We start from the raw sequence: 121,896 nt of genomic DNA, 5'->3' as shown, positions 1-121,896 counted from the left end.
CTGTGGGGACACCACCCACTGGCCTACACTGTCAGCTTATCCTGTTTTCTTCTTCTTTTTTTAATGCTAATATTTTATTCATTCAAAGCACTTTATGAGAAAAATGTAAGTATGGCTTCTGATAGGAATGTTTTTGGTTTTTTTTTCCTTTTTTTTAGGTCACACCCAGTGATGCTCAGGGGTTACTCCTGGCTCTGCACTCAGGAATTACTCCCAGCAGTGCTCGGCGGGGGACCATATGGGATGCTGGGGATCGAACCCGGGTCAGTCGCGTGCAAGGCAAATGCCCTCTCTGCCGTGCTATCGCTGTACTGAGATCTGCAAGGAAACAGAGGTTTTTCAAGTGAAACAACCCTTTGTAACCAGAACTTTAATTCCAAAGATTCTCACAAAACATCGCAAGTGACGGCATGAAAAAGACCTCTCGCATAGTAACCTGAAAGTTCAGCTCTACACAATGTACCTTAAGCTGGCAGGAGGCTGGTATCTTGAACACTCTCAACTTTCCAAATAAAGACAGTCATGGTGCCCTACGTATTCAAAGTAGCAGAGCAAGCAGCTTAGTAAACCAAAGCGAACTACAATTTTAGATCCCACATCAGTGATCATCCTCCACCCAGTGTGGACTAGTTGGAATTAAAAAAAGACAAACAAACAAGTCTCTATTGATAATGGTGTACCTTTCACAGACCACTTATTTACCAACTACAGCATACACCATCCTCCAGCTATACTTAGGGTTCGATTTTTACCAGTATTTCCCTAATGTACTTTTAGGCAGAATTTAGATTTATTGTCAGTCTACACAAGACTAAATTCGAGTCAAGGCAAATTCGGTTTTGCTTGAAGGTGATGATCTGTTTCAAACCACAGCGACACAGCTTTATGTGTGACTGTCCCAAGATACAAACAAATGTGACCAGCTAAAACATCTGAAAAATGCACCTAGAGAATATGCCTCAGAAAACACCTAGTACAAACACCCTCTGAACATCTATGACTGCTGCAGCACTATTCACAATAGCCAGAATCCGGAAACGACCCGAGTGCCCCAGAACACTCTACCGGATAAAGAAAACATGGTACGTCTATACGATGGAATACTACGCAGCCGTTAAGAAAAACAAGTCACGATACATGCTTCTAAATGGATGCGTGTGGAGTACCATGCTGAGTGAAATGAGTCGGAAGGAGACAGATATAGAATGACTGCATTCATTTGTGGGATATTAAAAAAAAAATAGCACGAGGCTAATATCAAAGGCCAGGAGAACTGGCCAATGGTTGGAAGCTTGTCGCAAGAGTGTGTGGGCGCAAAGGGCAGTTAGGATAGAGAAGGGGCCAGTATGACAACAGCAGTTGGAAATGATCACTGGGGGCAGGAACTGAGTGTTAAAAGTAAGTAAAGGGATAGACCTGATAACCTTTCAGTATCTGTGTCGCAAACCATAAGCCCAAGGAGGGAAGGAGCAGGGGAGAGAGAGAGAGAGGGAGGGAGACAGACAGAGAAGAGTCTGCCATAGAGGAAGGTGGCAGGAGGGAAGCTGGGGACATGGGTGGCGGGAGATGTACACTGGTGAAGGGTTGGGTGTTGCACACGTGACTGAACCCCATCATGAAGAACTCTGCAACTGTATATCTCACTGTGATTCAACTGAAAATAAATGCACCAAACTTATGAAGTCTCAAAACAGAACCTCAGTTTTCTGTACATGCTACTGTCAAATGGACTTATTTCCCGCCCACCGCTCCTCCCGGGACCAGTCCTGTACCCCCTTTCACTCGCCCTGGGGCGGTTGTGGCTTCTCCCCCGAGACAGCAGACCCCCTCTCTTCCTCTGTCCCTAGAAAGGGGCCCGCTCGGGCCGCGGGAGAAGCTTCTGTCCCGGAGATGAGTTCTGGGTTCCGGCAAGCTCCGAGTGGGGAGGGGAGGCTGCGGGCCGGCGGCCAGGAAGGGCTCGCTGAAAGCTCCGGCCAGACGCCGCACGACATCCAGCTGGCTGGCGAAGGGGCGCTGCGGATTGCTCCTGCTCCTGTGCTCGCCGGAGGCTGCCGCTGTAGTGGTGACGCCGTGTGCGGAGTAAACAGCCGAGACGGAGGCTGCGGCCGATTTGGCTAAGGTGGGACAAGGCCAAGGAAACAGCAGGGGGGGCCTGCCGGGGCTGGCGCGGGCCCGTCCCTGCTGGCCGGAGTGACCTTCCTCCTTCCCCGGCCTTGTACCCGCCGTGCCCCGGCCAGGCTCACTGAGTCGCCACCGAGAGCCCAGCCGGGGCCTGGGCCTCATTAATGCTTTGCTCCAAGCAGCCTGGGCCCTGCTTATCCTGGGGCGGCGGGGCGGCGGGGAAGGTGTAGTCGACCTGACTAAGTCAGCTATTGCGTGTTTGTGGGAGCAACGGGAACGGCCCCAGACCGGGGAGTGCCCGGGGCTGTCATTATTATTATTATTATTATTATTATTATTACTATTATTATTATCATCATCACCACCACCAAGGTCCCTGCCCGCGGAGGGGCACTGCAGTCCTGCCACGCGGCAGCTGGAGTGAGGAGACACAGGCCAAGTACCAAGGCCAGCGGGGGCCGCTGCGTGTCTCTCCGGGCTGGCCGCCCAGGGAAGTGGTGTGCGGGACCCGGTGGAGGGTCCCAGGGGCCGGTGGGAGGATGTCCGGGGCTCCTGTCTGCTGGTCGGTCTGGGCTCTCACTGCGGGACAAGAACAGAAGACGAGATAGTCACGGTCGCCGGGCCGGACCTTGGCTCCCGGGGGGCCAGCCCCTGCCCCCCACTCGGTCGAGCCCGCTACTACTCCCGTGCTAGGCGAGGGATGAGACAGGCCCTCGCGCTTCATGTAAAGTAACACAAACAACAGAACAAAGCCCACTCCGCCCCAGAAACCCGGGAGGCAAGCGGCGCCCTCAATAGCAGCCCCTTTTCCTGATGAGTAAACTGAGGCCCAGGAAGTGGGAGTCATGGGATTCCAACCTCCTGGCCCCAGAGTCCTACCAACGATTCACTTTGCTCAAAATCAAAAGGTAGAGGGTGCTGGGCTTCAAGCCTTTCCCAGACAGGGCGAGCTTTTACTGTTCTCGGCCTTGGGGCTGTCTGCCGCGGTGCTCTGGGCCGCAGTGCTCAGGTACGGGGCTGAACGGGGGTCAGCTGCACGCAAAGCACAGCCGGGCCCAGCACTGTCTCTCGAGCCCGTGGGCAAGTGTTTTGTTTTAAATTCCGTCCCACAGGCATGCGAGCAGCACCCATTCTCCCTCCGGCGCGGGAGTTCCCCATAGCCGCCCCGACAGCCTCCCCGGGAACACGAGTGCGAGAGGCTGCAGGCCTCGAGCCCCCCCTCCACTTCCTTTCTGGGAGCAGCTGCTGGGACCCCACCCGCCCCATTCCTCAGGACCTGCTCTCACCACACACCCGGCACATACTCCTTTCTAGGGACTGGCGCACACCTGGGTGTGGTGTCGGTGTCTCTCACACAGGTGCAACCGAGCCCACGTGCACCCAGTGCATGCCTGGGTTGCACATGCACACACAACACACATGAAAGCCAGTGTCATCTCTACGGTCCTGGGCACGGGGGCTGTACCGAGTATATACTCGGGCTCACTGGCACCCAGTGGCCTCCTGAGTAGGGTGGCTCTCTCCCTCACACACTCACACACACACAGGCTCACACAGGCACTGTCTCACACACATGCACACACACATACTCTCACTCACACTCTCACACACACTCACACACACATACTCACTCACACTCTCACAGTCTTTCACACGTGTACTCACACTCTCACACATCTCACACACACAGGCTCACACATGCACTGTCTCACACCCATGCACACACACTGTCACTCACACACACACTCACACATACACTCTCACGTAGTCTTTCACACGTGTACTCACACTCACACACATCTCACACACATACACACACCCAGGCTCACACATGCACTGTCTCACACACATGCACACACACATACTCTCACTCACACTCTCTCACACACACACACAGGCTCACACATGCACTGTCTCACACACATGCACACACACATACTCTCACACTCTCACACACACACAGGCTCACACAGGCACTGTCACACACACATACTCTCACTCACACTCACACACACATATTCACACTCTCATATACAGTCTTTCACACGTGTACTCACACTCTCACACACATCTCACACATACACACACAGGCTCACACATGCACTGTCTCACACACATGCACACACGCATACTCTCACTCACACTCTCAGTCTTTCACACGTGTACTCTCACTCTCACACACATGCACTCTCACACGCACTCTCACTCACACATGTGCTCTCACACACTAGTCTCTCACATGCACTCACACACACACTCAAGACTCTTACACACATTCTAACACTCTTCTTGCGTGAGTCTTCTCTCACACGTGACCTCTTTTCTCTCACATACACACTTCTCTCACACATACGTGTGCACACGCACTCAAACACACGCGCACACACGCACTCTCGCACACACGCGTGCGCTCACACTGGCGCCGCGGGGGCTCACCGGCAGGGCGCGGCCGAGCGGCTCGTCGGGCCGGTGCTTGGCGCGGTGCGGGAGCTCGGCGTTGTCGCGGTAGTCGCGGCCGTGCCCGTGCTGCAGGTGCAGGACCGCGGGGCTCTTGGCGGGCAGCGGGGGCCGCGGGCCGGGGCCGGGGGGCGCGGGCTGGCTCAGGTCCGAGCGGGACGGCTTGACGGGCCTCTTGGCGGGCACGGGCGCCGCGGTGCCCGCGGGGCCCTTGGGCTTGCCGGGGCCCCTGTCGCCGCCCGCGGGGCCGCCCGAGCAGGTGAAGGAGCGCAGCCGGGGCGCGGGGCTGGCGGCGAAGGGCGCCCTGGCGGCGTCGGGGTCCGGGGCCTTGGCCAGCGGCCCGCCGGGGTCCGGGCCGGGCGCCGGCTCCTTGCGCGCGGCTCGGGGGGACTCCTGCTCCTTCCGGGGGGCCGGCTTCGGCGGCGCGCTCACCGACCCGTACAGCGGGTTCTCGAACATCTCGGGCGTGGCCGGGGGGTCCTCGGCGGGCGGGGGGTCCCCCGCACCCTTCCCCGCGCTGCTGGGCCTGGGGCGGGAACGGGCGGTCAGCGGCCCCGCGGGGACGGCGTCGCGGGGTGGCCAGGCCACGCCCCCGGAGGGGCTCGGCACCGCCCACGTGGCCAGGGTGGGCTCCGGCGAGGGTCCCCCGGCCCCGCTGCCCTTCGAGCCCAGGTTCCACCCCCCCCCCACCGGCTGTAAGGGACGCTCCCCGCCCGCGTTTTCTCCCAGGGGAGCACTTTCCTCTCTGGGGTGAGGGTGGTCTGATCACTCCCTGCTACTGGGGGGCCCCAGGGGTCTCCTGTAAGGAAGCGCCTTAACCCCTGCGGCGCCGGGAATCAGGGTCCCGGCCGAGGTCCCCCCAAGCCCCTCGAGGGCGGGGCAGCTGGCGGGCACAGCTCACCTGCCCTCCTGCGTCCTGGAGCCGGGCCCCCGGGCTGTGGCGGGGAGCTTCTTGGGGGACACGGGGGGCTGGCAGGGCGGGGTGGGGGGGCTGTCCCCATGTGCAGGCCCCAGCGGGGGGTCCCTGAGCTGCGGCTCGTAGCTCCAGGCCGTGGGCTGGTGGTCGGGGGACAGGGCCGGCTTCAGGTGCCCGAGGGGCGCCACCCCCATGTAGCTGGGGTTGAGGATCTCAGCGAGGGGGGCAGCCCCGCCCGGGGGGGCCCTGTGGGGAAACGGGCGTCACACGCCTGCCCCGAACCCTGGTCACCAGGCCCAGGACGGCCCTTAGGGGCCCGCGGGACCCCAGGCTCGCCCCAGCAACACCTTCTGGGCAGGAGATTACTCCCTCCCTCCCCATTCAGTCATTCACTCCTTCCCTCATTCATTCTTCATTCCCTCCCTCCCCATTCACTCATTCACTCCTTCCCTCATTCATTTCTTCATTCCCTCCCTCTCTCCCTCCTTTCCTCATTCACTCCTTCCCTCATTCATTTACTCACTCCCTTATTCCCTCCCTCCCTGCCTCCCCCTCCTCCATTCACTCACTCATTCACTTTCCCTCCCTCACTCATTCCCTCCTTCCTTCATTCACTCATTCACTCCCTCACCCCTTCATTAACTCCCTCCCTCCCTCATTCATTCACTCATTCATCCCTCCCTCAGGGGTTGGAGGCCACCCCTCGCCGGCCTGGGTTTCCTCTAGAACGAACACGGCACCTGCTCAGACAGTGCTCGGAGCCGAGCTCAAACTCAGGCCAGTTGAGGAGCTCACCAGAGACGAGGCCCCCTGTCAGACGGACCCCCCACAGCCAGCGGCCTCCTGTCAGCCCTGTTGACCTCCCTCACGGCCACGCCAACCACGCTCACGGCCGTGACTATCACCCCTTGGGGCCACACCAGCCCAGCCCCCCCGACTGGATTTTGCCGCCCCCCCCCCCCAGGGCCCCACCGTCCCGGCCCCGAGACCGCCTACCTGCCGGCAGGGTCCCACTGCTTCACGGGGTCGTGGCTGCTGAAGCTCCGCAGGGCCTTGGACCCGACGGCCTCGTCCCGCTCCGTCTTCACGAAGTCTGCGGGGAGAGGCAGGAGGCCGTGAGCGCTAGGGCAACCCACGGCGGCTGTGCTTTGGTCTGCTTTGCTGTTTATTTATTATTTTTGGACACAGCTGACAGTGCTCAGGGACCACTCCTGGTGGGGTTCAGCAGACCCCGTGTGGTGCCGGGGATCGAACCCCGGGCCAGCCGCGTGCAAGGCGAGCGCCCTCCCCGCTGTGCTGTCTTTCCAGCCTCACCATGCTTTTTTTTTTTTTTTTTTTGCTTTTTGGGTGATGCTCAGGGGTGACTCCTGGCTCATGCACTCAGGAATTACTCCTGGCAGTGCTCGGGGGACCCTATGGGATGCTGGGAATTGAACCCGGGTCGGCCGCGTGCAAGGCAAACGCCCTCCCCGCTGTGCTGTCGCTCCTGCCCCCCTCACGATACTCTTTAGGAGTTGGTCAGAAAAAGGGGAGGGGAAGGCCAAAGGCAGGTGGCCAGGTTGGGCAGTGGGTATGGGGGGGCTTCAGGAGGAGCAGGGACGGGGGGCATGAGGAGTTGGAAGGGGCTCCCATGAAGCCACGCCCCTGTAGCCATCCAGCATCAGGCCCGTCCCGTGGAGGAGCCAAGGGCATGCGAGCACCGAGCACGGGACACCCGGGCTGGGGAGGGGTGTGACTCGGCCAGGGGTTCTATCCTGCAGCCCCGCAGAGAAGCCGCTGGCTAGGGGAGGGGCTTCCCTGTGGCCCCGCCCAGGAGGGCGGGGCCGGCCCTTACCGTAGAGCTTCTCCCGCTTCTTGCCCTGGGACGTCTGCAGCTTGATCTCGCCGCGGAAGTGGCCCGTCATCTCGCCGTGGTGCGTGAGCGGCGTGTGGATGGGCAGCGGGATCTCCGTGGCCTCCAGCCGCAGCGCGATGCAGCCCTCACCTGCGGGCGGCGGGAGGGGCAGGACCGTCACACGAGACCACCGAGGCAGGCCCGGGCGGGGACGGGGAGCAGCGCTCAGGCCTCTGGTGGGGGGGAAGGCTCAGCGGGCGGCACTCCACAGCGAGACCTGCGCGCAGTGCTCACCTGGTGGCTGGCGGCTGACGCAGAGCAGGGTCAGGGCTGGGAAATGGGTCCGAGCGCAGCCCCTGCCCCTGCGGGCAGACCCCCCCAACCCCCGGCCCGGCCCCTGCCTCCCGCCTCGGCTGCCCCAACCAGGCGGCCCCAGCCACGGAGACTGAAGAGCTGGGTCCCTCCAGCCCCAGGTCCCGGGGACGCCCCTTCTCCACACCTCTCAGAGGATCACGGCCCCCACGGGTGACGCCGCACCTGCTCCCGCCACCCCTGCCCGCGCCTGTGACCCTGCAGGTCTGGGGCCGTTTCCATAGAAACTGTCCGGCCGCAGGAGCCACAGTAGGCCCTGACCGGGGGACACGTGGGGGCGGCACGACTCTGGGCACGGAGCATTCAGGGCGGAGCTGGGGTGAGGTCAGGGCCCAGCCACTTGGCTCCTGTGCAGCCCAGGGCCAGGGCCCAGCCACTTGGCTCCTGTGCAGCCCAGGGCCAGGGACTTTCCCTCTCTGTGCTCGGCTCAAGCCTCTGCTGGCCAGAGAACAGCGGCCAAGTTCAAAAGTCCTGTTGGGAGTCAGGGACCTGAACTTGTAGAGCACTGGGCACAGAGCCCACAGAGCACTGGACATGGATCCCACAGAGCATTGTGAATGGAGTCCCACAGAGCAGTGGGCACGGGCCCCCACGGAGCACTGGACACAGAACCCCAAAGGGCATTGGGAACTGAGTTCCACAGAGCACTAGGCACAAAGCACCACAGAGCACTGGGCATGGAGTCCACGGAGCATTGGGCATGGAGTCCCACAGAGCATTGTGAATGGAGTCCCACAGAGCAGTGGGCACGGGCCCCCACGGAGCACTGGGCATGGCGTCCCACATGGAAGTCACCGGCTGCTCGTCCCAGCGGCCCACTAGGGCAGGGGTGATGGGGGTCCCGGGCCTCACCGTAGGACTCGTCGCTGTCAGAGGACTTGATGCTGATGAGGATGTGCTGGTCCAGCAGGTACTCGGGATCGGAGATGATGGGCGTCAGCTGTGGGGAGGGGCCAGGCCTCAGGGAGGGGAGGGGGCGTCCTTTCCTGTGCCCCCAGAGAGACCTGTCCCCAAATGGGCCCGCTCTGGGGAACCCCAGGGACAGGGTCCGAGGGGAGCCCACCCGGTGCCCAGGACGGGGTGTCGTCCTGCCGGCCCAGAGCCCCCCCAGGGCCACTCCCGCGGGACCCGGGGAGCACACGGCACACGCCCGCCCACCGTCCCCGCGGCCCTGATGCGCCGCCGCGCTGCGCTGCGGTGCCGGGGGGGGGGGGGGGGGGGGCGGGGGAGAGGGTCCTGCCAGGACACGTGACGGGGCTACCTTGGGCAGCGTCTCGCCGAAGCGCACCACCAGCTCGCCCTCGCTGCCCTCCTCGTTCTCTCCTTCCTGGCTCTTGACAAAGCCTGGGGGGGGGGAGCAGAGGGCTGACGGGGGCTCGGGGGAACCCCGCGGTCTGCGTGTCTGCGGAACCGACCCCGGCCAGCTCCTCCCCGCGAGACCTGTCACTCGGGCCTGAAGGGCTCGGCCGTTTCCATAGAAACGCAGGCAAAAGGCTCAGCGTCTGCTCTGGGGATGGCAGCAGGGTCACCAGGATGGAGCCTGGCCCTGTGCGTGTGCATGTGCGTGTGCACGTGTGTGCATGTGTATGTGCGTGAATGTGCATGTGTGCATGTGTGTGCGTGTGTGTGCGTATGTGTGTGCATGTGTGTGTCCCCGAGGCTCCTCGGGAAACTGGGGACCCCGTGGTAACTGGCTCCTTCTGCCCTCCCGGAGGGCCCAGGGCGCTGCTGAGTGGGCTGCCCCGCCCCGCGGGCTCCGAGGGTCCGCCCTGCCCCGCCCCGCCCCTCCGAGGCTCACGCACTCTCCAGGCAGCTCGAGTGGAACTCCAGGTAGAACTTGGTCTGGGACTTGGTCTTCAGGGTGGCGAAGCACCTGAGGAACTCGATCTGGCCCTGGCTGTCGGCCGTCCCGGGGTCTGCGGTCAGGAGAGGGGCAGGGAGAGGGGACAGGGACTCGGGCAGGCCCCTCGGCATTCTGGCCAGCCCCCGGCCCAGGCTCTCCCTCAGGGTGTGGGAGAACCTAGGTGGGAGGGGGTCCCTAGATGGAGCCCCCCCCCACGCACAGATGGCCTCCAGCGAATCACTCGGGGTGGGCTGGGCTCAGCTGCCAGCCTGCAGCCAGCCCTCTGCCTCAGTCTCCCCAGGGTGTCAGCTGGGAGATCTTGTACAGGGCTCAGAGGCCGGGAGGGACGCCTGCCCCCGGGTTCCGGCATTGCGGCCGCACCGGGAAAGGGGCTTTCCCAGACGCCGTGTGAAGCGGACTCGGAGCGGGTCTTGGACCCTCCACGTAAACGTGGGGTGGGCTGAGCGCGGACACCCCTCCCCTTCCCTGCCCTCCCTCCCCTTCCCTGCCCTCCCTCTCTCCTTGGCTCAGGAGCGGCTACGGGCAAGCGCGAGTGTTCACTGCCCTCGGCGCTGAGGCCGCAGCAGAACAGGAAGCAACGCAAACAGGAAACGCAGCAGGAAAAGGAAGGTCCCACGGCCGGAATGCACACTCGGAAACTAAAGAAAGAATCCTTCCTCTCCTCTCCTTCCTTCCTTCCTTCCTTCCTTCCTTCCTTCCTTCCTTCCTTCCTTCCTTCCTTCCTTCCTTCCTTCCTTCCTTCCTCCCTCCCTCCCTCCTTCCTCCCTTCCCTCCCCCACAGCCCCAAGGTCAGGCTTGGGTTCAAGACATGTCCACACAACGCTCAATCCGGGCCGGCGGAGTGTGCGAGCACCCAGGGGCCGCGTCACTCGTGCTCCCTACCGAGGGGGAGGCACGGGCTAAGTCTGCCTGTGGCTCTGCCAGGTGGGAGCAGCCTTGTCCCCCCCACACACACACACACCTCGGGCCCCTGAAGCGGATGGTGGCGAGGCCCGGGCCATGTCCACTGCGACCTACCGTTCTTGGAGACAAACTGGGAGGTGACCCCGGCCTCGAAGGTGGCAAACACGGGGCTGTGGTCGCTGGTCATGATGTCGCTGGTGCAGCCTGCGGGGCAGGGCGGACACGTCTCAGCAAGCCCCGGGCCACAGGCCGCAGCCCACAGCACAAGGCCCGAGGCACGGCGCCTGCTGCCCGCTGCCCCACAGCTGCCTCCGCCCGCAGCACCAGCTCTCATGGCCATGAGGCCAGCGACCATGTCTCCGGGAAACTTCTCTTTCTGTTTTCTTCTTTTGTTTGTTTTTTTGGGTCACACCCGGCGATGCACGGGGTCACTCCTGGCTCTGCACTCAGGAATTACCCCTGGCGGTGCTCAGGGGACCATATGGGATGCTGGGATTCGAACCCGGGTCGGCCGCGTGCAAGGCAAACGCCCTCCCCGCTGTGCTATTGCTCCAGCCCTGAAACTTCTCTTTCTGAAGTGGGTGCGGGTGTGACTTGGGGCGGGTGAGCTCTGAGCCCTTGATTGTTGCACAGCTTAGGCGGCAAGAGGAACATCCCTCCTCACTGCCTGAGATGCGGCAAAACTGCATCAAAGAAACTCAGGTCAGGGGGCTGGGGCAATAGCAGTGGGAAGGGTAGTTGCCTTGCACGCGGCTGACCTGGGTTTGATTCCCAGCATCTCACAGGGTCCCCTGGGCACCTCCAGGAGTCATTCCTGAGTGCAGAGCCAGGAGGAACCCCAGTGCATCTGTGCGTTGCTGGGTGTGGCCCAAAAAGCAGGGGAAAAAAAAAAAAAGAAAGAAATTCAGATCAGGGGTCAGGGTCAGGTGCTAGGCCCCAAGTTGGATCTGAGCAGACCCCCCCGAGCCCCACCAAGGGGGTCCCTGAGCACAGAGCCGGGAGGAAGCCCTGAGCACTGCTAGGTGTGGACCCAAAACAAAACAAAACAAAACACTCCAAACAAATAAAAGCAGTAATCCCCAGTCTCAGGCAGGTTTGGCCATGTTCCTTGGGGACAGTTCCCAGACACCCATCGCTAACAGTGGTAAATGAAAGAGGAGCTTTCTTTTTTTTTCTTTTTGGGTCACATCCTGCGATGCACAGGGGTTACTCCTGGCTCTGCACTCAGGAATTACTCCTGGCGGTGCTCGGGGGACCATATGGGATGCTGGGAATCGAACCCGGGTCGGTCGCGTGCAAGGCAAATGCCCTCCCCGCTGTGCTATAGCTCCAGCCCCAAGAGGAGCTATTTTTTTCCAGGCGTGTGCTGGAAAATGAACACAGGGCTTCACACATGTCATGTGTATGTGTCCATGTACGTGTCTCTGTGTGTGCACATCTAAGTAGGCACATGTGCATGGAGGCACCAGAGCTACAACTGACCTGGGTTTGATTCCCAACTCAAACAACTCTGGCCCCAATATGCAGTTTTTTTTCTTATAATTCTATCTTTGAAGGAGGTGAGCAAGGTCACGCAGGACTATGCACTTGTGGCCCAGCTCTGTGAAGACTAGGCCTGTGCATAAAGGCATCACTTCTCTCACTGCAGGAATAAGCAGAGCATTTGGGAAGGCGCAAGAGAAAACAGAACCAGATTTTAAAGACTTCTGTCTGGCAGGGAGGGCATTTGCCTTGCACGCGGCCGACCCGGGTTCGATTCCTCCGTCCCTCTCAGAGAGCCCGGCAAGCTACCGAGAGTATCCCACCCGCATGGCAGAGCCTGGCAAGCTCCCTGTGGCGTATTCGATATGCCAAAAACAGTCACAAGTCTCACAATGGAGACGTTGCTGGTGCCCGCTCGAGCACATCGATGAGCAACGGGATGACAGTGACAGTGATAGTTTGCAACAGAGCTGAAATAACTCTCCTGTGCTGGAAGTGCTGCTATACCTTCACTGGTATGGCAATATTTTTTTTCTCTCCTTTTGGGTCACACCCGGCGAGGCTCAAGGATTACTCCTGGCTCTGCACTCAGGAATGACTCCTGGCAGTGCTTGGGGGACCACATGGGATGCTGGGAATCGAACCCGGGTGGGCCGCGTGCAAGGCCAACGCCCTCCCCACTGTGCTATCGCTCCAGCCCCTCGACGTGTTCTTTTTAAGAAGTGCTGAAGCCAGGAAGCGTGACTTCTGTTTATTTTAAACTTCCGGGAGCCCATTACTTCCCGGCGTCGTGCTGTCCCCTCAGTACTGCACACGCCTCTCCCCCGACACCTCGCCCAGTTTACGCTGGTGCCCGGGCATGACGGCCGGGAGTGCCCCCGCCTCCGCTGCGGGGGTGGCCCCCGGACAAGCGAGGAGACAAAACTGGGTTTCCTGCACAGAGCTCCGGATCCCCAGCGTCCCCACCCTGGGCCCCGCAGCCCTCGGGGCACCCCTGGCTGCACCACCCCCACTCACCGTAGGACTGGCACAGCACGTGCACCTGCGGGTAAGACTTCCAGAGGACACGGTCACACCACGAGGGCAGGTTGTACTTCATCTGAAAGCCAAGGGCACACGGCTCAGGTCTCGGCGTGAGGGAAGGGGAGCACTGTCGCTTGCAGGCCTGAGAGGACCCCCCAGGCCCCAGACCCCCGGGCTGCCGAGCTATTTATAGCTATTTATTTATTTATTTATTTATTTATTTATTTCTGCTTTTTTGGGTCACACCCGGTGATGCACAGGGGTCACTCCTGGCTCTGCACTCAGGACTTACTCCTGGTGGTGCTCGGGGGACCACATGGGATGCTGGGAATCGAACCCGGGTCGGCCACATGCAAGGCAAACGCCCTCCCCGCTGTGCTATTGCTCCAGCCCCACCATTCACTCTTCACCTCCCACTTACCTGCACGGCCACCCAGTCACTCAAGCAACATGCACGGGGCAGCCCTGGCCGGGGCAAGACGTCTGCCTTGTTTGCAGTCACCCGGGCTGACCCCTGGTCCCCCACTAGGTACCCTGGGGTGGTCCCTGGGGAGCCCCACTCGGAGTGGCCCCCGAGCACCTCCGGGTGTGGCCTCCCCCAGGAAGAGTGAAGGTGAAGACGCCGTGGCTGGGTGTCCTCAGCCCGTGGGCCAGCTCGCCACGGCCACCCGCCCCCAGCTGCCCAGCCTGACGCCCCGGCCACTCGCACTACAGCCCCTTCTGTCTCGCCTTATCTTACTGCCTCCACTCCGGGAACCTTCTAGAAACCCAGCGCCTGACCTCTGAGGAGCGATTCCGGCGCTGAGTCACACGGGACCCAACTCTGGCCCTGCGCCCACAGCGGGACCCCAGCCCGACCCCCGTGGCCCCTGCAGGAAGCCGGCCCGGGTCCCTCCCTGCTAGGCGTCCGGGCCCTGGTCCCCCCGGTGGCTGGGGGGGGAGGCGCAGGGGGCTCACCCCGGTGGCTTTCTGCTTCGTGTAGGCGTACTTGTCCCGGGTCAGCCGCTCGAAGCGGTAGGTGGGCGCGAAGGTGATCTCCTCCTCCTCTGGAAGCACAGGGGGCTCGGTTGGCCCCCAGGCCCCGCCCCGCTTCCCTTAGGCCCCGCCCAGGGTCTGTCTGAGCTCTGTCCCCCCCAATCCCAGGGGGCTCGGTTGGCCCCCAGGCCCCGCCCCGTTTCCCTTAGGCCCCGCCCAGGGTCTGTCGGAGCTCTGTCTCGCCCCCAACCCCAGGGGGCTTGGGTTGGCCCCCAGGCCCCGCCCCGTTTCCCTTAGGCCCCGCCCAGGGTCTGTCTGAGCTCTGTCGCCCCCCAAACCCCAGGGGGCTCGATAGGCCCCAGGCCCCACCCAGGGTCTGTCTGAGCTCTGTCTCCCCCCAACCCCAGGGGGCTCGGTTGGCCCCCAGGCCCCGCCCCGTTTCCCTTAGGCCCCGCCCAGGGTCTGTCGGAGCTCTGTCCGCCCCCCAAACCCCAGGGGGCTCGATAGGCCCCAGGCCCCGCCCCGCTTCCCTTAGGCCCCGCCCCAGGGTCTGTCTGAGCTCTGTCTCCCCCCCACCCAACCCCAGGGGGCTCAGGTTGGCCCCCCAGGCCCCGCCCAGGGTCTGTCTGAGCTCTGTCTCCCCCAAACCCCAGGGGGCTCGGGCTGGCCCCCAGGCCCCGCCCCGCTTCCCTTAGGCCCCGCCCAGGGTCTGTCGGAGCTCTGCCCCCCTCCACACCAGCGACCCCGCCCCGCCCGGCCCCCGCCGCGGCCGGCTCTCACCGAAGTGCAGGAAGACCTTCTGCTCCCGCCGCTCCTGCAGCAGCTGGTCGTGGGCCAGCAGGTCCGAGAACTGCAGCTGCCGGATCTTCTGGACGATGGTCTCGGCCTCCTGCGGGACGAGCCCCCGCAGCACCGTCAGCAGGGACCCCCTCCCCCTACTCCTGAGCACCCCACGGCTCGCTAAGGAAAACCACCCGGGCTGGGACTGTGGGGGGGGCACTCTATGTGCCAACCCAAGGGCCCGGTTCAAACTCCGACTCCCAGCGTGGGTGATGGCGCAGGTGTGCCCTGAGTGAGAGCGGGGTGCCCGGGGCGCCGCCCCCCCGCAGCCCTTACCCAGGTGGGCAGGTCCACGCGGTAGTTGAGGTCGCCGAGCCAGAAGAGGTGCGTGAAGCGGTGGGTGATGTTGAAGGGGGTCAGCTTCTTGTCGCCCAGCGTCAGGAAGCGCAGGATGTTCATGTAGTTCTGGTTCCGCCTGGTGCAGGGACAGGCCCTCAGCCCTGCCCTCCACCACGGGCCACGCCGAGAATGGGAGAGAGCAGGCGGGCAGGGCTGGCACCCCCCGGCTCAGCGGGGGCGCGGAGCTGGCACAGTTCTAGCTGGCTGCGTGTAGACTGTGCCCACGAAGGCCAGGGGGGCTTAGACCTGGGGTGCCACCTGGGGTGCCCAGGGGGGCTTAGATCTGGGGTGCCCAGGGGGGCTTAGACCTGGGTGCCCAGGGGAGCTTAGACCTGGGGTGCCCAGGGGGGCTTAGATCTGGCTGCCCAGGGGGGCTAAGATCTGGCTGCCCAGGGGGGCTTAGACCTGGCTGCCCAGGGCGGCTTAGATCTGGGGCACCGGGTGGGGGGCTTAGATCTGGATGCCGGGGTGGGGGGGCTTCCCTGTAGGGTGGACACGGGAACTGCCAGGTATCTGCTCGGTCCTTTGGTCCTGCCCACCCCGTGCCCCCCACCCACTGGCAGCCCGAAGCCCTTCCTGAGCCCAGGGCCGTGCTGAGGGCCGTGGCAGGGAGATCACCCACGCGCCCCCCACCCCGTTACCTGAGCTTCTTCTCGCTGCCCGACGTCAAGTGGCTGTTCACGAAGCCCAGGGAGGTCCCGTTGAACATGAAGGACACCCCCACGGCCCCCTTGTTTCCTAAGGGGGAGGGGAAGCAAGGATGTGGGGCGGAGAGGGACAGGGATGGGGCGGGGATGGGGACTGACGGGGCAGGAAGAGGCCCCCCCGCCCCACCGCTGCCTCCCCACACAGCCTGTCCCCACCATCCTGTGACCGAGAGTCCGGCAGGCGGTGGAGCTGCGCTGACCCCTCCCCGGGGGCTGGCTGGGGCATCGCTGCCCACTGATGCCTGCCGATTCACAGCTTTATTTTGACCAGAGCCTCCAAAGTGCTGGCTGGACCCCAAGGCAGAGGCTGGGACCCCGCCTGCCGCGGTGCCCAGGTCGTCGGGTTCTCAGTGTTCGACCTGCGGAAGTCCCGGGGTGCTCTGCGGGGTGCCGGGGGCCGGGGGCGGCTCACCCAGGGTGTTGGCGATGCCGGTCTTCACGGTGTCCGTGCACACGTGGCTGATCCGGTTCTCGTGCTCAGGCTTGGCCAGCACCACGATACGGATGTTCCAGAGGGTGTGGACGGCGATCTGAGGGGTGGGGGGACACGCGGGGCTGTGACCTCAGGCGGGGGCCTGCCTGAGTGAGCCCAGAGCAGGTGACCCAGCCCCAGGCCCTGCGCCCAGGCACGAGGGTCCTGTCTGTCCCCTGACACAGTGGGGGCTCCTCGGGACACCCCCGCAATGAGAAGGGGACCTTGAAGGGGAGAAGCAGGATGGAGGGACGGCCTCTGCGGCCACACCAGGATCAGTCACTTCCACACCGGGCACTCGGCCCTTTGGGGGATGGGTAGCACCGAGGGTGTCTGAGGGGGTCTGTGGGTGCCTGTGGATGTCTGTGGGTGCCTGAGGGTGTCTGAGGGTGCCTGTGGGTGTCTGTGGGTGACTGAGGGTGTCTGAGGGTATCTGTGGGTGTCTGTGAGTGTCTGAGGGTGTCTGTGGGTGCCTGAGGGTGTCTGTGGGTGCCTGAGGGTGTCTGTGGGTGCCTGTGGGTGTCTGTGGGTGTCTGTGGGTGTCTGAGGGTGTCTGTGGGTGCCTGAGGGTGTCTGTGGGTGTCTGAGGGTGTCTGTGGGTGCCTGTGGGTGTCTGTGGGTGTCTGAGGGTGTCTGTGGGTGCCTGAGGGTGTCTGTGGGTGCCTGAGGGTGTCTGAGGGTGTCTGAGGGTGCCTGTGGGTGCCTGAGGGTGTCTGTGGGTGCCTGAGGGTGTCTGAGGGTGTCTGTGGGTGTCTGAGGGTGTCTGTGGGTGCCTGTGGGTGTCTGAGGGTGCCTGTGGGTGCCTGCGGCTGTCTGAGGGTGTCTGAGGGTGTCTGTGGGTGCCTGTGAGTGTCTGTGGGTGTCTGAGGGTGCCTGTGGGTGTCTGTGGGCGACTGAGGGTGTCTGTGGGTGCCTGAGGGTGTCTGAGGGTGCCTGAGGGTGTCTGTGTGTGCCTGAGGGTGTTTGTGGGTGTCTGAGGGTATCTGAGGGTGCCTGAGGGTGCCTGTGGGTGTCTGTGGGTGCCTGAGGGTGTCTGAGGGTGTCTGAGGGTGCCTGTGGGTGTCTGTGGGTGCCTGAGGGTGTCTGAGGGTGTCTGAGGGTGCCTGTGGGTGTCTGAGGGTGCCTGTGGGTGTCTGAGGGTGTCTGTGGGTGCCTGAGGATGTCTGTGGGTGTCTGAGGGTGTCTGAGGGTGTCTGTGGGTATCTGTGAGTGTCTGAGGGTGTGTGACAGGGTCCAAGTGTCCGTGTATACCGAGATCAGGACGCCCTGCCTTTCTCCTGTAGCCGATGGGGTCGGGAATTCCTGGCCCTGCTGAGCCTGCCTGAGCCCGCCCGCATCCCACCCTACCTGTGGACACACGTACTGCTTGGTCGCACATGCACGCACACATTCCCACCTGGTAATGCATGCGCACACATGTCCATTTAATCACGCACACATACATACATCCCGCCCAAACACTCATGCACACGCACACAGACAGTACCACCTGGCCACACACACATTCCTGCCAGTCACTCATGCACATACACACACACTCTCCTGCTTGGTCATATATGCACATGTCCCTCTGGTCATGCAAGCACAGGCACAGTTCCACCAGTCACGCACATACAGTCCCGTCAGGTCATTCACGTACACACACACACACACACACACACACACACACACACACACAGTCCTCCCCAGTCATGCAGGCACATGTCCCACTAGTCACAGATACACACACACATTTCCACCCAGTTACGCACACACAAGCACACGTCCCGGCAAGTCATATGCACACACACACACACACAATCCTGCTAGTCATGCACGTACACACACACACACACACACACACACACACATCTCGCTAGTCATGGACATACACACACACACATCCTGCCTGGTCAAATGCACACACACGCATGCTCACACACACATGCATGCACACGCACACACATGCACACACATCCCACTGCCAGGCGCACACGTCTCACCGTCTTGAAGGTCATGCTGGTGACCTCCCGCAGGGAGTGTCGGAGGGTCTCCAGCCACTCCTTCTCCCCCAGGGGGTCCTCCTGCGTGCCCACCACGTAGATGTCGTGCGGGATGTAGTCGGCAGAGTCGTCCCGGGTCTTGCCCTGCCCCTTGGAGAGAAACCAGGACGTGATCCTCTTGGGGGGAGGCGCGTTACCTTCAACGGCAAAACCCAACACAGTGAGTGACGGCTGTGGCCCGCGGCTCGCGTCCACCCTGGGGCCGGGCTCCCACACGGGCTGTCCCACCGCCCGGAGACCGTGTGGGCGGGAGGCCCAGGTTTGAGCCCCGGCACCTCAGGGGCCCCGAGTGCAGCCAGGAGTGACCCCCGACCCCAGCCCAGAGCTGGGAGTAGCCCCTGAGCACTGCTGGGAGTGCCCCCCAAACAACAACACAACACAATCCTAGTACCAGCCAGCGAGTGATACAATACACAACGCGTAAGTCGTGTGGTAAGAAACCCGTCAAGACAGGAAGACTCCTGACCCCAGGATGGAGAAAAAGCGAGCACCCCAGCTTCTGTGCTCTGCCATGACTGGCTGGTGCAGGTATGTCCTGGGCAGGGAGTGGGGGTCTCTGTCTGGGGGGCCCCCAACCCGCCCGGTGGGGTGGCAAGACCCCAGACTGCCCTTCAGAGACCCCTGAGGGGTCTGTCAGTTTGTCTGTCACCGCTGACCAGGGCTGGGCAGGGGGAGCTGGGGAGGGGCCTCCCCTGGTTTCCCTCCCGGGACCCCTGGTCCACGCTCTGCTGTGGGCCGGCCAGGAGGTGCACTTGGAGGCAGCCTTGCCAGGTCCCCCAGACTGGCACGGGGGAGAGCTCCACCCTGCCTAGATACTGGGCGGAGGGGGACTGCCCTACTGTTAGGGGAGGGCTGGGTGGAGGGGGCAGGGTCTCACACAAGGGGTGACTTCTAGAAGGACTTCCCGTGGGAAATCTATTTGAAATTCATAGTTAGCTGGACACCCTGTATCCACTCACTGAACAATTCGGGCTGTATAACAGTTCCACTGAGCAACTAGAATAGCTTATATTTAGTATACAAATATGGGTAAGAGTAGATATGGAGCATATATTTAGTTCATTGTTTCTTCGGGGTACATTGATCACTTATTTCTAACTGAATATTATACAAAGTAGTTTAATTTAAGTTCATTATATTCTTTAGCATATATATCATTATAGAAATACATAGCATACATAATCACCATAATAGTGTGTTTTATGTCTGGATAAATGCTATAGTATTAGCATGGCTTGCCTTTTAGTTGTTTGTTTAGTTGTTGTTTTGGGGGCCACACCCAGTGGTGCTCAGGGTTCACTCAGGTGGTTCTTTTTAATTTTATTTTGCTTTTTGGGTCACACCTGGCGATGCACAGGGGTTCCTCCTGGCTCTGTACTCAGGAATTTCTCCTGGCAGTGCTCAGGGGACCCTGTGGGATGCCGAGGATTGAACCCCGGTCGGCCGCGTGCAAGGCAAACGCCCTCCCCGCTGTGCTATGGCTCCAGCCCCCACTCAGGTCGTTCTTGGGCAATCAGATGTGATGCTAGGAACCGAACCTGGGCAGGCTGCAGGCAGGGCAAGCCCCTAACTCCTGCTATGGTTGGGGCCCCCCTGCCCAGCTCTCTGCCCCTAACCCAGGCTCTGCCCGGGGAGCGGCTAGTCCCCGGAGGAAGGCGGGTGCCCCAAGCCGACACCCGGCAGCTCTGATTCTGCCCGATGCCGAAGTCGCACACGCCGCCCCAAGCCCAGACCCTCCCGGGGCTCGTTTCTCCCGAGGACAGGAAAGGGGGGACGCGGCCGGCGGGCACCGAGACGCACCCATGTTCCAGGTGCCGATGAAGATGGTGATCATGTCGGGCTCGGGCTGCTCCGAGTGCTTGTTCTTCATCTGCTGCAGGAGCTGGCAGAAGCCTTCGCGCTTCTAGGAGGGCAGAGGGGCGGGTCAGGGGGGGGCCCAGCACCCGGCTCCGCTCCCAGCCCCAGGCCCCGCCTCCCGGCCCCTGGCCACGCCTCCCGCCTCTCGGCTCTGCCTCCCAGCCCCCAACTCCGCCTCCCGCCTCCCAGCCCCGCCTCCCGACAGAGGCTCAGTTTCCCAAGCCTCCTGTGGGCTCTAGAACCTGGCCGGTGGCGCCCCTGCCCATGACCTGCTCCCCTGAGCTGTGGGGCCCGGACCCGAGCCCACCGCCGTGTCGGAAAGACATGTGGAAATCCAGATTTTTTTTTTTTTTTTGCTTTTTGCGTCACACCCGGGCAATGCACAGGGGTTACTCTTGGCTCTGCACTCAGGAATCACTGCTGGTGGTGCTCGGGGGAACATATGGGATACCGGGGTTTGAACTCGGGTCGGCTCTGTGCAGGGCAAATGCCCTACCCGCTGTGCTATGGCTCCAGTCCCACAGAATTCTTAATTCCTCTAAGCCCTGCAGGGGCTGAAACAGTGTTTTCTGATCAGGGCCCAGGGAGCCCAGGATGGGCCCCAGGATATTCCGGGGCGGCTCTAGGCAAAAACCGTACAAATAGGGGGTCACACGTGAGAAAACGGGCATGGGGGGGGGCTGCAAGAAAGGCACAGTGGGTAAAACGGCTAGAGTCAGGAGTAAGCCCGAGTACCCCTGGGCGTGGCCCCAAAACAAACCCAAAACATCACAGAATTGGGACTAAATATTAGGACAGGGGTGGCCAGAGGAAGAAAACAAGGCGGGAAAGGCTTGAGAAAAACGAGGGTGACTTCAGCACAGAGAGTGCGTCCGTCACCGAGAACAGAGCCCAGGGCCAGCGCCCGCTCTACACGCACAGCCCGAGGGTCCAGCGCTGACCCTGGGGTCCCCCGAGCGCCATCAGAAGCAACCCCTGAGCACAAAGCCAGGAGTTGCTCCTGAGCACAGCGAGGGGCGGCCCCCAAAACAGGGGGGGTGGGGGGAGACGATCAAGAGGACACGTGTCCACCCCAGGGCGAGGGATCAAACCCGGGGCCTCGTGTGTGCATAGCACGAGCTCTGCCACTGAGCCGCACCCGGGGTCCCTCAGCGGGGCCAGCCCAGACTCCAGGAAGAGGCAATGGCGCCGGCGCGGCCCGAGCCCCCCGCTTACTGTGAGACTGACCGCCCTGCCAGGAGCAAGAGCTTAAATCTCGGGAAGGTTTCCGCTGGACGCAGAGGGAGTAAGAGGGAGGCCGCGTCCCGGCACACAGTGGGTGCTCTCTCGGCTGCCGGCTAGAGCAGACCTGGAATCTCGGGTTCGCCAGGTGAACCCGCCCCAAGCCTGGCGTTTCAGGCCCGCCTCGATAGCAGGCCCGTCGCATTCAGCTGAGAAACTGCAGACCTCAGCCTGCCCACTCCCCAGGGCACCACGGTCACACACTGACTGTCCCTTGGGATGATGGGGTCCTGCCTTTGACTCGGCCGCTTCACTACGCTCCTCCCCCTCAGCTTGCTCTGGGTCCCCCGCCCCCACCCTCCCACCAGCACCCCCTGCGTTTTGTCCATGGGTCCTGGGTCGCGGCCTGGGTGGGGGGCGCCGTCCCTGTGTCTGAGCTAGGAGCCCTTGTCCCCCAGGCTTCCGGAGAATGGTCAGTGGTCACTGACCTGGGGTTCTCTGTGCTCAAGCGGTGAGAGGGAGCAGAAGGGGGAGAGAGAGAGCCCGGACCCCCATGAGCCTGGAATTCATCACCTCCCCCCGGGGTGGGACGTGGGGGGCGGTGGGCCGGGCGGGCGGACGGACAGACCACACACCTCTATTTTTTTTTTTTTTTTTTGCTTTTTGGGTCACACCTGGCGATGCACAGGGGTTACTCCTGGCTCTGCACTCAGGAATTACTCCTGGCAGTGCTCAGGGGACCCTATGGGATGCTGGGAATCGAACCCGGGTCGGCCGCGTGCAAGGCAAACGCCCTCCCCACTGTGCTATCGCTCCAGCCCCGACCATACACCTCTAAAGCCCGCGGCCCCTCGCTGTGCTCAGCCTGCTCCCCAGTTTGCGGCCTCGTGTCCCTTCGTTACTACCGTTAATATTTCACTCTCTGAGCGGTGCTGGTGGAATCCGGGCCCCCACGCGGGGACACGTCACCCGCCCGGCTCACTTACTTTGGAGTCGGCAAAGACGTACTCCTTCCTCAGCGTCTTCTCCTTCTCCGTCTCCACCAGGATCACCAGCTTGTTGGGGAATTTCTGGGACTTGATGAGCTGCAAGACTGGAGAGGAAGGACTGTCACTCCCATCCTCGCGCGCCAGGAACCCCCTCGGCCGCCACGGGGACAAGCTGCAGGGGGGGGGCGCTGCCCGGGGTGGGGGTGTTGGGGCTGGTCTCCGCTCTCCCCCTCCCTCCTTTTCCTTCCAAATCAAATAGAAAATTGACCTCACTTAACCATTCACAGGTACGTGTCTAAGTTTAAAATGTTCACATCTCAGGGGCTGGAGCGATAGCACAGTGGGTAGGGCGTTTGCCTTGCACGTGGCCGACCCGGGTTCGATCCCCGGCACCCATATGGTCCCCCAAGCACCGCCAGGAGTAATTCCTGAGTGCAGAGCCAGGAGTAACCCCTGAGCATCGCTGGGTGTGACCCAAAAAGAAAAAAAAAAAAGTTCACATCTCAGACTGGGGGTCCCTGGCTCAGCACCCCAGAGAAGCAAAAACCACTCACTTCTACCAAAACTCAACAGTTCTGTTAAACTTCGCAAACAGGGGTTTTGATGGTTCAAAAGGCCTGACTCCACCTCCCCCTTGGGCGACCCCGAGTACCCCCAATCCTCAGGTCATGGACCTTATAACTCCCGGTTTCTGGGGTTTGCTTCAGCGGCTCCCCCACGGGCTCCCTGCTGGCGAGTGCGCGCGCACACACACACACACACGCAGCCTCCCCCCCCCTCACCCCCTGGGCCGTGCCAGCCCACAGCCCGCTCTTTCTACTAAGGTCAGGCCTGGGGCTGTCCTGCTTTTGTGCTGGTGCCGGGGACCCCTGCGGAGTCTGGGGTGGTCTTTGGCTCTGAAGCCCTTAGGACGCGCCTTAGGACCCAGGCTGTGACCTCCCCCGCCCCGTGTGTGCGCCTTAGAGTTGGGGTGTCTCTGCTCCGCCTCTCCTCTGCAAGAGCCCCAGACCCTGGAATCTATTTCAGCTCTCGCAACTGGGCCGAGCCCAATCTTGGGGACACCTGGGCCCGGGTCTCTCCCTGCCAGGCTCCCTCTCACCCCAGCCCTGCCTAGGGTCTCTCACTTCCCCTGGGCTTGGTGCGACGGGGCATCAGGGGGCATCAGAGCTGGGACTGGCCCCTCCACCTGCCCCCTGCCCAGCCTGGAGCTCCGGAGTGTCCCCTGACACTCCCTTCCCATGCACGTGACACCCTGACCTTAAAGGGGCCGCAGGTCCCACTAACCTCACAGCAAACCTGCGAGCTTAAGAGGGGTCATCAAGGCCACTCTGCTGAGGGGGGCCGCCACCCCAGAGCCTCACTCGGCCACGCCCCGGCCAGACCCCGCCCCGCCCCGCCACACCGCCAGCCAAGCACTGACTTTTCTTGTGGCCGTAGAACTTGTCCTCGGAGCCATCCTTGGACTTCTTGATGATCAGCTTCCCCGACTCCACATCGACCTTGAGATGCAGTTTCTGGGGGATCCCTAGGGACTCCGACTTCACCTGGGAGGGACACAGGAGGAAAGGGAAGAATGTGGGGAAAGGGAGGGGGAGGAGAGGGGTGCTGTCAGCCTTGCCTCCTCCATCAGACTCTCACGCCCGCCCTGGTCCTTTGGTCTGTGCACACGTGTCGGGCTGCTCAAGCCTCAAGGCTCACGGTGCGTCTCTGGGCCTCTGTTTCCCTCCTGAGCCAGGGGCCTGGGAGTGGCCCCAGAGACCCCGCAGAGCAGGCAGGGGTGCGGGGCCACCCAGTGAGCAGGGATTGACCTCCTCCTCCCGGCAGACTCCCAGGAAGGATTTGGTGACTGGTTCCAGCTCAGGGCTAAGGATTGCTGCCATCACTGGACACTGACAGCCACAGGGAGAAGCCGGCCGCCCACCTGGTCCGAGGACAGAGACAGGGCTGGAGCGACAGCACGGCGGGGAGGGCACTGCCTTGCGTGCAGCCGACCCGGGCTCGATCCCCAGCACCCCCTATGTCCCCTGAGCACCACCAGGGTGATTCCTGGGTGCAGAGCCAGGAGCACTGCCGGGCGTGGCCCCCCAAAGCAGAGGACAGACTCTCACGCCCGCCCCGGTCCTTTGGTCTGTGCACCCGGGTCGGGGCTGCTCGAGCCTCCAGGCTCAAGGCTCTGACTGCAGAATCAGCAACAGGAAACACACAAAAGACGCAAAGGCTGCTCACGGCCAGGCACCCCCGACCCCCAACCCCCGACCCCCGACAGGACGGAGTGGAACAAAGCGGCCGGGGACGTGGGGAGCACCTTGTCCCTGCACTGCCACCCTCAGAATTGGGGGGTGAGGAAGGAGGAAAACTAAGTCAGACCCCGTGTCCAGCAATCACTTCTTGAGAGCCCTTCCCACGGATCGGGGGTCCTGGCAGGTGCCCCCAGGTGCGAGGGGCCAGGCTGGCAACGTCACCACCCTCGGGGGCCGCCCAGGCTGTCCCGTGCCCGCCCCTCCCGGGGGCCTTACCTCGAAGGTGACCGGGGGGATGAGCGAGTGCCGGTGGGGTCCCTCGGGGCTCTCATGCAGCAGGGCCTTGAACTGCGGGCGGAGGGCGGCACAGCCCCTGAGCGCGGGCCCGGCGGGCGGCCAGCGCCCCCCACCCCCGCCCCTGCATGCCCCTGCACACCCCTGCACGCCCCGTACCTTGTCTTCAATGGAGGACAGCAGGCTGGTCAGCTGGCTGAGCCTGGCCACCATGGTGGCCGCACTGGCTTCCCCGGACGCCTGGGGAAGGAGGGGCAGAGCCGCAGGGGTCACTTGTGGTCACTGCTGGTGGGTGCCCGGGGCACTACCTCTGCTCTCTTAGCCCCCAGTACGGGCGGGCGCAGGACACCAGGCCCGGGCGCCACCCACCTAAGCGGCCGTGGCCCCCACCTGCCAGCCCTCGGTCCCTGGCCGGTCCCTCTGCTTCACGGCACCTCCGGCTCGTCCACTCCAGTGCCGGGCCCAGGGCTGGGGTCTCTCCCCCAGCCCCCCCGAGAGAGGGGGACCAGACCAGAGCTGCCCCTGAGGCTGGGTGGGGGTCCCCTCCAGCCAGGCGCACCCTCTCGCCCGTCAGCTACCCTAAGCAACACCTCTTGAGGGTCGCCGAGACCCAGTCCAGCTGTCAGTGGACCCCTGGTCACTCGGGCCTCCGTGCGTGCTCCCTCTGAAACAGCCGCCGCACCCCAGCGGGGCTGCGGGTCCCGCTAAGCTCCTGACCCCTCACTGGTCCCTGACCCCTCACTGGTCCCTGACAGCCTCCTGGTCCCTGATCCCACTGGCTCCACCCCAGAGTCGGCTGGACAGACTGGGAGACCCCGTCCTGCAATGGACACGGTCCACCCCCTCGCTCCACCCTCTCCCACCGCCCCTCCCCCTCCGGTTGAGCCCCACACAACTGTCCACTCCCATGGAGAAAATGACTGGGTCTGAGGCGGGGCGAGGCTGCAGGCGGTGTGCGCCCCCCCCCGCCTTTCACACAGAGGCCAAATGACCTTTCAAGAGCCCCCAACTACTCCCAGGCCCACAGCGCTGTGGGGACTCAGGAAGCCCCTCCCCAGAGCCCCTGACCCCCTGCTTGCCCGTGCAGGGGCCCCTGTTCCTCCCTCAGAGGGTGGATGTTCCTAAGGAGGGAATCGAACCCAGAGCCTCAGGCGTGGAAGGGCTGGGCCCCAGAACCTCATCCCCAGCCCCCAAACACTCTTTTGTATATCCTGCCTCATTTGGAAAAATCAAGATTGTTAAACTCAAGCGCCAATCAAAAGATAATATTTGCACACAATACACTGACCTGGGTTCGATTCCTCCGCCCCTCTCCGAGAACCCGACAAGTTACTGAGAGTATCTTGCCCACATGGCAGAGCCTGGCAAGCTACCCGTGGAGTATTTGATATGGCAAACACAGTAACAAGTCTCACAATGGAGACATTACTGGTGCCCGCTCAAGCTAATCCATGAACAAGATGACAGTGACATCGGACAAAGGGTAAATATCCAAGATCTATAAAGCACTCACAAAAATCAAAAACAAAAATTCCAAAATAAGGGCCAGAGCTATAGCACAGCGGGGAGGGCGTTTGCCTGGCACTCGGCCAACCCGGGTTCAATCCCCAGCATCCCATATGGTCCCCTGGGCACCAGCAGGAGTAATTCCTGAGTGCAGAGCCAGGAGGAAGCCCTGAGCCTCGCTGGGTGTGACCCAAAAACAAAGCTAAAATAATGGGGAGAAGATATGAACACTTTCCAGAAGAATTCAAAGAGTGGCGAAGAGGCAGGTGGAAAAGTGCTCCCTGTCACTCATGAAAATGCAAGTCAAAACAACAATGAGTTACATACACCTGAGAGAACCGCACAGATCAGAAAGTCTGGGAACAATCCGAGCTGGGGACGTCGTGAGAGACAAGCCCTTCATCCACGGATGGGGGAACGTTGTCACTTCAGCCTCTAGGGAAAGCAACATGGAGACTCCCCCCACAGTAGAAACAGAACCCACAGGACGACACAGCGACACCAACTGTTGGCCACTAAACATTCATTCAAAATGACATATATACACCTATGTTCATCACAGCACTTGGCACAACAGCCAATCATGGAAACAAACCAAATGTCCAAATATCCAACTATAAGTGAGTGGATCGAAAAAAATGTGATCTCAGGGCTGGAGCGATAGTACAGTGGGGAGGATGTTTGCCTTGCATGTGGCCAACTCAGGTTCAACCCTCAGCATCCTATATGGCCCTCCGAGCACCACCAGGAGTGATTCCTGAGTTCAGAGCCAGGAGTAACCCCTGAGCATCGCTGGGAATGACCCCCCGCAAAAAAAGCCCCCCCCCCTGAAAAAAGAAACGTGGTCTAGGGGCCGGAGCGATAGCACAGCGGGTAGGGCGTTTGCCTTGCACGCGGCCGACCTGGGTTCGATCCCCGGCATCCCATATGGTCCCCCAAGCACCGCCAGGAGTAATTCCTGAGTGCAGAGCCAGGAGTAACCCCTGAGCATCGCTGGGTGTGACCCAAAAAGAAAAAAAAAAGTGGTCTATATACACAATGGAATACTATGCAGCTCTAAAAAAGGATAGAATCATATACTTTGCTGTAATACGAATGGGACTCGAGGAGATTGTGCTGAGTGACATCATTCAGAAAGAAAGTGGGGGCTGGAGCAATAGCACAGCGGGTAGGGCGTTTGCCTAGCACGCGGCCGACCCCCCGGGTTCGATTCCCAGCATCCCATATGGTCCCCTGAGCACCGCCAGGGGTAATTCCTGAGTGCAGACCCAGGAGCAACCCCTGTGCATTGCCGGGTGTGACCCAAAAAGCAAAAAAAAAAAAAAAAAAAGAAAGAAAGAAAGAAAGTGACAGATGCAGAATGATCGCTCATATGTGAGACCTAAAGACACACAGCAAGGAGGCAACCAAGGGCCAAAGGCGACATAACACGTGAACTGATCCATACCGCTGAGTTTGGTGGGAACCTTGGAGAAGGGAGACAGACACACTGGTGATGGGGGTGGCAGCGGAATTCCGTACACAGGAAACCATCACTACCGATATCGTAAACCACGGTGCCTCAATCGATAAAGTTTTTTTTAATGTTTTTTTTGCCATGATTATTGTCGATTTAAAATATGAATCCTTGGGAGGGGAAATAGGGCAGTGGTTAGGGCCCCTGCTTGGCACGGGGTTCAGACCCCTGAGCACTGTGGGCCAGGCAGCACTGCATCCTCAGGCCTCAGCGGTAGCTGGCAGGACCCCCGGGCCCCCAGAGCACCAGCTGGGAGGAATCCCCCCCACCCCCCCCACACAGATTGATTCCTGAGGCAGGTTAATCCCCGCTTTTTGCTACCCCTGCAAGGCCCCCCCCCCCCCCCCCCCCGCCCTGCGCTGCAGGGAACACTTCCACCTTTCTTTTCCGGGTCACACCCAGTGATGCTCAGAGGTTTACTCATCTGCTCCTGGCAGTGCTCGGGGGACTCTAGGGGGTGCCGGGGATCGAACCCAGGTCAGCCCTGTGCTGGGAAGGCAAATGCCGTCCCCACTGTCCTATCTCTCTGGCTGGCCCCTCCTTCACTTTTCTCTCAGGTGAGAGGCCAGACCAAGAATGGAAACACCACCCCCTACCCCCTACTCCTTGCACCCCTACCCCCTGCCCCCTGCCCCCTGCCCCCTACTCCTTGCCCCCTGCCCCCTACCCCCTACTCCTTGCCCCCTACCCCCTACCCCCTAAGCACCGCCCCCACCCACCCCCTAGTTTCCTCCCCTGCAGCTCCTGCAGGCGGCCAGGGGCTGGCCAGGCCAGCTCTATCCTCGTCTGTGAGCTGTGCAGTGTTGTTTTGCTGAGACGTTTACTAGAATCTTCACACCTGCCTGGAAGGTGGGGGGGTGGGGGAGGGGGATGGTGTCTGTCATGTCCTGGGGCTGCGACCAACCCAGGTGCTCTGGGCCCAGCAGGAGTGTAAAGTGACCCACTCGAGTCCCCCCCCCCACGCCCCCGCTGGATCCCCTCTCTCATGCCCCCATCCCCCAGCCTGTCCTTACCTGGGGCCGAGGCCGGAGGCCCGGGGACAGCTGCTGGTCGAACAGCCTCTGCAGGGACTCCAGGGCGGGGAGGGTCCTGACCACCTCGCTGGGGACGGGCGACAAGGCGAGGGCCGGGCGTGAGTGAGGACAGGCCGGGCAAGCCCGGGCAGAGAGCCGCCCGCCCTCAGCCCCACGGCCCTCCCGCCAGGCGCGCGGGACCCGGGTCTCACCGGAACCCGCAGGCAATTGCAGTGTAGACCGCAGAATGATGGAACCGCGAGGCCCCCGCGCTCCCTCCCGGCCTCGGTTTACCAGGATTAAAGACGCGCCAGCACCAGCCTTGAAAATGCTAATTTCTGGGCCCTGCCCCGACTGGGTCTGGAATCTGCATGTTAAATGCTGGCCCCAGGGGCTTCCTGTGCGGGGTCCTGGGCGCCCAGCCCTGCCCGGGCCAGGAAGTGAGCCCCTCCGAGCCCCTCCGGCTGCTCCTCGCGCCCACCCGCGCGCTTTCCCTCCTGTCTCTATACTCTCCCAAGCTGCTGACTGCCCGAGTCCTGGTTTTTCACTTAGTATTTCACCAGCACGTGTTTTCACGTAGATTATACCAGTCTGGGCTGGAGCGGTAGCACAGCGGTTGGGCGTTCGCCTTTCACGCGGCCTACCCAAGTTCGATTCCCCTCTCGGAGAGCCCAGCAAGCTACCGAGAGTACCGAGCCCGCACGGCAGAGACTGGCAAGCTGCCCGTGCGTATTGGATATGCCAAAAACAGTCACAATAAGTCTCTCGATGAGAGACGTTACTGGTGCCCACTCGAACAAATCGATGAGCAACGGGATGACAGAATTCATACTAGTCTGGGAATATTCCTCGAGCACGAGATCCGGAAATATTCTTCAAGCACCCTTGGGTGCTGCGAGCAGCCCCGTGCCCACAGCCGGGGTCAGCAGCTGGTTACGGGCTCAGGAGAAGCCGTGCTCAGGGCAGGGGTCCGAGAGCGCGAAGCCCCCCGCAGGGCGCTGTCCGGGTGCCCGCTGGGCCCTCGGGTTCATCTGCATTTCTTTACCCTGCCGGGTCCTGGGTTTTTTCTTTCCCTCCACCTGATCCCTGAGGCAACCCCCACCCCCAGCTTCTCTGAACGTTCCCGTCCTTTGTCCATTTCCCTGGCTGTTTTCTTAGAACTTTCTCACACTGGTTTAATCTCTGCGTTTTATTTAATCTGGGGGCGGCATTTCCCCTCTATGTTGCTCCTTTCTTTTTCCTGCCGGGGCCATATTTTCATTAGACGGGACTCCTACTTGGACTCTCCTGTGATGAATATATATCATGTGTCCCGTGCCCTTTTCAGCATGAGGATGACCTGAAGACGTCATGGCCTTTCGGACAGCAACGGGAAGCAAACGATACCCTCCTCTCCTCGAGGTGTTCGCTTGATGCTGAGTCTCAGGGGCAGGAGGGACAGGTGGCGGGGGGAGGGCGCTGGCCTTGCGAGCCCCTCTGTAGCCCCATACGCCCTGCCGGGAGGGAACTCATAAGCACCGCTGGGTGTGGCCCCCAGACAAAAACAAACCCCCCAAAAATGGGATTTATTTTGTGTTGGGTTTGTCGGGAAGTGGGGGAGGTGCAACCCGGCAATACTCAGGGTTACTCTTGGCTCTGGAGAAATTCTGGGGGGCCGGAGGAGTACGTGCAAAGGGCCTGTGGTGAGAAATGGATAGTCAGGAAGGGCTGCGACAGCGGCGAGCTGGTAGCTTGGGCGGGGTTCTGGGCGCCGTCCCTGCGGTATTATGGCTCTGGCCCTTTGTCTTTCCTTGGGGGTAGCCACTCCCTCCCGGTGGTGCCCAGGGTCCAGCCTGGGGCTCCCACAGGCAGAGCCTGCGCCCCGCCCCGCCCTTTGAGCTTTCTCTCCGGCCTTGGCCATACAGCTTCTATTTCATGGCTTAGGTCCAAGATGTGTTCCACCTAATGACGGTTTAAAGGTTTACCTGCCACGCAGATGTGCGCTGTATTTTATATCGATCTGCACATCTTTCGATCAGCAAAGTTGATGGTTGGACTTTCATACCTTTCAAGTTTAATTTTTCCCTTTGCATTGCGAGGAGTGAACCCTTGCACCCGAGGAAGGGCCGCCCTACTGCTGAGCTCGGCCTGGCTCCGGTTCGGCTTTTAATGATTTGGGAAAGGGCCGGAGCAAGGTACAGCAAGAGAAGCATTCATTTGCCTTGCAGGTGGCCGACCTGGATTCAATCCCCGGCATCCTGTCGGGTCCCCCCCCCCCCCCAGCACTGCCAGGAGTGATTCCTGCATGCAGAACCAGGAGTAAACCCTGAGCATCGCCAGGTGTGACCAAGAAGGAAAAAAAAAAATTCTTCGGGGGGTGGGGTGGCTACTCAGTACCCGAGGCTGGTCCTGGCCACTCTCAGCCTCTCAGGTCCACGGTGTCAGCGGCTGGTGGTCCCTGCAGCAGGGGAAGCACCAGGCTCCTGTGGCAGCACTTGGGGGGCCCCAGGGTCACACCCAGTGGTGTTCAGGGAACCGTGCAGTGCCCAGGATCAAACCGGGTTTGGTTGTATGCCAGGGAGGTGCCTCAGCCACTGCAGATCTCTCCAGGCGCCTCAAAGAATTACAATTATTTTTAATTTATCACTGTCACTGTCATCCCGTTGCTCATCGATTTGTTCGAGCGGGCACCAGTAACGTCTCTCATTGAGAGTCTTATTGTTACTGTTTTTGGCATAACCAATACGCACGGGGAGCTTGCCAGGCTCTGCCGTGCGGGCTCGATACTCTCAGTAGCTTGCCCGGCTCTCCAAGAGGGGTGGAGGAATCGAATTCGGGTCGGCCGCGTGAAAAGCGAACGCCCAACCGCTGTGCTCTCACTCCAGCCAATCTTACTGGCTGCTCTCTCAAGCAAGATGTGTGTTCCCCCTTAAATACATATCCTTCTCTCTTTCTTGTTTTTGGGCCACCCCGACTGTGTCCAGGGCTTACTCTCGACTTTGCTCAGGGGTCACTCCTGCAAGAGTTGGGAATATAGGATGCTGGGTGTCGAACCCAGGTCTGCTGGGTGAAAGATAAGTGCCCCTTCTGCCAGACCGTTTCTCCAGCCCCTGCATCTTTCTCTTTCTGCTTTTCTCTCATGAACACATCTCCCGCTCTTTCCCTCCTGTCTTTATAAAGTAAATGTCAATCCATAAAACTATTTTGGCGCTGGAGCGATAGCACAGCAGGTAGGGCATTTGCCTTGCACGCGGCTGACCCGGGTTCGATTCCCAGCATCCCATATGGTCCCTTGAGTACCGCCAGTATTGATTCCTTTCTAACCATTGTTCATTTTCTCAACAATGATTTTGTTTAAATTTTGATTGTTTGGGGGCCACTCCTGGTGTTTCCAAGGGCTTACCCCTGGCTCTGTGCTCAGGGATCACTCCTGGTGGGGCTCGGGGGGCCCTCTGGGGTGCCGGGGACAAACCAAGGTCAGCCACATGCAAGGTGACCTGCTGTATGGTCTCTCCCCCCACCCCTCTCTCTCCCCAGTTGAAATGTAATTGGCGTATAGCACTGTGTATTGGAAATACACAAAGTGTTGACTGGCTATATTTATTTGTTGTAAAAACAGACTGAGGGGCTGGAGTGACAGCACAGCGGGGAGGGCGTTTGCCTTGCACACGCTGACTAGGGTTCCCAGCATCCCATATGGTCCCCCAAGTACCTCCAGAAGTAATCCCTGAGTGCATGAGATGAGCCAGGAGTAACCCTTGTGCATGGCCAGGTGGGACCCAGGAAAGCAAAAGAAACAAAACAGAAACAAAAAAACCAACAACCAAATTCATTCCTTGGAGACAACTTCCTTCCTGAACAAGTTTCGTTTGTTCGTTGCTGCGTCTCCCAGCCCGGGTCCAGTCCCCGGCCAAGCTCCTCTCTATTGAATGGACCCGTGTGGTCGGGAGCTGTTTGGATGCCGGCCGTTTTGTGGCGACCAGGAGTGGCCGTGGAGCCTGTCCGGCTGAGTCCGGGTCTGCTTCCCACCTCTGTGCCGGGGCTCACCAACGGTCTGATTTCCCTCCGAACCCTGTCCTCGTGTCTGTCCGTCCTGGTCCAGCTGTGGTTCCGGAGTCGGCTACAGGAGTCCGGTTGGTCAGGTGGGGAAGCCACTTTTGCTGTTTATCTCTGCTTTCATCACAGGGGCTCTGGGGCAGAGAATGGTCACTTCCACCGAGCTGGACTCACACCCAGCCGCCCCCTGGGCCACTGGGTTCTTACATTTAGGGTCCCAGCACTCATTTGGGGGTGATGAGGGGAAATATTTAGATTTTTTTTTTCTTTTTGGGTCACACCTGGTAATGCACAGGGGTTACTCCTGGCTCTGCACTCAGGAATTACTCCTGGCGGTGCTCAGGGGACCCTATGGGATGCTGGGAATCAAACCCGGGTCGGCCGCGTGCAAGGCAAACGCCCTACCCGCTGTACTATCACTCCAGCCCCTTAGATGTTTTTTGGAAGTAGTCACAAGACTCCGCTGTTCCCAGCATTCACCCTGCAGCTCTGTGCTCTGAGGGGGTGTAGGTGGGGTTGGTGCCAGCCAGGAATGGGAATAAAGACTGACTTTTTTTTCTTTTTGGGTCACACCCGGCGATGCACAGGGGTCACTCCTGGCTCTGCACTCAGGAATTACCCCTGGCGGTGCTCAGGGGACCATATGGGATGCTGGGAATCGAACCCGGGTCGGCCGCGTGCAAGGCAAACACCTTATCCACTGTGCTATCACTCCAGCCCTTGATGTTTTGTTTTTTTTTTTAAAGGATTCTGAACCAGGGACTGGAGCTATAGCACAGCGGGTAGGGCATTTGCCTTGCTTGCATGCGACCGACCCGGGTTCGATTCCCAGCATCCCACATGGTCCCCCAACACTGCCAGGAGTAATTAATTCCTGAGTGCAGAGCCAAGAGTAACCCCTGTGCATCGCCGGGTAGGACCCAAAAAAGCAAAATAAATAAATAAAGGATTCTGAAGCAGAGAGATATCACAGGGGCCGAGGTTCTGTCCCTAATTCTATCCCTGGCACCCCCAAACATGACCAGGAGGGACCCTCAGCACAGCTGGGGGTGATCTGAAGCCCCAAAGTAAATAAAATCAAGCCAGGCTGTTCTTCCTTGTCAGAACAGGTGAGTTCATCTCTCCTGGTGCTGTAGAATCTTAGCAGAGGTTTGGGTTGTTGTTTGCTTGTTCTGTTAACTGTATCTTGAGGAGGACTTTTATAAGCCTAGAAAACCATTTTTCTCTTAGAGACATTTAGTCTAGATCACACCTCCGTTCCCGGCTTCCTCGCCAGCCCGTGCTACCAGCTAGACGCTGTTGCAGCCCTTCCCGACTATCAATTTTCCATCACATCTCCTTTGCACGTGCTCCCCCCGCCCCCCGGACTTTCTATATATACTTCCCTGACACAGCTCTGTGATTGGACTGTCACATCTGATCGGAAAAAGATGGGGCTATTTTTGCGACCTCCAGTGAAACAGTGTTTTGAATTTGGTTGCTTACTTGGGTTCTCAATCAATGTCTCTCCCACACTTTGCTATTTATTTAATGTTCGTTTTACTGCGGGGGTCCGAAACTGGCCCTGTGTTCAGGAATGACTCCTGGCAGTGCTCAGGGGCCCCTGGGGGGTGCCGGGGATCGAGCCCAGGGTCTGCGTGTGCTTGGCAAGCGCTTTTAAGCGTTCTTCCTGTTTCCCTCCTGGGGCGTGACTAGTCCAACGGCTCCAGATCTCTGGGACTCTATTCCGTCTGTCCCTGGGGGGCACCAGTGGGCTCCTCAGCCCCTAATCTTGGCCCTGTTCATGCTCTCTGTCAGATCTTTGGTTTTTATTTTATTTTTCTGTGCTGACATTTCATGTGTGTGTGTGTGTGTGTGTGTGTGTGTGTGTGTGTGTGTTTGGGTCACACCCGGCAGTGCTCAGGGCTTACTCCTAGCTCTGTGCTCAGGGGTCACTCCTGCCGGGGCTCTGAGGGCCCTCTGGGGCGGCCGGGATTGAACTAGAGTCGGCTGCGTGCAAGGCAAGTGCCCTCCTCTGCTAAGGCTCTCCCGGGAAGCTGACCTATGAAAACAGTTTCAGGGGACACTCCCCCACACTCCTTCTCCTCCCTCCTGCTCCTCCTCCCCCTTCCTTCTTCTGCCCCCTCCCCCTGCTCCCCCTTCCCCAAAATGAGCAGCCTGGCTTCCTTCCTTCACCTCCACCCACCCACCCTGCAGTCTGAATTCCTCACCCCTGCCCTGAGGTTACTAACTCTCCCCTGCACAGCAGCCCCAGGGCTGGGGGAGGGGAGGAGTGGGGAGGGGAGGGGGTAGCTATTAAGCTGTGTCCCCTGCACCAGACACTGCCTGAACCCCAAGATTCAGCAGGAAGTCAAGTAGACCCAGCCGACCCAAACCCCGCCTACTGCACCCTGCAGTGTCTGCACCCAGAACCACCCACTCCTGGGGCCCGTCTCCAGAGCCCAGCAGAAAGCCCACAGCACCCCCGGCCGAGGCCACAGGGCGCTGGCTTGTGCGTGACCTTCAGACACTCGGATATTAGCCGACGTGGATACCGAGCGACAGATCCTCACGCTGAAGCAGAGCACCCTCGGTCTGTGGCTCAGAATCAGCCTGAACGGGGAGAATGGGCTTTGGCTTGGTGAAATCTAGCTGCGCGGCCGGCCCGCCTCCACGGCCTCTCTCGAATGAATGAGCGGGGAGGCGCTCAAGTCCAAGTGGTTTGAAAATCGAGAGTTTCTCAGAACTGTCGCCCGCGTGTGTGTGAGGATGGCCCCATGGTTTCCTGGTCTCAGCACTGTAGCACTGCAGCGCTAGCTTCCCGCTGTTCATCGATTTGCTCGAGCGGGCACCAGTAACGTCTCCACTGTGAGACTTGTGGTTACTGTTTTTGGCATATCCAACACGCCACGGGGAGCTTGCCAGGCTCTGCCGTGTGGGCGGGATACTCTCGGTAGCTTGCCGGGCTCTCTGAGAGGGATGGAGGAATCAAACCTGGGTTGGCCACATACAAGGCAAACGCCCTCCCCGCTGTGCTATCGCTCCAGTCCTGGTCTCAGAGTTTCTGGAATTCCATCCTCTGTTAACCGAGTCCAGGTCTGAATCTCGCTCTCACCCACACGGAAGAGCCTGGAAACTGTCAGTATCCCAGACCCGAACTGGAAGAGGCGGATTTACAGCAACTCTGCAAACTCTGGCACAACTAGCTAGCATGCTGGGCAGCTGCTGCCTCGTAAGGCAGGGCGGCCCCTCCTAGGACATCCAAGGAGCATCCACCAGGGAGCACCCATTAGGGAGCACTTATCAGGGAGCACTCATAAGAGAGCACCCATTAGGGAGCACCCATCAGGGAGCAGCCTAGGGGGCGGGAGGGGCGCTTTGGAGGGCCTCACAGCTTCTTAGTGTCCCTGCAGGACCAAGAGGAAGGGACAAGCTCGCCACTGGAGACAGCCTGGAGACCACCTGGAGATTGTACCTGTGTGTGTGTACATGTACCTGTGCACGCATGCATGTGTGTGAGCACGTGGTGTGCATGTGTTTATGTGGTGTGTGCATGCATGCATGTGTGTGTGCTTTCACTAGTGACAAATTGTTCCTGGCAACAGCATCAAACGGGGGAAAAAACAAATCCTTCCCGGAACTCTCTGGAGAAGCCGCGTCGGGTCTGGTAGGCTGGGTTTCGCTAGCTGGAAGCCCGTCGCCAAAACGCAACCTGACCGGCCAAATTGGATGTGGGCTGTACTTGCCAAAGAAATTATTAGTTAAATTTACCAGATAAACTGACTGGGCTTTTAAGAGCCTGTGGGGAGAAAAATAGTTTAATTTGATTACTGCTAATGGAAGAATTTTTTTTTTTTTTTGCATATTAACTGAGCTGAGATGGACATGGCAGAAACTGACAGGAGAATTCGCAGGCTGCTGTCAGCTGATCCGGTGTAATGAGAGGATGAAGCCACAGCAGCCGGAAAAAACCCTCGCACACATGAAACGCTCTTTTTCCAGCCCGAATGTGTTGACCTTTCATTTGCGGCAGGATTGTTTTGGTTCCTTGTGATTTCTTTCAGATGTTTTTTGGATGTTTTTCTTTTCTTTAGTTTTTTTTTTTTAAGTATCTCAAATATTCTTTTTCTCATTTTTCAGCTGGCTTCTCAGCCTTAAGGCAGAGCTTCTGACAATTAGAAGGAATTCAATTTGGTGTCAGTTTTAATCCTAATTAAGTGCAAACATGACATCCAAAGGGCCTAAGAGCAGGGCTCCTGCCAGCTGGCGCGGGAGGGCGTCCCAAACGTTGGGTGGATCGACTCACTCCTGGGGCCAGGGAGAGACCTCCAAGGGCGGAGTGGAGGATTCTCATGCCTGCGGCTGGCAGGATCCTACCACTGTGCCACGTTGTCTCCTGAGAACTATTGGGAGCAACCCCCGAGCACTGAACTAGGAACACTGGGGAGCATCACGCCGGGCATAACCTCAGAGCACTGTTTTGGGAGCAACCTAGAGCCCTGAGCTAGCACAACCTCAGAACATTGAGCCGGGGGCAACCCCTCCTGAACACTGGGAACAACCCAAGAGCACCAAACTGGGAGCAAGTCCAGAACGCTGAGTTGGGAGTAACACTTGAACATTGCCAAGTCTGGGCTCAAGCCAGCTAGAATAAAACCTTCTTGGGCCCCGGCCACCCATGCCACAAGCAGGCCGACACCCCAGAGCCCTGGTGAGCCTGTCGGGTGCAGCCACAGAAAGGAGAGGGGCCACGGAGCTGGAAGGGCCGAGACGTCCCCCCTCTCCAGGCCCCTGCCGCCACGGGCTCACGGCTCCCTGAAACACAGAAAACCCCCGAGGCGCAGAGAGCACGGAGTCAGGCTTGGGACCACCACGGGGCTCACACTTGCCCTCCCTCTCTCCTGTCTCTCTCTCTCTCCTCTCTTTCCTTTCCCTTTCCCTCTCTCCCCCTCTCCTCTTCCTCCTCTCCCTCACCCTCTTCTTTTTCCTCTCTCCCTTCTCTCTCCCTCCCTCTCCCTCCTCCTCCTCTCTCCCTTCTCCCTCTCCCTCTCTCCCCCCTCTCTCTCCCTCTTCCTCCCTCCCTCTCCTTCCTCTCTCCCTCTCCCTCTCTCCCCACTCTCTCCCTCCTCTCTGTCTCTCTGTCTCCCTCTCTCTGTCTCTTTCTGTCTGTCTGTCTCTCCCTCTCTCTCCCTCCTTTCTGTCTCTCTCTCTCCCCCTCTCTGTCTCTCTCTGTCTCCCTCTCTCTTTCTCTCTGTCTCTGTCTCTCTCTGTCTCTGTCTCTTTCTGTCTCTCTGTCTCTGTCTCTTTCTGTCTCTCTGTCTCTGTCTCTGTCTCTCTCTGCCCTCCCAAGGGCTCTTATCCCAGGCAGGGGCGGGGCGTGGCGAGCCTGTCTGTGGGTGCCGCCTACCCGTGGAGCTCCCTGCAGAGGCGCAGCAGGAGCTTCTGCAGCTGGGGGGCGCCGCCCGCGCCGCTCTGCACGGAGTCCGCGTCCAGGGCCAGCTGCGCGCTCAGGTAGTCCTGGATGGCCCTCAGCTGCTCCTCCGAGAGCCTGCGCAGAGACATGGGCTCAGGGTCCCGCGGGGACTCAGGCGTGGGCCCACCCACACCCAGCCCCTAGGTCCGCGCGGGGGCCAGGCTCCGGGGGCAGGGGGACCCCGGCGGACCCCCCCCAGGCTTTCCTTCCCCTGCAGACTCGCAGCGGGAGGGGCACCGGTGGGGGCCGCTGTCTCTCCCAGCCGGAGCCTGGCCGTGGGTGGGCACCCCGGGAGGGGCTCCGCCCCCCCCACCGCCCCCGCCCGGGGCCAGCGTCTGAGCGGGGAGGGCAGTGCCCGCGGTCCGGCCGCCCTGCCAGGCCCGAGCTCCAGCTGTGGGACCTGCAGCTCCAGGGGAAAGGGCTGCCCCCCCACCCCCCCCACCCCCGCTCTGGAGTCATCTCTGGGCGGGGGCTCAAAGGTGTGGCCGAGGCAGGGCCGCCCCCAGCTCTGGCGCCATGTCCCCAGGGACACCGGGCGGGACTCCACCCTGTGTACCCCCCCCCCCCCCCCCCCGGCCCTGACGGTCTCTGCTCCGTCACTCAGCGTCTGTTTCTTTTCTGGGCCATGTCAGTGCCACGGTAGCATTTTTGTCCTTCTGGCCATGGAAGTCCCCTCCCGGAGGGTCCCTGTGTCCCCACAAGCCGTCAGGGCTGTGCTGGACCCAACCAGCGGTGACAGGCGGCAGCCCCAGGAGGAGCCCCGGGGAGGAGGGAGAACCCGCCCGTCACAATGACCCCCGGGCGGTTCCCGCCACGTTGGCCGCTCCTCGCTGGGTCCACAGCATGTGGGGCCGCTGACCCGTCCACGGGGCAGGAAGCGGCAGGGGCAGCGGAGCCCGTGGCGCTGGTGGATCTGTGCGGGAGCACAGCCTGGGCCGCAGGGAGCACGTCGGGGCCGGGACTCACCCGCTGGTGTCCGTGGTCTGCAGGCGCTGCAGCAGCGTCTCCGACAGGCTGGGCCGCCCGCCCTCGGCGGCGCGCACGTTCTCCACGGCCACCGGCGGCTCCTTGGCCTCCAGCGGCCCCGCGGCCGGGGGGATGTTTCTGGGCGGCAGCTCGGGCGGGCACAGGACACCCTCTAGCCAGGAAAGCAGGAATGTCACCCGGGGCAGTGCCGCCCAGGCTGGGCACCCGGCAGCCGGGAACAGTCTCCCCTGCCAGCCAAAAGCCCCCTGGCCTGGTGCTCACGAGGGCTTCCCGACACGCTGCACAGCAGAGTGTGTGTGCATGCGTGTGAGTGTGTGCATGTGTGTGCATGTGTCTGTGCGTATGTGTATGCATGTGTGAATGTGTGTATGTGTGTGTACTTGTGTCTGCATGTGCATGTGTGCGCGTGCATGTGTGTGCATGTGTGCGCGTGCATGTGCATACGAGTGTGTGCCTGCATATGTATGTACATGTGTGTTCATTGTGTGCGTGTGTGCACATGTGTGGGTGCATGTGTGTGCGCATGTGTATATGTGTGCGTGCACATGTGTGCATGGTGTATGCATGTGTGTGCATACATGTGTGTGCATGTGTCTGTGCATATGTGTATGCATGTGTGTGAATGTGTGTACGTTTGTGCGTGTGTATGTGTATACGCATGTATGTGCGTGCATGTGTGCATGTGCATACAAGTGTGTGCATGCATGTGCATGTACATGTGTGTGCACGTGTGCCTGCATGTGTGCATGTGTGCATGCATGTCTGTGCGCGTATGTGTATGTATGCGTGCGTGTGTGTATGTGTGTGTGCATGTGTGTGCGTGTGTGCATGCATGTGTGTGTGCATGTGTGCGTGTGTGCACGTGTGTATGTGTGTGTGCGGGGATAGTCCCCATTCATGGATGAGGGCTGCAGCCCCGGGCTGGGGCAGGGACTGGGGGTGGCCGAGGGGGAGGTTGGGTGGCCATGCTCAGGGGTGGCAGTGGGGGATCGTGGCCTGTGTCCGGGGCGCGTGGGGGCCGCCCACCTCTGAGAGGAGTAGACAGCACAGTTGGGGAGGGGTGTCCCGGCGCCCTCCTCTGCCCTCCGCCCTGCTGCCACCCCCGGGCCCCGTGTCCTGTGTGTTCCTGAGGCTGTGGCTTTGCTCCTCCCCCCTCTTGCCAGGGCTGGGATCAGAGTCACACACGCAAGGCAAGGCAAGGCGGCTCCACTCCTGAGCCCGCCCGGGCCCCTGCTGCCCTTCCCTGGGGTGGCAATGCACCGGCTCTCTGCAGGGTCACTCCCGGCCGTGCTCGGGGAACGCTTCCTGTCAGGGACTGGACCCAGGCCCCTGCATGTAGAGGCTGCACGTGGGCCCCTGATCCCTCCCTCTGGCTCCCCTCTTTACCCTCTTTTATTTTATTTAAAAATTGGATTTATTTACAGGCTTTTGGGCCACTCTCAGCAGTGTTCAGGACTTACTCCTAGCTCTGTGCTCAGGGCTCACCCCCGGCGGGGCTCGGGGGACCGTATGGGGTGCTGGGGATCGAACCCGGGCTGTGCAAGGTGAGCATCCTGCTACTGTCCTGAGCATCCTCTCCTGCACGGCAACACTTGGCGGCTGCAGCCGCGTTTATGGACCCCTCGGGGGTCCCCCCCTGCATCTGTGAACTCGCGAGACGCCGCCCTGAGAGAGACACTGACCCACTGACCAGCGCCTCCTGCAGAGACTCAGAGGGGGGTCGCCCTTTACCAGGCCTCACCGCTGAGCAGGGCGCGGGGTGGTCTCTCTGCCCCTCCCCGCACCCCCTGGTCCCCTCCCGCGTGACCCGCGGCCTCAGCCCCGACCCCCACCTGGCTCCTCCTCCGGCTCTTCGCCGCCTTCCTCCTCCTCCTGCGGCACCGGGTACTGCAGGTGCGTCACCAGGCCCATGTTCTCCTTCCGGTAGAACTCGATGAGCTGGTCCAGCTTGGTGAAGAGCCTCATGGGGACACCCTCGGACGCCTGAGGACAGAGCGCGGGACAGAGGGCGTTGGTGCTGCAGGAAGCACAGGGATGCTGGGTGACCCGCTCCCCGGAAAGCCCCGTGCCCAGGCCTGTCTGCCCAGCGTCCCCCGCCCCATCAGGCCAGCGGCCCCAGCCGGGCCACGGGGGCCCGCAAGGCAGCCAGTGTCTCTCACAGCTGAGAAACACAACGGCACTGACTTCTGGGCTGGAGCGATAATAGCACAGCGGGTCAGGTGCTGGCCTCGTGCATGGCTGAGCCGGGTGTGATGGCTGACATCCCAAATGGCCCCCGCAACACTGCCAGGAGTAAGCCCTGAGCATCGCCAGGTGTGGCCCCCAGACAAAAACCAACTACCCGACTGTTTAAGGAACATGTGACGTAAGGAAGGCTTCCTCATAATGACACAATTTCATGATGGCAAAATGCAATCATTTTTTCTTTTTGGGTCACACCCGATGATGCTCAAGGGTTACTCCTGGCTCTGCACTCAGGAATTATCCCTGGCAGTGCTCAGGGGACCCTATGGGATGCTGGGAATCGAACCTGAGTCGGCCATGTGCAAGGCAAACGCCCTACCCGCCGTGCTATCACTCCAGCCCCAACAAAATGCATTTTTTTAAAAAAGAAATCATGGGGATGCGGTGCAGCCAGCAGGTGAATCTGCACCCGTGGGGCGAGTGCATCAGCAGCCTGATGGTGCCTTCAGGCTTCCTGATACCCCAAAACTGCTGCTGTGCCTCTGGCCGGACCCCAGCAACTCAGGAGCAAGTTTCCTGAGAAATTAAGCAGCCAAAAGTTAGGTATGTGGGAGCCACACCCACAAACCACAGCTCAGCTGTACAAGTTCATTTACTGGCCTTGCTTCAGAAATAAATAAATCTCGAAAGAGATCAAAAGCCGCAGTTAATCCCGGACCGGCGCATGGCTGAACAGACTGGAGTAAATCAGAGGGGGCGCGTCAGCCTGGTGCCCGCCCAAGCAGAGCCCCTGTCAGCCGCTTGCTTCCACAATCCACAATTGCCGAAATACCCCTGGCCTGACTCCACCGTCTCAGGACGGACCTCACGGCAACATCATCTGCTATTGGGTATTCGGGTTTTGTGACTGAAATCTCCAGGCTTTCTCGGGGGTCAGAATGGGCTACCTCCCCCCATCTCCCTGTACTTCTGGAAGCCTCGGCAGTCATGTCCACACCCCAAAGCTGCCAAGTAAAAAAGCTACTTCAGCCTTACCTTCCCAATAAAAATCTCTTGGTGCCTGTATTGCAAACTATAATGCACAAAAGGAGAGAGAGACAGACACAGAGAGAGACAGAGAGAGAAGGGAGGGAGGGAGGGAGGGAGGGAAGAAGGGGGAGAGAGAGAGAGAGAGAGAGGAGGGGTGCTTGTCATAGAGACAGGCTGGGGGTGGGGGGATGTTGGGGGTGGTGGGGATGTTGGGGGTGGTAGGAGGGAGATGGGGGACATTGGAGGTAGGAGGCTCGCACTGGTGGAGGGATGAGTGTTGGATCATTGTGTGACGGAAACCAATCATGCATAGCTTTGTGATGGTCTATCTCATGGATTTTCAATAATAATAATAATAAATCACCTGCAGCCCCGCCCACCCCATTCTTTCCCATACACAATTTCCAATGGCTTAGAACATTTTCCTAGTGTGCACGTGAATGTGCGTGCTTGGTAGAAGGAGTTACTTTTGTTATTTCTTCCTTTTTCCACCAAAGATGATTTAGTTTTATTTTATTTTGGGGGGGTCAGGTGAGCAGATGTGGTGGGAGGAACGGGATGGGAACGGACCCAGCCATGGGAAGAGAGCAGACCCCACACCAGCCTGAGTCCCTGCGCCTGGGGCACCCCGAGATGACCGTTTCCCTTCAGCTGGACGCGCCTCTGACCGCTCTGACTCCCCTGGCCACTCGGTGCCCGTCTCCTGTTCCTCTGTGTGACCATCCTTCTCAGGGCATGCGTGTACCCACGGACACTGCACACGTGTGCCTATCTATGCTCATGTGTGCGTGTGTGTGTGTGTGTGTGTGTGTGTGTTGGAGCGTGTGGCTTAAGCCACTGAGTCAGTTGAATGTCGTTAATAAAATGATTTCAAAGCAAACTCCACTCAGTGAATCTCCTTGTTTCCGAGCAGGGCCGTGCACGCCCTCCCTGTCCCGCCTCGTGGAGCCAGAGTGGAAATGGCCCCAGTGGTCCTGAAGCCGAGGTTTGCAGAGTAACCAAATAACAGAACAACGTGGGCGTGACGCAGGTCGCTGGTGCTCGAGCCAGCACGGCAGTGACGAGTGTCACCTGTCAGAGTTTGCAGCCAGGGAGACAGCCAGGCGGGCCCAAGGAGGAAGGAGGGGTGGGAGCCAGGCGTGCAAGGGCTGTGGGGGTGTGGGCTTCAGGGGCAGCGAGGCCGCCTGGGGGCCCATGCTCGGACCCACATTCATTTGTGTCCCCCTCCTGCTGCTCCCCGGACCCCTGATACGGTGGCATCCTGGACCCCCCCGGGACACCGCAGGGTTCCACACCTCTGGGAGGTCTCTCTCCAGATATGTTAAATGTGAAAAACGCGCTATTCAATGCAAGGCACCCCTTAAGCCCACACCCAAGCATACACACATGTATACATGCATGTGTACATGCATGCAAATGCATATAGATACTCATACACATACAACCTCACATACATATAAACACATACATATACATACACATGCATGCATACATACACACATTCATACATATAGACATGTACATATATACACATACGCACATGTGCACATACATATATACACTCACATACATGCACACACATACATACAACTGCACACATACACACATATAGACATGTACACACATACACACATATGCAGACACGTACACATATGCACACATATGTACACATAGACACTCACACATGTGCACACATTGCACAATAATACATGCATGCACACCCAAGCGGAAGAGGCCTTTGGTGCTGGGATGTGACCTGCCAGCCGGGCTCCCAGGGGGATGTTCTCGGGGGACTGGGCTCTCCAGGAGACACTTCCCCAGGCCCTGCCGTCCAAGGGGGCCGGGCTCCAGATCTGGAGTCCGGGGCGTGCCCTTGGGGAGGGGCGCAGTGGGTGCTGGGTGGGCCGAGCTGTTCAGGTCAGCCATCTGCCACCCCCGAATGGGGAACTGAGAGAGGCTCCGGGTGCAGGAGGAAGCTGAGTGTCGCCCCCCCGCCCCCCGCCTCCCCCAAGGCTGGGCCAGTCTTCCCTGAGGCCCGCACGAGGGTCGGGACAGTACGAAGGGGGCGGGGAGTCCCAGCTGAGAGCCCCCAAGGCATCTGGGCAGGTCTCCCCCGATGTTCAGCATCTTCCCGAGGCGCTCACGGTACATCCCCGGTCTCCGGAACTCGGACCAGGCAACCCACTGGCCCGGTCACCCCGACCTCCTGGACCCAGACTCTGCAGCCCTGACTGGACCGGGACAGCGCTGTGTCAGGCCAGGCGGACACCCAGAGGCCAGGGTTTGTCCCCTCATCTTTTCCTTGTCACCTAAGGCCCGGCCCCTTGGACATGACGAGACTCGGGTGGCCACTGACGAGGCTCGAGCAGCTGAATCAGGTTGTTGGTCCGGTCAGTGGGATGGGAGCGTGTTCCCGGTACCAGGCCCAGACCCGGTTCCGGGCAGTGGCCTCACTGGGTCACAGCCGCTGACCGTGCGAAGGGCTGTGCCTTGGGGCAGACGTGGGACTGTGTCATTGTCCGTCATTTAATCGTTTCTGGGAGGAGGCTGGAAAGTTGGGGTGGCCTTGGTGGGGGTGGGGTCAGCCGGGTCAGCCCCGGCCCAGAGTCCCCCACCCGCTTCCCGGATCAGGGTCTTAGGATGGGGTAGAGAGGGGCGGCGTGGAACCCGTGTTCTGGAATGTGCCTTCTTGCACCCTCACCCCGCCAGCCTCAAAGCTGTTTCTCTTCAGCAAACAGGAGCAAGGGGGGCCCAGAGCTCCTGCTGCCCCTCGAGACGAAAGTGGGTGGGGGCAGCCTGGGGAAGCTCAGGAAGCCCATTTCAGACCCGGCACCCTGGGAGCCACGTCACCGTCTAGGGACCCCGGGACACATTACCTGGAAAGCCAGTAGCATTGGCCAGATGCAAGAGCGATTGCTGTGCATGTGAGAGGCCTGGGTTCGATCCCCTACCCCCAAACACACGCACACACAAACACACACATGCACACACGCATACGTACATACTTATGCACACATAGATACACATACAACCTCACACACATATGCACACATATATACATGCAAATGCACACATATATACACATCCACATACAATCTCACACATAGGCACAGACACACATATATATATACACATGCATGTGAGCATAGACATGCATAGATATGTACACACATATGCACACACACATACATATACAAACGCACATATGAACACATACATACACATGCACACATTGCACATTAGCACACACATGCACACACATATACAGACATGCACACATGCATACAGAGATACACATGCTACAGACCCACCAGCCTACGAGCCTCCGGGTGCCGAGGCCACGATGACAGGGGCTGACAGCGAGAGGGCGGAGGGAGGTGACCGTTAAGGGGGCCCAGCGCGGAGGTGAGGGGATCGTCTGCGCCGTTTCCCCGTGCGCTTAGGTCCCCACACCGCTGTGGGAAGCAGCCTGACGCCCTGAGGTGCGCGCAGGTGCAGTCACCCCGCCGAGGCTGCAGTGAGGGAATCGGCCCAGACGGGCATTGTGCAGATCGGGGGGACTGGAAACCGCCAGCCCTATCCCTGCCGCACGCCGTCCCCGTCAGTGGCTCAGGGTCCGCCTGCTCGCTGCCCGCCCGCGAGTCCAGGAAAGGAGCAAAGGTTCACTTTCGTTTTCTTTGTTTTGGTGTTTGGACCACACCCAGGGTGCTCAGGGGTCACTTGGGGACCAGGGACCGGGCGGTGTCAGGGCCGGGATCTGGGCCTCCTGCATGCAAAGCAAGTGCCCGGCCTGCCATGTTGTCGCGAGAGACTCAGACTGAACCAGAGTGCAGCCGCTAGGGCGGAAATCAGCGATATCAGCCCGGTCGGTGGCAGGCTTAGCTCTGTTTCCCAGCAGTGAAACAATGTGTCCCCGGCCAACCTGAACCCGCCTGGGAGAGTTCCCGGGCTCAGGCGGCTCAACCAACCCATTCTCCCAACGCCCCAGAAGTTGCTTTTTGCTAACCCTGAAAGACTGAGCGGCCCATGTAATCACAAAACCATAAACTGCTCATGGAAACTATGGTTTAACCATTGCCTGGCCACGTGACCCCAGACACTTGCCAAAACTCCTTTGTTTGGTAACTAGGCTTCTTTTCTGAAACAAGAAGGCTTGTACTGCTCAGGTGCAAACCGCTATCAAGACACGCTCTGTGGGGGCCATAGTTGACCCCAGTACACTGGAATAAAACTCCTACTGCTTTTGCATACTGTGCTCAGTCCCTGTCTCACCGCTTGGGAACCCACAGCCCTGGGCTTAGCAGGCGCTCGAGCTCCCTAAGTCTCCTCTAAAGGTCTAAGACCCTGTGTGCAGGAGGCCTGGGCTCGCTCCCTGGGTCTGGGAAGGGAGAGGCGGAGGGAAGGAAGGGAGGGAGGGAGGGAGGGAGGGAGGGAGGGAAGGAAGGAAGGAAGGAAAGGAAGGAAGGAAGGAAGGAGGGAGGGAGGGAGGGAGGGAAGGAAGGAAGGAAGGAGGGAGGGAGAGAAGGAAGGAGGGAAGGAAGGAAGGAAGGAAGGAAGGAAGGAAGGAAGGAAGGAAGGAAGGAAGGAGGGAGAGAAGGAAAGAAGGAAGGAAGGAGGGAAGGAGGGAGGGAAGGAAGGAAGGAAGGAAGGAAGGGAGGAAGGAAGGAAGGGAGGAAGGAAGGAAGAAGGGAGGGAGGGAGGGAAGAAGGGAGGGAGGGAGGGAGGAAGGGAAGGAGGGAGGGAGGAAGGGAGGGAGGGAGGAAAAGAGGGAGGGAGGAAGGAAGGAAGGAAGTAAGGAAGGAAGGAAGGAGGGAAGGAGGGAGGGAAGGAGGGAAGGAAGGAAGGAAGGAAGGAAGGAAGGAAGGAAGGAAGGAAGGAAGGAAGGAAGGAAGGAAGGAGGGAGAGAGGGAGGGAGGGAAGGAGGGAGGGAGGAAGGAAGGAGGGAGGGAGGGAAGGAGGGAAGGAAGGAAGGAAGGAAGGGAGGAAGGAAGGAAGGGAGGAAGGAAGGAAGAAGGGAGGGAGGGAGGGAAGAAGGGAGGGAGGGAGGAAGGAAGGGAGGGAGGGAGGAAAAGAGGGAGGGAGGAAGGAAGGAAGGAAGGAAGGAGGGAGGGAGGGAAGGAAGGAAGGAAGGAAGGAAGGGAGGGAGGGAGGGAGGGAGGGAGGGAGGGAAGGAAGGAAGGAAGGAAGGAAGGAAGGAAGGAAGGAAGGAAGGAAGGAAGGAAGGAAGGAGGGCTATCTCCAATATGCCATGGGGAGCTTGCCAGGTTCTGCCATGTGGGCAGGATACTCGTGGTAGCTTGCCAGGCTCTCCGAGAGGGATGGAGGAATCGAACCCGGGTCAGCCTCGTGCAAGGCAAACGCCCTACCCGCTGTGCTATCGCTCTAGTGCATCATACAAGGTTCTGAAGGATTAACTGCAGGATTTGGGGTTTTTTTGGAGAGATCCTGGGCCTAGCCAATGATGCTCAGCGGCCACTCACGGCGTGGCACTTGCAGCCGTGGGGTGCCAGGCCTCACGTCCAGATGTCCTCATGGAGCACGTGTCCAGGCCTCAGCGATCTCTCCAGGCCCAAGGAGGAACCCTGGAAGGGGCCTGTGGATTAGATGGCCACACTTAAGTCGTCTCCTGATTTTAATGCAGTGATGCGGGAGAGAGATTTACCTCGTAGGAAAAAACATGGAATTAACTAGGAATAATGAGTCATTACTCACAGTGACAGCATGATAAAATTAGCATGCTAAAACGTTCATTGCAAAAGCTGAGTGATAATAGATGCAGGAATTCTGTATGTTATTCTTGAATTTTTTTCTAAAAAGCCTGAGATTATGTTCAAAGTAAAAATAAACGCTCTCAGGTTGGACATAATCTCTGTATAGCTCGATCTGGGATGATTTAGTTTCATGTTAACACCTTTTTTTCTTTCTTTGAAACTTCCAATCTATTGTCTTTAAAAACACTTACAGGGGACAGAGCTCTATTTAGAAAAGACACGTGACTCCTACGTTCATCACGGCGCAAGTCATAAGAGCCAAACTCTGGGAGCAACGTTGGTGCCCTAGAGCCAGAGGGAGGGGGACCCCCACGGAATGACCCTCCTCGCAGTGGGACGAGAAGAGACAGAAACTCACGCCCAGAGGCAGCAGAGACAGAACCGTCCTCAGTCGGGAACATCACTGCAGGGGGCGGGCGGGCGGGGGCACCGGGACACGGGGGACGGAAGTGGACACTGGTGGAAGACTCGGTGCCAGAATGTTCCATGTGTGAACCTGCTGTGAGCGATGCTGTGAGCCATGGTGCCTACGAATAAAATCATCCTACTAGGACTAGGACAACGGCTCCGGGGCCTAAAGCACCTTCTTCCAAGTGTGAGGCTGAGCCTGGGGCAGCAGGGGCCTGGGCCACACCTGGCCATGATCAGGGGTCACTCCTGGCGGCCCCGGGACCCCGCGCCATCTCCCGGCCCTGAGGCTGTGCGAGTGGCCCCGGGACCTCGAGAGCACCCCACAGGCACCGCGTGTGGCCGTGGAGACCCCCGGCCAGCCCACGTGACTCCTGAGCGCAGAGCGGGCACCCACACTCCCCCGGGCCCCGCCTCAGGCCGGGAGTCACCCTCTCGGGCCCAGCGCCCCCCAAGAGCGAGAGGCGGGGCCCGGGCTCTCCTGCGGGGCCCCGCGCGGCCTCGGGCTTGGGTGGGCATCTGGCTTTGCGACCTGTGGGAGGGACCCCCTCTGGACATGGGGCCCCCAATCTCAGTCCTCGCCCCCTGGGTCTCGCAGACCTGAGAGCAACTTTTAGGCCACACTCTGCGGTGCTCAGGGCTCTCTCTTGGCTCAGTGCTCAGGGCTTACTCATGTCTCACTGCTCAGTGCTTACTCCTGGCTTGGTGCTCAGGGATCACTCCTGACTCAGTGCTCAGGGCTTACTCCTGGCTCAGTGCTCAGGGATCACTCCTGTCCCAGTGCTCCTGGCTTACTCCTGTCCCGGTGCTCCTGGCTTACTCCTGGTAGGCTTGGGGATCATATGGGGAGCTAGGGATGGAAGCTGGGTGGGCCGCATGCAAGGACAGCTTCCCACCCACCACACTCCCGCTCTGACCCCTCACAACTAATTTTAAAGAGCCCCGTGCCAAGGGTCAGCGATGTGGTGCAGGTGGCAGAGCACAGGCCAGTGGGGCGGGGCCCCGGGGCCCACCCCCAGTTCCACAAGCTGGTGCCCCCCGAGTGGAGGCAGCCCCAAAGTGAGAGAGGACCCCCACATGCCACACACACAGACACACAGACACATAGAGATACACAGACAGACACAGACACATACAGACATACACAGATGCAAACACAAAGACACACATAGAGACACAGACACACACAGATACTCACAGACACACAGACACACACAGACAACACGGACACACATAGACACACACAGACACATAGACACACATAGATACAAACACAAAGACACACACAGACACACAGAGACGCAGACACACACATATACACACACAGATACTCACAGACACAGACACACACAGACACACATAGACACACACATAAAGATACACACAGACATACACAGACACACGCAGGCACACCTGGACACACATACAAAGATACACACAGACATACACAGACACATACACACAAAGACACACACACAAAGACACACACAGACACACACAGACACACAGCTGGGGTGGCGGGTCAGTCTGAGGGTGCAGTGCTGGTCACGGGACCGACTCCCCCAAGGGGGAAGGGGCGCTTCGGGGTGGCTTCCGCCAGGTCCACATGACCCCGCGGACACAGAGCTGACCCATGGGGTGCCGGCTGGGTTGCAGGGGCAGGGGGAGGGTGGGCGGGACTCGGGCGCCTGCTGGACTGAGGATGGCGCCAGTTCCGTCTGCCTTGGCGAGAGCCGCCCTGGCCTGGCCGTCTGCATCAAGCCGATAGTGCCGGGAAGGAAAAGCAGGGCAGAGCAGGCCGGGGGGCGAGGGCAGAGTGGGGCCGGGGGGCACTTGGCTCACCAGAACAGCCCCTGAGTGTCGTGACAAACAAGAAACTGAAGGTCATGAGAATTATGGAACTAACGGAAATTAAGAAAGTGGGATGGGGGACTGAGAAACTGAAACTGACCCTCTGCACTAAACAAGAGAAGGGAGGGAGAAGCATCCCTCTTAGGACCCCAATGAACGGCGTTAGGGGGCCACCAGCCCACCGGATTTCTGGGAAAATACCAGGCCCGCCCGACCACGACAGAGCCTGGCAAGCTTCCCACGGCGTATTCATATGCCCAAACCAGTAACAATGGAGGGTCTCGTTCCCCTCACCCTGAAAGAGCCTACAATGCGGCACCGTGGGGAAGGACGAGTAAGGAGAGGCTGTTTGAACATCTCAGACAGGAACGAACGGAGACGTTATTGGTGCCCGCTCGAGCAAATTGATGAACAACGGGATGACAGTGATACGGTGCTACTGGGCCCGACAGATTTATGGGTGCACTTGGGAGAGGGCCCCTGAGGGCCGCACCAGATGGGTAAGATAGACTGACATGGCTATTTTCCCTTGGAGCGCCTGAAGGCCGTACCTTGTGGGAAAGATGCATCCATTGCTTTTGCCAATTTTCTCTATGTCCTGCTTCACTGATAAGAAAGTATGTGGACAGTAGCCACCGTAGAGGATAAAGAGACCCTCTCAGCAAACGGGCTCCAAGTCTCTCTTCTGATTAGGGGTCCTCAGCGCTGGGCCTCTAATAAACTCTCTGTCCTGTTCTATTTTTTTTTTTTTTTTTGCTTTTTGGGTCACACCCAGCGATGCTCAGGGGTTATTCCTGGCTTTGCACTCAGGAATTACTCCTGGCGGTGCTTGGGGGACCATATGGGATGCCGGGGATCGAACCCAGGTCGGCCGCGTGCAAGGCAAACGCCCTACCCGCTGTGCTATAGCTCCAGCCCCTCTGTCCTATTCTGAGCTCTCTCTCTCCCCCCTCTCTCTCTGTCTCTCTCTCCCTCTCTCTCCCTCTCTCTTTCTCTCCCACTCTTTCTCTTCCTCTCCCTCCCTCTCCCTCTCTCTCACCCTCTCCCTCTCTCTCTCCCTCTCTCTTTCTCTTCCTCTCCCTCTCTCACCCTCTCCCTCTCTCTCTCTCCTTGTCTCTCTCCCTCTCTCTTTCTCTTCCTCTCCTTCCCTCTCCCTCTCTCCCTCTCCCTCTCTCTCCTCTCTTTCCCTCTCTCTTTCTCTTCCTCTCTCTTCCTCTCTCTCCCTCTCTCCCTCTCCCTCTCTCTCTCCCTCTCCCTCTCTCTCTCCCTCTCTCTCTCTCTCTCCCTCTCTCTCTCTCTCTCTCTCTCTCTCTCTCTCTCTCTCTCTCTCTCTCTGCTCACTCGCGGCTCTCACCAGCACAGCACTGAGCACTGAGCACCCCCAGGTATGGCCCAGCCCTCATCCCCCCCAAAGTGACCTCTAGTGCCGCGGGGAGAGGCTGGTGGAGGAAACTCAGCGGCACGGGCGACCCCCCAGCCAGTCACAGCTCCGTCCGTTCCACAGAACGACAGCACCGCTCAAGCTGGACTTCAGGGACCCGCGTCCACAAAGCCGGTGATCTAGTGCTGAGTCATATCCTCGGCCCTGGGTAAGGAGATTCATGCACCTCACGGGCTGATCATCACAGTCACTTGGAGCATGACACGCAGTGAAGCCCCCCTGCTCGTCCGGGGGTGAAGCAAGGCAGAGCAGAGGCGGGAGTTCAAAGCTGGGCGAGACCACCGGGCCGCAGGGCGGGGAGCAGAGACCAGCCCATCTGTGGGTGGGAAAGATGAGCCCCCGCCAGGTAGCGAAGGGTGTGGCCTTGACCAGACACAAACTGAGGGCTTGACAGAAAAATATGACTTTCAAGCCCTCGGGAACCCCGTGCATCCCTGGAGAATCAACGCTCAGATTCTTGGTTCTCAGATGCCAGAATCCCGGAATGAAAGCCGCTGACTATTAAAAAAAATTATATCGTAAATTTGCACATGACAACTAAGCCATAAACAAAGGACTCTTTTTTTTGTTTGTTTTTTGTTTTAAGTGACAGGCTGGGAAAAAATATTTACAGCACAACTAACCCAAGATTAATATGCAAAGCATATGAAAAGCTTTTTATAATTGAAAAGATTTGTTAAAAAGGGAAAAAGGAACTTGACAAGGAGTATAAATAGGCAATTCACAGGGGAGCAAAAACGCGCGTGCATGCAGGGAGGCTGATTCTCAGTTTTGTTTCTTTACTGTTCATTTATTTGGCCACACCCAGTGGTGCTCTGGGCTTATTCCCGACTGTGCTCAGGGATCACTCCTGGCGGTGCTTGGGGGACCGTATGTGGTGCTGGGGATGGAACCCGGGTCGGCGGCATGCAAGGCAAACGCCCTCCCGCCACATAGGGCTCCGCCTCCTGGCCCTCATTTTTGAGGAGGGAAACGCAAAAAGAAACCTTGAGAAGGTTTGCTGTGTGCCGGACCCCAACAGCCGTCACAGCTGCAGCCAGAAGGAAGAGACGTGGGCTCAGGGGTCCGGAAGCGCCTTAGGGAGGGCGGTCGGCAGCGTCGGCAGCAGGAGACCCCCTGCTTCCGCACATCGACAGACCCACCCCGTCAGGAGACCCGCTGCTCCCGCACAGCCACAGACTCGCCCCGTCAGGAGACCCCCTGCTTCTGCACAGCGACAGACCCGCCCGTCTCAGAGCTCGAGCCGTGCGTGCTGCGGCATTCCTGGCTGTCGTGTGGGTGCCGCTGGGGAAGGCGGGCGGCCGGCGGCCTCCACGGGGATAGAGCGGAAGCTCCCAGAGCCCAGCAGGGCAGGGCAGGCTTGGGGAGAGGCGCGATGGGGTCTGAGTGGAATGTACGTGTGAGCCCGGGACCCTGCATGTAACATACATGAGCAACCATCACTCTGCGTGTAATGTATATGAGAGACTGAGACCCTGCATGTAATCTGAGCACCTGGGACCCTGCATGTAATGCACGTGAGAACCTGTGACCCTGCATGTAATGTACATGAGTGTCCGTGACCCTGCATGTAATGCATTGGAGAACCTGCGGCCCTGAATGAGAACCCATGACCCTGCATGTAATGCATGTGAGAACCCGTGACCCTGCATGTAATGAACGTGAGAGCCAGTGACCCTGAATGAAATGTGAGATTCCGTGCACATGACGGGCTGTACTGTACAGGGAAGCCCATTCACATGATTCATTGTGTTAATGTACATGAGAGCCCATGTACGTGGCCCAGCGTGTCGTGTGTGGAGCCCGTGTGCGTGGCCCAGCGTGTCATGTATGGAGCCACTGAGGACAGATTCAGTTTTTCCTTTTGGGCACTGTGGTTTACAGCAGGGTCATTTCACAAACCGACCAAGCAACCAAACACCCACCCCGTTTTGCCCAGGAGGCTTAGAGTCACCCCATGTCCTTCCCCTAGAGAATAAAAGTTAAAGCCCTTGTTCTGGACTCCACCCCGTGGTGCTCAGGGCTTCCTTCCTGCTCTGCGCTCAGGAGTCGCTCCTGGTGGCACTCAGAGACTGAAATCCGGGTCAGCCGCACTGCATCCCCTGTGGCGTCTCTCCGGTAACCGAGTGTGCTCGATGTAAACGCTGCAGGGTTCCGCCTGCAGTGCACGGGGCTGGTTGGCACACTTACACGCCCTCATCCGCTGCCCTCACAGGGAGGCTTGGCATAAGGAGCATGATGGTTTATTTCTTTCTTTTATGCTCATGGGACCATTACGTTTTAGTCTCTTTACAATAAAATTTAGTTAAAAATACTTTTTTGAGGGATCCACACCTGTTGGTGCTCAAGGGTATCTCCTGGCTCTGCACTCAGGGGTCACTCCTGGCGGTGCTCAGGGGACCTTCTGGGATGCTGGGGACAGAACCTGGGTTGTCCGCGTGCAAGGCAAGTGCCTCCCTGCTGTACTATTGCTCCTGCCCGCAAATGACATTTAAAAGATTATTATGTGACACGGGCGGCGGGTGTTTGTTTTGGAGTGATGAAATGTTCAAGAATTAAGCAGAATTAGCCAAACAGAGAATCAGCCAAACCTCGGGCTGCTCCAGTCTTAAATAGGGGGTCAGGGGGGCCGACTGAGCCTTAGTCTGGAACCTCAAGCCCCGATGGCCGCCCTCCCTGACGACCCCCTCTTCACTACCTCTGCTGGAGACCCCAGGATCCAGCAGTCTCATCCCCAGATCTTGAGATGTTCATTCCCTGTAACATTACATATTACATGTAATATTACATTCCCTGTAATAATAAAAACAAGAAGAAGAGAGAAAGAAAGAAAGAAAGAAAGAAAGAAAGAAAGAAAGAAAGGAAGAAAGAAAGAAAGGAAGAAAGAAAGAAAGAAAGAAAGAAAGAAAGAAAGAAAGAAAGAAAGAAAGAAAGAAAGAAGGAAAGAAAGAAAGAAGGAAGGAAGGAAGGAAAAAGAGAAAGAAAGAAGGAAAGAAGGAAAGAAAGAAAGAGAGAGAGAAAGAAGGAAAGAAAGAAAGAAAGAAAGAAAGAAAGAAAGAAAGAAAGAAAGAAGGAAAGGAGGAAAGAAAAAAGAAAAAAGAGAAAGAAAGGGAAAGAAGAAAGAAAGAGAGAAAGACAAAAGTTCTATCTTGGCTAAGGTTTGAAAACCTTGCACAGTACCAGGGCCGGAGAGAGAGCTCAGGGCAGGGGACTGGCCTTGCCTGCCGCTTGCCCGGTTCGATCCCTGGCATAGCCAATAGTCCCTGAACACTGCCAGGAGTGAGCCCAGAGCACAGAGACAGGAGCACGTGCCCCGAAAAGCAAAAACGAAACAAAGCACTGAACAGTACCAAAGCCTAAATCGGGGCCACAGAAGGCCCCTTCTGTTTTGGGGTACCCGGGAGCCGTGAAGCCCGCTTCTAGCTGCAGCGTAGAGTTCCTCACAGTTCCTGTTGCTCTGATGGGGCGGATATTCCCCTTTCCCAAGGACACCAGAGCCCCCCAACACACAGCAATGTCACCTGCAGCTGCTCTCTCGGGGGTGGGGGCGTCTCCTCCGCCATGCCCGGGGGTATTTCCCGCGTCTCCCACAGCGTTGGCGATGCCCAGCTCACTCTTGCCCCAGCCACAGCACAGGTATTTAATGTCTCCTAAGGCTCACTCTGGCTGCCCTCCCCGGTGCCCGTGTGAAGCAAGGCTGCAGCGACCATCTTTGTCCCCAGGAAGGCCACACCCGGACATCCACGAAAGTGGACGGCCACTCTGCAGAGTCTCTGCTCAGTGCAGAGCCCCCGGCCTGGGCGTCTGCTGAGATTCTCTCACCGCCACCTGGTCTTCAAACTTTGTTTAAAAACACTGTGTGCGTGTGTGTGTGTGTGTGTGTGTGTGTGTGTGTGTGTGTGTGTTTGGGGCAGTGCTCAGGGGTTAGTGCTCCTAGCTCTGTGCTCGGGGCTCATTCAGGGTCGTCCAGGGAGACATATGCTGTTGGGGATGAAATCAGGACTTTCTGCACATGCTCCTGCCCCCAGCCCTCTCCCCACCTCACCACAATTTTTCTATTGTATGAAAACTTTTTTTTTTTTTTTTGCTTTTTGGGTCACACCCGGCTATGCACAGGGGTGACTCCTGGCTCTGCACTCAGGAATCACCCATGGTGGTGCTCAGGGGACCATATGGGATGCTGGGAATTGAACCCAGGTCGGCCGCGTGCAAGGCAAATGCCCTACCCGCTGTGCTATCGCTCCAGCCCCAACACGCAATAACTTTCAAGCTTAAAACCGTGCCCAGCATATTCCAGATAACCAGGCACGATACTATCATTATCGATCCCTTTCTGCAACTCACGCTCTGCCAAGGATCAGGGGAACCGTGGACACGTGAAGGGTGCGTCTGAGCACCCAAGGGTTTCCCACAAAGTCTCCAAGGCTATTTTTAGGTTGCCAGAAAGATGACAGGTTCTAACGCTGAATTTTAGAGAAATGCGCCCCAGGACGAATTTCCCAAGACATGGGGCACGGTTCCTCATGGGAGGTTTTATTTCTGATGTGTTCTCAATGTATACTTCCTCAGCTCTCAGAGCCGAGAGGCACATGCTGACCTGCAGTGACCCTTCCTCCTGCGAAAGGAGAGGAAGAAAGAATGCCCGTCAAGAAAGCATGGCGCTGGCTAATTCTTTCGTTTGCTGTTAGGGTCTCAACTGGGGATGCTCAGGGCTTACTCCTGGCTCTGTGCTCAGGGATCACACCTGGCAGGGCCATGTACAAAGCAAGTGCCTTGACTTGTCCTATCCCTCTGGCCTGGCGTTCAGCTGACGTCTTATGAGAGAAATAAGACACAGTGACACTCTCATCAGAAATGTGCATCTAGGGGCTGGAGCGCTAGCACAGCGGATAGGGTGTTTGCCTTGCATGAGGTCGACCTGGGTTCGATTCTCAGCATCCCATATGGTCCCTTGAGCACCGCCAGGAGTAATTTCTGAGTGCAGAGCCAGGAGTGACCCCTGTGCATGGCCAAGTGTGACCCAAAAAGCATGAAAGAAAGAAAGAAAGAAAGAAAGAAAGAAAGAAAGAAAGAGAAAGAAAGAAAGAAAGAAAGAAAGAAAGAAAGAAAGAAAGAAATGTGCATCTAGAGAAGTTTCAGCAGGACTGTTTTGCCGGGGCTCATACATCGGCAAGTGTACGGGTCGGAACATACTCTTTGGGGTGCAACACATACAGTGAGGGCTGAGGGGTGTGAATGGCTGGGTGCAGGGGTGGGGCGGGATGCTGTGGAGAGCCTCCTCTGCCTCCAAAGCCAGCAAAATTGGCTTCCAAGTGGCTATTTCCCTCCCCCCGCTGGAAGAAATCTTTCTCTGTCTCTGCCTCCATTTCCCTTTTCTCGGGGGTCCCCAGCATAGCTTCTGTATTTTGGAGACTGCAGGAACAACCTTTCTCCCTGCAAACAACTGACCCCAAGGTCCATGAAAAAGTGCTCTACATCACTAATAACCAGGGAGATGTGAATCAAAACAACGAGCTATCCTCACACGCCACAGAGGCTGGCACACATCTCAGAGGACAGCCAGAGCTGGCGGCGCGGGTGCGGAGAGCAAGGGCTCCCAGTCACTGCCGGTGGGAATGCCGACCCGTCCGGCCCGTCTGGAAAGCAACAGGGACGAGCCTCAAAAGGTTAGAAACTGAGCTTCCGTGTGACAGTGCAGTAGACGGCTCCTGGGAATGGAGCCTGTGACGCAGAAGAACCCTCTGCACTCTGGTGCTCACTGGGGCACTCGTCACAACAGCCAGAATCCGGAAACAACCCGAGGACCTGAGAAGGGACGAGCGGATAAACTACGGCACCCCTACACAATGGAATACTATGCAGCCGTTAGGATAAATGAAGTCACGAAATGAAGTCACGAAATTGGCTGGTACATGGATGGACGCGGAGAGTGTCACGCTGAGTGATGAGTCAGAGGGGGAGGGACAGACAGAATAACTGCACTTGCTGGCGGGGTAGGGAAAATATAGAGTATGTGAATAATATGCAAAGGCAGTAGAAACGAGCGCCAGGGGGACTGGGCCATAGCAGGAAGCCTGCCACCGGGCAAGGGCGGGAAGGACAGGGAAGGGAACACTGTCACAATGGTGGAAGTGATTGCTCTGGACAGGAGCTGAGTGCTGAGAGGAGGTAAAGCGATACGCATGGTGCCCCTTCAGTAACAGTGTTGCAAACCACAGTGCAGAAAAGGAAAATAAAGGGGAGAGAGAGAGAGAGAGAGAGAGAGAGAGAGAGAGAGAGAGAGATATGCATGACAATGGAGACGTTACTGGTGCTCGCTCGAGCAGATTGATGAACAACAGGACAACAGTGCTACCCTTTCAGTAACATTATTGCAAACCACAATGCAAAAAAGAAAATAAGGGGGAGAGAGACAGAGACAGAGACTGAGAGAGACAGAGACACAGAGAGACACAGAGAGAGAGACACAGAGAAAGACAGAGACAGAGAGACAGAAACAGAGAGAGCCAGAGAGACAGAGACAGAGAGAGACAGAGATAGAGAGAGACACAGAGAGAGAGACAGAGAAAGACAGAGACAGAGAAAGACAGAGACAGAGAGACAGAGACAGAGAGAGACAGAGAGACAGAGACAGAGAGAGACACAGAGAGAGACAGAGAAAGACAGAGACAGAGAGACAGAGACAGAGAGACAGAGACACACAGAGAGAGACAGAGACAGAGAAAGACAGAGACAGAGAGAGACGGAGAGAGAGAGAGGTATCTGCTCTGGAGGCAGGCTGCAGGGCGGACAGGAGGGTAACCCGGGACCCTGGTGGTGGCAGTGTGCACTGGCCAAGGGCTGGGTGCTGGGACACTGTAGGACTGTTACTCAATCACGAATAACTTTGGAACTGTGTCCCTCACGGTGGTTCACCTCAACTTTTTAAAACATCTGAAAAACAGGGCTGGAGAGATAGCACAGCGGGTGGGGCGTTTGCCTTGCACGCGGCCGACCCGGGTTCAAATCCCAGCATCCCATATGGTCCCCTGAGCACCGCCGGGGGTGGTTCCTGAGTGCAGAGCCAGGAGTAACCCCTGTGCATCGCCAGGTGTGACCCAAAAAAAAAAAAAAAAGCAAAAAAAAAAATAATAAAAAAAAAACATCTGAAAAACAATTAAAGAATTCTGCAGTGTATTGCTATGGGCCGACCTGGGTTGATTCCTCCGCCCCTCCCGGAGAGCCCGGCAAGAGCATCCCGCCCACACGGCAGAGCCTGGCAAGCTCCCTGTGGCGTATCCGATATGCCAAAAACAGTAACAACAAGTCTCACAACGGAGGCACTGCTGGTGCCCGCTCGAGCAAATGATGAGCAAGGGGATGAAGTGACAGTGGCAGTGACGGCTATGGGAGTGCTGTTGGAATTACGCACGTGAGAAATCGTCCTTAATGGCACTGTACATCACAGAGTCTCAATCAACAAACTTTTAAAAAAAATAAGAAAAGGAAAAGGACTTGAGTCCCACCTTGGGTGCTGCGTCTGTGGCTTCACACGCCAGAGCCGGAGGAGACACGTGTCTCTCCAAAGCCGCCTGGCACCGGGTGTGGGGCGGGCACACACCGCGGGTCCCCAGTGCCCGCGGCCAGAAGGGTTATTTTTATCCTTAATTGCCTCCACCCAGACGCTCTCCTGCAGATCGCCCCACTCTGAGTGACACGCTCCAGGTGGATGTCAACTGGGCAGTGACAGCTGGCAGACAAGCCCTCGCACCCCCGTCCCCGGGGAGCTGAGGCCTGTGGGTTGCTCCTGTTCGCACTGCGGCTCCCCCCTGAGTTCCCCGCTGCGCTGGCCTCACCCCACACGGGCCGGCCCTCAGCCCAGAGCACCGAGCAGGCTCTGGGGAGCACCCCTCCACCTCTGCTAATGTCCCCGTCACCGTGTGGCACCCAGGGGCACCAGCACTCTGGCTGCTGTTGAACCTCACACCTTGGAGTGTTTTGGTTTCGGGGCCATACCCAGCGGAGTTACTCCTGGCTCTGTGCTCACTCCTGGTGGGCTCAGGAACCGTACGGGGCGCTGGGAATCGAACCCTAGGTCGGATGCGAGTAAGACAAGCGTCCTCCCTGCCGTGCTACCCTTCCGGGCCCCTCTGCTTCACATCTTTTAAAATTAAAGTTTAATTCACTTATTTCCCACGTGGGGGCCACCCCAGTGGTGCTCAGGGGCTGTTCCTGCTCAGTGCTGGGGGCGTAGGGGCACACGGCGGGCCGTGCGTGCCCCCCAGGCTTGCGTCAGCCCACGGGGAGGCTCTCCTGGCCCCGGGTTGCTCGAGTTGAACTTCCTTTTGCCACTGCGATGCTCACAGGGTCCTCCTGGGGGTCAGGGTGGGAGCTTAAGTCCTCATGCCTCGCCCAGCCTTCTCCAAGCCCACGCTATCACGCGTCCCTTCTTCCAGCCACGCCCAAACGCTTCCTGCACCCCGCTGAGGCCCCGGGGGCCGTGGTGAGCGGGGCGGTTCTAGCATCCCCACCACGCACGTCCTCCTGCAGGAAAAAGAACCGTGGGAGCAGACAAACGACCTCTCGAAAACGTGCCCGGCCCCATCCCGGGAGGCTGGAGGGTGGCACTGTGTGGTTGGGGCACAGGAATGAGGGTGTGACAGGCAGAGTGGGGAGAGTGTCCTGGATTACTCGACGGGACCCAGGGAAGCCCAGGATCCTCAGGAGGGATGAGGGGGGCAGAGGAGGGGTGAGAGGGACAGAGGAGGAGCGAGGGGGGCAGAGGAGGGGCGAGGGTGGCAGAGGAGGGGTAAGAGAGCTGAGGAGGGGTGAGGGGGCAGAGGAGGGGTGAGAGAGCAGAGGAAGGGTGAGGGGACAGAGGACAGGCGAGGGGGGCAGAGGAGGGGTGAGGGGGGCAGAGGAGGGACGAGGGGGACAGAGGAGGGGCAAGGGGGGCAGAGGAGGGGCAAGGGGGGCAGAGGAGAGCGACACGGCCCAGGAATAAGCCAGGACCTGTGTAGTGGGGATTGAAGGTGGAGAAACAGGCCAAGGGCTGAGGCAAACGGGGGCGCTGGGCAGGGCAAGAAAACAGATTCCCCCAGTGCCTACAGGGAGCCCAGGGCAGGGAGGCAGAGGGCCAGGGCGGGAGTCCCAGGGCAGGGAGGGGGTCCCAGGGCAGGGAGGGGGTCCCAGGCCGGGGAGGGGGTCCCAGGCCGGGGAGGGGTCCCATGGCGGGGAGGCGGCGCAGCCCCCAGCACGGGCCTTGCAGCGAGGCCCTGGGGTGGCCCCGCACTGCCGCAGAGCAGCGGGAGCAGGAGGAGGACGAGCCTTGCCCGCACCCTGACTTGCCCCCAAGAACACCCGTTTTGCGTTTCTGACCCAGAACCACCAGTGATGACCATGAGGTTCACACCTCCCCGTCGGTGGGCGTTTGTCTCAGCAGCCTCAGGACAGTGGCGTAGAGCAGACAGGGCCGCTGGCAGCGCCCGAGGGCAGCCGCAGGAAGGGTCGTGGGGCCCGGGGAGGACCGAGAGCTGAGTGATGGGCAGAGGGGGCCAGGGCCTGGCCCCCAGAGCTCGGGGAGGCACGACGCCATTCCAAGCCCTCCCGGGGAGAGGCACCGAGATAACCTGGGCGCTGAAAGATGGTACAGTGGGCAGGGCTCCTGCCTTGCATGCGGGTGGCCCCGGTTCAATCCCTGGCACCCCAGATGGCCCCCTGAGCGCTGCTGGGAGTGACCCCATCACAGAGCCAGTGGGCAAAGCCAAACCCCCAAACGTACTTTATTTTATGTATTACTATTATTATTGGGCTGGAGCAATAGCACAGCAGGTAGGGCGTTTGCCTTGCACGCAGCCAACCCGGGTTCGATTCCTCCATCCCTCCTGGAGAGCCCAGCGAGCTACCAAGAGTATCCCGCCCACACAGCAGAGCCTGGCAAGCTCCCCGTGGAGAATTCGATATGCCAAAAACAGTAACAACAAGTCTCACAACGGAGACGTTACTGGTGGCCACTCGAGCAAATCGATGAGCAACGGGACGACAGTGACAGTGACGGTTTCCAGAGCAGCTTCCAGAGCCAGGAGCACTCCCTGAGCACTGCCGGGAGAGGCCTCCAACCCCAGATACAGAGATAAAGGTCAGCAGGGACGAGTCCCCTTTCTACATTCCTAGGTGGGGGCGGTGAAGAAACGGGTCAGGGGCTGAGATCCAGCCGCTCTCGCACCCCATCCTGACCCAGGAGGGGCCCCGCTGTGGGAAGTGGGCGACACGGAAAAGCAGCTCTTCACAATTCCTCCTCAGTGAGGGTTCGAGTCACACAGCCCTCGTGTACCGGCGCACTCGGAGTCACACAAAACGATCCTGGGAGCTTGGTTAGACCAGGGGGACCGAATGGGGCTTCTGGCGCTGCCCTTGCGTGTGGCTCAATCCCTGACCCCCCCCTCATATGGCCCCCCAATGCCTGCCAGGAGTGGTCCCTGGGCACAGAGCCAGGGCCAGGGCGGCCCGGGCTGTCCCCTCCCGAACAACCAAGGTTCTGACTCTCAGATTGCCCACTGTCCACGGGCTTCATTCAGAGGAGGTGTCGGGAAAGCGGGGTGCAGTGTCTGGCTCGGAGGGGAGCACCCCAACAGGAGCACCTCCTCCAAGCTGGGTGACGCTGGCTGGCGGGTCTGGTGACATCACTGAGGGCCCGGGGCCTGCCCATTTTCCCGCCCAGCCTCTGCGCCTGGCCCCAGCCGAGAGGTGCCAGCCCCTCGGAACACGCCCACCGGAACACGCCTTCCCCCACGGGGGTCCCTCCGGCCCTGACCCCAGCGAGTCCCGGGCCAGATGGCCAGGGGGACGCCAGGGGCACGGGAGGCAGAGACAAACAGCAAACAGGACAGGGAAGAAAAGGACCCGCAGCCCCAGAGAAGATGCGTTTGAGCCGCAGAAAGACGCGTTTCCAGAGCGGACGGGGCTCAGGGTTGGCGGGAGGGAACAGCAGCACAGGGAAAGCGGGGAGGGAGGGGCCCACACTGCCCCCCCCACCACGGAGCCCTCCGAGGCCCCTCTGAGGCAGGGAAGCCTCCCCGCCGGGGACCTGGGGGAAACCTGCCCCACCCCAAGCTCTAGCCCTGTAAGTCCCTCTGGGACGGGAAGGCAAAGAACGGGAAGATGGTGTGAGAGTGTTGGGAACATGGGAGACGTGTCAGAGGGGAACAGGCCGGGGAGACAGCTCACGAGGCAAGACCCTTGCTGGCAAGCAGTCACGCTGGCCGCGACCCCAGTTCGAACCCCCACACCCGGTCAGTCTACTGAGCACAGAGCCGGCACGGGCCCTAAGCGCTGCCCAGCTGCCCGCACTACCCCGGGACACAAGCAAACAAAGAAATCAGGTGCAGAAAGCACAGGTGAGGCCGTCACCCACCCCTGTCAGGCCACCCGCCAGACTCGGTCACTGGACACCGTGTCACCTGCCAGACGTGACCACTGGACACTGCGGTCACCGGCTAGGCTTGGTCACTGGACATTGTCACACCTGCCAGGCGTGGTCCCTGGTCAGTGCGGCCTGCTTGCCAGGAGTCAGCGGGGCGGGGGCCTGGCCCTCTGGCTTTGCCGCCCGCCTGCCCGTCAGGAAGCGTGTGACGGGATCTTGGCCGCCCAGGGCAGTGCCAGCTGCCCCCCTCTTCCTGGGCGGAAGGACAGCGGCCTGCAGAGCACTGGAGGCTGAGACCCAGCTCCCCGTCCCCCCTGGCGGTCAGGCCGGGCGGCCAGTTCCTGTCTGGCTCTAAGTCAGTCCCCTGGACACAGTCTCCGCCCTGCCCAGACCGGAAACTCGCAGCGGATATGGCAGGAGGCGGGGGGGGGGGGCGGGCGTGGGGGGGCCCCCGACTGTCTCCCACTTGGCCTGCGAGAAGCTGAGCTGGCAGGTGCCAGGGCAGGGGGGGCTGCAGCCCCTCCCCCGCGCCCCCATCCCGCCTGCCTGGGAGGGGCCTGCCGGGAGGCAGCGACACCCCTGAGCCTTGTCCAGCCACAGGCCCTGTGTCCTCCCGTGAGGCTTTGGGACAACACAGTGGTGGTGGCGGGGGAGGGGGGCTCAGAGCCCAGAACTGCAGCCCAGCCACCCCGGCCCCCCTGTGGCCAGTGTCCCCCAAGGCCCGGAAGGTTCCCAGGGGGGCAGGGCGGTGAGGGAATCATCCCAGACCCTCCCCCAGGCCCTCTAGAACTTTCCTGTCCCCTTCCTGCCCCAGCACTGGCCCCGCCCCGCCCCTCCCCCATTCCCCTCCCTCACCTTCTCTTGGCTTTCTTTCCTCTGACCCCCGGGCACTAAGAAGGGGGGGTCACGGGGCCGGGGGGGGGGGCTCCCTGCCTTCTGTTTGGGCCCCACCAAGGCCAGAGTACAGGGTCCGCTTTAGCCCAGGGTCCCCAGGGAGGGCAGGACAGTCACCTCCCCCTGGAGAAGCTCCTTGGTCTTCTCTGTCCTTCCCCGGGGAAGGGGTCCCCTGTCCAGCCAGTCACACATGGCGGGGGGAGGCAGCCGCGGGAAGGAGGGTGGGCCGGGAGGGCCCCCCAAACCCTGTCTGGAGCTGCACAGGGCGGGGGCGGGGGCGGGGCCATTGGGCTCCCCCAGGCCCCTGTCCCCCGGGCCTGGATCTGGGGTGGGGTGGCCGGGAAGGCCCCGAGAGGAGGCTGGGGTGGGGGCGGGGGCCCAGCCCCAGCTCCGTGGCGGGTGAGTTATTTAGAAACTGCGGCCGAGCTCAGAAAGGAGCGTGAGGTTTCGGCAGGCGAGGAAAGAGGAACTGGGCCGAGATGGGTGTCCCAGCCTGGGCTCGCCCGGGCCCAGCGAGCGGCTCCACGCCCCAGGGCCGGGGGGAGGGGAGGGGTCACTTGGGGCGGGGGCTTCCCCAGCACGGGTGACGGGCAAGGGCCCAGGAGGGGGGTCGGGGCCTGGGCAGGGGCTGCCCCTCCCGAAGTCTCTCCCCCCCCCCCCCCCGCAGGGCCCGGCTCCTTCCTCTGTGCACCGCAAAGGCCGCCCACGCCTACACGCGTCAGCCGGAGCGGGTGGCCCTCCTCTGACACGCCTGGCTCTGAGGCCGCAGGATGGCCACCACCGCCAGGACGCGGGTGTGGCCCGGAGTCCCACGGAGGGAAAAGTGTCCCCGAAGCCAGCTGCGGGGAGAGAGCAGAAGTGCAGGACGGGTGGGGACTTGCCTCCACACGCCTCCACACGCCTTCACACGTCTCCACACACCTTCACACGCCTCCACACGCCTCCACATGCCTCCACACGCCTCCACATGCCTCCACACTCCTCCACACGCCTTCACATGACTCCACACACCTCCACACACCTCCACACATCTCCACATGCCTCCACACGCCTTCACACACCTCCACATGTGTCCACACACCTCCACATGCCTCCACACGCCTCCACACGCCTTCCAGCCAGGGCCCACCAGCCCCTCCAGCAGACTGGTTGCTTCCCACCACGCTGGCCGGGGCAGGGGGCCACTGTCCCGTGCAGGCCCTTCGGGGGTGCAGCTCTGAGGCCGAGACCCCAGCCTGCCCCCTCGGGTGCCGGAAAGGCCATGGGCACGTTCTGGGGCATGGCCGGGCTGGTCCCCGCCCACGCTGCTCCCAGGGCTCCTCTGTGTGGCCCCCGTGGGGTCCGTCTACCCTCAGAGCCGGGGTGTCTCCCCGGGAAGCCCCTACCCCGTGCCCTGGGCCCTGCCCAGCCCACCCGAGGCCAGCTCCGCCCTAGACCCCCGGCTGCACAACACGCATCGTCCTTGCCGTCGTGGGGGCGAGGGGCCGTGACCCCCCGCGCCTCCCTCGGCCACTGTCCTTGCTACAGAAGTCCCCGGGCCACGTGCTGCTCCTCTAGCACACGGGCACCGCCCTGTGCCCCACCCCGCGTCCTCCCGAGAGCAGGCCCTGCACCCGCGGTGAGCCCAGCGCCACTCGATAAAAATAGCTTCCGGGGCCGCCTCCCGGCCGCTGTCACACACTGCGGTCACACAGAGCCTGGTGGCTGTCAGGCAAACGGCCCCCACACGCGGCCTTGGGGGCGCCCGGCTTCTGCCTCCACCACGGCTGGGCCCCTGGGCGCTGGGACCCCCTGGGCGCTGGCCTGGGGCCCCCGGAGGCTGCCCGGGCCGGGTACCCAGGGGCTCTCCCCTCTCCTGCCCCTCCCCCTCCGGCCCTGCTCCCGCCACTCCTCCGAGCTCACGGAAGAGAAACTGGCCTCCCGCTGCCGCCCTCTCCCCACTTTCCCCTGAACGTCACCCACAAACTCTCCTCTGGCCACCTGACCCCCCTCCCTGAGTCACGGCGCCAGGCACTCTGCAGGGCCACAAGCGTCACCCCCATTCCCAGGGGTTGGGGGCCGAGAGACTCTGCAGCCAGCCTGTGGGTTCTGCTCCTCCTCCTCCTCCTCCCGCTCCTCCTCCTCGTCGTCCTCCTCCTCGTCGTCCTCCTCCTCCTCCTGCTCCTCCTCCTCCTCCTTGTCCTCCTCCTCCTTCTCCTTGTCCTCCTCCTCCTCCTGCTCCTCCTCCTCCTCCTGCTCCTCCTCCTCCTCCTCCTCCCACTCCTGTTCCTCCTCCTCCTCCTCCTCCCACTCCTGTTCCTCCTCCTCCTCCTCCTCCTCCTGTTCCTCCTCCTCCTCCTCCTCCCCCCTGCACCTCCCGGGGCTCCATGAAGCCGGAGGGCTTACCTGGACGGTGAATTTACCCTCCTCATTGGGCAAGATTCTGTAGGTGTAGACGCAGTTCCGGAACCTGCGGCAGACCAAAGCCTTCGTTAGAACGTGCCAGAAAACCTTTTCCTAAGGCCTGGGTCCCGCAGCCCTGACAGGCCCGCCTCGCCCCCTCCTGCCCCTCGGCTGGGGCCCGCAGGGAGCGTTAGGAAACCGTGGCCGGGTCTTTGGGGCCCCAGAGGGCTCAGCTCTGGTCTGGGATCTGCATAGGCCCCTCTGCAGAGAGGAGCTGCTGAGAGGGACTCCGAGGCGGCTGGGGCCAGACGGGGACTTGCAGGGCGGAGAGACCCCCAAAGCCCACCCCCACCCGCTCTTAGGGCTCTCGCCCTGCAGACGTGACCCCACTGGGTTCACTGTCGCCAAAGTTGGCCACCACCTTGCAGACACCTGCTGGTGAATGAACCCCTGGAGTTGGAAGGGGAGTGTGTTGGGGATCCCCTTCTCCCGCCGGGAGCCCACCCTGCTCTGGGGACCCCCTTCTCTCACCGGGAGCCAGCCCTGCCCTGGGGACCCCCTTCTCTCACTGGGAGCCAGCCCTGCCCTGGGGATCCCCTTCTCTCACCGGGAGCCTACCCTGCTCTGGCCCAGGGGTCACCAGTGTGAGGAAGAGGAAGCGCCTTTCACTGTCTTTGAAGGCTGGAGAAGGGGGTCCCGCAGAGAGGGGCACCGGGGGAGGGGGTCATGGGGAGGCAGCCCTGGGAGCCCGCTGGCCGCAGACAGCCCACCCCTTCAGAGGGGCTGCTTCCAGGGGTGAGGGAGCTGGGGGTCCGCAGGGGGTTTATACACTTTGCTGGGACCTGTCACCCCCAACCCCCCTTCCCACTCCTCAGCCCTGAGGCATGTCACCTCCTCAGCCCTCCGTACCCTGCGGGCCCCCGGGGCATTTGCGTTTCTGCTGGAGAAGGAGTGCAAGGGGCAGAGAAGCATCTTTCTCACCCGACCCCCGACCCCCCCCCCCATGCCGGGGCCCCTGGGGGCACTGCCCGGCCTCGGGAATTGTCCCTGCAGCAGGCCCCACCCTCTTCCCAGGCCTGCCCCCTCTCGCTGTTGGATTCCGCCTTTCCCACCCCAAACGCTTCTCCCGAGCCCAGGCCGAGTGGCTTACACCTCCCTGGGGCCCGGTGGGGCCTCGTCTCTGGGGACAGCCCGGACAGGTGGCTGTGGCCATACATTTTGTTCCTCCCTCAGGGGGATGTGGGTGGGAGTCCCCTGCCCTGAGCAGGCTGGGGTGAAGCTGGGTCTGGGGACCCACTCAGGGAGGGGCCCGTGAGCACCCCCGGCCGAGCCCCTGGGAGTGAGCCAGCGAAGCCCCTTCATTTTCCTGCTGCTGGGCCCTCCGGGAGGGGCCGGGCCACTCTCCTCGGCGAACAGGATGTGAAAGTGTGTGCAGGCCCACGCCCTCCAACGGCCGCTATCAGGAGCTGTCATCTCTGCACGAGCCGGCAGGAGCCCGCCGGGGTGCCTGTCCTCTGCCCTCACCGCAGGCGGCAGTTCTCGGCGGGCTGGCAGCTGGCGGGTCTCTTCCCCCCCTCCCCCCAGCGGGTCTTGGCCCGGATGCTTCCAAGCCCCCCTCAGGCTTCCTGGGCTCAGCGCTGGTGTGCTCCGGAGTGATGTGCTCAGGGGGGTTTTATCACACGGGCTCGAGGTCTGCGTCAGGCCATCTCACGCTCTTTCGTGGCTTGGGAGCCGAGGCAGGGGCGCGGCCACCCGGGAGCTTGCGGTTTCTTAGTTTCTCTCTCTCTCTCTCTCTCTCTCTCTCTCTCTCTCTCTCTCTCTGTCTCTCCCCTCGGCTCTCTGCCCCGTCTCTGGGGCCTGGGCAGTGCCCGCAGTTGGCCCACTCGCGGCTAGGATGAGTCCCTTCCCCGCGCCAACTCGCCTCCCAGAGATGCCCCGGGCAGGACAGCCTCCAGGGTCCCGTCCCGCCGGGCGAGGCCCCTCTGCTGCGCCCCACCCAGACAGGGCCCCGGGCGCAGGGGTCTCTCTCCCTCCGGCCGAGCTGAGCTGCCATGAGGCCAGAGCCAGACCCTCCCGTGCGGGAGGAGGCCCCGCGGCCGTTATCAGCAGCTCTCAGCCGTGCCGCGGGGCAGGGCCGGGGAACATTGCCGCTGGGAACCGGAAGGCCCTGGGTTCCTCACGTGTGGCCGACGCGCCTTGAAGCCTTTTCCAAAGGTGCTCGAGAACCATAGCAGCAAGGACCAAGCCCCACGCGACTCAAGCAAATCAGAATGCAAACTCGGGGCTATCAGAAGGGTGGGGACAGCCCCCCGGAGACGCCGCTGCATCCAGGGCACGGCCCCGCCTCCCTGTCATGCAGACTCCAGTCATGTAGACTTCGAGGGAAAAGGCTCTGCACCTCCCCCTCCCCCCTCCCCCCCCAGCCCACACAACTTGGAACAGCCCCTCTGGGGCGCAGGGGCCTGCAGGGAGGTGGGCTTTGTTTGGCCCCTCCCGGCACACACATCACTCCGGTCCTATGTGCATGCAGGTACATGCGTGCTCACATGTGCACATACAAGACATGCACACATTTCCGTGCACGCTCTGGCACGCGGGACCCGTCTACAAACACGTATGCACACAATCTTACAGGCCAAATGCTGAGAGGGAAGAGCGCATAGCTGGCCGGTGTCCGAGGCCCCCTGCCCCAGCCGGAGCCCGGGCAGCGCCCACTGTGGCGGGGGTGAGGCACCGGAGACGCTGCGTGGGAAGGCGGGTCCGCGCCAGCCCTCAGGTGAAAGGGCTGGTATCGAGGGAAGTAGGAAGGAGCAACGCAGCGTTGAACTAGCGCTCTCTTGAAAAATAATTCTATGGACCAGCGAGAGAGCGCAGCGGGGAGGGCGTTTGCCTTGCACGTGGCCGACCCGGGTTCGATTCCCAGCATCCCATAGGGTCCCCTGAGCACTGCCGGGAGTAATTCCTGAGTGCATGAGCCAGGAGCAACCCCTGTGTACCCTCCAGGTGTGACCCAAAAAGCAAAACAAAAAAGAAAAGAGAGGAAAAATAATTTTATTTCTGCAGCTATTCCTAGCCAACTAAATCCCACCCAGTAACATCCCTTACCATGGGGACACTGCCAGGGGGAACTAGAAGAGAAGGTAGGTGGCACACAGAAAGATGGGATTTTTGTCCTCAAAATGTAAGAGCAACAGGGGTTCCTGAAAGGGCAGGTCATCGTTTAACCTCTTAGCCATGCTCAGTACTCCTGGCTCTGTGCTCAGGAATTTTTTCTGGTGGTGCTTGAGGGATCCCAGAGAACACCAGGGATCAAGCCCTGGTCCGCCACCAGCAAGGCAAGCGCCCTCCCCACTGGACTGTCGCTCCGGCCCTAAACACATCACTCTCTAAAATACAACGGCCAACTGTCAAAAAACAGGGCAAGAAATGAGCAGAAAGTTCCTCCAAGAAGACAGAAAGACGGCCAGAAGGTACACGAAACGGTGTCCTGCTGATTGTTTCTGAGCAGCAGAGAGCATCATCTGACCTCTGGTCACTCACCAGAGACCAGCGATCAATCACTGACCACCGTCATCACCTATCAGCGATCGTCAGAGAAACGCAATTTCAAACAACCACGAGAGAACAGCACACAGCAGAGAGACGGGCACACGTCACCAGGAACGAGACCAAGTGTCCCGAGAAGGTGGAGGAAGGGACCCTCTCTCGCCCTTGCTGCGGATGCCGACTGGCCTGGCCTTCTGGGAAAACAATAGGAACATTTCTCCAAAACACAAACAAACAAAACACCGAGGAAGTGAGCTGAGTCGTGACCCAGCGGTTCCAATTCTTGGCCGCTACCTCATGGGCCAAAACCCTCTACTCAGAGGAGACATCTGCACTCCTACACTCGTCAGCCGAAATCTGGAAACAACCCCAGTGCCCAGGAGCAGATGCCTGGAAGAAGAGACGAGGGTATAGGCAAGAGAGAGCACCACTGGGCCGTGAGAGAAGGCAAAAGCCGCGATTTAATGCCACACGGCTGAACCTGGAGAGCGTTGCACTACAGGAAGTGACAAATGCCCCAAAACAACAGAAACTTCCAGAAACTTGTTTTTCAGTAAGATGCTGCCACCAGAGGCTGGGGGAAACGGGACACGGGGACAAAGGTGGAAGGAGGTGGAACCCTCGGGTGGACGGGAGGTGCTGATGATCTGTGCAAGAAACCCACAAGGACACGATCGTGAACCGTGGAGCCTGAGAGTTACACACACACGCGCGTAGAACAAATAGATCCAATAACCGGGCCGGGGAGATGCTCAGCGAGCCGGAACACAGACCTTGCAGGCCTGGGTTCGAGCGATGGCACCGCATGATCCCCTGAGCACCCCTGGGAGTGACCCATGAGCACCACTGGCTGTGTAGCCCACAAACCAAAATTATAGCAATAATAATCATCGTATCACTGTCGTCCCATTGCTCATCAATTTGCTCAAGCAGGCACCAGTAACATCTCCATTGTGAGACTTGTTGTTGCTGTTTTTGGCATATCGAATACGCCACGGGGAGCTTGTCAGGCTCTGCCGTGCGGGCAGGATACTCTCGGTAGCTTGCCGGGCTCTTCGAGAGGGACGAAAGAATCGAACCAGGCCGGCTACGTGCAAGGCAAACATCCTACCCACTGTGCTATCGCTCCAGCCCAGCTTTTATTTTTATAATAATTATATAAATTATATAAAATTTATTATATTTATTATTATAATAATAAAAATCATTTAAAAAATCATTTAAAAAACCTAAACGTACGACTAGCAGAAAAAAAGCAGCAGAAAATTAACTAGGAAACCTGACAAAGAGAATATGGGAAAGAGGGACCTTTTCCTCTGTCCTCGTCTGTGCTGTCCTCCACAGGCCCCTGTATCCTGGAGGCCAGCCAGGCAGTGGTGCCACCAGCTGGGATCCAGGGAGGCCCTCAGGAGAGGGGGATGGGACAGCACTGTAGTGCCCCACCCCAGCCTGCAGAGGGTCCTTCTTCCTGGAGACACAGCACAGGGGGCGGGGGTGGGGGCGCTGGGGACAGAGCTGGTTCCCTTCCTGGCTGGTTCAGGGGTTGGGAGCAACATCCCAGGGTGCCGAGCGAGCCGAGCCCGTGATCCCTCTGAAATATGCCACCTGCTTCCTGCCAGGGTCCCGGGTGACATGGGATGCGTCCAAAGGCTATATCTCGGGAGCCTTAAAATCAGAATACTGCATAATAGCATGCCAGAAAATTAGAAAAACCTCAGCAAATGGACTGAAGACACACATGCACACAAACACACACATACATACACACATGCATGCACACACAGGTACATACACACACAAACACACACACACATACACACACATGCATGCTCAACGGACACATGCTCACACACACATCCAGCGCACACAAGCATGCACACACATCCAGGCACGAACACACACATGCACACACATACTCATGCACACACACAATCACACCTTCCTAGAAAGGACGGAAGAGGAGGCAGGAAATGAAGAAATCAACACCAAAGAAAGAAACCAAAGTCAATATTACAGAATTTTCTCTGTGAATAGCTCTGAGAAGCTGTTCTGCAAACTGAGGTGAGAAATACCTAAAGAGGAGGGAAAGGCCTGTGCCCGCGGACGTCTCGGGGGCAGCTGACTGGAGCCACCCGAGGCTGGCCCCCCACCCGCGGCCGGCTTCAGAGCACACGGCGCCCCAGAAAACAAAAGCCAAGCACAATTCTGAGTGCGACAGAAAGCAACAGTCACTGCCAAGACCCGTTCACTGCAGCCCTCCAAAGATGGTCACTCGTAAGATCCACAAAGTCACGCTGTCGTGCCAGGCAGGGAAACAGGGGGCCTGACAAACTCTCTAGATAGTCAAAGGGCGTTTGGCCAGCATGAAGAATACCATGAAGCTCCCAAAAGGCAGCCCCTCTGCCTGGCGCAGTGCAAACTCAGCCAGACAGACCCCCCCTTCCTGGCAGTGCTGGGGGCTCTCCCAGCACTCACCCCGACAGGCACCCCAACCCCGATTCTGTACTAGAAGTGCCACTTCCATATCTAGAAACACCAGCCGATGCAGTACGCGGCTCGGTCTTCATAACAGGCTGGAGTCTGAGGCATGGAGACAGAATAATCCTCTATTGTAGGTGGGATGATGTGCTCAGGAATTCTGGGACACGTGAATACATTTTTTAAAAATACGGAGTGAAGTGACAGAATGGAAAGATGAATTTATGAATATCTGTGATATTCCTGTAATGTGTCATTACCGTAAGAGAACCTGGAGGGGCTGGAGCAATAATTCAGTGGGGAGGGCGTTTGCCTTGCATGCAGCAGCTCTGGGTTCCATCCCTGGCACCTCCCCAGATGGTCCCCTGAGCACCACCGGGAGTGACTCCTCAGTACAGAGCTAGGAGAACTGCCAGGTATGGCCCAAACCAAAAACGAAACAAGCCCTCTCCGGGGAAAAAAAAGGAGAGTCGCTGGAGAGGAAAGTATGTTACTCACAACAATATAAAAATACAAAATAACCAGAAGCAATTATACGAGAAGCATACAGAATCTACTGAAGAAAATCACACACCTTAACACAGGGAGCGGTCAACAAGATGTGTCAAGGTGCTTTGCGTGGAGTTAGTCCATGCAAAGGATTAGTCCCTGGCACGGTCTGGTCCCCGAGCACTGCCAAAGACCCCCTGAGCACAGAGTCCCGAGTAGCACCTGAGCCTCTCCAGGTCGGAAACAACAGAAAAGTAAAACACAGGAATAGAGGCGACTTTATTGATTGCTAAGACTGAATATAGTTAAAGTGTCCATTTTTTTAAAATGCTGTTATAGTTTCATAGAATTCCAATGGAAAGTTCTAGTAATCTTTTTTTTTTCCCTACTTGACAAACTTAATATCTGATTCATGTGAGAATAGACATGAAAATCCTAAAATAAAAGTTGTAGCAATGCCTCTGGCCTGATGTTGTATAAGAAAGACAGACATCCACGGGATAGAATGAGCCAGTGCAAAAGAGATCAGAGACCTAATACATGGTTAAAAAAAAAAAATCACCAAGGGGAAAGGAATACCTTGTTCAGTAAGGCTTGCGGAAAGACAGCACTTGAGAAAATGACCCCTAAATCTTCACCTGACGCCATTTGTCAAATTCGTTCCAGACCTTAAAATGATCCGCGTAAGGCGGAGAGCTGCACAGAGCGCCAAGCTCTTACTGTGCATGTGGCTGACCCCGTTTGACCCCCAGCCCCCTGGGAACCGCGGGAGCAGCCCCCAGCAGAGAGCTGGAAGCAGCCTTCAAGTACCCCTAGGTGCGACCCCAACCTGCCCCGACCCCCCAGTGTTCAATCATTAAAGAAAACCACCAACACCCCTAAACCACTCCTTCTGCTTTTGCCGAGTTCTGTGTGTAGAATAAGCCCGCCCGGCCCTTCGCAGCCGGCCTTCCACACAGCGGGGCCCGTGGAACTAGACAGGGGTCGCAGGTGGGCTCCCAGCCGAGGGTCGCCCTGCCCCCAGGCTTGTGGCTCCTGAGGCCTAATTCTTCTGTCTCCTGTATAGACTGTCTACACTGAATGAACCAGGGGAGTGGCCTGGGAAAATAGCACAGGGGTCAGGACCCCCATCCTGGTTCCATTCCTCATACCTTGTGGACTCCCAGAGCACTGCCTCAGCCTGGGGACCCCCGGGCATTGCTGGGGTGGCCCGGGTACCCCCCGGGTGGCACCATGTCCTTGGGCCCTTGCAGTGAGTTATCTGGCCCAGTTGGGCAATTAACAGCAGGCGAGGCCACCACGTCCCTGATCACGGCTGACCCTGGGGAAGGGTCCACAGCAAATGGGCCATGAGGAGTCTGGGTACACGCGGAGCAGAATACCGGCAAAGAGAAGCGCACAGACTGTTCACCAAGGAGCACTGAGCCCGGAGCCCACCACCCTCACCACAGCTGCAGTCAGGACGCACCCACCAAAGGCGTCACCTCAGAACACAGTGTTTATTAGAATAAAAAATTGGGGGCCAGTAGCCTGCCACCAGACCCCAGGCCAGGCTGTTTCACTCGGGGCGCCCCAGAGGGGGCGGGCGAGAGCCCACCCCGCCCTGAGGGACCCAGCCCCGGCAGCCGAAAACCCCAGAACCCAACTGCCGGCACCCTCAAAGCTGCTCTACACACACTCGGGCCGAGCCTCACGCACGAGTGAACCTTTTCCTGGATCATAAGACACTCCCCACCCGTACTCCAAGAGTACCGCACACATTTGACGGGGTTCAAACAGTAGGCAACCAGTCGCAGAAGGAAATACATACGTGAACGAGACAGGGATGGATGGAGACATTACTGGAGCCCCCTCGAGCAAATAGATGAGCAATGGGATGACAGAGACACAGATATATGGATACATGGATATAGATAAATATATACAAAATTCACAAGGCTCAACCTTTAACAACGTGTTAGTGATATAGAAGGTCTTAATGGCCCCTGTCAAAATAGAACAATCTTCACACTCTTCTCTCTATAGACACTTTTTGTAGCATTTTCAGTGGTTTTTCATAACAAACAATACATATATATATTTATATATTAAATATGTATTATTTCGGTTGTGCTTTGGGGCAGGGGCTGGGGTTTGGGATGGAAACATCCCAAATATGGTGGTGGGAAGGTGTTACGGTGGTGGGATTGGTGTTTGAATACTAAATGTAATCAAATATTGTGAGCCACCTTATAAAATAAAAAAAAAATTTAAATATTGGGGCCAAAGCGATAGCACTGGGGGTGGGGGCGGGGCTTGGGGAGCTGTTGCTTTGCATGTGACTAAACCAGGACTGACCCCTGACACCTCTAGGGTCCCCGAGCCCTGCCAGGAGACCCTACCCCTGAGCACAGAGCCAGGAGGAAGCCCTGAGCACAGCCAGGGGTGACCCCCCTCCACCCCAAGACAAATGAAGAGAATCAGTGAGATACAGATATCCAGGTTAGGGGCCGGGGTGGCTCCATCCTCCCTGCAGTGGACAGTGAGAGCCCCGCGTCCAGCAGGCGCCCCGGGCCCCAGAAACCAGGACGGTCTCTCTCTCTCCAAGGAGACTTCCGTCGCTGCCACGCTGGGGCCAACAAAACGTCCTTGGTGATTCCGGGGTCTGCCACACGGGGGGCATTCCAGCCTGGACAGCAGCCACACAGTAGAGGGGGGCGGGGGGGCAGGAAATCCTACATGAGACATTTCAACCAAACGGGAGAACACGATAGCAGCCAGAAAACACAGACTCAAAGGCGGGCATCGGAACGACAGGCCCGACGTATCAGTGTATTATATCAGTTCTATCGATTAGTTTGTCACCCTGCAGGGGCCGGAGAGATAGCTCAGTGGGTAGGCCACTTGGGCTGAGCACAGAGCCAGTGTAAGCCTGGGAACTCCTGGTGTGGTCCCCAAACCAACAAAGAGGTGGGTTCTGCCCATCCCAGCCGCCAAGGGGGAGGGCGGACATCTCTGCTGGGGCCGTCTCCTTCCCGCTTGGCTCTCCGGCCCCAGGAGACCCCCTCCCCGCTGCTTCCCGCTGGGTGGGGAGCGCTGCCCATGCCGGCACCCCCTGGCCCCCAGGAGTGCTCCCCTCCCTTCCCGGCACCCCCGGCTCTCCCTCCTCCTGGCGCTACCCCCAAAGCTGGGCTCCCGGCTCCTTTCCCGAGGCTGCCGGAGCGGGTGTCTTGTCACCCCAAGCATCCCCTTGCGTCACCGGCCCCGCTTCCGGCCGCATCTCCGAGCACTTCCTCCGAGGAGGCCCGGCGGCATGCCCTGGAGGTGACCCTCGGACACAGGCCTCTCCCCTGTCGCGAACGCTCTCGCAGGCGGGTCCCGGCCCCTCCGAAGCCACGACTCGCTGTTCATGATTTTCCTCTTCTTATGACTCACTGTCTAGCTGGTGAGAAACAGCGGCCGGGAGGCCGTGGGTGCAGACCGGGCTGGCCGCGCGTGTCCTGTCTGTCCCCTCACCATCCAGGGTGAACACAGGGAGGCAGATCGCCCACTCACACCCTTCTTTCAAAATAGGGGACCCCCCCAATTTTTTTTTTTGGTTTGTTCTTTTGGGTCACACTCCGGGGTCACACTTAGTCCTGGCAGGCTCAGGGGCCCTAAGTGATGCCGGGATCCAGCCTGAGTTGGCCACTGCAAGGCAGCCCTGCACTATCGCTCCAGCCCCTGTCACTGATTTTTTTTACCCGCCAGCCCAGAGGTGTTGGGGTGCACAGGCGGTGCTGGGGTCAAACTCAGGGATTCACACGTGTGAGGTGGCCACAGATATCCCCGTTTCTCAAAGCAGTCACTGTCACTGTCACTGTCGTGCTGTTGCTCATCGATTTGCTCGAGTGGGCACTAGTAACATCTCCACTGTGAGACTTGTTGTTACTGTCTTTGGCATATTGAATACGCCACGGGTAGCGTGCCAGGCTCTGCCATGCGGGCGGGATCCTCTTACCAAAGCAGGTAAAGAAGATAAATCAGCAGGTCGTCACAGAAGGTGGGCAAGTGGCCAGTAAGACATAGGAAGATGTTATGTCCCCCCAGACGCCTGTCACAGCGTCAGTGAGGCGAGGGCGCGGGAAGGCAGCCTTCAGACAAACATGTGTGTGTGAGAGTGTGTGCTGTGTGCACTGTGTATGTGTGAATGTGTGTGCATGGTATATGCGAGTGTGAGCACGTCTGTGAGTGTGCATGCAGGAGCATGAGTACATGTGTGTATATGTGTGAGAATACATGTGTGCAAGAGTGTGAATGCATGTGGGCACGTGTGAGTGAATGCATATGAGCAGATGTGAGTGTGTGCGTGCATGACTGTATACATATAAATGTGTGTGAGTGCATGTGAGTGTGAGTACTTGTGTAAAACGTGAGTGTGTGAGGGAGTGTGTGTGCATGTGCACGTGTGAGCACGACAGCGTGTGAGTGTGTGTAAGAGTGTGTATGTGTGTGCAAAAGTGTGCACAACAGCAGGTAGGAGTGTGTGTGAGGGAGTGTGTGCATGTGCATAAGTGTGCGTGACAGTGTGTGTGCATGTGTAAGTGTGCATGGCCGAGCGTGGAGTGTGTGTGATGAAGCATGCATAAGTGTGCACGACAGCATGTGTGCATGTGTAAGTGTGCATGACAGTATGTGGGAGCATGTGAGGGAGTATGCGTGCATGTGCATAAGTGTGTGATTGTGTAAGTGTGCATGACTGGGTCTGGGAGTATGTGTGATGGAGAATGCGTAAATATTCATGACCGGGTGTGTGTGACAGCATGTGTGTGTGTAAGTGTGCATGACCGAGTCCGGGCGTGTGTAAGTGTGTGTAAGTGTGTGACCTCGTGTGTGTATGTGGGAGCGTGTGGGAGGTAGCATGTGTGCAGAGGGGGTGCTCACACCGCTGGCGGGAATTCTGGGACAGCCCTGGGGGAAGTGACTGACCCCCACAGTCAAACCTCAGATGGACACAGGACCCCGAGATGCCACCAAGGACCGAGGGCACCTGAGCCGCACCCAGCTTGTACCTGCTGTCCCCAGCGGCCCCCTCGGTCCAAGAGCTGAAAGGTGGAGGCCGTCACAAGCCCACTGAGTGGACTCAGGAAGGCGGCCAGTTCCCATCTGGCTGCTGGGACCCGTGAGCCCGGCTCGGCACGCCGGGGCAGGCGCCGACGCCAGCCACAGCTCCGTGAAATGCCGGTGGGTGAGCCCAGCGAGGGGCGGGACCGTCGGTGAGGGGCTGGCAGAGGACGGTGGGGGGAGGTACTGCCCAGGTGCAGGGTTTCTTAGGGGGGAGATGAGAATGTTCTGGAACAGGGCAATGCTGAGCATCATCATGAGTGCCCAGAAACCAGGGGCGTGTGCCTTTGAGAGGGCAATTCTCGGGGCTGTGGACGCCAGCGCTACAGAAGCCACCACTGCACCAGGCAGAGGGCGTGGGGTGTGCGCAGGGGCCCGCGGCACGGAAGGAAGTGGCTTGGGCGGGCAGGGCTGGGGGGTCTGGGAGTGCCCCCAGCAGGTGAGCCCGCCTGGTGGGAAAAGGAGGCAGCCGGGTGCCCCTGCCTCACCCGTGTCGCTTCTCACAGAAGATTCCAGCGAGCCGTGAGGAACGCGGGCCGGGCGCCTCTCTGCCCCGGGGCTCACCCAGGGGGAAAGCGGGGGACAAGGCCCCCACACGGGCTTGTTTGGGGGTCCCGGCTGCATTTCAGGTGCTCATGGTCTAGCTGGTTCCAGGGCACCGTCCCGCCTCCCCACACACACATTCTGCCAACAGCGCATGTGACAAACACAGACTCTGCCACACTGGCACCGAATGTCACACGGGGGGCTCCACCATCGGGGTCCCGCAGTCCAGGGCGTTCTGCTCCCCAGCTTCTTCCCTGCGGTTCCATCACAGGGGGCCCTCCAGGCTTCCCTTGTACCCCCGGGGGTGACCCAACCTCTCCGGGCCTCAGTTTCCTCCGCCGTAACGTGGGGGTGATGACAAGGCGTCCTCCGAAGGCGGCAGGGGACACGAGTGAGTTACCAGGGGGCCCTGGCGCGTTCATGCTGTTGCTTGTCAGAGTGGCTCGGCCCCCCTCAGCACGGCCTCTGCCCCTTCGTCTCTCTGGCTGTGCGGGGGGTCGCCAAGGGCAGGTGGTGGTCCCAGAGTGAGAGACAAGACCTCGTCCCCGTCGCACGGGGTGTAGGCGATCACTTAGTCTCTCCTGCCCACGGAAGCCCCTGCGTGGGGGTCCCTGTGTTCTCAGGAACCTGGGCCCGGAGGCCCCCCTGCCCACCAGGGCCCTGGAGGCTGCGTCTCCCAGCGGCCGCCTCTGCCGGCTCCTCCCCGTCATTCCCACGGTCAAAGCCGCCCTCCAGCATGGGCCAGCCTGGGAAGCTCAGGACCCCCCAGGGACAGGCACCCTCCCCCCCCACCTGCATCTCGGGCAGAGGGGACAACTGCAGGCGGGGCTGGGCCCCAGGCTGGGCGGTCCCTCAGGGCTGCCTCGAGCAGGAGGGCGTGACCGCGGCTTTCCCTGCGTGCTGCACCCCACAGCCCGGGGAGGGGTTCTGACCGGCCTCAGGGAGCCTGTCGGGGAGGCTGAGCAGAGCAGGACCACCCGGGGCCCCGGGACGCTCAGGGTGACGCTGGTGGCAGGCACCTGCGGGCCACAGAGGGAAGAGAAAGCGAGCGGAGCCAGGCTGGTGGCAGGCGTTTGTCCGCACCCTGTGGTCCAGGGTGTGAGCTGGTTTTCATTTGCAAATCTCCTCATTGAGCGGCAGGAGGGAGCGGCAGGAGGGGCTCCCGGGGACCAAAACGTCTGGGGGGACGGTGGCTTCTGGCTCTGTGGGGACTGGGGATCCCCGACTGAGGACGGGAGAAAGGGGCATCCCCGCCCCGGCTAAGGGCTCCCTGGGGCCTCGTGGGTGGAAGAGGGCAGCAAGGTCAGAGGGTTTGAGGAGTCAGAGGGTGGGGGGTGGAGGAGAGTCAGAGGGGGGGTCTGAGGAGAGGCAGGGGGCAGTCTGAGGAGAGTGGGGGGGGGTTCTGAGGAGAGTCAGAGGGGAGGTCTGAGGAGAGGCAGAGGGTGGGAGTCTGAGGAGAGTCACGGGGGGTCTGAAGAGAGTCAGAGGGGGTTCTGAGGAGAGTAAGAGGGGGTGTCTGAGGAGAGTCAGAGGGGGGGTCCGAGGAGAGTCAGAGGGGGGTCTGAGGAGAGTCAGAGGGGGGATCTGAGGAGAGTCAGAGGGGGGATCTGAGGAGAGTCAGAGGGGGGTCTGAGGAGAGTAAGAGGGGGTGTCTGAGGAGAGTGGGGGGTCTGAAGAGAGTCAGAGGGGGTGTCTGAGGAGAGTGGGGGGGTCTGAGGAGAGTGGGGGGGTCTGAGGAGAGTCAGAGGGGGGGTCTGAGGAGAGTCAGAGGGGGGGGTCTGAGGAGAGGCAGAGGGTGGGGGTCTGAGGAGAGTCAGAGGGTGGGGATCTGAGGAGAGTCAGAGGGGGTCTGAGGAGAGTCAGAGGGGGGTCTGAGGAGAGTCAGAGGGGGGTCTGAGGAGAGTGGGAGGGTCTGAGGAGAGTCAGAGGGGGGGTCTGAGGAGAGTCAGAGGGTGGGGATCTGAGGAGAGTCAGAGGGGGTCTGAGGAGAGTCAGAGGGGGGTCTGAGGAGAGTCAGAGGGGGGGTCTGAGGAGAGTGGGGGGGTCTGAGGAGAGTCAGAGGGGGGGTCTGAGGAGAGTCAAAGGGTGGGGGTCTGAGGAGAGCCAGAGGGTGGGGGGTGGTGGAGAGGGGTCGGTTGGCAGAGGTGGAGAGGGGTCAGGTGTCAGAGGTGCCTCTGGCCCACCTCAGGGTTTGGCTGAGTCCGGGCCCGCTGCCATCCTGCATGCTCTCGAGCTGGGCAGGGCTGTGCCGGGGAGGAGCCTCGGGCCACGCTGGGCGCCCTACACAGGAGTGGTCCTGCTGGGCCGATGGCGGAGCGGGCCAGAGACAGGCTCCCTGTCAACTGGGGACCTCCCCCGCTGTCCTTTAGGGTCCCCCTCTCCCAGGGCCGTCACGTCTCATGCCTGCTGGGGGGCGGGCTTCCTCAGAGCCTGAGAGTCGGGGTCAGGAGGCCAGGCTCACTCACAGTGCTCAGGCCTGCGGGCGGACGGGAGCCGGAACTGCGTTGGCCCCTTCTCCCAGCCCAGCACACCGGGGGCCCCTGAGAGAGTGGACAGAGGCCTCTGGGGGGCCGTGCTGGGGTGGGCAGGAACGACTTCCTCTGCTCTCAGGGGCCCACCGCGGCCACGCCCCTAGCAACGACTCCCCTGCACCGGGTGAGGCGGCCCCAGGGCTGTGCAGCGGGGGGTGCAAGGCAGTCTCTGGGGACCCCGGGGGCTGCAAAGCTCGCACCGGGCCAGCGAGGGGTGGGGGAGCACCCTGCAGCCCACGGTGCCTCACCCTCGCTCCCCGGGCGCCAGGCCCCACCTGAGCAGGCGCGAGGCCCCGGGCCCAGGAGGACTTGTGGCCCGGCCACCCACCATCCCTCACGACCCCACACCCGGCGGCGCCCCCAGCAAGGCCCCGTGTGGGCCCCCCACGCCCTGAGGGGACTCACAGCCCAGGGCCCCTCACGGCCTGCTGGAAGCACGGCCGAGACCCTCACGGCCCCTCATGGCCCGACGGGACCCACGGCCGAGACCCTCACGGCCCCTCACGGCCCGACGGGACCCACGGCCGGGACCCTCACGGCCCCTCACGGCCCGACGGGACCCACGGCCGGGACCCTCACGGCCCCTCACGGCCCGACGGGACCCACGGCCGGGACCCTCACGGCCCCTCAGGGCCCGACGGGACCCACGGCCGGGACCCTCACGGCCCCTCACGGCCCGACGGGACCCACGGCCGGGACCCTCACGGCCCCTCACGGCCCGACGGGACCCACGGCCGGGACCCTCACGGCCCCTCAGGGCCCGACGGGACCCACGGCCGGGACCCTCACGGCCCCTCACGGCCCGACGGGACCCACGGCCGGGACCCTCACGGCCCCTCATGGCCCGACGGGACCCACGGCCGGGACCCTCACGGCCCCTCACGGCCCCTCACGGCCCGACGGGACCCACGGCCGGGACCCCCACGGCCGAGACCCTCACGGGCCCTCATGCCCCGACGGGACCCACGGCCAAGACCCTAATGGCCCCTCATGGCCCCTCATGACCCCTCACGGCCCGACGGGGCCCACGGCCGAGGCCCCACAATCCTCAGCTCCCCCACGCCCCGGTGGTACCCCCACCTCCGGCCCCTCGAGCCCCGGCCCCCCGCCCCGCGTGCCCTGGCGGTGCCCCCGGCCCAGGCCCGCGCCCGCCCGCCGCCCCGTCGTCACTCAGTCACTCACAGCACGCAGAGCGCGTAGGCCCGGGAGATGGACTCGCTGGCGCGCACCAGGAAGCTGCCGTCCTTGCCCGTGCGCGAGAGCAGCTCCTCGGCCTTGGCCCGCGTGATGTTGCCGTGGTTCCAGCAGGGCACCATGGCGGGCCCGGGGGTCGCAGGCCGGGGGCCCACGCTGCTGCCGGCTCCCTGGCGCCTGCCGCCCGCTCCGGCCGACTTCCTGTTGCCGCTCGGCGGGGAGAGGAAGCGGCGGCCGCCCCGGCTTCCTCATTGCGGGGCGCCAGCCCCTCCCTGCAGCTGCTCCTCCCTGCCCTGCCGGCCCGGCGCCCCCCGCGCCCCCCGGGGCCAGGAGCCCCCCCACGGAGCTGTTGGGACGCGGCCGGGGACACAGGCCCGCACAGTCCAGGCCCGTGTGGGACCAGCCCCGGCCTGACCCCCGCAGACACGGGGGCTCCAGGGGACTCCAGCAGGGAGAGGGGCGCCTCCTGCCCCGCCCCCAAACGCGGGACCCCTCAGCCCTGGTCCCGGGAACACTGGTCGAGCCCCTCTGAAGCCCCAGAGGCCCCGGGCCAGGCCCCCTCACGTCCCCCAGGCAGCTCGGGTGGTCACCTCTGGGCCAGCCCGCCATGGGGCCTCACGACTCTGTCCAGACCTTGTCTAGGTCTGGGGCCCCTCCCAGAGGCTGCTGTAGGGTGGCCGGCCAGCAGGGACAGGGACGCGGGGGCCTGTCATGTCACAAAGGCGCCCCTCATCCCATCCCCGACACAGCTGAGGCTTCTGGTCAGAGTCGGCCGTTCCCAGCCGCACCCCCCCCCAAAGCTCCTGGTCCCCCCTCAGCCTCGCTCCCCTCCTCTGCCTGAGGGAGGGGCCTCAGGAACAGCGGTGAGGGGTCTCAGGCCCCAAACCTTGGCCTGCTCACGGGCACCGGAGGCAGGCTGCTGCCGAGGCAGGGTGGTGGCCTTGGGGTCCACACGGGGGCATCGCCCCATTCTGAGGCCCAAGTCTGAGCATGGCTGCCGTGCTCGGGGCCGCTCTGGGCTCTGGAAGCTGCTCTGGAAACCTTCACTGTCACTGTCATCCCGTTGCTCATCGATTTGCTCGAGCGGGCACCAGTAACGTCTCCATTGTGAGACTTGTTACTGTTTTTGGCATATCGACTACGCCACGGGGAGCTTGCCAGGCTCTGCTGTGCGGGTGGGATACTCTCGGTAGCTTGCCAGGCTCTCCGAGAGGGGCGGAGGAATCGAACCCAGGTTGGCTGCGTGCAAGGCAAACGCCCTACCCGCTGTGCTATCGCTCTAGCCCAGATGATACATAAAGGTGCATATTCGATATTTTTATTATGAATAGGTAGAATAACATGTTATTAAAAATTGCCTCTGGAAACCAGGGCCCAGAAAGCACCAGGCCTGGTACCCGGCCCCTCCCTTAGCTGCTGGGGCTGCCCCTGCCCCTCCTCCCCCCGAACCCAAAAGCTAAACTCCCCCTTCAGTGAGCGAGGCCGGAGCAAGGCGTGGGGACAGATGGGTGAGGCCTCTACGCTGGGTGCCACGGACCCTCCTTCCTAGCCCCTCCACCTGCTCTGCGCACATCAGCGCTGGCGCCTTCTCTGTGCCGCCTGCACCAGCTGCCCTGCAGCCCTGCTCACTCCAGCTGCACCTGGAGGCTCTGCCAGGACCCTGGCCCCTCAGGCCCTTGACCAGCTCACCATCATCCAGAAGGTTCCACACGTTACCGTTCTCCCTGCCTCACACCTGTCATCTCCATCACTGCTGTTGGACTCAAGGAATTTCCCTCTGACACCTGACCGATACCTGACACTCACCTGACACACCACCGACACACCTGACAGACACCTGGCACTCACCTGACACACACCCTCGACACACCTGACAGACACCTGGCACACCCCTGACACACTTGCTAGATACCTGACCCGCATCTGATTCATACTTGACCGATAACTGACACTCATCTGACACACCCCTGGCACCTCACACACCTGACACATACCTGACATACCTCTGACACAGATAGCCAGATAGCTGACACATCTGACAGATAATTGTCACACACTTGGCACACCTGAAATATACCTGACAGATATCCGACACACCTCTAACACACCTGACAGGATCCCTGACATACACCTGACATATACCTGGACAATTTCTGACCTATCCGACACCCCGCTTACACAACCTTGACATACCTGAGAAATATCTGACACACCTGACCGATTCCTGACATACCCCTGACACATCCCTCACATACCTGATACACCCCTGACATACCTGGCCCACGCCTGAAACACCCTCGAAACCACTCCTGATTCATACCTGCCAGATGCCTGAGCCCGCTGGCTTGGACCTACACCCTGTTTCCCGAATTCCTAAGGCCCATCCCATCCTGACTTCCTCTCAGCCCCAGCGCCCGTGTCCTTCCCTGTCCCCCCGCCTTCCCTACCCCATCTGGAATACCCCACAACTCCGTCAGGCTCGCTGTGGGCAGGAGCCAGAGCAGACTCGTCCGACAGAGCCCCGTGCCGACTGGCAGCCGAACAAGCCCGCATTGATTGTTGCTGCCCGCAGTCCACGGGGACCCATGACTTCCGCGAGCGAAGGCTGCTGTGGTGTCCAGGGACGGGCCGGCCCGGGCGAGCCCACGGTCCCCTCAACCTGGAAGCCTTCGGGATGGGCCTGGAACAGACCTCCCTGGCCAGGCCTGTCTTCTCCGCTCAGAGGCAACCGCGCGACTGTGAGCCTCTTCCCGTGTAAGCCAGGGGTAGGAGGGAGAGTTTGTTTCTGGCTGTGTCAGACCCCCGTCCCGAAGCTGCAGCGTGAGCTCTGACACCCCCACCCGCCACCTCCTCCGGAGTGGCCGCCGTCACCCCCACACTCTCGTACCGCGAGCGCTCAGTGGGGCCCCAGCCCACCTTCCATGGAGCCCCCTCCGGAAGCGCAGCCCTCACCTAGCACCCCCAGGCCCCCGGGGAGCTCAGCACGCGCAGACTAAGGAGAGCCAGGGCTGTGAGGCCGGGGTCTTGAGGGCCAGCAGGGGCCTCTGCGGGTGCAGGAGGGGGTGGCAGGGGGCAGGCAGGCCTGCGGCGCCACACTGCTCAGGGCATCTGGTCAACCTCACGTAGAGGCCTGAGGGCTGAAAGAGCCGAGGGGGCCACCTAGGGGTGAGGATCCCATGGGCCCGGGCCAGGCGGGGGTGCTACATGGCTAGTGCTAGCGAGCAGGATGAGAAACTTCTAGAAAGTCACGGAAGTGGGCAGTGCCAGGGCTGACTGGCCAGCAGGAGGCTGTGGACACTGGGAGGGCTGACAAAACCGCAGCCTGAGGAAACACCTAACCTGGCAGGTGCCGGTACAGAGGTCAGGCCTGGGGCGGGTTGCACATCTTCATATGATTCACCAGCAGGCGTGCGGGGCCTCTTGGGGGACACCATCCCGCCCCCCTCACCTTGCACTGGAAGTGTGGGCTTTAGGGTACTGGAAGGGCGTGCCCAGCAGGTGGGGCTGGGGGTGCAGAGTGCCCGGCAGCTGGGACCAGACTATCAATACTCCTAAGCACTGCCCATCCCCGCCTCCTGCTGTGTCCACTGAGGCCCAGCCTGCACCCCACCCCGCCAGCCTGGAAGGACGGACGCCACCCACTCCCCGGGGACCTACCTCACACCCTCACAGGAGGGAAACACTCGGGGACTGCTCGCCGCCTGGCGTGTCAGACTTGAAGAGAATCTCCCTTAGGAAAAAGGGTGAGTGTGTGTGTGTGTGTTGAGTGTGTGTGTGTGTGTGTGTGTGTGTGTATGTATGAATGTATATGTGTGCATGTGTGTATGTGTATGTGCGTGCATGTGTGTGCATGCCTGTGTGAGTGTGTGTGTGCGTTTGTGTGTGTGTGTGCGTGCACACGTGCGTGTGCATGTGTTTGGTGCCAGGGATCAAACCCAGGACTTTGAACATGCAAATCATGTGCTCTGCCCTGGGCCCTGGACCTTTCGAAAAAAGGTCTTGGAGTTTGTGTTTCCAAAGGATTCTCGTTTTTCGGGGGGACGAGCGTGTTTCCAAGTTGTGCTCCGAAATTGGGATCCCTTGTGGGATTCTCAGCCGATTGGGCTGGGTCAGATGCGAGGGTCGAGGGGGCGGTGCTGCTCAGGATCACCTGGTCACCCTGAAGGGCCTCCGAGGCCCCAGGCTTTCACCCGCCAATGCTCAGTGGACCGTGCAGCGCCAAGCATGGACTCGGGGCCAAAGGCCTGGGCCGTCCTGGACTGTCTCTGGCCCTTGGAAGGGCTCTTGATTCCATCATGGCGCTCACTTGAAAATAAGTCCCAGATTTTTTTTTTTTGCCTTAAATCTTTTCTTTCTTTCTTTCTTTCTTTCTTTCTTTCTTTCTTTCTTTCTTTCTTTCTTTCTTTCTTTCTTTCTTTCTTTCTTTCTTTCTTTCTTTCTTTCTTCTCTTTCTTTCTCTCTCTCTCTTTCTTTCTTTCTTTCTTTCTCCCTTTCTTTCTTTCTTTCTTTCTTTCTTTCTTTCTTTCTTTCTTTCTTTCTTTCTCTCTCTCTCTCTTTCTTTCTTTTTCTCTTTCTTTCTCTTTCTCCCTTTCTTTCTTTCTTTCTTTCTTTCTTTCTTTCTTTCTTTCTTTCTTTCTTTCTTTCTTTCTTTCTTTCTTTCCTTCTTTCTCTCTTTCTCTCTTTCTTTCTTTCTTTCTTTCTTTCTTTCTTTCTTTCTTTCTTTCTTTCTTTCTTTCTTTCTTTCTTTCTTATTCTTTCTTTTTATTGAATCACCGTGAGATGCTTAAATTCAGCAGGTTGCCATCTCTGATCTGAGGTCGCGTGTTGCGTGAATGTTCGTGCAGTCGGAGGTGCTGAGACAAGGAACATGGAAGAAATGTATGTCATGGAGGGTCTAGGTTCTCTCTGACTCTTAGACAAAGGTAGAGAGCCCCGTAGTCTCCTTTTAGTGGTCATGGAGCCTCTTAAAGGCACAATACAGTGATGTCACCAAGGGAGTTACGGGGAGATCATGCAAAGTTCTTCTGCACAGGAAAAACAAACAATGTAGGATCTGCAGACTGACAACAAATAGGCTTAAGCAGAACCAGGGATCTGTGAGGAAAGGAAGACTGACAATTTTGTTATAATTTAGGAAATTATTTACTAAGGCAGCCAAAAGAATATGTCCAACCTCATCCAAATCACTGGGCTCATCCTGGTAGCTCAGTCCAGCCCCGACAGTGCGGGAGTGCGGTGTGCGGGATAACAGTGCTGCAGTGCTACCTGAGATATAGTTACAGTTACAATGTGTGAGTTTAGTCCTACAATGATCGAACACCCATATCCCTCCACCAGTGCACATTCTCCACCACCAATGTCCCAATATTCCCCCCCATGCCAACCCTCCCCCTGCCTCTATGGCAGACAGTTTCCCCCATACTCTCTAGTTTGGGGCATTATGGCTTGCAATACAGATACTGAGAGGCCATCACATTTGGTCCTTTTTAAAAAAAAAAAATTTACTTTTTAAAATTTTTGATTAGTGAATCACCGTGAGGTACAGTTACAGACTTACAAACTTTGGTGCTTGCGTTTCAGTCACACCATGGTCAAGTGCCCGTCCCTCCACCAGTGCCCATTCTCCACCACCAATGGTCCCAGCATCCCTCCCTCCACCCCTACCCCGTCCTCCCCCCACCCCACCCCGCCTCTGTGGCAGGGCATTCCCTTTTGCTCTCTCTCCTTTTGGGTGTTGTGGTTTACCAAGTGGCCATCGTGTTCGGTCTATAGTCTACTTTCAGCTCGCCTCTCCCATCCCGAACACGTTTGGTCCTTGATCTACTCTCAGCCCGCCTCTCCCATCCCGAACACGTTTGGTCCTTGGTCTACTCTCAGCCCGCCTCTCCCATCCCGAACACGTTTGGTCCTTGATCTACTCTCAGCGCGCCTCTCCCATCCCGAGGGGTCCCTCCAGCCATCACTGGCTCAGTGAGCCCTTCCCTATCCCAGTCGCCTCTCCCCCCGGAGCCCCAGATCTTTAACGTGTCAACGCCTCCCCTTCGGGGGCCTGCAGGCTGGGCTGCCTGCTCTGGCCGGGAAGCTGGCTGGGTCCTGGCCTGGCCTCTTCCGAGCGCCCCACCGTCCCTGGCGCTGGCGGGGCACCTCTGTCCGGGGCCCTGACCACCAGCCTCGTCTCGAGCAGGACTGGCACTCACCTGGCATTCCCTCCGAGCAGACGTCCTCCAGGTGACCCCGCAGCACCTGCTGCCCCCAGCCTCCCTCCGTCCCCCTGCACCCCTACACTACCCCTTGGGCCCTTGTGTGAGCAGGAGCCGCCGCCCCAGGCCTTATGGTTGGAGCGTGCCCAGCCCCCTCACCCCTGCCCGCTGGGACTCCTCCCACCGGGAGCAGGTCAAAATCATCCCTGCAGGGAAGGGAGGACCCCAGCCCTTCCCCAGCCCCTCCCGCCCCCCCACATACCCCCCCAATTTCAGTTCTCTCCCCTCGTGCCCGGCCAGGAGCCTGGCCCACACGCGGGTGGGGGCACCTTCCCACAGACCCCCTATGCTTGCCCCGTCCCAGGGCAGGACGTTGTGGGGGCACTGGGTTTGAGAGCAGGCAGGAAGTCTGGAAAAACGCCCGCAGGCAGACAGGGGGCGAGATCCTGCCGGCAGGGGGCGCCTGAGCTCCGGCCACCACCCCCAGATCACATGACCTTGCAGGCTGTCACTCTCCTATGGGTTGCAGGAACCCAAGGGCAGGGTCCCAGGACCCCCCACTCTCATCAAGGACCCCTGTGCATCCCTAAGACGGCAGCTCGCCCATCCTAGAGGTCCCAATACATCCCAGGGGCCGCAGGGGAGTTCTGGCTGGAGCTGGGAGAAGCTGAGAGTGGAATAGCATCTTCTGCTCGGCCGTCAGCGGCCACAGGAACTGCTGCAGAGGCCGGGCCAAACCACACCGAACCCGAGCAGAAGGCCCCGACCCCCAGAGAGACCCCGAGGCAGGAAGTGCTGGGTCAGCTGCCCGGCCTCACTGCTGGGCGTCTCCCTCCCTTGCCCGGGTGTCCTGGCCACGAAGAACTTCTCGGAGCCAGACAATGAAGTGACCACAAAGGTCTCTCTGGCTCCGAGAGGCGGGTCCCAGCCAGGAGGAAGAGGCCCCGGCACGCAAACCTGGGGGTGGGGAGGAGGGGACCCCTCTTTTATTATTATTATTATTATTATTATTATTGCTTTTTGGGTCACACCCGGCGATGCACAGGGGTTACTCCTGGCTCATGCACTCAGAAATGACTCCGGGCGGCGCTCAGGGGACCATACAGGATGCTGGGAATCGAACCCGGGTCGGCCACGTGCAAGGCAAACGCCCTCCCCGCTGTGCTATGGCTCCAGCCCCAGGGGGCCCCTCTTTCTTCTCTCACTGTGTGTGCACACAAAGTCCCACCGGCAGAAGGCTGAGAGGCCATACAGGGGAGCGTGAAGCCCCGGGTTCAGTCCCGGGCCCTGAGTGCAGAGCCAGGACTGAGCCCTGAGCACCGCCCGGTAGGGCCAGAATGTGTAAACTATTCAACCGGCACAAAGAAAACTGAACTCGTCATCCCACCCATGTTCTAGAACCTTCTGTGCTCACCCCCATGCTCCCGCCCGGCCTCTACTCCTTGCCTTTCTCTCTTCCATCTGGTATTTCCTTCTCTGTGGGAGGAAAGGAGGAGACAGGTGTTTGGGCCCCACCCGGCAGTGCTCAGGGATCACTCCTGCTGGTGTTCATAAGTGAGGGGCCAGAGGTGGGACCCGAGCCAGCCCCGTTCTGGGCGCCCCCTGGATCGCTGTCCTTCTGCTCCCCGCCGGCTCTTTGCACGTGACGATACTCTCCGGCGTGTGGCGACGGTCTCCTGGTGCTTCTCTCTTGCTCTTAACGCCCGCTGCGGTGCCCCAGATCATATGACGCTGGCTTGAGCCTCCTGGGATACCTGCACGCCGTGCACGCCCCCCCCACACACACCCCCACCCCCCCCACACACACCACACACACACACACACACCCCACACACACACACACCCCACACACACACCCCCCACACACACAGACACACACCACACACACACACACCACACAGACACACACACACACCACACACACACACACCCCACACACACACACCCCACCCACACACACACCACACACACACACACACACACACGTCGCTGGTGTTGGCTGCCATCCGCACACCATGACATGCACAGGGGTCTCGTACCCGTGGGCCCGGGGCAGTCTGTGCCTGCAGCTCCATCCCTGAAAGATCTCCAGGGGTCCAAAGGCCAGGAGCGTTTTTCTTTCTGCCCGTCATTCCTTACCGGTTGCCCCATTCTTCTTAAGCCCGTGGGGTCGGGTGTGAGACGTGGCCTGCTGCCCGCCCTCAGCCCGAGGGAGCCAGGCTCTCCTGAAGAAAGTGATCTGGGGGGCTGGAGTGATAGCACAGCGGGTAGGGCGTTTGCCTTGCACGAGGCCGACCCGGGTTCGATTCCCAGCATCCCATATGGTCCCCTGAGCACTGCCAGGGGTAATTCCTGAGTGTAGAGCCAGGAGCAACCCCTGTGCATCGCTGGGTGTGACCCAAAAAGCAAAAAAAAAAAAAAAAAAAAAAGTGATCTGGGGGCTGGAGCAATAGCACAGCGGGCGTTTGGCTTGCACTCGGCCAACCCAGGTTCGAGTCCCAGCATCCCATATGGTCCCCCGAGCACCGCCCAGAGCAATTCCCGAGTGCAGAGCCAGGAGTAACCCCTGTGCATCACTGGGTGTGACCCAAAAAGCAAAAAAAAAAAAAAGAAAAGAAAAGAAAAAAAAAGAAAAAGAAAGTGATCTGGATGAAAATTAGTTTTGGTACCTGGGACCATAGGTAGGGCCCATCGAGGTACAGTCCCCTACCCCTGTAAAAATGATTTGGGGAGGGGGTGTCGGGTCACACCTGGAGGTGCCCAGGTAGTTCCCAGGAGACCAAATGTGGTGGCGGGCATTGAGCCCGGGCTGACCCTGTGCAAGGCCAGGGCCTTAGCGCCCACCCTCTCTCTGGCCCAACACAGATCTGTTTGTTTGGGCGCTACACCCACTGACGCCCAGGGCTCACTCCGGACTCTGCCTCAGGAACCGCTCCTGGCAGGGCTCGGGGATGTGGTGCCAGGGATGGGCAGGGACCCCAGTTGGCCACACTCGAGGCAAGCACCTCACCCTGTGTACCCTCCCCTGGCGGAGAAACACATTTTTTAAAGATTGTCTAGGGGCTGGAGTGATAGCACAGCGGAGAGGGCGTTTGCCTTGTGCACGGCCGACCCAGGTTCGAATCCCAGCATCCCATATGGTTCCCCCAGCACCGCCAGGAGTGACTCCTGAGTGCAGAGCCAGGAGTGACCCCTGAGTGCAGAGCCAGGAGTGATCCCTGTGCATTGCCAGGTGTGACCCAAAAAGCAGAACATAAATAAATAAAAAATAAAAAGACTCTGGAGGACTTGAGCTCCAAAGGCTCCTTCCTCCTCCCTTCCCAGTCCCCGTGGCTGGGGCTGTCTTGACAAGGAGGGTTGGCACGTGCCTCGTTGTGGGGGTCACCCTTTGGGGGGCTGCGATGCTCCTGGGGGAAGGTACTCCTGGTCCTGCCTCCCAAACATCTTCCCTCTGTGCTCACACGCGCCTGTCTGGGTGGCCGCGACGGCACAGCCACTGGGACCCAGGACGCTCGCCACTGAGCACCCAGCTCCCCGCTAAAGGGGTCTCGGGCCTGTCACCCCAGTGCGCATCTAAGAAGGAGCGAGCAGGGCTGCAGAGAGAGCACTGTGGGAGGGCACTTGCCTGGCACACGGCGGGCCTGGGTTCATTCACTGGTACTGTATGGGGATGGCCAGGCATGGCCCCACGACAGATAGACAGACAGACAGGCAGACAGACAGACAGACAGACAGACAGAGGATTTCCTGAATCTTCACACCGATGTTCGTGAACATAAAGGCGTGTGTCCGGGCAGCAAGCAACACCGAGCAGGACACTCCCCCCAGGGCTCGGCCTCACCCCCTCGAGTCACCTGGCCAAGGCCAGCGGCTGGCCAGCTGCTTCCGGAAGCCCTGAGAACTCCCTGCCAGAGGCCCCGCCCTCGCGCCGGTTCTCACCATCACCACCCTCACATACACACTCACACGTGCTAACACATACACTCACACACACTTACACGTACCCTCAACACTCATACACTCCCACTCACACACACTCCCAGTCATACACTCGTACACACGCACCCACCCACACTCACGTACACTCACACTCACACACACACTCAATGCACACATACTCTCGCACTCATACCCACACATACTCTCACTCGCTCATGCACACTCACACACACTCACATACACAGAAATGCTTATACACACCAACATATAGCCAGCCACTCACACTGACACAGGCACACACACAGATACAGTCACTCACTGACACAGTCACTCACATGGACAGAGTCACACACACAGACATAGAGTCACACACACAGACACACAGTCACACACACAGACACAGTCACACTGACATACTCCCAGTCACACACAGACACCCAATCACTCACATAGACTCACAGTCACTCACACAGACACACAGTCACACACACTGACACACAGTCACGCTGACATACACCCAGTCACACACAGACACCCAATCACTCACATAGACTCACAGTCACTCACACGGACACACAGTCACACACGCGACTGCGGCTCCTGCGACAGAGCGACAGGAACTGCGGCTCCCTGGCCAGCCCCCTCAGTCCTCCTCGCCTGTGGCCTCCCGGGGGACACACTTGTCTCGGCCACATCTCAGCGAGCGCTGCCGCCTAGCCAAGGCTCCGCTCTGGCTGGGCCGCAGCACGGGGCGGGCAGCAGGTCTCAGCCTCGATTTCCCTCCGGTTCCGGGACCCCAGAGCCAGGAGTCTGCGCGAGGCCTGGTGAGGCTCTTCCTGGCGTGCAGACGGTACCTCTGGCTGTCACACCCCGTGTCCTTTCCCAGGTGACCTAAGTAAGAGGCAGGGTGAGAGGAACAGAGACAGAGAGAGATGGAGACAGAGAGAGAAATGGGAGGGGGATAATATTCCTCTGTGTGTGTGTGTGTGTGTTTGTGAGTGCGTGTGTATGTGTGTGTGAGTGAGCATGTGTGTGTAAGTGTGTGCATGCATGTGTGTGAGTACATGTGTGCATGTGAGTGCGTGTGTATGTGTGTGTGAGTGAGCATGTGTGTGTAAGTCTGTGCATGCATGTGTGTGTGAGTACGTGTGTGCATGTGAGTGCGTGTGTATGTGTGTGTGAGTGAGCATGTGTGTGTAAGTGTGTGCATGCATGTGTGTGTGAGTACGTGTGTGCATGTGAGTGCGTGTGTATGTGTGTGAGTGAGCATATGTGTGGGGCTGTGTGTGTGCATGCATGTGTGTGTGAGTACGTGTGTGTGTATGTGAGTGCGTGTGTATGTGTGTGTGTGAGTGAGCATATGTGTGTGAGTACGTGTGTGTATGTGAGTGCATGTGTGTGTGAGTGCGTGTGTATGTGTGTGAGTGAGCATATGTGTGTGTGTGTAAGTGTGTGTATGCATGTGTGTGTGTACACACACAGACCGGGGGCCGAGCCCCAGTTCTCCCATACATGAGGCCTGTGCTCTACCCGTCCTTCCCTTCCTCCTCCCCTGAGAGTCCAGTCCTGGAGGCTGAGGCCTCCCCGAAGATCTGGCCGACCCCCGCCCCTCCCACAGCCTCTCGCCACGCCGTGCGCCGTGAGCCGGGGAGAGTTAGGGCCCGAACGCGCGGGTTCGGGAGGAGAAGCGGTTCCGTGGCAGATCCCGCTCCCCGCTGCAATCCCGCCGTCAGGGGTCTCTCTGCGGCCTGCGGGGACACGCGCCGAGCGTCCAGCAGTCCTTCGACCCTCCGGCCCACAGACACACACGCAGGAGGCCCTGTGCTCTGTCCACTCCGTGTGGCAGGGAAGGGGGGGGGGGCGGCGAGGCTGGGGGACTCACGCAAGCCAGCCAGCTCGCAGCCTCCTGGGTGCGAGTCCTCGAGCTGGACGCGCTCAGCACTCGGGCTGGACGCTGCGCTCCTGGCCCCGCCCCCACGACCAGGCCCCGCCCCCACGACCAGGCCCCTTCCCCACGGCCAGGCCTCTCCCCCACACAGTTACCTGGAGGAAACGCATCCCAGGCTCTCAGAGGCTGAGCCCAGGGTGAGCAGGGACGGCCTGGCCAGCGGGGAGCCGGCGGGTCCCTCGCTCCTCTCTGCTCTTTCCTCCCCAGCTCAGCGGGCCCAGACAGCCCACGGACAGAGGTGGGGCAGAGGCCAGCAGCAGGGGCATGGGGGTCTGGCCAGTCCCCAAACTGGCACCCCGAATCCTGGCTCTCCTTTCAGGACCCTGGCACGGTCTCCCTGGCGCTGGGAAATCTGCCCGGCGACTCCCTCCTGCCCAGAGCCCCAGTCCCAGACCCCCCGTTGCCCACCCACCTCTCCCCACCCCCAGCCCCCTGCTGCCCGTGTCTGTCCACAGCCCTGGGAATGGGGACATCCACAGGTGACGCTGACCCCAGCTTCCCCCAACAACGGGCCCAGCTTCCTGCCCTGACCCCTCCTGCACCCCCAACCCACAGACGCCCCCGCCCACCCGGCACCCACTCTGCGCCGGCCCCTTCACGGCCCCCCAAACCTGTGGCCAGTGTCCTCCCGCCTGATGGGGCTGGCCCCGGGGGCCTGGCGAGCGGGTGGGCTGCACCCCCCACCCCCCATCTGCACTGGCCAAGCCTGGCCGCGTTCTCTTCCCCCACACCCCCCAGCGCCACAGGCCCCGGAGAAGGACGCGGCTGCTGTGTCTGCTCCCAGCACCCGACCCCGGCCGCCCCGAGCCTCCTTCCTGGGTCCTGCTCGTCCCTGGGCAGCTCTGACCCACGCCCGCCCAAACTTCGGCGTTTCTGTCTTAATGTACAAAACGGCCACTCGGTGGTGCCCAACTCGGGGGCCGGGTGTCCCGAGGGCCAATCCCACACACTATCAGGGCTGGGGGGCCCCAGGGGCCCAGGATCTGCCCGGCTTCCACCGGCCCCAACCAACCCTTAACAGACGACCTTCCCCAAGGTCACTGGGGTGATAGGTCAGCTTTCTCCCCTTCTCTGCTCCACCCGAAACCTCTCCAAAGTCACCAGCCACTTCCTTCTCGCAAGACACCAGGAAGTGTGACCTGCTGACACCCCCTCCTAGTTCGGATGGCCCCCCTAGTTCTGTCTTCCTTCCTCGCTCTCCTGTTTTTTTTTTTTTTTTCTTTTTGGGTCACACCCAGTAATGCTCAGGAATTACTCCTGGCGGTGCTTGGGGGACCATATGGGATGCCGGGGATCAAACCCGGGTCGGCCGCGTGCAAGGCAAACGCCCTACCCACTGTGCTATCGCTCCGGCCCCTCGCTGTCCTATTTTATCCCCCCCCCCCAAGCAATCAGTTATCCCATCAAAGAAATGGGTCTATTGAGGCATGTGGAAAGACCAGTCTCACGGAGGGCCTCAGGCGACTCCCCTGGCCGCCAGCTGGCGGTGAGATAGAGCCTGTGTCAGGGTGGGGGGCGGCTGGGCTGGGTGTGCAGGGGGGAGGCCCTGCAGATGGCTGCACTGCCCGCACCCCCTCTGCCGCCCGGGCGCCTCACAGCCTCTGCTCCAGGAAGCACGCGACTCCGCGCTCTCCTGCGGCATTTCCCCCACGGCAGCCCCAAATCTGCCTTTCCAGCTGCTCCCGGGCTCCTCCCGAGCCCCCCGCCCACTTCCTGCCGTGGGGTCCCCGCCCCTGAAGTCTCCTGCACCCCCAGCCCGCGGGCGACACCCTCACCCCAACCCCTCCCACCACCCACAGAGCCGCAGAAGCTTCTGGAATCTACTTCCTCTGCTGCGTCTCCTCCCGCCCGCCTCAGTGCTGCCAGGGCACCGCCTGTCCCCGATCTCGACACCCTTCCGCCCTCGGCTCCTCCTGGCCTCCGCTGTCCCCCGCGTGCACAGCCAGACTCTGTCCCCTGCTCCCACCCCTCAGCCTGGCGCGCTCCCTCTGTCCCCACCGTCCCCTCTCCTCACCACCCGCTCCTGCCTCCCTTCACTCTCACTCGCTCGCTCGCTCATTCATTCAGCAAACCATGCTGCGGCCACTCCCTGGCCCAGATGCTGCCTGGTACCCCAGGGGCACAGCCGGGATCGAGACCCCCCTCCTCCAGAGAGCACGGCTGGGCCAGGATGCTCCCCCCTGCCCCGCCCCCCTGCAGCCACCCCTGCCTGGGGCTGTGCACTGCACCCCCACATCAGAGTCAGGTGCTCCCCTGGATCCAGAGGGGGGGAGGCAGGCGGGAACCCGGCCCCCCCCAGCCCCTCACTCACCAGCTTGGCCAGCGCCCCCGGCCTCCAGGCCTTCCTCTGTGGCCCGCCTGGTTTCAAAGCCCTCACGCGGCACCCACTGATGAGGGAAAAGAACCCCCCCGTATCCTCACCCCCCACACCGTCTCCCACACAGGCTCACACCAGCGGGTAGGAGCTGCTCAGGGCCGACCCCACACGAGCACGGCAGACAGCTGGCCTTGACGGGGTCCGAGTCTCGCTCCGTAACCTTGGCAACGAGGGCACATCCCTCCAATATGCTCGTGTCCTTGAGGCAGCCCAGACCCGACTCTGCAAAACAACCTTCCTGGGAGATTCGGCTTCTGTCCCCGCCTGCAGCTGCCGGCTAAAGCCCAGCCCCGACAGACGTCCTCTCGCCCTGCTCTGAGCCCGGCTCTGGGGCTCGCTGGGCCGCGAGCGTCACAAACTGTGTTTCCCCACTCCTCGGGGCGTGCTGTGGTTTTTCACTGGCATTTGCTGGGAGTTTCTGCAGCGCTAACACGCCACACACGGGTGACTATCCACAGGAAACGTGTTCCGTGTGTTGTGTGTTGGCGTGTGGGAAAGCAGGTGTGTTGCACACCCTCGGCCTGCAGCTACAAAAGCATGCTGTGGACAACACAGAAAGATCTAGAATGTTGTTGCTTTAGGGCCGCACCCGGCAGTGTTCAAGGCTTATTTCTGGCTCTGAGCTTCGGGGTCCCTCTTAGCTGGGCTCAGGGGACCAGACGGGATGTGGGGATCAACCCAGGGTCGGTTACCTGCCAGGGAAGAATGAGAGCACCTGCCGCTCTACCACTCCAGCCCCGAAAGATCTAGAATGATCCCAGCATCCCATATGGTCTCCTGAGCACCGCCAGGGGTAATTCCTGAGTGAAGAGCCAGGAGTAACCCCTGTGCATCGCCGGGTGTGACCCAAAAACCAAAAAAAAAAAAGGGGGGGGCCTGAGCGATAACACAGCGGGTAGGGCGTTTGCCTTGCACGTGGCCGACCCGGGTTCGATCCCCGGCATCCCATATGGTCCCCCAAGCACCGCCAGGAGTAATTCCTGAGTGCAGAGCCAGGAGTAACCCACTGAGCATCGCTGGGTGTGGCCCCAAAAGCAAAAAAAAAAAAAAAGAAAGATCTAGAATGAAGAGAAAGGCTCCACCCAGGGAGTGGGTCGGGTCCCGGCAGTGAGGGCGCTGCTGCCCACAGCGCCCCCTGTAGGCGTGGAGGGGAGGGAGAGCGCACGCTGGGTGGGGTCCTGGCCGCCTTGGCAGGGGACCTTGGTTTCTGGTCCCAGTTGGTGCCGGCAGGCAAGAGGCAGAACCTCGGGGCCCAGGTCCCTCGGCAGGCCGGGAGGACATGGTGAGGCAGGAGGAGGATGGTTTGGTGGCCAGAGTGTGGGCAGACAGTGGGCAGGGCCGAGCCCACCGGAGGTCCAGACTGAGACGTGCCGATGACGCCCAGGACAGGCCTGGGGCCAGACTCTGGGAACTTCGGGCCCCGCCTGGCGGGCTCTGGAGGCCTCCCTGGCCCTCTCAGGGCCTGTCCTCACCAGGCAGAAACTGGACGCGACAGACGACCAGGCCACTTTCTTCTGTGCGCGCCGTGTCCGAGAGGGGACCAGCCTCCGCTGGCCACGGCCAGGGCTGCAGAGCAAGGCCGGCCCTCCCTCTCGGCCTGCCCTGTGCCACGCCGAGCCTTCCTGTCCACCGGCCAGGCCCCGTGTCCAGGGGGTCCCCCTGCGAGCCAGTGTGGGGAGAGGCTGGCCCAGGAGGCGGTCTTTCTTTCCTGTTTTATTTTATTCATTAAAATATATATTTGGAGCGATAGCACAGCAGCGGGGCATTTACCTTGCACACAGCCGACCCGGGTTTGACTCCTCTGTCCCTCTCGGAGAGCCTGGCAAGCTACTGAGAGTATCCCACCCGCACAGCAGAGCCTGGCAAGCTCCCCGTGGCATATTCGATATGCCAAAAACAGTCACAAGTCTCACAATGGAGAAATTACTGGTGCCCACTTGAGCAAATTGATGAGCAATGGGATGACAGTGACGTGTGTGTGTGTGTGTGTGTGTGTGTGTGTGTGTGTGTGTGTGTGTGTGTGTGCATAGGGGCTGAAGCAATAGCACAGCGGGTAGGGTGTTTGCCTTGTATATGGCCGACCAGGGTTTGATTCCTCCCACACGGCAGAGCCTGGCAAGCTCCCCGTGGCGTATTCGATATGCCAAAACATTAAGGACTTCTCTGACGCGCTGACCAGGCCCGGGGCCAGACTGAGAGCCTCGGCCCCCGCCTGGCGGAACCTGGAGCCCACTCGAGTGAATCGATGAGCAGCCGGATGACAGTGAGACAGTGATACATGCATTTGGACACAGTGAGACACACAGTTACAAACTTGCTCATGATTGGGTTTCAGTCATTCAATGTCCCAGTAACTGTCCCTCATCAGTGTACGTTTCCCACCACCAGTGTCCCCAGTGTTCCTCCCGCCACCCCCAGCCCCCAGCCCGCCTCTGTGGCACACTTTTCTCCTCTCTCTCTCTCTCTCTCTCCCCCCCCCCGTCCCCCTTTTTGCGCTTGAATGTCTGCAATACAGGTTTGAAAGGTCATCATTCCCCCACTTCCTGCCTCTCTGGGTTCCATTACACACACACACACACACACACACACACGTGTAAAACACTCCTGAAATGCACACACATGCACAAATACATGAGCTGACACATACCTATATTCACTCCGCGACACCCTTCCGTGTACAAGCATCACATGTCTATCTATACATACCATGGACACACAGCACACACGTGCACACGCATGCTCACACCTGTGTACACAGGCACTCATGTAATGCACACGAGCCCGCATGCCTGCAATCACGCAGCAGCAGTCCCATCCTGCTTACACGTGTGCCCCCACAGGCAGGCCCACGTGAGCTCTGTGTTCCAAGGCTCGCCCAGCCCCCACGTGGCGCTGCCAGCCCCGGGCGCCCTGTTGTGACAGACGCAGGGGCTGGCTCCTGCCCACCCCGGCCTTCAGGGAGGCGGGAGCAGGGCGGCAGGGCGGAGCTCGTCTGTGGGTAGATCTGGGGCACAGCCGGGTAGGAAGTCAGTTTCCCCGATGCTCGACTGTCTCCTGGAGGGGACTCTGGGACAGCAAAGGACACCAGTGGGACCCAGGACAGGCCGGGCGCAGTGAGCGCTGCTGCGTGAAGCGGATCTCTTGGTTCTGACAAATGTACGAGTTATGTAAGACGGCGACATTTGGGGGAGCCGGGGGGCACACTCGAGCACTCCTACTAGCTTTGTGACTTTCCTGCAACTCTAAAATTACTCTCCAAAAAAAGTTTAAAAATTCCACTCCAAAGCTTTTTTTTTTTTCTTTTTTGGGTCACACCCGGCGATGCACAGGGGTTACTCCTGGCTCTGCACTCAGGAATCACTCCTGGCGGTGCTCGGGGGACCCTATGGGATGCTGGGAATCGAACCAGTGTGCAAGGCAAAAGCCCTCTCTGCTGTGCTATTGCTCCAGTCCCTCCAAATCTTTTTTGTTTGCTTTTTTTTTGCAGGGCTGGTGATTGGACCCTGGGCTTCACCAAGCACTTACCCCCGCAGTGGCGATGTCCCAACCCCTGATACTGGCCGGGTTTGGAGGCTTAACTAGCAACCCCAGGCTTCGGCTGTCCTTGTATGCTTTGTTGTGTTAGTTTACGGTGGCTTGTGTGTCTCCACACGGTCCCTCTGCACGGCTTCGTGAATTTTCCTGTTGTTTTGGTTTGGTCTTTAGTCTCCCCCGACAATGCTCAGGGTTTGCTCCTGGCCCTGCACTCACTTTGGGCAGGACTCGGGGTACCCTCTGAGGGGCCGGGGACCGAGCTCGGGCTGGCCGAGTGCCAGGCAGGAGTCCTCCCCTCTGTGCTCTCGCTCCAGATCCACGTTGGGAACTTTTGCACACGGACTTTTCCAGGCAGAGGAGCAAACAGTGACTGTTCCCGACTCCCAGAAGCCTCTTCCCGGCTCCTTCCCACAGTGCCCTCCTCTGCACGAGAAATACCCCCCTCGTGACTCACTTACCACCCAGCACCGCTGCCTTGAACTTCACATGGTTGGGTCATAAACTCAGTCAACCTCTGAATCCGGCCTCTCTCATTCAGCCCAACGTCCGGAAGTCGCCAGCGGCATCGAGCAGCAAGTTAACCCTTTTATTACGATGTGGGGCCCAATGTAAGAAGCTCCCCCCCCCCGCCCCAACAAGGGGCCCAGAGAGTTAGCACAGGGGCTGAGGCACTTACTTTGCACGTGGCTCACTCCTGTTCAATCCAGGGCACCTCCTGTGTCCCCCCCCTGGGAACGGCCAACACCCATTCCTGAGCACAGAGTCAGGAGTAGCCCCTGAGCACTGTAGTGTGAGCATTGTTGTGTGACTCAAAAGGAAAAAACTCCTCTCAGTCTATAGTTCTCTTTTCTGTTCTCCACCAACATTTGGGTTGCTCATGGGTCCAGACTCTTTCAAAATAAGTTGCCCCCAATCTCCTGGGGCGCGTCTTTGGTGATTTTGCCTCCTCGCCTGGACATACGCCTTGGAGCAGAATTTCTGGGGCTTCCAGGATCTGCCTGTCTTCCCAGGTGGTCGTCCCGGCACCCCGCTCACGCCCTCACCGGCACCTGCTCCTCCCCTCCCTTTCCGATTTCTGCCTCAGGGGGCGCTCTCGGGGTTCTGCGCATTCCCCAGGGCCCCGAGTCGGCAGCCTTTTGCCTGTCTCGGGCCAGCCTGAGTGACTGTCCTTTGCCTCTGCTGTGTAAGAGTTCTTTTTTAAAAATTAAATTTAATTTTTTAATTGAATCTCCATGAAACAGAGCATTACAAAATTGCTCCTGATTGCGTTTCAGTCATACAGTGCTCCAACACCCAAACCTCCACCAGCGGAGTTTCCCAGCACCAGTGTCCCTCCTCTCTCTCTCCCTCTCTCCCTCTTTCTCACTCTTCCTCTCTCTCCCTCTCCTCTCTCTCCTCTCTCTCTCCCTCTCTCTCTCCCTCTTTCTCACTCTCCCTCTCTCCCTCTCCTCTCTCTCCTCTTTCTCCTCTCTCTCTCTCTCTCTCCCTCTTTCTCACTCTCCCTCTCTCTCCCTCTCCTCTCTCTCCTTTCTCTCTCTCTTCTCTCTCTCCTCTGTCTCTCCTCTCTCTCCTCTCTCTCTCACCCTCCCCTCTCTCTCCTCTCTCTCACTCTCCTCTCACTCTCTCTCACTCTCCTCTCTCTCTTCTCTCTCTCCTCTCTATCCTCTCTCTCCTCTCTCTCACTCTCCTCTCTCACTCTCCTCTCTCTTCTCTCTCTCCTCTCACTCTCTCCTCTCTCTCCTCTCTCTCTCACTTTCCTCTTTCTCACACTCTCCTCTCTCTCTTCTCTCTCTCCTCTCTCTCCTCCCTCTCTCTTCTCTCCTCTCTCTCCTCTCTCTTTCACTCTCCTCTCTCTCCTCTCTCTCCTCTCTCTTTCACTCTCCTCTCTCTCCTCTCTCTCTCCTCTCTCTCTCTTCTCTCTCCTCTCTCTCTCCCTTTCTCTTCTCTCCTCTCTCTCTCTCTCTCTCTCTCTCTCTCTCTCTCTCTCTCTCTCTTTCGGCATGGATGCTTCGAGGTTATCATCTGTATCCCGTCACCTGCTCCCGACACTCCGACCTTGTCCAGGGAATCATCTCCTACTAACATTGTCCCAATGGCTCCTCCTCACAATAGCCAGAATCTGGAGACAGCCCGAGTGCCCGAGAACCGACGGCTGGATAAAGAAACTGGTACATCTACACAATGGAATACTATGCAGCTGTTAGGAAAAATGAGACGAAATTGTCCTATGAATGGATGGAGGTGGAGAGTGGCGTGCTGGGTGAGGTGAGTCAGGCGGAGAGGGACAGACAGAGAGTGACCGCGCTCATTCGTGGGATATAAAACAACAACAGTATGACACAGTATGAAAACAGTGTGACACTAATATCCAAGGCCAGGGAAAACGGGCCAGGAGTCCTGGTCAGCGGCTGGTCAGCAGCGTGGGGGTGGGGGTGTGAGAGTCCTTCACGCAGTCCAGGCACGAGGCCCTGCAGCGGTCGGTGTTTTCCCGAGAGCGCTGCCTCTCCGTGGCCTCTCCCCTCGGGACGCCCTGATGAACGCAGCCCCTCAGCCCCGCACACGAGCTCATGCCAGGACACCCCCGGGGGGTTTGGGGACTCGCCCAGGGCCGGGGGCGTCTCCGCGGCCTAGAAGCTCCCCTGGGGTTCACAGTACCTTGGGGCCGAGCGCCTTGAGCTTGGAAATGCGGCTTCTGGGAGAGCGGCCTTGGCTGGGCGGAAGCCGGACAGCCTTCGGGCTCTCGAACCCTTCGAGACCCCAGCCGGGAGGGCAGCCCCCTGAGCCCACCCCCCCGCCCCGGACTGGCTTCTTACTCCTCTGGGTTTGTGGACACCCCCCCGCTCCCCGACCCTCCGCAGTGTGACTCCTAATGTGTTTATTTAAGCACGTGTTTATTCTCCCTCCCTTCGTGTGGCAGCTGCGGCTGTCCCACGGGACCCCCGCTGGGCTCTTGTGCACGGGGGGGCTCTTGTGCACGGGGGGCAGTGCCGGGATCCGACTCTTGGCCTCGAGTCTGAAAGGCGAGTGCAGGCCCAGACGCGACCCCGGTGTCGCACGGGTGCACGCGCATGACCCCAGAGACCAGAGAAACTGCCTTTGGTACCGGCCGCTTCTTGCAGAAAAGTCTCTAGACTGTGAACTAAGCCACGGCCCCATGTCTGGAGGGGAAAGCTCTCTCTCTCTCTCTCTCTCTCTCTCTCCTCTCCCTCTCTATCTCTCTCTCCCTCTCGCCTTTTCCTTGCCGGGGGCGGAAGGGTGTGGCGACCGCCAGCTTATGAGGACCACTAATGAGAGGTCACTGTCACTGTCATCCCGTTGTTCATGGATTTGTTCGAGCGGGCACCAGTAACGTCTCTCATTGAGAGACTTTTTGTTACTGTTTTTGGCATATCCAATACGCACGGGGAGCTTGCCAGGCTCTGCTGTTCGGGCTCCATACTCTCGGTAGCTTGCCGGGCTCTCCGAGAGGGGCAGAGGAATCGAACTCGGGTTGGCCACGTGAAAGGCAAACACCCAACCGCTGTGCTATTGCTCCAGCCCAATGAATGAGAAGTACAAGCTTGCAATGATCCAATTTCTGCCACAAATTTGCCTGGACTTAGTAAAATACAGAAATCCAAAACCTCATATCTCTTCAAGTCTGATTCTAGGCGGGGGAAACTCCAAACAATGATAGTGATTTTTTTGTTGAAATATCGAATGTAACCAAAGTAAAGAGAAAGTAAAGTGAAATTTATCGGTTACACAGGCAGAAGCTGGGGGGCCTGGGGGTCTGGGGGGGTGGGAGGTATACTGGGGTTGTTTTGGTGGTAGAATATGTGCACTGGTGAAGGGATGGTTGTTTGAGCATTGTAAAACTGAGACTTGTGTCTGAAAGCTTTGTCATTTTCCACATGGTGACTCAATAAAAATAAAATAAAATAAAAATAAAAATGAAAAAATAAAATAAAAGGCGAAAATAAAAATGAAAAAATAAAATAAAAACCTGGCCCTGTCCTGGTGCAGCAGACCACAGTGGCCTCCTTCCAGCCCATCCCAGGTTGGACCCCGGGGTCTCAACACCCCCCCCCGCCCACACAGCGAGCTCTGTGGGGTTTGGGGTCCCCCAAGTCTAGGGACTTAACTTCGCATCCTGGCAGCGGCCAGGCCCCAACTCCTCATGACACCGGCTGGACTCGGGGAACCCCCGGGCCAAGTGAGCGCCCCACCTGGACAGTCCCACTGTCCGCTCGGCGACTCCCCCCCCACCCCCCCGTGTGCCTGGTTCCGCCACCCGCGTCCTCCAAGACGCCACTGGACCCACGCCCCTCGGGACAGAGACCCCCGGGCCCCAGTCGGGCCCCTCCCACACTGTCTCCCAGCCTCGTCTGTGACGAGACCCACACCCTGTGCCCCCACAACAAGACATCCCTGTCATCATGAAGGGGCCCCCACAGCTCTGCACCCCCACACCCTCCAGGGGCTGCGAGGGGCACACGCAGCCCCCTGAGCAGCCGGGAAGACCCTCGACAGCCAGATTTTGAGCGCAGCCTGCAGCCCCAGAGAATTCGCTGCTGGAGGAGCCGGTCACGGCCGCCTGGGGACAGCACAGGGCGGACAGGCACCCCCCCGACACCCTCCTCCCTGACTCGGCCCCCACTGCTGCCTGGAGCCTTGCAGAGGACACGCGTGCACAGACACACACAAGGGAACACACAGATGTGCACACAGACATGCAGACAGACAGACACAGGACACACAGGACACACTCAAATGGGCACACACGGACACACCAGCTACACACATACACACACACACAGGACACACTCACATGGGGGCACACGGACACACCAGCTACACACATACACACACACACACACACTCACTCAGCCACACCCTCACTGACACACAAGCACCCCGCCGGGGTCCCAGCCTCCCCGGGGCCCCTGTCACCCTGCAGAGGCCGGGGGAGGCTCGCGCCCAGCAGCATGACAAGAGACCGAGGGGCTGGGTGACACAAGAAGGTTTATCGGCTGCACGGAGGCGGCTGGCCAGGGAGGCGGGCCCCGCTCTGTCCCCCGGGGGCCCCGAGGCCAGGCTTCGGGGTGGGGGGGGGCTAACTCGGGCTCTCTGGGGAGCCCCAAGGGAGGCCAGGCGCGGGGCTAGGCCTCCTCGGGGAAGGCCTGCTTCAGGGTGAACAGCACGAAGACAATCTCCTCGTAGTCGTTGGACTCGTACAGGCATGCGAAGAGCGGGGAGCCGTCGGGGCCCGGGCCCAGGCTCTGCGCGTCCGAGTAGGCGCAGCTGCCCGTGGCCAGCAGCGTGGGCCCCAGCCAGGCGGTGGGCTCGGGGGGCCGCGGGTTGAGGTACACGCCCAGGTCGGCCCTGTGCTGGGGGTCCGCCGGGTGCGTGTAGAGCAGCCAGCTGCCGCCCCCGCGGGGGCTGGGGAAGGCGAGGACGCTCCCGTGGCAGCCGTGCGGGGGCTCCACCAGCGCGGGCACCGCCTGTGCCTGCTGGAAGCTGCGGCCGCCGCTGGTGCTGTGGGCCTGCACCCGGCGGCCCCCTGTGCTCCGGGCGCTCAGGTACAGCAGCCCCCGCGCCCCGCGCCCCAGCTCGGCCACCTGGCACTCCAGCGTGTCGGGCGCCACGAAGTCGCCGCGCTGCCACGTGCGGCCGTGGTCGTGGCTGAGCAGGCAGAAGGCCCAGGGCGCCAGGCGCTCGCGGCCGGGCAGGTTGCGGTAGGCGTAGGCGGGCACCACCAGGGTCTGCGCCGCGTCCGTCAGCTGCAGGCAGTGGCCCGGGCCCACCGCGAAGGTGGCCCAGTCCCGGGGCGCGCGGCCCAGCGCGGCGTCCGTGAGGTCCCGGGCCCGGCTCCAGGTCCGGCCGTGGTCGAGGCTGGTGGCCAGGCAGAGGCGCGCGGCGTTCACCCTGCTGTGCAGCTGGTGGTGCTCGGACACCTGCCCCGGCACCGCGATGAAGAAGAGGAGCAGCGTGTCCGTGGCCTCGTCGAACAGGGGGCTGGGGTTCATGGACCGGTGGCCATCCAGCTGCGCCCCAGTCACCGTCTCCTGGGCCTGCCACTGGGGGGCGGGGGGGCAAGAGGGAGGCCAGCGGTGGACGGCGGGGTCTCCCCCACGCCAGCCCCGGCTGCCCTTCCCGCGGGGCCCTCCCCGCTTCCTCCTGGGCCGTCTAACTGGCCGCCCCCTTCTCGGCAGGCCAGGCCCCGGCAGGGGCAGTGCCCGGGGCGGCAAGGTCTCCCGCCGAGCTGGTCACGCCAAGCCGGGCAGTGAACGGTGCCAAGCCGGGCAGTGAACAGTGCCAAGCCGAGAAGCCGCTGTCTACAGGGCCCCATCTGACTCGGGGTGGGGGGGATGAGGATTCTTGGTGACATCAACCCCCACTTTATGCTTTTGGGCTTTGGGCCACACCCCGCGCGCGTGCTCAGGGCTTGCTCCTGGCTGGCTGTGTGCTCGGGGCGCTCTCCTGAGACAAGCACACTCCCCCCGTCCTGTCGTTCTGGCCCCCACCCTGACACCCCCTTACATTTTATACTGGCCGGCAAGAGGCCCCAGTGGGGTGGGGCTGGGGCGGCTGGGGGTCGCGGCTCTGCTGAGTGTGAACGTGAACCTGAATCCATCTCCACAGCCAGAGTGGACACCGTGGGGACAGGGCGGATGGGCAGATAATGAGGCCAGGGGGCTCCCAGGAGGGTCAGAGCCTCCGGACGTGGCAGGTGGGGGTGGGTGTAAGGCCGGAGCCCCGTGACTCCCCACCCCACCCCCGCTTCCTTCACAAACCCTCCCTTTCGGAACGTAGAGCGAGTTCTCAGACCCTCTTGCCCTTGCTGTGTGTCCACCCAGGCTGGCCACTGCTCACGGATGCCCCTGGGAGGTGCCGGACTCCCTCGTGGCTCCTCGAGGGTGAGTCTTGGGGGGGGTCAGTGAGCGGGTCCCCACCCTCTCGGCCTTACCTGGACGTGCTGGCCACCCGCGTCCAGCTGTCCCCGGCGCAGCACGATGACCTCGGCGTGCTCGTCCTTCTTGCTAGTCCGCCTCTCGGCGAAGGCCAGCAGGGCCCCGCGCGCGGGCAGGAAGAGCAGGGCCGGGATGCGGTAAGCATGGGCGCCCGCCTGGAACAGCCGCTCCCGCCACAGCACGGGGCAGGACGCCATGCTGCGGGCAGGACGGGGGGCTGCCGTCAGCACGTGGGGCGCCCCCGCACCCCCGCCCCCGGGAGGCCTTCTGGAAACATGGGCCCGGCTGCGTCTCCACCTCTCGGGGCCAGCGTGGCCATGAGGGGCTTCAGCTGCGTTGGCCGAACTTCCTGGTCCCTGAGCCCTAATGGGGGGCAAGGGGTGGGGGGAGACTCTCTCTCTGAGGCCCCCGGCTGCCGGCTGCACGTGGGCATGTATTAGGGGGCTCAGCCTGGGATGCTGCCTTGGGAAACAGGGGACTGTGGACCCCACAGTGCCAGCGTCCCCGGCCCGGCATAGACCCCATCCCTGGGGCACAGAGAGAGGGAGGCGGGGACGGGGCGGGCGTGTGGGGTGGTCCCCGACAGCCAGGCCCGGGCTGGAGGGGGAAACAGACACACGAAAAGGAGCACTTAGGGGCTGGAGCCATAGCACAGCGGGGAGGGCGTTTGCCTTGCACACAGGCGACCCGGGTTCGATTCCCAGCATCCCATAGGGTCCCCTGAGCACCGCCAGGAGAAACTCCTGAGTCAGGACCAGGAGTAACCCTTGAAACTCCTGAGTCAGGACCAGGAGTAACCCTTGAGCATCACCGGGTGTGACCCAAAAAGCAAAAAAAAAAAAAAAAATCGACACCTCCGGGGAGCACCCCAGGGCACCCCAGCTTCCGAGCGCCCCGGGAGGCCGTACCTGGAGCAGGGCCGGACCGCCGCGGCAGGATGTGTGTGTGGGAGAGCAGGGAGCAGCTCCTGCACCCCCGGGGCTCCCTCAGACTCTGGGCCTCCCGCCCCGGGCCGGGGCCTATATATACGGCGGTCGCCCACTCACCCGCCGGGGTGCCCGGGGCACGGGGTGCAGCCGGGAGAATGAGGCACTCATTAGTGGAAAGACGTCTGTCCAGTTTCGCCGCGACTCACGCTGAATCAGGGAATCGGGGCGGCTGCTGGCCCTGTGGACGGACGGGGAGAGCACCGCCCAGGGCTGGGCACCCAGAGGGCCCCACAGAGGCAGAGAATGCCTTTCCTGCCCGGAACCTCAGTTTCCCCTTGAAAGATGAGGACAAGAGGGGCCCCAAGCCAGTGGGTAAGGTCCTTGCCTATTTTTGCACTCTCTCCCTCTCTCCCTCCCTTTCCCTCTCTCTTCCTTTCCCTCTCCCTCTCCCCTTCCTCTCTCTCTCTCTCTCTCTCCCTCCCTCCCTCTCCCTCTCTCTCCATCTCTCTGTCCTTCTCTCTCTCTTCCTCTCCCTCTCCCTCTCTCTCCTTCCCTCTCTCTTTCTCCCTCTCCCTCTCTCTCCGTCTCCCTCTCTATCTCCCTCTCCCTCTCTTTTCCTCTCCCTCTTCCTCTCTCCCTCCCTCTCTCTCTTCCTCTCCCTCTCCCTCTCTCTGTCTTCCTCTCCATCTCCCTCTCCCTCTCTCTTTTCCTCTCCCCCTCCCTCTCTCTCCGTCTCCCTCTCCATCTCCCTTTCCCTCTCTTTCTTCCTCTCCCTCTCCCTCTCTCTCCCTCCCTCTCTCTTTCTCCCTCTCCCTCTCTCCCTTTCTCTCCCCTTTCCTTCTCTCCCTTTCTCTCTCCCTCCCCCTCTCCTTCTCTCTCTCTCTCTCTCTTCCCCCCCACCCCACCACTTTGTCTCCATGTTTTAATTATTTTGTAAACTAGAGGCCAGAAACAAGCGAGACAGGACAGGGATGAGGCACTTGCCTTGCCTGCGGCCAATCCAAGTTTGATCCCTGCCATCCCAAGGACCCCCTGAGCACCACCAGGGGTGATCCCTGAGTGCAGAGCTGAGAACAAGCCCTGAGCACCGCCGGGTGTGGCCCCCAAACAAGACGAAGACTGGAGCACGAGTGTCACGACCCCCGGAACTCATAGGGGAGGACGCGCAGGACCCGGGGCCGCAGGGGCCCGAGGGGGCCGTGTCTGCGGCTCCTGTGGGCCCCACCAGGTGCCAGCCAGGCGCCTGGGAAGCAGCTGGACTGGTTCCTCCTGAATCGCCCGCTTCTGCGGCAGCCGGGGCCTGGCACGGAGCCCGGGTACCTGCGACACCCAGGTGGAGGCCCTCGGGAGGCGGCCAAGGCCCTGGTCCGCCTGGTGCCCTGCGCCTGCCCGCGTGGGAGAAGCCGCAGGAAGTGGGCGTCAGTGCCGGGGGCAGGGCGTCTCCCCCAGCGCTTCCCACACCGAGTCTCGGGGCTATGGACACGGCCATGCCTCCTTCCTGGCTGACCGGGACCCGGGTGTGAGGGGCGCTCCCTGGCCACCCCTCGGCCCAGGTCACCGTGCCACCGCCACGGGCAATCACGGACAGCACCGGTCAGGGAGACGGCCTAAAAGCTGACATCCAGTGCCCACGGGTGTCCAGCCCCGCCTGGCGGCTGCACATCTGGACCCCCGGGACTGGCCCCTGGTGTGAGGCAGGTCACGGGGCTGAGGTGGCGGCACCTCTCCTCCTGTGACTCACCACAAGCGTGGCGAGGTAGGAGCGACACAGCAGGGCGCCAGCACACACCTATAGCCCCCCTCCCCCCGTGGGTGGCCGGGAAGGGGGGCGAGCAGCGGAGGGCAGGACTGAGCCCCATCCCTGCAGGTGTGCATTAGGTTTGGGGGCTTTGTTTTGGTCGTGGGGGGGGGTGGGCCAGACCCAGTGGTGCTCAGGGCTGACTCCTGGCTCTGTGCTCAGGGATCCCTCCTGGCAGGGCTCGGGGGCCCCTTTGGGGTGCCAGAAATCATCTTCTCCCTTGTCCCATCTCTCTGGCCCTAAATTTTCAGACCTGATACACAACATTGGGCTGGAGCAATAGCACAGCGGGGAGGGCGTTTGCCTTGCACACAGGCGACCCGGGTTCAATTCCCAGCATCCCATATGGTCCCCTGAGCACTGCCAGGAGTCATTCCTGAGTGCAGAGCCAGGAGTAACCCCTGTGCATCGCCGGGTGTGACCCAAAAAGAAAAGAAAAACAAAACAACAACAACAAAAAATGAAAACCTGATACACAACACTGGATTTGAAATTACACGCAAGCAGGTACCGCTGCATCCAATCACGTCCCGCTTAGCCCCGAGCCTGGGAAGCTGGGCAGGCAGCGGCCAGCCCTGAGTCAGGAGGTGCTGCGGGCAGCCGGCTTCCAGCTGGGGAGCTGCTGGTGAGGCTGGAATCCCTCGGAAGGCTCAGCGTCAGGGCTTAGTAATGGTTCTGGAATGTTCAGTCATCAAATGAAAGGGTGTTGGGGTGCTGGGGAGACAGGCTGTGTGGCGAGTTGGGGCCCCGATGTGACCCCTCACCTGCATGCCCTGAGCACCCCATTAGGGTTGGCTGCAGGCAAGGCAAGTGCCTTGCGCCTGTACTGTCTCTCTTGCTCCTGGCCTCTACTTTACAAAGAGAATCAAAGCATGGAGAAAAAGTGATGGGGGAGAGAGAGAGAGAGAGAGAGAGAGCGAACCCTGTGCAGAGCCAGGAGGAAGCCTCGTGCACAGTCCCGTATGGGAAAGAAAAAGAGAGAGAGAGAGAGAGAGAGAGAGAGAGAGAAGGAAAGAAAGAAGGAAAGAAAGAAAAAAGAAAGAAAGAAAGAATGAGAGAGGAAAAAAGAAAGAAAGAAAGAGAAAGAAAGAGAAAGAGAGAGAAAGAAAGAAAGAAAGAAAGAAAGAAAGAAAGAAAGAAAGAAAGAAAGAAAGAAAGAAAGAAAGAAAGAAAGAAAGAAAGAAAAAGAAAGAGAGAAAGAAAGAAAAAGAAAGAGAGAAAGAGAGAGAGAGAAAGAGAGAGGGGACCTGAATGATAGTACAGGGGTAAGGCACTTGCCTTTCTTATGTCCAACCAATTCAATCCCCAACATCCCCTATAGTCCCCTGAGCACCATCAGGAGTGATTCCTGAGCACAGAACCAGGAGTAAGTCCTGAGCAGCACTGGGGGGGGGGGGGCTCCAAAATTAAAAAGTAAAGAGAGAAATAGAAGAGGGGAAGAGAGATAAAAAGGGAGGGAGGGAGAGAGTTTGTTCCAAATGAGAAACGAGAAAGGGGAACGGAAGGCCAAATCTCGGCTTACACTCGTACACTCGTACACTCTTACACTTGTATGTTGGGGCTGGACTGAGCTGTCAGGGCGAGCCCATGTATACTGTACCGTACTTAAGGACAGGAACATAGGGACCCATGAAAATGGGCGAGATTTCTCGTGTGTCCTGACTGGTTTGGATGAAGCTGAACATTTTCCCCCTTTTCAAGCTGTCTTTAGAAAAATAATTTCAGTGTATTGAAAAGAGCAGTTTTTCCTTCTCTCACAGAAGCCTGGCTGGTCTTTGACATGCAGATGGTGTTAGCCAGGCCTGACCTTTGAGATTGTAAAATGCAGGCTTGGGCCCAGCCTAGTCTTTGGGAAGCAGATTTCAGGTGCCCGCCCAGTTTGTATTTGAAGTGGCAAGCACAGCCTAGTCTCTGGGATGCAAATCCAGGTGCCTTGGTTTCGGTTTTGGTTTTGTATCCAGGTGCCTGTAGAAGGTTTCAGTTTTGATTTTGTATCTTTTCCTTCTCAGTTCTGTATCCTTTTCCAGAGGCTATAGGCCTACCATACAAGGAAACAATATGTTTCCATTGTCTCAATGTTCTCCCTGTAACATTTTTTGATGCCTTTGGTGACATCACTATATTGCGTCCTTTAGAGCTACCATGATCAACAAAAGGAGATCCACGAGGCCCTCTGCCTTTGCTAAGAGCCAGAGCGAGTCTTAGTCCTCCAATTGATGTAGGCAGGTAGGTAGGGAAAGGCCCCTGGCAATGAAACTTAGATCATCAAAGTCTCCGGGGAGGAGAATCCTGAGACTGACCCACCCTGTGGACACAGGAACCGCACCCGATAAGACCTTCAACAGACTCTGAGGATAATAGACCCCCCACCCTGTGGAACCGCACCTGATAAGACCTTCAACAGACTCTGAGGATAATAGACCCCTCCCCAGGAGGTTCCCCGAAGAAGGCTATCACCACTCCCAACCTCCCTGGTAACCTTAGCAACGAACTTATACTTGGAAAGAAACCGCATGTGGGTGGGGGCAGGCTGTAAAGAACCTATAAAAAACAGCCCAATAGTCCATTCAAGGCTCTCTCCATCTTTGGAGGAGCCCGAGTTCTTTCTTGAGCGCGTTACTCCTACTGGTTTTCCTTTTCCACTTATCTCTTCCTCCTTCCCTAAGACCTTCTAAATAAAGTCTGTTACTTCACTGCTTGTCTACTCCTGAAATTCTTTTCCGCGAGCGAGACAAGAACCCAGTAACCCTGGGTCCTGGGTGTTTGAGGCGGTTGGAGAGAAAGTGACCGTCTTTCTCCTCCCCGCTTCATGAAAGTCACCCGTGGGGCCCACTGACGTCACAATTTCTTCCGCGTTCCTTATCTCAGCGCCTCCGACCGACCGCACGAACATTCATGCAACACTTGTACACTCGTACACTCTTACGCTTGTACATTCTTATACTCGTGCACTTGTACACTCGTACACTCGTACACTCGCACAATCGCATGCAGGCTGACTCTGGCAGGCCGAATGGAGCCATGACAGGCCTAAGTCTCAGTTTCCCCTATCAAAGTCTCGACTTCTCAGGAAACAATGTCACCCTGGCAACAGCCTGTCGGAGTAGGGGCCTGGGCGGTGGCGCCCAGCCCAGCAGAGAGGGCCGAGGGCGTGGAGTCAGGGGACAGAACCGGGACCAGAACTGGAAACATATTGCCGGTTCCTAGAGAAATGCTGTTATGAAACCAAACCCTGTATAAGCTGCTCAGAATTCAGAGTCGGGTCCCTGCCAAGACTCCACTGCACTGGGCAAGACTCAGACCCTAGCTCGAGCTAGCAATAAGGGGGCCTTGCATTGCGTCCTCGTGTCTGGTCTGGCCAATGTGCGAGCGAAACTCCCTTCACCTTGGTCAGAGAAGGTGCTCCCACCCCTAATTTTCTCACTCACAAGTCAATGATGCAGAGATTGACGAGACGGTAAAGGACCCTCAGGGGCCCGTGAGGAGCAGGTGAAGGAAAGAGGGTGGAAGCTCGCTGAGAACATTCGGGAGACACGCCCCACAAGCCGCGTCTGCGGGGGCTCTGCGGACAGGCCTGGGGAGCGGTGAGAGAAGAGGGGTCAGTGTTTGTTCTCTTCTGAGTCTAACGTGGAGTCGGACTGAAAGGACCACCCTCGGGTGTTTGTCGAGTGGTTGGAGGGAAGGATGGATGGGTGGATGGATGGGTGGGTGGATGGATGGATGGATGGATAGATGGATGGAGGGAGGGATGGATGGATGGATGGATGGATGGATGGGTGGATGGAGGGAGGGATGGATGGATGGATGGATGGATGGATGGATGGATGGATGGAGGGATGGAGGGATGGATGGATGGGTGGGTGGATGGATGGATGGGTGGGTGGATGGATGGATGGAGGGATGGAGGGATGGGTGGATGGAGGGAGGGAAGGAGGGAGGGAGGGAGGGAGGGAGGGAGGGATGGATGGCAAATAGGTGAGGAAACGAATGGATGGAGGTGGGTGGGCAGATGGACACAACTAGAGTGATAGGCGGTTGGTGAATGGATGGGTGGGTGGAAGGATGGGTGACTTGGTGGAATGATGGGTGGATGGAGAGATGAATGCATAGTGATGGGTAGTTGGCAAACGAATATAGGGATGGGTGGGTGGGTAGATGGATAGACGGATGGGAGATGGATGGATGGAGAAATGAATAGAATGACGGTAGTTGGCAAATGGATATGTGGATAGACAGGTGATTGGCTGGGTGAGTGGATGAAGGGACGAGTGGCCAGTGCATGACGAGGGGTTGAGGGTGGCTGGTGAAGGGACGGACAGGTTGGCGACCTAGGGTGCCCGCGTGTGCAGGAGAGAGCACTGTCTGACTCTCAGACGTCGCCGAAGCCAGTGCCGGTGGCGCTCACGTTGCGGGTTTCCAAGAGGACTCCCACCCCCTCCCGCTGCTCACGCCTTTCCTGAGGATGTTCCTGGAAGCGGACGGAGTGACGGAAGCAAACAGCCAAAGACCGCAGACTCCGGCCCCCGCAGCCGTCCGAGCCCCCGAGCCCTCGCAGCCAGCCCCTCCCCTCAGAGCCTGAGATCTCCCTGCCCCACACCTGGGGCAGCCGGAGCCCCGGGAGCTCAACACCCCCGACCCACAAACCGAGCACAAACGTCGCCTTTGTCTGCCGGCGCCTTTGGGCCGGCTCCTTGGTTGCCAGCAAAAACAAGGCCTGATCTGGTGGGTTTTGTTTCATTTCCTTCCAAAGGCGTTTGTGGCCATTGGGCTCTGACAGATGACAGGGGTCGCTAACAGGCCTTGAAACCTGTTACTTTTCTGGTTTGGGTTTGGGGGCTGCCCCCAGCAGCACTCAGAGCTTCCACTGGGCTCTGGGATGGAACCCTGGTCCGCGGCGTGCCCGGCAAACGCCCTCCCCACCGGACTGTCACCCGGGCCCAATGCAGCTGAGCCGGGCTGGACGCAGAGAGCCCCAGCCCAGTGCTGTGTGGCTTTGGGCAAATGAGAGACAGCCCTGAGCCCCCGTTCCTGCGTCTTCAGAACGGGTCTGACTCTCTGGTCCGAAAGAGAACAAAGGGAGGCAGCGGAGTGACGCCTGCGGCAGGACACACAGACACAAGAAACGCAGAAACGGATCAGGGCCAGGCAAGGTTCGAAGTCCCTTGGCGCCCCCCCTCCCCGCCGCCCCCATCGGGGACCTGGTGTTCAGGGGGGGTATCCGGGCACGGGGAGGGGGTGTGGGTGGGGTCAGTCGCCCTCCCAGGGTGGGATGCGGGTCCCCTTGCCCTGGCTGCAGCCTCGGTCGCGAAGGTAAACAGCCGGGCAGGAAGTGATCGGCTCAGCCGGTGCCAGTTGAGAGCGAGCCAGCCCGGGCAGGGCTGAAGGTCAGAAGCGCTTTCCCCAGTTTTTCCCAGGGGAGGACAAGACGCGTGCAGGGGACAGGAGGAGGACGGACAGAGGACCCGAGGAGAGGGCACGAGGGAGCCCCCAGGCCACCAAGGGGTCAGGAGAGGAGGCAGCCCCCGACAGAGCCGCCAGGACCGGCCGGCAGGTGAGCTCACGCAGGTGGGGATGGGGCGGGCACTGTCCAGGGAGTCGCTGCCCACAGAGGCTGCCCGGCCGCCGCACCCCTGCCCTCGCAGGGCGCCCCGGGGAGAGCCCAGGGCTCACTCTGCTGCCATCCGGGCTCACCCCTGGCATACGCGGCTGAAGATTCGTGTCTGGGGCCTGTCCCAGGAGGGCAGGGGGCCCCGGGGGGCCAGGCGAGTCCGGCTCCTCAGACGGGGGGTGGGGGGAGGGCGTGTTCCGAAGGACTGGGGTGTGGGACAGCGCGGGGCGCCCCGACCCGCCTCCGTTCCCAGCAGAACTTGGTACCCCGGCGCGTGGCGCACAGCCCTGGGGTCCCTGCGCCCCGACACTGCCCTTGCACTGGGCATGCGGAGGAGGAGGCGGGTGGGGGGACCCAGGCGGCTCCCTGCCTCTGAGCCCCACTTTCTTTAGGGGGCGTTGCTGGTTCCGCTGGGGCACTGGCCAGAGTGCGCTGGACGCCTGCACTTTGGACAGGTGGGCGGGACACTGGCCGTGACTCACCTCTGGGCGGGAAGGGGCCTCCCCTCCCCCGGCTTCCCGCCCTCGTCCTCGGGTCCTGCCCCTTGCTCAGTGTGTGTGTGTGTGTGTGTGTGTGTGTGTGTGTGTGTGTGTGTGTGTGTGAGAGAGAGAGAGAGAGAGAGAGAGAGAGAGTCGGGGGGTCACTGACGCAGCCTCAGGTCCTGCCCCTTGCTCAGTGTGTGTGTGTGTGAGAGAGAGAGTCGAAGGTGACTGACGCAACCTGAACCTCACTCCTACTCCTCACCCCTTACTGGAGCCCAGGTGACCCCCAGTGAGAGGGACGGGCTCCAGGAGCCCCCACGGCCCAGGACACACCTCTGGTCCACAGAAGCCCACCGGTGCCCCGTCCCTGTGAACTCCCAGCAGAGGAGGGGGGCCGGGACCCAGGGCCCCTGCACACCTCTGGGTGGGGACGGGGTCAGCAAGCAGCCAGGACACACGGTCTTGAGCACTAACAGGGGCTTTCGCCTGTCTCACCCTTCAGCCGGTGTCCTCTGGGAGAATAGCTCAGGTGGTGAACGAAAGTCCTGTACTGTCATTGTACCTCAACTTGCCTGACCTATAGAATGGGGTGTAAACTCCATGTTTGAATGAGTTGGGGAGGTGTGGACTGTCAAGGGGCTATCAGGGAGGTCTGTTCGGAGGAGGTGGCCATTGAGCTAACCATCTTACACCAATTGATCATTCTCTTAGAAGAAGAGAACTGATGATGTGTGTGTGGTGTTTGTGTGTGTGTATGTGTGTGTATTTTGGGGGTGGAGGGTGGGGCCACAGCCGGTGGTGTTCGTGGGATCCCATGGGTGGTGGTTTCAGGTGTGTGGTGGCATGGGTTTGTTTCTTCGTTCAGTGGCGGGGAGGGGCCCCTGCATGGTGGTTCTGCTCCGGCTTGGTGGGTGGGGGGGGGGTCCCAGGGCACGCCCCCAGTGCCGGGGCGCAGGAGGCCAGGCCGTGCCCGGCATCTGCCCCCGAGCAGGCAGGCACATGTGGGGCCTCGGCCCAGCCTCTGCTCTCGCTCCCTGGCCTTGAGGGTTTATGCACAGACGCCGCCCCCAGCAAAGCAAACACTCAGTAGCGTGAGTCACTGGCAAAGCTTGGCTCCCCGGTGCGAGAGAAGCGGCTTTTACACTGTGCCGTGCTTTATTAACGGGTGAGACGCGTAGTATCGGGGGCGAAAATAACATATCCCAAGACAGACTCTGAGTCCAGGGAACAAGACGTTTGCAGCCCTGTGTCCAGTGCAGTGCTGGTCACAACTGTCAAACTCTGGGAAAAAAGTGTCCGAGAACAGTTGATGGATAAAGAAACTATGGTACGCAGATTTCACCCTGCGGCTCTACCCGGGCTTGCCAGGGGTCTGCAGGGCCCACCTGGGAGTGGACCCCAATAAATTTGAAACTTGTCATATATATATATATATATATATATATATATATATATATATATATAGGTTGCTAAAATCTCAGGGCCGGGATGAATGAAGACATTACTGACGCCAGCTCAAGTAGATCGATGAACAACAGGATTACAGTGATACAGTGACAGTGATATATATATATATATATATATATATACAGTGATATATATAAACACCAATGCTCATTGACATATGGAATACTACTCAGCTACAAACCCTCAGGGTGCACATGGGCAGATAATCCTCGACAAATGAGGTAAAAGCATAAGTGAAGCAATGAAGATCTCTTCAACTGGGAAAACTGGCCGGTGACGTGTTACCACAAAAATCAACTCAGAGCCCTATCTTACACCGTGCACAAAAGCCCATTCAAACTACACTGAAGACCTGGATGTCAGACCTGAATCTATAAATTAGACTGGGAAAATTATAGGCAGAGCCTGTGAATACAGACACCTTCAAAGACTCAGTGCCATTGGCCAAGCAAAGATGAACAAATGGAACTACAGCAAATCAAGCATCTGCACCTCAAAGGAACCAGTGACCAGACTAGAGAGACACCCCACAGGTGTCAGACTGGAGAGATACCCCATATATGGGGATAAAACATTTGCCCATCACTCACCTGGCCAAGGCTTAGTACCCAAGATACATAGAGCACATGTAAAACTTAACAAGGCAAAAAAAAAAAAAAAAGCAATGTCATCCAAAAATGGGGAGAAGAGATAAATATGTCCTTAAAGAAGACATACAGGGGCCAGTGCTATGGTACAATGGGGGGGGGCACTTGCCTTGCACACAGCTGACCCAGGTTCAATCCCTGGCACCCCAGGTAGTCCGCTGAGTACCACCAGGAGTGATCCCTGAGCACAGAGCCAGGAGCAAGCCCGGAGCACTGCCCAGTGTGGCCCCCAAACAAATGATATGCAGACAGCTGATAGCATGTGAGAAAGTGCTCTCCACTTTACCAGGGAAATGTGAATCACAAGGATGAGCTGTCACTTCACACCAGAGAACGTGGCACACAGAAAACACAGGACAGCCAGTGCTGATGGGGACCCGAGGGAAGGATTCTCACTCACCAGGGTGGGAATATCAGTTGCTTCAGCTGCTTTGGGAAACGGAAGTACTCAGAAAGCAAAGAAGTAAGCCTCCCTATGCAGGGATTGGCATCTACCCCCAGGTGTTTTGAAAAGCTGTTTTGTAAAGACATTTGCACCCGTGTCCCGTGCAGTGCTATTTGCAATTGCCGGACTCTGGGAATAACCCAAGTGTCCAGGAACAGATGGCGGATCAACTACGGCATATAGAGTTCACTCTGCGGCTTGACCCCAGCCTCACAGAGGTCGGGAGGGTACCCTCGGGAGTGCACCCCAATAAACCTAACGTGGACACATGGAATATTGCCCGGCTATGAGAAGAGAGGAAGTCATGCATTTTGCTGCGACGTGGACGTATCTGCAGTCCCGTGCTGAGAGGACTCAGAGGGAGAGGTCTCTCTCAGAGATCTCAGGGGGGGTAGAAGACACTCAGCAGGGGAATAATAAGTGCCCAAAGGCAACCGAGCCAGAGCTGGTCTTCGGTAGGAAATGTCACTGCAGGGGACCGCAGGGGGCACTCAACTTGGTGGACCAAAGTGGACACCGGGAGAGGGGTCGGAGCTGGAATGTTCCATGCATGAAACTCTGCCGTTATTGCTATTATAAATCATGATGCCTAAAGTCATATTTTTTTCTTTTTTGGGCCACACCCAGGGATGCTCAAGGGTCCCTCCTGGCTCTGCACTCAGGAATTACTCCTGGCGTTGCTTGGGGGACCCTATGGGATGCCAGGGATGGAACCTGGGTCGGCCTCGTGCAAGGCAAACACCCTACCCGCTGTGCTATCAATCTGACCCAATGCCTAAAATAATTTCTAAACATCACGCTGCTCCAGTAAAATGTAACGTATATTCCTGAATTCAAAACTACACGGTAGAGGGCTGGGTACAGGCGGTAGGGCAGAGCCTCTCCTGTGTCGGGCCCTGGGCTTGCTCCTTGGCACCTCACGGTCCCCCGTGCTCCCAGCACCCTCAGCCTGAGACCAGGAAGGCCCCCATGCCCAAATGCCACAATGCCACCCGAGCCTCCGTGAGCCGTCACTGTTCTGCCGTCTGTGGCCACCCCTGGTGGCTGACGGGTGGGCGGGGGTGGTGAGCTTCGCAGACTGGTGAGGGGCAGGGGGCATTTCCTGATGTGGCAGTGAGCCAACCCGGGGCAGTTCTTCTTCTCTGCAGCACGCGACGGGGCTGAGTCGCATCTCATCCACCACTGGAACGTCTTCCACAAGCGAGTCAGGTCAGCCTTCTCTAAGCCCGTTGCCTGCCTTGGGGTCACGCTGGAAATCTTTTTTTTTGGGTCACACCTGGTGAGGCACAGGGGTCACTCCTGGCTTTGCACTCAGGAATTACTCCTGGCGGTGCTCGGGGGACCACATGGGATGCTGGGAATCGAACCTGGATCGGCCGCGTGCAAGGCAAATGCCCTCTCCGCTGTGCTATCGCTCCAGCCCCCATGCTTGAAATCTTTGCTGGTGCTTCCACAGGGCCACAGCCCGGGACCAGCCCCGCCGCACCTCAGAGACGCTTCTGGGACTCTTCCCCGGGCAGGACGGACACACCTGGGGCCAGGCATCCCTTGGTCCTCGGGTCTTGGTCCTTCCCCTCACATCTGCAGCGACGTTCCCCAGAGTCTGGGGCCCCGCCCAGCCACTCAGAGTGCTGGATCCTTTTATCCAGCCCTGCCTTGTGTCCAGGTTTCTCCCAGGAGTCCTGAGTGTCCCATATGGCATTGAGGGTGTAACTCCGTGGGGATCGGAGAGTCCAGTGGGTAAGACACTTGTCTTGCACACACCTGATTGGGCCAGGGCCAGGCCCCAGCACCCTATTGGGTCCCGTGAGCCCTGCCAGGAGTGACCCTTGAGTGCAGAGTCAGGAGTAAGCCCTGAGCACTGCGGGGTGTGGCCCCCGAACCAAAACGTTTGATTCCTGGTATCCCACTTGACTTCCTGAGCCCCACCACAGAGGGTCCCCCAAGCCAGAAGGAAGCCCGGAGCACTCCCGGGTGTGGCCCCCAAACGACCAATACAGAGAACGTGAGTCCAGCCAGTTTCCCACTGACCTTGGCCAGGTCCATCAAAGGAAGTGCAACTGCAGTCAGAGACTCGGGGGATCGAACCCGGGTCGGGGTGTAGGGAGGTCCATGCCCACAGTGCTTGGGTCCTCGAGCGGCTGTGTGGTACCGGCGGTCTCGCACAAACAAGGCGAGTGGCCGGCCACTGGTGTTGCGCGCCTGGCTCTGGCCAGGTCTCTGGAATGACAGAGCTCGGAGGTTGGGGGGATGGTTCTTGCAGGAAGAGGCTCGGGGCCACCCCAGCTCTGCTCAGGCTTATTCCTGGCGCTGTGCCCAGGGACCGTCGCTCCTGGAGGGGACCTGACGGGATGCTGGGATCAAACCCAGGTCAGCCGCATGCGTGGCAAGTGCCCTGACCCACCCCACCCCCACCCCCGCCCGCCGTGCTATTGCTCCAGCTCCAAAATGACTCTGCAGGGATGCGGGGGACCAGACACGAAGCAGCCTGAAGTCAGGGGGCGGGAGGCGGCCCCTGGTCGGACGTGCGTGAGGCTCTGAATTCGATGCCTGGCACTGAACGAATCTCCTTGTCAGTCTCTGTCCGGGCTCCCCAGGGCGGGGCAGAGATGTTGGTGGCCCCGAGTCCCGCCTGGGTCCAGCTCGGCGGGGCTGAGACGCACCGGGCGTGTGAGGGAACAGCCGTGCTGCTGCCAGGCCCTGGGGCGAGGGGACTCAGACCCCTCAGGGGCCAGCTGGGTCATTGCCAGCATCAGGGAGGCTCTGCGGGCCCGAGGGGGTCCGTGGGGGTCCATGCCAGGCCCTGGGCAGCCGCAGCCTGGCTCAGGCGGCGGAGTGCGGGGACCAGGGTGGCCTTCTCCCCACACGGTGGCGGCTAGACCCCG

General features: G+C 59.9%; 3 protein-coding genes across 4 annotated transcripts in view; 1 reads left to right on the top strand and 2 right to left on the bottom strand.

The window, feature by feature from the left end:
• Positions 1-235: 235 nt before the first annotated feature.
• On the bottom strand, positions 236-86,471 carry INPP5D (inositol polyphosphate-5-phosphatase D). Of its 2 annotated transcripts, none has more exons than XM_055123427.1 (27): positions 86,342-86,471; positions 66,822-66,885; positions 41,290-41,440; positions 39,437-39,608; positions 38,405-38,545; positions 28,984-29,071; positions 25,108-25,188; positions 24,931-25,002; positions 23,835-23,958; positions 22,412-22,518; positions 20,148-20,250; positions 18,288-18,484; positions 16,246-16,363; positions 15,768-15,864; positions 15,064-15,202; positions 14,728-14,836; positions 13,930-14,018; positions 12,967-13,048; positions 10,582-10,671; positions 9,503-9,616; positions 8,962-9,044; positions 8,553-8,640; positions 7,329-7,478; positions 6,491-6,587; positions 5,480-5,740; positions 4,558-5,104; positions 236-2,700 (listed from the first exon to the last, which is right to left on the bottom strand). In XM_055123427.1, exons 3-27 carry the CDS (start codon positions 41,420-41,422, stop codon positions 2,698-2,700), a joined length of 3,285 nt encoding a protein of 1,094 aa, XP_054979402.1. In that variant the 5' UTR covers positions 41,423-41,440; positions 66,822-66,885; positions 86,342-86,471; the 3' UTR covers positions 236-2,697. The 2 variants fall into 2 exon arrangements, with proteins under 2 accessions (XP_054979402.1, XP_054979401.1); XM_055123426.1 differs by lacking the exon at positions 86,342-86,471 and adding an exon at positions 82,673-82,888.
• Positions 86,472-105,823: 19,352 nt separating this feature from the next.
• On the bottom strand, positions 105,824-107,832 carry NEU2 (neuraminidase 2). Its single transcript, XM_004610876.2, has 2 exons — positions 107,632-107,832; positions 105,824-106,741 (listed from the first exon to the last, which is right to left on the bottom strand). Exons 1-2 carry the CDS (start codon positions 107,830-107,832, stop codon positions 105,824-105,826), a joined length of 1,119 nt encoding a protein of 372 aa, XP_004610933.2.
• Positions 107,833-115,788: 7,956 nt separating this feature from the next.
• The window catches only part of LOC129399882 (ephexin-1-like), a 31,605-nt gene continuing 25,497 nt past the window's right edge, over positions 115,789-121,896 (top strand). Inside the window, exon 1 of the mRNA XM_055121281.1 lies at positions 115,789-115,913. The gene's annotated coding sequence lies outside the window, so the exon portion shown is untranslated. The remainder of the gene's footprint in view (positions 115,914-121,896) is intronic.

The sequence above is a fragment of the Sorex araneus genome, chromosome X, assembly GCF_027595985.1.
Source record: "Sorex araneus isolate mSorAra2 chromosome X, mSorAra2.pri, whole genome shotgun sequence".
In the NCBI taxonomy this organism is placed as follows: Eukaryota; Metazoa; Chordata; class Mammalia; order Eulipotyphla; family Soricidae; genus Sorex; species Sorex araneus.
Note: the sequence above shows the minus strand (reverse complement) of the source record. Positions and strands in the feature narration are given on the sequence as shown.

Excerpts from the sequence above, each read along its gene's own strand:
- INPP5D (XM_055123426.1), bottom strand. The coding sequence starts at position 82,806 with ATGGTGCCCTGCTGGAACCACGGCAACATCACGCGGGCCAAGGCCGAG. Across the intron at positions 20,251-22,411 it reads ACGTCTTTGCCGACTCCAAA|AAGCGCGAAGGCTTCTGCCA; the intron begins GTAAGTGAGCCG and ends CTGCCCTCCTAG. Across the intron at positions 14,837-15,063 it reads GCGTGGACCTGCCCACCTGG|GAGGCCGAGACCATCGTCCA; the intron begins GTAAGGGCTGCG and ends CTCGTCCCGCAG.
- NEU2 (XM_004610876.2), bottom strand. The coding sequence starts at position 107,832 with ATGGCGTCCTGCCCCGTGCTGTGGCGGGAGCGGCTGTTCCAGGCGGGC. Across the intron at positions 106,742-107,631 it reads CGGGTGGCCAGCACGTCCAG|TGGCAGGCCCAGGAGACGGT; the intron begins GTAAGGCCGAGA and ends CCCGCCCCCCAG.